Raw genomic sequence first — 120473 nt, 5'->3', positions numbered from 1 at the left:
AGGCTCTGAGCTGTCAGCACAGAGCCCAATGCAGGGTACAAACCCATGAACCATGAGATTGTGACCTGAGCCGAAGTTGGACGCTTAACCACGTAAGCCACCCAGGCACCCCTGAGGTATACGTAACAATGATTTTTAATCCAGCCGATGAGAGTCAAGCAGTCTTTGAACTTAAATTTGTACATGTAAATTCTTATATATGTGCTTGTTTTGGTATTTTAATCTGATTCTTAAAGGGAGCATTTATTTCAAAAATAAAGGAGCACGACAATCAAAGCTCCTAGTGGCCTCACACTGGTGCCCCTGTGCTTCAGCCTTCCCCGTCTCTGGTGTCCACCCTCTGTGCTCTGGCTGCCTGATGTCACCGTCATTTAAAGAGTGCTAAATTGAATCTTGAGAAGTCCTTATCTTTTGCCCCCAAATTCGCTCAGTCATGAAGTCCTGACCCCATATTCATTCAACCAAAGGCTATGTACGACACCTGTCACCTGACTACCCTTAAGACCTGCATTCTGGTCCAGACCATCATTGCCTCCCAGCTGGACCACTTCCCACTTCTCCCTGCTAACAGTCTTGTAGCACCATATCAGCGTCCACGCAGCAAACACAATCATTCAAAATGCAGACTTGACAGCCGTCGCTCTCCTCCTTGAAGCCCTTCCTGCCTTTGCACCAAACTTTGAATAAGGCAAACCCCACATAGTAGTGCCCGGGGCCCTGCTCCAGCTCCTACCAGTCTACTTTTCACAGCCCTCTGCCCTCACATTCCGCGGTCACCCCTGCAGTGATCAGAGGAGCCCAGGGTCTTTCGCTGGTGGGCCTTAAACATTCTGGCGCCTCTACTGGACCCCTCCTCCCCTCTCCTCCTTGTCCCTTTACCTACTCCTCCTTCTGGTTTGAGCTACAAGGTTCCTTCCTCCAGGAAGCCCTCCTGTTCTACAAAGGCTGGTTGAGAAGCCCCTGCCGCACACTTTCACAGCATCTCTGCCTCATTCACAGAACTCATCACACTGCTATGGTTTGCAAAAATTGTGATAGTTCTGTCCAGCCTAAGACTCAAACTCATAGCAGCGTCGACAAGTCCTTTCTGAAGAGACACACTTGGAGAGAAATTTTACATTTAAAAATGAAATGTTTTAAAAATATCTAGAAAGTATTTCTGTCTTCTCTTCCCTCCACACTCTCTTTCCATTCTGCTCCCTTTTCTCTCCCTCCTAACACACTGAGTATACCCAAGCACATTATTTTTCATCATTCAAATTACAAGCCAATCATAAAACTTAATATTTAGAAAAGATTAGTCACCTTAGTTTCACTAAATGACTTTCAAGTTTCAAGTACAATGGCATTCTTGTTTTTGGTTTGCCGTGCCACAGGCAAGAAAGAAGAAGTACAGAGAATATCAGAGAAATGTCTCATAACACAATTAAGTTCTAACAGCCGACATTTACCACTTGGAGGTAAACTCACTGTGGCTTTCTCTTCTTCAAGGTGCTGCTGGCATCTATAGGGAAGATTAAGCTTATGAAGGCTGTTCTAGTCATGGCTCTTTACAAATTCTAGGTTTGTCGGTCAGGACAGAAATGCAATGTTAGTGTCAAATGATAACCAGATTACAGACACATATGCTGGCTTTGTTTGTTGATGACTAGAACCTGTCAGTCAGTGAAGGGGTGTTGAACGTGCAGAAGAGAAATTACAAAGCAAGCAGAAGATAATTGTCTCTTGTCTCAGAGAGTTAATACTTAGGAGGGTTTACGATTGGAAGAGTCTGTAATATCATTATAATTCCTATATAGACTCTCAAAAAGTGTATTACTAAGACAAATGATACAGAGTCAAGTTAATCACCTAAATCATAAAAGTGTAAATGGCCCAAATATAAGAACACAGAGTCATGTAATTTTGGATTTGCCCAAATTTATAAGAGGTGCGGTGTTTTAGGAAAGCCTGAGGTCATCCGAGACACGTGGTGTCAGTCGGTAGGCATGCCAAAGAAGGAGTGAGCCATGTGAGGTGTTGGAGCATGAGATGGGAGGATCCTGAGCAGAACCAAGGTGCAAGTGAGATTCGGAAGGACGTCCGAGGCAGCGTGTTACGATGGAAAGAGCACACGTGATGTCAGGCAATTGCCCAGCTTCTCTGACCCCAATTTTCCTGATGAAATAAAAATAAATAACATTAAGAATCATAATAGGTTCCACCTTACAGGACTGTAAGCAGAATCGAGATGGGGTCCGCGAAAACATTTTGGAAATGATGAAGCAGTGACGGTGGGTAAGGACGACGACAATGTTGCTCTTCCTCTTCATTGAAGAATGGGTGGAAAACAGCTTCTTCCCGTTCCTGCAAACATAGAAGATCCAACAGTGCTCTCACCCACCTTTGAGAGCTTGCCTTTAGATTGGCTTTGGCACCTGACTCGCGCAGCACGCCCTCAAGGAGGCACTGACAAGGTGCTGGCAAGGGTCCCCACTATCTGGCCAGAGCCTCCATCTATACCACACTGTCCGAGTTTTTTTTCTTGGGTCCTTTAGAGGACCTATTGATTTGAGATGAGGAAGGGACACTCACCATACCAACCATATGCCATACCCTGCCTTTAAAGAGCTTATAACCTAGCCACATGCGCACACACACACCCACTAACAGAACATAGCAAGAAATGTGAGCGTAGCTCTCGTAAAAGGAGGCACGATGTGTTTTGTGGGTCTACTCGAATAGAGATCTCCCCAGGGAATATGAACATGGTCAGATGTTTGAACAATTGGATGGATATTAAGCGAAGATGGGGAGAGTATGTCACTCAGAAGGGACAGGTTGAACAATATGAAATATTGGATTTGGTTTTCAATTAGTCCAAGGTGTGTTGAGTTCAGAGTCTTGTCGGAGAGTGGCTAAGTGGCTAAACGAGGTAAAGAGGAGGATAAGGAAAATTGGGGAAGGCCTGCAGTGCCATGCAGGAGTTTAGACTCTGTCTTTAGGTGGTAAAGAGGAATCAAGTCTTTTATAAGACACTGGCTTCTTCCCATCTGTGTTTCAGGAAGATAACTGGCATCTCCGGATGAAAACAGAAATCTCTGGGGCACCTGGGTGGCTCAGTCAGTTAAGGGTCCAACTTTGGCTCAGGTCATGATCTTGAGGTTCATGGGTTTGAGCCCTGCATTGGGCTCTGTGCTGACAGGTCAGAGTCTGGAGCCTGCTTTGGATTCTGTGACTCCCTGTCTCTCTGCCCCTCCCCCGCTCATTCTCTCTCTCTCTCTCTCTCTCTCTCTCTCTCTCTCTCTCAAAAATAAATAAACATTAAAATTTTGTTCTTAAGAAGGAAACAGAAATCTTCACAACTTTGGGCTTAAGAGTGAAAGGGAAATACAACTCACAAGAAGCAGGAAGAAAAGATAAGCAACAAACTACAGAAGTAGTTTGAATTTGCCTAAACTCAAGCAGTGCTCATGGGAAGGAAGAAGAAGAGATAAATTCAAGAGACATTTTAGTAGTAAGACCAGCGAACAGTTCCAGTGTGAAAAAGAAGGAATACACAAAGATAATCTTGATGTTTTGAGCTTGGAGTTTTAGAAAACATTTGTCCTTAACTAAATGTGGGCCCCCAAGAAGATCATGTGGAGAATGGTGATGTGTTTTAGCTGAGACATGTTTAGTTTTACTCTAGGAAATTCAGGTGGACATTTCAGGAGGCAGTAGTGAATTTGGATGAAGTTACACATAGAGACAGGTGTCATCAGCTATTACGGAAGCCACGTGTTTAGATGGGATCATACAGAGAGAGAATTTTGAGTAAGTGAAGAAGAGATTTGGAAATACTTATGGTTAAATAAGCAGACTGAAAAAAAAATATGACCCTAAAAGATAAAAAGTAGTCTTTGTATAAAAAGAAATCAATTACAAGATCAATGACTTGATCTTAGACCAAAGTGGTCCCTGAGGTCTCATTTCCGTCTCAAATCACACCCTTGGGACTCACAACTACACTTATTTTAAAGACACAATGAGTGCCTGTTATACATTAAGCATTGTTCTAGAGGTGTTGGTTATAGAAACAAATCAGGCATGGCTCCTGCCTCAAGAAGCATGAAGTTCAATGCTAACACAAAATTCAACAGCTGTTACCTTTGCTGTCACTGAGCCAGGGGTGTACTGACAACAGTTACAGACTTGTGAAAGTAACACCAAACTAAGCCTAGATCATGACTAGACAAGGTAGACCTTCTCTGCGTGAGCTAGGGTCCTTAACCATGAGGTGGCCATGTGGGCAGGACCAACCAACCGAAATTGTAGGGCAAGCTTCTACGAGTTTTTCCAAACTATCTCCTTACAGACCTGACCAAAGTCTTCCTGATGCTTGCTTCAAACCTCAGTAGCTGTGAGTCCCACAGAAAATGCTATCCGCAGAGAGGAGCGTCCATGCTTCTGAACATTATGGCTGCCGTCACCACTCATGCTCCTGTACCCTCATCCTGTATCTTTATCATCTAAGAGCAGAATCTAGAAGTATGTCATTTTTGAATGGCAATAGGTGGGAATGGGGTTAATCAGAAAAATTAGTTCCTGAAAAAAAAAGATACCGATGCATACCAGTTAATTTCACTCCCCCCACCCCCCACCATAAATATCTCTTAAAGACACAATAGTTATTTCAGGTGTGGCAGGTTAGTGATTATTCGGTCGGAGGTTTTTCTACATCTGTCAAATCATGTCACATTAACTCATTCGTGCTGTATTCACGGACTCCAAAATAATGGTTGAAAATCAAATAGCTGCCAGGGCTAGTTTTATGCACCACAATGCCATGCTATAGACTATCCAGATTTATTTAGTTTCTATTCAGGTGAAAGTCTTCTGTGATAAAAACATAAGTCAATAGGCTGTTCCTGTTTATAAAATTCTAAATGAGTTCAGCTTGGTCTACTCATTCTCAACTTATTTTTGATCTGTTTTGTAAAGTTACTTATGTCTTATTATAAATATTCACATACGCAAATCCTTTTCCTAATGAACTTAAATCTTAGTATTTAAAATACCTTATCAGCCTATGTGTCTGTAAAAGTAACTTTCATGTGTAATAAATTAGCAACATTGAACCAAATCAGATTTATACTTAAAAAGCATTCTTTCCGCTTGTTGCTTGTTTGCTTGGCCTACCAGATAAAGAAAGTGCTGGTAGTCTCACCATTGGTTAGAGGAGAACAATCACACTGTCCAGCTCTGTTGTATTTATTTATTCTGATAAATAAGAGGAAAAACTTGTAAACTACACAGCACATGAGATATCTACTGTAAATAACAAATGGCAGTGGTGAAAAGATATTTAATATTTGAAAAACTATGTACATATTAAGTCTCTATCAAGGAAAAAAAAAGTCTGTATCAAGGAAAGACCGAAAGACATCAACTTGAAGTTATTGACGAAATATTTTCGTTGTCCCCTAATCCCAAATCTATAGTTTTTAGCATCTAAATTAGACACTGATTTCAAATCAGATGTGTGAAAGTAAGCTCTACTGTCTTCTTAGGTCGGCAAGGAAAGGTTATCCCTCACACCCAGGTTCAGTAGCCGGGCTTCCTTCCGAGCTCGTTAACCATGAAACCGGAGTAGCTGGGATATCCATATCCAGTAACTGGGATAACTACAGAGTTTCAGACAAGATCCGAGGGCCGCTTCTGCATCGTCACTGCCAGCAGAGCAACTCCACAATTCCCAGACGGGGCCCAGCTCTGGGTGCAAGGGGCTGCAGGGGAGAATGGCGGGAATGAGTGGGGGTAAAAAGAGAGTGAACTTAGAAATGGGCGAGGCACACGGTAGTAGAAAGGCTAAAGTGGGATCAGGACAAGCAACCAGGTGTCTGCGAAGGGTCAAGACACCCAAATCATCTGCCTGACCAATATTAGAAGGAAGCAAATGCAAGGGAAACACCATGTGCTTCCGTCACACTCAAATCTATTCCCTTGTGGTGGTTCCTTGATGTTGCAGGAAACTACTGTCATAGAAACCAACTGGATTTTCAAGGGCAAGAGACTTTGCCGCTAAACAAGATGATGTCATCCTTCCTGATGACAAAGAGGAACGGGTGATCAGCTCTGAACACCCTGGACTCAGGGAGCTGCTTTTCTACTATGTTATTCCCTGTGGCGGCGGCCGCCTCCGTGCCCTCCTCAGCAACCTCTATGTATGACTTGTGCATCATTTTGGACACATACAGACGACCTCCAGCAGCTACACCGGAGAGATCAGCTCTGGATTCATCAAAGATGTCCTTCAGCCCCAGGGCTCTTAAATGATGCTTGATTTCATAATTCTTCTCTATCTTGAACCGAGGGAGAAACACCTCGACATGCTGAGAGCTCATTTTTCTCGGATCGGTCCACTGCATTAGATTCCGAAAGGTCAGCTTGTTTTCAATCTGTAGGAATGTTGAAAAGGCAATTTAGAATCATATGCTTAAGGCACATCTGGGTGGCCCAGCTGGCTGAGCATGGGAATCTTGATTTTGACTCAGGTCATGATCCCAGGGTTGTGGGATCGAGCCCGACATCAGGCTCTGCACTGAGCATGGAGCCTGCTTGATATTCATTCTCTCTCTCTCTCTCTCGCTCTCCCTCTGCCCCTCTCTCCTGCTAGTGCTCTCCCCCTCTCTCTGCCCCTCCCCTGCTCTCCCACACACTGTCTCTCTCAAAAAAAAATATATGCTTAAGAGAGAAATGAAATATCATCAACTACAAAGACAGTTTTCCATAATTATCCTCTCCTAGATATTTGCATGTAAGTATGTGAATGGATTTTGGAGAGTCTGAAAATGGGAAACTATTAACACAAACGGTTCAAGCACTCTATTAAATCACTTGTTTAATTTGCTCTGCTGTGACAAGGTATGACTTGTATTTCCAGGCATTTCTGTTCTCTGCCCCCATACAAACAAATATAGCCACAAATATAGCCAAAGTGGAACAACGGGCAAGTGAAGGAATTAGGGTATCAGAGATCATCAGAGGGAGAAAGGAAGTTAGTGGTCATTTAAGTCAGCATTTCTCAACCATTTCCCATCACTAAAGACATAGAAAACGGTAATGTTTGCACAGCTTGCGGGAAGAACCAATGGACCCCAGGTGGCCCAAGGCAAGGAGCCCAGAGCTCTAGCTTCGAGGGTTTAGGTGATCACTACCTTCCAGCACCGTCACCTACACCATCTGGGCGGCTTGGATCCAAACACGCTCTCCTACCCAACTTGACAACTGAAGTTCAAGACATTGTAAGGAAATGTGCTGAACTGCATAGGTGGGCACCTCGGTTACACAGCTAGGAGCCCACGGCTCTCTCTCCAGCACCACTGTTGCCCCAGATGATTCATGAGTGGAATTCACTAACTCCTGAATACTGAGAACTGATCAGAGACTAGTCACACGCACACTGATTACAAATCTTATATATAGACATTTGTTCTCAAATTCAGGCTCACTAGAATCCTAAACAGCCTTTCACAGCTATCCTTATCAAGAACCTAAACTTATATAATCAAATTTGGCCTAATTTAAATTTTATGTGTGTAAATTATCCAGTTCATGGTTAGTCGGTAATAACGTCTCATTCTGACTTAGAATTTTTTCCTCATTTGATGGCTCACTGTAAAGCCAACTTCCTCATTATTCCATTATGTAGGATAATGTAGGTATATAGTGGATTTATATTAATCTGATTGAAACATCATTAGGAAAATCCATGACAGAAAAGAAAAACTCAGACAATAAGTGTAAGAACAAATCTATCTTTCGAGTTATCTACTTTTTGTTTTATATGGGCTACTTTCTCTATTACTGTAGATTATTTGAAGTTAAAATAATTGATGTGTGCTAAAATGTTGATAAAGATGATCGAGTGAATTATTGATTTCATAGGAATACCAATATTTTATATTGTCAACTTTAGATTTAATAGTAGCAACTTTATGACATTCTTCTTGCTGTCCATGTCCAAAAAGGTAATTAAAATGAAGCTAAATGAAAATCATTATAATGATTGGGTGGTTTTGTCCCTGTAGAAATTACATGTCCCAAGTTTTAAAGTCCAAAGTTTCTAAATCATAGGAAAAAGATGGAATGGAAAATAATGCCTCTGGGTAGGAGGAGCATTTCTTCATATTCTTTTTACTTCCCAGTTATTTTACAAGCAACATTCATTATTTTACAAATCAAAACACAAAAATATTTTAAACTTTAGATGTAACTTTTTAGGGTAGTTGATATATGTGCACACACACACACACATTTGTACATAGGTATTTATCAGACAAATTGACCAAATCCCATGAGCCTCCTTTCCCTATCCCACATGGTTGCTGTGTGGACCAAATAAGACAACATGAATGAGGCTCAGAGCACACGGCCCGGCACACAGTAGGTGCTCACTGAATGGCGTCTATTATTCCTTCTGATTGGAAGTACAGAGAGCAACCAAAGATCCAGGCTTCTGGGATTTCAGGTCACAGGCTCAGGAGGCCAAATTCACAGGGAGGAAACGAGAAAGAAGGACTGGAAGAAAATCAGGATCTGAGACATGGTGATGCCATGTGGCCTTGTGGGGCCCCTGGGATGCCTCTTTTTGTCCCTTGCGCTGTGCTGGTCTGTTGCCCTGGCTACATCAGTCACAGGGCAGTCCCTAACCTACGCTTTTCGCAGAGACACAGAAACTCGGTGAGACCGTACATTTTGATGCTCAAAGGCCCAAAACCCCACTGTATCATTCCTGCCTAAAATGGTCTATCAAAGTTCTAATAACACATGCAAGACTGTTTTGATGGTCAAGTGCAAAGACCTAAACTCATACCCTTTTCCCTCCAACGCTGAGGTTTGAGAGGGTGCCAATTTCATAGCTATTCAACTAAAATTTAGGCTAAACTGAAGTAAGTCAATCTCAGCATCTATCTATAATGGTGTCAGGCACAGAGTAGGTACTCCTTAAATATTTGTCCAATAAAGGAATCAGCAGGCAAATCTCTGATTCTTACAGCCTGAAATCATCAAGTGGATGCATAAAAACACAATCAATAATATCTTAAAAATCTTCTAAATCCCCAGTAGTGAAAGTGGCAGTATTAACTTACTTGGGACAGGTCATTTTCGGGCAGCATTATGTACATGCTTATGCCACCATGATACTTGAGCTCAACAACCTGCATGGGCGGGTCCCTAATGACAGACAAATTGAACTTCCGTTCTTGGTGCATCATGGTGATTGCTTTCCCAGGACACTGAAAGTCAAGTCACAAAAAACATTTTATAAGCCCACCTTATTTCACAATAAAATAAGAATAGTCTTTAGCCTTTGTCCAGTCGATTCAGTAGATTCTTCCTGACCTGTTGCCAATAGTGATTGCATTGCATTGGTTCCCAGCTTTGGGATTAACTGCCTGGGTTTAAAACTCCCAGATGTATAGCTTTGGGCTAGCACCTCTCTGTGCTTCCATTTCCTCATCCATATAATGCGGGTAAAAATAGTCTCTACTGCATAGGACCATTGTAGAGATGATGTGACTTAATATACCTAGAACTTGGTACATGGCCTTGCACCTAGTGTTTTACCTGAAAATGTCTATATAAGTAATGAATAATTATTAAATAGAATTATAATTTAAAATGAATGCTATAGATTTTTTAATAAGACCTCATCTAAAATTGTGTGATTTTGATAGTACTGGTCTGTATTTTACCTCCAATGAAAGAAAACATCTTCAGTATTCATAGCAATATTTATCAAGTTTAGTCTTCTCTGCATGAACATAAAAGGCTGAATGATTGAAAGAAACTTTACAGGTCAGTTAGCGGAATCGCCTTATTTGTGAGGGTAGGAAGGTCTACGGTGGTTAAGCTGACTTGCCTAGGACAACGCAGATTCTGTGACACGAGGCAGGGACCCCGACACAGTACTTCCGACTCCAAAGCCTTGATGCTACTACTATACTCTAAGATTATTGTGTACAAATTGGTAAAAACAAAAAACAAACAAAAAACACAAGAATATATATTTTACAAAAGTTGATTAGGACTGACACTTGGAAATGCATAATGTTACTAAACATAACTTCTTCCTCTGTAAAAGGAAACAAATGCACCCTCACTTTGACTCGGGAAAACTCATCGGTATTAAATGACTAGAACCGTACACCCCACCCACAGTTAGAATCAGAAGAAAAATACAGGACACGCTTTTGTCCCATTTTCTTCTTACAGGCATCCAACTAGAATATCTTAAAAATGAATTCGTACTTTATTACCTTTCTCAATTTTGAATATATTTTAAGAAATGTCAATTTCTGGGATACCTCCAATTGTGATCCATAACCTGCATTATCAGGAGAATAGAAAGTGTGTTTTATAAGCAATCCACCACAAAGCATTGGTGAGCAGTGGAAGAAAGGAGCAAAGAAATGATGAGTCCATCCTTTGTCTATGTAAATATCATAATTTCTGCAAAGGAATACTATTGGCAATCGCTTCTCGGCCTTTTGGCTAAGATCAAGTGTGGGAATACTCTTGGCAAAAGAACCTTAATTGAATAGATTTCCATACCTTGGGAGATCTGAAACGGCAGTTTAGGGTTTCGTTCTTGGAGAAGGCCGACTCCCACTTGCCCTTGAAGTACACAGCGTTCACCAGCACCATGACAGCGGAAGAACTTATGCTACCTTCTTGAAAGATGTTCTTGATTTTGCCTTTTGAAAAACAAGTGGAGGAAAAAAATGTTAAGTTTTAATGTAATTTTTCTAAAAAGACAAGATGAACATGATATTCTTCCTTATGACATAATTAGAATAATAACAATGATATTTGTCATAGCCTATGAGCAATCAATCACTCTGTCCAGTACTCTCTAAATACTTTGTGTGCAAGATTTGGTTTAATCCTCACAAAAGTCTCTGTGGGGTAGGCACTATGATTGTTTCCATTTCCTGTTGAGGATGCTGGAGCACAGAGAGAGTAAGTAATTTTTACATCACACAACAAGAAGTTACGGCAACAGGATTCCAACCCAGAAAGAGGACTCCCGAAGCCCCTCCTTGCTGGTAAGCCCAAACTACCTTTACCACCTGGACGAGGCCACAGCATCCCAGATATAACTTAACTCCATTCTGTTGAGAGGGCTAATTACTTCCTTCATTCCACATAACAAGATTTTTGCTCGACGTCAACCCTATTCTTGATGCTTGAATCACAACCATGAAAGACATAGTCTTTGCCAACATTGGACTCACAGTCCAGTTCAGGGAGCTGCCCACACTGGTACCATAGTCATGTGCTCAGTGTGCTGTGGGAGCACAGACAAGGGCTGCCCTCTCTGGCTCGGCCCTCTGCTTGAGCTGAGGGTGAGGCGCGAGGTGGAGAGAAATTGCGTATAGCAGAAGCTCTTTATTCGAAGACATGGAAGCCTGGAAAAGCACGGTGTGTTTGGGGAAAGCCTAGCACATTCTGATGCATTAGGGAAAGGAGGGTTGGAAAGGTTAGAGGGAGGGGCCAACTAATGAAGAGTCTTGAATGTCTGGCAGTAATTTTGGATTATCCTGAAGGCAATGGAAAATGATTGCTGAGGATCCATTGGAAGATAAGAAAGGACAAGGTCATGATGGGTCAGATTTACCTTCCAAAAGGGGTGCTCTGGTAGTGTGCGGAGGATGGGCAAGGGGCAACAAGACTTGGGTGAGTTTGGTGAAATGTTGGCAGCATTCTGAAGTATTCAGCATTAAGAACCAATGCTTACCAAAATGAGAATAATTTTCGGATAGATTTGAATAAAAAAGGAAGAGAAATTAATCATTGGTCCAGATGGAAAAACGTATTAGCAATCTGATACCCTTAAACACTAAACACTAAATAGAGTCCCACTCAGTTATTAGAAAAAGCAATTGCAGGGGCGCCTGGGTGGCCCAGTCAGTTAAGCTTCTGACTTCAGCTCAGGTCATGGTCTTATGGTTCGTGAGTTTGAGCTCGCATCAGGCTCTCTGCTGTCAGCACAGAGACACTTCAGATCCTCTGTCTCCCTCTCTCTCTCTCAAAAATAAAGAAATAAACTTAAAAGAAAGAAAAAGCAATTGCATATTTTTTCTTGGTTTGAGAGTAGTATATTTGAAACATGTGATGGCTAATGGTCAAAGTAACCCTCTACTGAGGTAATGACCAATGAACAAAAAGCAAATTGAGACACCGCACTCTTATTCCCAGGGCTAATTATAGTATGTTTGCATTGAAGAATGCAAGTCATGTCTCATATTTTTGAAACAGAACCAGACTCAGCAAATACATGTGTGTTTTTCAGAGTATAAACCAAGGTCAGCCTTTGGTAAAGAAATGACTCGGTTTGGAATCGACCGATTAGCAAAATAGCAGTGAATACATTTTCTTATTTGTTTTGAACTAAACCAGAACATTTGCGAGAATTCAGTTTTTAGCTGTGCAAGACACTTACCAACCAATTAAGCAATGTACTTTTTCGGGAAGATACTACCTTTGACACATATATTATTTTGATAAATGAAGAGAATTTTAAAGTGAAAGATAAACTACGCATCTTGTAAGAGAAGCAATCATATAAAAATACATTTCACAGTAGGATGTCATAATTTTAATGCGATTCTTCAACCCAAGAAGAAAACAGAAAGATATTGGATTAATCATTAGAATGAAATATAATGCTGTGGTCATTGAAAATAATATCCTATAAACCACTTTTAGTCTTTGTTCACTAACCAGGTGTAAGATAATGAGGATAATTGAGTATATTAATTCAGCTTGTCACTAATTTATGAAATGGTCATAATAAAATCAGTATTTGTCTCACAGGATTCTTTCTCAATCCAATGAGATAATAGATAAGATTATTAGATAATAGAATATTAGATAATAATAATAGATAAGATTTCTGAAAAGTATAAAGCATTCCCATTATTAAAATTACTCAAAACCACATTGTGGACAAATACTAAAGCAATTTTCTTTCTTTTTTATTTAATAATATATTTTATTTAAGCAGTATGTCTCAAATATTATCATTCCACCATATAAGAAGTAGAAAAATTATTAAGGGTTATGTTTACATTCTTTATTTCATACTTGGTCTATGCAATTAAATGGTTATGAAAAATTGCAAAGTCGCCTGTAAAAATGTCAGAGATAGAATGTGAAGAAGAAAATCTAGACACAGATGTGAACATAAACTATGAACATAACTAGGTCAACTTATTCCTTATGTATGAGGCCAAGAACTAGAATAGAACATGGGAAAATGAAGCCAGTGATTTGTTGAGGTGCTAGGATTGTGAGAAATTTTTGCTCCCCATTTTTTAATGTGAGTGAAAAAACATAAAATTTATCATCTAACAGGTCAGTGGCATTAATGGTGAACATTTTGTTGTATATCACATATTCAGAACTCATCTCACAAAACTGAAACTCTAAATGCACCGAACAACTCCCCTTTAAGCACCAACCCCCAGCCCTTGGTAACCGCCATTCTATTTTTTTTTTAATTGAAGTATAACTAACATACAGTGTTATATTCCTTTCAGGTATACAATATAATCATTCAACAAGTCTACGCATTACTCAGTGCTCATCAAGATAAGTGTATCTTAACTCCCTTCACCTATTTCATACTCACACCTGCCTCCCCTCTGGCAACCATTAGTTTGTTCTCTGTATTTAAAAGTCTGGTCGTTTGTTTGTATCTTTTTTCTTTATTTGTTTTGTTTTTTAAATTCAACATATGAGTGAAATCATAATATTTGTCTTTCTCTGTCTCACTTATTTCAGTTAGCATAATACCCACTAGGTCCAGCCACATTGGTGCAAATGGTAAGATCTCATTCTTTTTTATAGCTTAGTAATACTCTTATCTATCTATCTATCTATCTATCTATCTATCTATTTATCTCTCTATCTAGATATAGATACATATACCACATTTTCTTTATTAATCTCCTGATGGGCACATGGGCTGCTTCCATAACTTGGCTACTGTTAATAATGCTGCAGTAACCACAGGCATGCATATATCTTTTCAAATTAGTGTTTTTGTTTTCTTTGGGTAAATACCCAGGAGTGGAATTACTGGGTCATATTGATAATTCTGTTTTTAACTTTTTGAAGAACCTCCATGCTGTTTTCCACAGTGGCTGCACCAATTTGCTTCCCACCAACAGTGCACGAGCAATTTTCAATAACAGCAATCATTACATTGGATTAGGAGGAACTGTTTCCTTTCACGTCTTACAAAAGACTTCCAGCTCTAAAGTTGACCATTCTCAGGATTCACATATCACTGACAAATCTTTTAGAAAAATAGGGTTGCACTCACCATGTGTCTCATTTTCAATCCATTTATTAATTTTATATCTGGTATCTTCTACATCATTTGTAAAGTCAACTCGTTCCACTTTGGCATTGTATAATTTTTCAGCACACTCAATATAGTTCTAAAAAACATAAATAATTACAGTAATAAGTAAGTCTATAAGCAATACACAGTTCTTGTATTTACACCATTAACTAAGCATATAACAAATCTGTTTTTGAACTTGTCTCTTTATTTCCACCATCTTACTCGAGGACTCATTCCTCACTCAAAGATGGGGAAATATGGCTAGAAATATGAAAATATGGCTGGAAGGGGAGCTGGAAAGCCTGCAACTGAATTTGCACAGCAAGCACGCTATTTGTACTTAAGTTTATCTGAAATGGATTAGGGGAGGCTAACAGCGACTATGACTAAAGCCCATTCCCTTGGCTTTACCACTGCTTTCTCATCACAAACACGTCAACAGCCTCCTAGCTTGCCTCCCTTGCTTACATCACCCCCTTCATACTGAAAGCAGTAGGAAGGCTTCCGGGCTACTTCCTGCACTTAAGATACAGCCCAAGCCCCTAGACTTGCCTGTACTTGAAAGAAATGAAGTTGGGGCGCCTGGCTGGCTTAGTCAGAGGAGCATGTGACTCGAGCCCCACATTGGGTATAGAGCTTATTTAAATACATAAAACTGAAAGAAAGAAAGAAAGAAAGAAAGAAAGAAAGAAAGAAAGAAAGAAAGGAAGGAAGGAAGGAAGACGTGAAGTTGAGGAGGAAGAAGCAGAAAAGGCGAGCCCTACAGGCAGCAGTACCCTCAGGGGAGTAAGAGGATCTTTGCACACTCAGGAGCCCAGCAGGAGTTTGTGATGCCTGAAGCCTATGGTGAATGGGGCAGGTGGAGGCACAAGCCAGGACAGAGGAAGAGCATGTCTTGTCTCCTTGGATAAGGAGCTTTGGTTTCATTTTAGGGAGAGTTATTGAAAGGATGTGAAGAGGAGAGTAATGTAATTAAATGTGCATTTTGTAAAGGTGACTCTGAAATCAGCCTAGGAAAAACAATGGATTGGAGATAAAGGAACTTGTTAAAATGTCCTTAGAGTTTATCCCGAGGGATATAGAAAGGTCCTGAATTGAGGCAGCGAGTAGACTCAAATTGGAAGTTGCCTGAGGGCAAAACTCTAAAGAATACTCCTATTTCAGAGATGAGTAGACGAATAAAGATAAACAAAGGAAATGGAGATAAAGGAGAAGATAGAAAAACAGGAGAAATCAATGCCACAGAAACCAAGAAAGGGGAAAGTTTTCAGGGTTGCTACAGTAGTATGAACACTAAGGAGGCAGATAAGATCAAAACTTTGCCAAGAGCCCACAGCCTGGTGTCCATTGGAAGCCATTAGTCACCTTGGTAAGAGAAGCTTCAGGAGAAGTAGAAGGTAGAAGGTGTATTGCAATAGAGAGAGCAGTGAGAGAGGGTGGAAAACGGATTCTGCCTATACAGAAGCTTGATTGGACAAGCTTGACTTTTCAAGCTTAGATTGACAGAGTGAGATGCCCAGAAAAGGGAAGAGAATCATGGGGTAGCTTTAAAAAAAAAAAAAAAAAAGGAGAGAAAAATTTAGAAGATGTGTACCTGGAGCACATTTATATGCTATGAGGAAGAAGACGGTAGAGTGAGAGAGATTCCAGAAAAATACTGCTAGAAACATGTCACCAAGCAACTGGGGGTGAAGAGGCAAAAAGAAATGGATGAATTATCCATTAAACAAAGTATCCCCTCTGAAAATGAAGGGAAGGGGAAAGGGGGCAGGGTGTGAGGTAGATGTGGATCCCCCCCATGGCCTCTATTGTCTTTGTCAAGTAAAAGACAAGTGGAGATGGGAATTTATTGCTTAAAAATGAAAACACATTATTCTGAGGTGGATGTGCTTCTACCTGTAGAAGAGAAGCTGAAACGTAAGACAACTCATGTCCAATCCTTTGTCTCCATATACAGTTTGTTCCATGAACGTATATAATGTGTTCATCTTTAAGAAAGAGTCATACTGTTGCTTTGTCTCTTGAAAATTCCTCCATTAACTTTAAGATCAAATTGCCTATCTAGGACAAAATATTCATCCTGTGTATATTACAACATATATTTCATTTCAGTATTAAATTAATTTTCTCTTAAAGAAAAAGACATTTGAAAGTTGAAAGTGCTTGTGCCAGGGATGGAAACTATTTTGGGGTACATGGCAAACGATTGGAAGATTTAGGATCAAGTCCCAGTCTGTGGTCATGACCAGGTGGAGAGCAGTGGGGTGGTGGGGGTGGGGGGGGGGCGAGCAGAGCCATCCCTTCCCTCTGGCTGGTCATTCCAGGAGCCCAGAGCGGCAGCTCTAAGGAGCAAAGGGGTGTCACCCTGAGGTCTCGGGCAACCCCTCATGATCCAGACATCCACCCACCCAAAGGCAGTGGTTGAAATCCTGTTACTGTGGTGATTCTCTGACCAGGGGAGGCAGCAAGTATACTGAAGAAAGCCCAGGCTTTTTTCCACTAAATCCCACGACTTCCTGTCCTCACATGGGCTCCCACAGCACTGGGCCCTTCTCCTGCTCCAGGGCCAACTAGAAAAATCTAAGGCATCAGAGACCTGGAGCTCCTGGCACAGACCCAGTTGAAACTGATGGTGGCAATAAGAGGTTGTTGGGAAATTGAGAGAAGCAGAAGAGATTTCAATAACTGTTGTGAGGAATGGGAGAAAGAAATGACCATGAGCACACAGCTGACTGTCGGTCAGCACTGAGAACACCTAGCTAGGCTGGGAGCCCAGGGTGTTGCGGTGGTGACCACATATCCAGGCGTGGCACAAGCGTCACGTAGGAGCTGAGGTGCACCTGTGGAGAGAAGTCATGGGGTTGATCCAGGTGGGGTTCTGTTGGGGGAAAGAGACAGCTGATACGTTGAGAGCCGATGCAGAGAGGGAAAGATTGCAGAACTCAGTCAGTGCAAGTTGAGGAACAGGTAGAGTGGGCATGAAATAATGAGAGACTGAGAAGTATGGGATGATGTGGCCACTAAGGGGAAACTCAAGTTGTAGATTTCAGGAGTGCAACATTCTGGGCGTTGATGAGTTTCAGGGTGTGGCTTGAGCATTTGTTACTGTAATGGTAGAGAGAGAGGGTCAGGAGACTATAAGGAGGGAAGGTGACCTACAGCTGGGTGTCGCAGGACACTGAACTTACCCAAAATGATAGCAGAGCTTGGGGGAGTAATGGAATGACATCCTCAGAGGTCTGACCAAGAGAGATTTAGCACGGATTTGGGGAGGAGGGAGAAAGTATCAGAGATGGTGGTTAGGTCTTCTATGCTACCTTACTTTTTGTAAAGACAATTTATACGTTATTATTATCCTCATCAGTTCTCATAGACTCATCCATATTCAGATATGAGTAAAAAAAAAACTGTTGTAAAACAAAATGTAAAAAAATTGGAGATGATCTATCTTTGTACTGATCGGACAACTGAAAGTTAACAATAGTTACATCTTTAATCAAAACTAGTTTTTATGGGGCGCCTGGATGGCTCAGTCGATTAAGCATCCGATTCTTGATGTCGGCTCAGGTCATCTCATGCATGGTTTGTGAGTTCAAGCCCTGCATTGGGCTCTGTGCTGACAGCATCGAGCCTTCTTGGAATTCTCTCTCTCCCTCTCTCTCTGCCCCTCCCCTACTCATGCTCTGTCCCTCTCTCAAAATAGAGAAACTTTTTAAAAGTTCTCATTTTATTTTATTTTTTATTGTTGAGAGAGAGCGTGAACACAAGCAGGGGAAGGTCAGAGGGAGAGAGGGAGAGAGGGAGAGAGAGAGAGAGGGAGAGAGAGAGAATCTTAAGCAGGCTCCACACTCTGCGAGGAGCCCAGTTTGAGACTCAGTCTCCTGAACCGTGAGATCATGACCTGAGCCGAAATCAAGAGCCGGACACTTAACCAACTAAGCCATCCAGGCACCCCCAAAAAGGACTCTTTAGAATAACTACCTCTACTTGTAAATGTCTGGGAGGGAAAAGACGGCAGTGTCTCTATTTTCCATGTTCGTGGTCAGATCTCACGTTCACAGTGCTTCTGGGTGCCCTGCTCCCCACACACACTAAGTGCTGGATACGGGAACCCGGATGTGTGCTGTGAACAGTAACATGATATACACCTCGACTTCCTGTTCAACAGAGTTGGCAGTCCCTCAGGAACTCGGCAGTGTGTGGGAAAAGAGACACAAAATGTGGATCTGAACATACAGGGTGGCCCCTGTAAAGCTTGTGTGGGATTCTTCTTGGAAACATTAAAAAACAAAGTGGCTTCATGCCTCATAATTGGCAGGCTGCCAAAGGGTTGGGAGTGGCGTCAGAAGGGGGCAAAGAATCCGTGTGGGTGACAGACAGAGGAGACGATGATGGTTGGGTGGAACACAGAATGCTGGCAAAGATACAAGTGGAGATTAGCCCGGAGAGGGCATGGAAGCAAAGCTTTACGGTTGTCTGACAAGTGGAGAATTAAAAGGGAGAACACACACGCCCTGAAAATCACGGGCACTGCATCCGCTTGAATGCATCTACTAACCAGCTTCCGGTTGTCACAGCAGCGATGGCTCGAACGCATGGATCGAGCACAGTGGCACGGAGAACACAGTGTGGGTCTCCCTGGTCCTTGGGTGAGTGGGATGCCACAGCAAATGCTCAGACTTCACGAGCAGTATGAGCCACTCACCTGCTGACCTCGAGTGAACCATATCCCTGCCTCTATCCAGCCCGATCTGCCCCCCTGCCAGGGTCCTTACCTGCCTACGTCCCCCACAAGAGGCTCTTGTAAGTGATCGCCCTGCAAAGTTACTGCTGGCAGGAGAGATCACGGGGCACAGCTGAGAACAGAGAAGGTGAACTCAGCTCTGGGGATGCACAGCGATCCCAGGATCACAGAGCTTAGAGGAAAAGTGGGTAGACTTTTTCTGCTGCCCACGGACAACCCTAAATGAGCTGCCTTCTCCTCCCACCCGATTATAGCTCTGCCTCACTGCCAGAGAGCACTGTCTCTTCTGGTTTTGGAGCCTCTCAGTCTGGTGACCCTGAACGTGGGGATCCCTCAGCTAAAGACGTAAAGCTATACTCTGGAAACACAGTGATGATATTTCAAAGATATCTGGGAACATGATTAGCAGCAATAAGAAACAAAAAAATCACCATTGTCTGGCTCTGTAGAAAGACACAAGCCCTTTTACAGACGATGGATCGAACAAGACTAGGATCCAGAGTGGAAATAACCTTGTGACATGGGAGGCCGCACTTACCTTGTGAAAGTCAAACACTTTTTCTGCAAAAAGACCATTGGCAATGCTGAGCTCATAGTCCCTATGGGATGTGTTTATGTCGGAGAGAACTCTCTTCAGTTGAGACTGAAGTCCTGGCTGTTATTGAAAAGATTATAAAAAAATGTGTTATGGGATGGCAAATATATCCACGTTCTCATTTACACATGAAATAAAACATGTATATTGTGCTATAAAAGAACTGAAAAAGAATGATGCTCATAAAAGCAGCAATGCCACAGAAATTTACGATTTCTTGCCCTTCTCAGAATAGTATCTGTGATCAAAGTTAATTAAAAGTTTTACTAAAATAATTAACCTCAGAATAAAATTCTTAACAGCAGATAATGAATCTGCCTCATATGTGTGCTAAATAATTCATTTTACCTCTCTAAGTTGGCCATGGATATCAAAGGATAAAAGCAAAACATTTAGTTCCATACTGTCTTGCCAAAATCCAGCCAACACATGGTGAAATATTGGGAAATTAACAATTAACAAGTAAATTATCAAAACTTGTTCCTGAGATACCACAATATGGCAATCCGAGTGAGACATACTCTTCTGCTTTGAGGAGACAGCGAGCATAATTAAATACATCGGCGAGACAGTAATTTCTCGAATTTTAGCCCCACATTCCCCTTCCCTAGAAGAACGTATTGTCTTTACCTGAGTGTTAGAAGAGTTTCCCCATCCTGAGACCCTGTGGAAGTGAAGTATCTGCAGACAGGAAAGGAGAAAAGCAGTTACCAGGTCCTGATGAATGAGAAGAGACCCCACAGAACCAAGCAAGGAAGATACTTCATTGTTAATGGCTGTATCTGTGTGTGTGCTTATTAGCACACCGGGCAGCAGGAACAGGTGCAGCCACCCTACTGACATGGTTAGAACACAGATTACTCGGGGCAAGTGCCACCAGCCGGCAGAGTTAATAAATTGATGGCTACAAAATGAAATGTGTTTGATAACTATTTTGGTTTGCTCATTCCGGTGGAACAATCTTACAATTACTCACTGACTAAACATAGACAAGGATCAAAACGAATCACATAAAAAACTGAAATCAAATAAAAAACTTTGGGGCGCCTGGGTGGCTCAGTGGGTTAACTGTCTGACTTCGGCTCAGGTCACGATCTCGTGGTTCACGACTTTGAGCCCCGCGTCCGGCTCTGTGCCTTCAACTCAAAGTCTGAAGCCTGCTTCGGATTCTGTGTCTCCCTCTCTCTCTCTCTGCCCTTAGCCTGCTCATGCTCTCCTTCTCCCTCCCTCTCTCTCTCTCTCAAAAATAAATAAACATTAAAAAAAATGGAAACTTTATTTACCTACGTGGCGGCCAAGATTAGGGCTAATTACGTAGGCACCAAGATGGAAAAGGGAGAAGTAGTTACTGAACATCTAGGAAATCCTAAATGTGAAGCGAAATTGGGACTTGAGAGATGTAATTTCAGCTTCTTCAATTATTTGGAATTAAATCATTTTAGGTGTTTGCTTTTCCTGTGTGGCTCTTATATTATAATCCCATTGCTCTCATAATTGCTATTCTGCCCAAACTTTAATGTTCTGTTGCACTTTATCTGAATTTCCCCAGGCCCTGATGTCCACAGGATCTGAAATGCAAAACAGCTTCTCATAGAGTGTTCTACGCATATGATACTCATTTATGCAACTGTCGGGAGCAAACCGAATGTGTTCTGACTCCCAGGCGTGGGTGGATGATACACAGAAACAGCTAAGATTTTCTGTAAGAAAGATGTAGGTTTTCCTGAAGGGCTCGTATGTGCTACATTTGAACAATATCCCTAGTGGGAGGTGGAGGGAGGGAGAAGGGGTGAAGTCCATTAGAAATTACGCATGGGAATTTAATTAAGTCAGTGCTGCTATCCGTGCCTCTATGCAGGCTTTCAACTTCAAGGCTTCAGAACCCTAATCAATAGCACCATCTTACTGGGTAGGAGAAAATGGAACAGCTCAGTAAAATATATGAAAATGTATGAAGGCTATGAGTGTCACTGTTAGTCTCAACAGGTCACGGAGAATTGGAGCCTACCTCAATTTCTACATCCTCTTAATCTGGAATAATAATTAATGAGATGGAGTGAGAGATAAGGCACAGGTAACAAGGCACGTTCAATACACAAATTGGTAGTCAGTTTAAAATTCACCATGCCTGGCAACGAGGGGGTCATCCCGCCGTCCCCCACCCCCCAGGACTGTGCCATTGTGGAGCATGAAAACTATCAGCCTCCTTTCTCATTTTGCCTTGACATTGGATAGATGGGCATTTGGGAATATATGGATGTACCAGAAACATAAAGTATCGTGGGACAGGGTCAGGACTCAAAAATGCAAACATCTTTCCTGAACTAACTTTTGTGGAACCCAAGCAATATTATAAAAGGTGTCTGAATCCCTAGAAATCATCCTTGTTAAGTTTTTGAATAAAGTTTTAACAAGCACAAACATTTAACATCATTCTTTGATCATTTCTAATTTTAATCTATTTTGATAATGATCTGGCCATCTCTTCTGATATTCCCAATTGGCTTTTAGTAAACCTGACTGGTACAATATTGAGGTGATACATACATGTTTTTACATTTTCAAAAACTCTAAGAAATTGTACATTCAACAATAAAACTACCATGACTAAAGATGAACAGGGACACTAGTAAATAGTCAAATGTAATAAATATGAAATAAAATATCAAAGGGCATAGATAACACAATCCAAAATGCTAGCAGTCCTGTGGTCTCATATTCCCTGATTGACCCATGTAGGAAAATCAGAATTTCTTTTTCTTGTTCATAACTGGTAACATATTCAGATAACGACAAACAAGGAAAATCCTGGATCTACACAATGTAAGATATTTCAGGATCTTTGGATTGAGGGTAAAAAAAAAAAAAAAAAGACTGGGGCACCTCGGTGGCTCAGTCAGATAAGCATCTGACTTCAGCTCAGGTCCTTATCTCGCAGTTCGGGAGTTCGGCCCCGAGTCGGGCTCTGTGTTGACAGCTCAGAGCCTGAAGGCTGCTTCAGGTTCTGTGTCTCCTTCTCTCTCTGCCCTTCCCTCACCTCACACTCTGTCTCTCAAAAATAAATAAACATTAAAAAAATTTTTTTTCCAAAAAAAAAAAAAAAAAAAAAAGACTATGAATTATCTGCATCCCAATGGACTTCTTTCTACCTGTGTATTCTTGCCAAATGATAAAAGTATTATGTCTTCGCACAGAAGTGGTAGAATAAGTAACATATTACAGTGATTATTTTTGAAATGTTTTTGGTAAAACCCAATTGTTTTAGAAAATTCAAATTTGCCTAACTTTGAAAAAACACTGTGATATAAAGACATGATTTAAGACAAAAATTTATGACATACTTTATTTCAATGAAACGTTATGTGAGAGAAAAGAGAGGAAGTAGGCATCTCAAAGAAAACAAAACTAAATTTTAAAAACCATTGTATTTAAAAAGCACAGTAATATTAAAGCTAAATGAAAAAATATGAACCTGAACACATGATCTTGTAAATAAATGTACTTTTCTGCTTTTTCACTCAAATGGGAATCAGCCTGCTATGTCACCTGAACTCCACTGAATTGATTGCAGATTTCATGCCGATTCTGGATTTCAGTACTGTTATCCAGTAAAGGAATCACATCTTTGCTGAGAGTAGCTGACCTATCTTGAACCAAGAAAATTCAGGACAGGCCCAGAACACCGGGTCGGGTAGCAAAGATTTAGAGCCATCTGAAAGGACTGTTTAAAAAGGACAAGTTTAGGGGGCACCTGGGTGGCTCAGTCGGTTTAGTGTCTGACTCTTGATTTTGGCTCGGGTCATGATCTCACAGTTCCCAGGATTGAGTCCCATGTTGGGCTCTGTGCTGACAGTGAGGAGCGTGCTTGGCATTCTCTCTCTCTCTCTCTCTCTCTCTCTGCCCCTCCCCTGCTCGCTCGCTGTCTCTCAAATAAAAATAAATTTTAAAACAAAAAAAAGGGACAAGTTTAAAGGGATTTCTCCTGGCCCAACTGTGACCATCCGAGCATCAAAAATAAAAAATAAGAATGACCACTGGTCCATGGCAATGCTTAAGAGAGACAGATAGATGGATGCCACAGAGACTAAACTGATCAAATATACATATGTGACACACAGAATCAAGTGTTGGGCACTGCGACAAGAAACTAACTGGGCCAGGGTTGTGGGGGCGAGAGGGGGAAGCTAAACAATCGATTTCCAAGGAGGTATACTGCAGAGGACTAAATATTTGTACAAATGAGTTATGTGAATGGTTTTGTGCCTACAGTTGTCATTTTTTTCCTGTTACATACTTCTTTTTTTTTTTTTTTAAACTTATTTTGACAGAGAGAGAGAGCAGGGGAAGGGCAGAGAGGGAGAGAGGGTCCTCTTACCTGTTTCTTATAAGAGGTTGTAAGAGCAGGGGCTATAAAAAGTAATTCAGGAAAGGCACTGATCCCGTCAGTGACTATAAAAGAGCAGACCCCAGCAATACAGGCTCTTTGAATTCACTGTGACCCACCTCCCAAGGGTTGACTGGTCCCGCCAGGCAGCTTGGGAGGGGGGCAGGAGAGGGGCTCGCAAAGAGACCTCAGGAAATGAATCAGGCAATAGCCCAAGAAAGTTCCTAACCTGACATCATACAATAACAAGTAACTGTGTCTTCTGTCGTGTTAAAGGCATGGTGTTTCATCATAGGTGTGAAGTCTCCACGTCTTTGGAATAGAAACACCTTTTAAGCTATTTTTTAAGTGGGTACCAACAAGTCCCCTCTCCGCCCCACCACCCTATAGTTTACAGGTAAGGATACTGAGGCTAACACAGATGAACTAATTTTCCCAAACCAGAATTTGGATCTAATTTTCTAACTCCAAGACCAAGTTGCCTTCCTTGGTTCTAAAGCATTATGTACTTATACTAATGAATGAATACATTTTTATTAGTGGCTACATCCCCCCCCCCCCCGCCAAAGGCTATATATTTATCAAAGCACTAACTTCATAAAAACTGAGGCTTTGTAATAATGTACTTCGGGCTGCATTTCAGTTCGGTGGCTTTAGGGAGAATGGTTCTCGACTCTTTTGATTCTGCCTCCTGGGGGATATCTGGCAATATCTGGAGGCATTTTTGCTTCTCACTACTGGAAAGAGGTACCCGAATGGTATCTAGTGGGGAAAAGCCCCTCACAATGAAGAACTATCTGGCCCAAAATGTCCAAGGTTTTGAAACCCTGATTTAGAAGGTCACCCTGAATTTGAATCATAGCTCTGCCACTTGCTAGTCAAGGTGGCACGGGAACACACGAAATCAAGGTAATACCACCTACTCTGATGTCACTGCGAGCAGCAAATAAGATATCTGTAAAGCTTAGCCCAGAGCCTGACACTGACGAAGTTCCCAGCAGTTATAGCTGCTGTCATCACATTAAAGGTGCTCAGTGTACTTGGCTGGGACTCACTCCGGCTCTTGGAAACAAATGGCATCCTGAGGCCATCCTGGTTATTCCCTAGCAGCAGATATTCACTGAGCTATCGGGAGAGAGAAATGAATTATTCTAATAATATTCTAATGAGTAATTCTAAATTACCTGCACAAACACTCTTTAACAAGTGCTTAGTTGCGAAAGGTTACAACACGGACCAGCTTCCTCTAGCTCCAATTTATGAACGAAAATAATGGGGGGAACGAGGGGGCAGAAAGGGATGACGAAGACCTCCACGTGCAGCGTGGACCTGCTGTCTCACCTGCCATCGAGCTCCTACAACTCCCAAGAGGAGAGGGAAACCATGATCGTTTCACTTCCCCGTCCAGCCTGGTTCGGGGTAGTGTACGAAGGGTAACGTAAAAAGCGCTTTCTACGGCTGTTGGTGACAATGTGAAAACCACTCAGGTAGGCTGCTGTTACCTGGAATGTACTATTGCATCATTTGTGCCCAGGTCATTCATGTTTAAGTTGGGACCCTGGCATCTTCTGCTTGTGCTTCTTTCTTATCTACTTCTACTGAGGCACTGGCTCCCAAGCCTTCGCGTGCACCTGCAGAGTTTATGAAACCACAGATTGCTGGGCTCCATCCCCATAATCTCTGATTCACTAGGTCTCAGGTGGGGTCCAAGCATTTGCATTCCTAACAAATTCTCCAGGGGGCACCTGGGCGGCTCAGTCGGTTAGGCGTCCGACTTCGGCTCAGGTCATGATCTCGCGGTCCGTGAGTTCGAGCCCCGCGTCGGGCTCCGTGCTGACAGCTCAGAGCCTAAAGCCTGCTTTGGATTCTGTGTCTCCCTCTCTCTCTGCCCCTCCCCTGCTTGCGCTCTGTCTCTGTCTCTCTCTCTCTCAAAAATAAATAAACACTAACAAGTTCTCCAGGTGATGCTGATGCAGCTGGTCTAGGAAACACACTTCGAGAACCACTTGACCAAGGTAAAGAATCAAAGCGACAGTTCTGAGAAAATTCCTGTTGTCTCTCATCTCAAACCCAAGCGCTAGGAGCAGCGTGTGTCCTTCGCCTCCTTGAGATGGCCTCATTTACATGGGACCATTGCAGTAGAATATGCTCTTGCAGAAAACAATCTGCCCTAAAAGATTCATTGCCGGAACCATGGGCAGTGGCACAACCCGAGACTGACCTTATCAATCTGAGAAGCACAGTCACCTCGTGCACCCAAACGGACCAGGGCCAGGGCAGTGAAGATGCTCAGAGAAGAAAAGAACACATTTCCATTTCCTTGACTGTTATCCATCTCTCCGAACAGGTTGATGCAAAACTCTGCATTTGTTGCAGCAAGGGAGGCCATTGCGGAACGGTGCGCAGCCTAGAGAACGCAGAGAAACGGGATGAGTTCCAAGTACACCCTCTGGACGTAAGAAGGTTTTTATATTCATCTGTTGTTTCAGATCTGAAGCTTCATTTCTTCAGCCTTGGAGGTAACCATCAAATAACTTAGAACAAAAAGAAAACAACTTCCTCTGATCCAGTGTCCTTGTTACCAACAACTCTAAAACGATCTCTCCTGGCAACATCATGATACATGCATCTTTTTTACACGGACACACATTAGTGCAAAGTCTCTATGTCTCTGCCTCTGCTCTCCTACTCACATCCAGGACGGATTCCCATTTGTCCTTCATAGGGCATTTCTAGCATCGGTGGCCTCAGACAGTTCTGTTCTCACCTCCTAAGCAGACCCCCTCCTGGGGCCGTTTAGTGAATCACCTCAACTTCCTAAGCTGAAATAGAGCAAAAGTGCTCTTTGCAGTAAAACAAATATTAGGACATTAGACAGTCTATTAAAGAAGCTATAGTCCTTGCTTTCTAAATCTGTAGTTTTAAAAAAGGTTAACATTTGGAGATTGAACACATAATTTTCTACTCTCCAGTATAGCCACCATACATGTGCTTAGAGTGATCCTATATCCTAACTCTTTTCAGGACTTCCCCAATTTCAAATATTATACATCCTTAATCCTGTAGTTGTTATTGTCACACCTTTTTCTAATTTAGGGGGAATGGAAATGCTATTAACCATATTATGAATCACAAACACGCACATGAACTTCCAACACAGAGGTCTATCTCTTACCGGAGAACCTAAGGTATAACAGCTAATTTAGAATCTAGGATGAAAATGAGGCTGTCTTCAAATTCTTGATAATGTTTCCGAAATATAGAAGGCTGCCACCGGCATGGAATTCTTCAGGTATCTGCTCTGGTATTTCTTTGCAGACTTTTTCCACAATGCTCAAACTGATCCCCAGTCCCACAGGTGGGGTTGCCCTGACTAAATGGATTAACATGGATCCTCCAAATTATTCTCCTTGAATATTCTGTGACATTACACCTAATGGTGTGGCAGGTTCCAAGAGTTCCTTAAGGGACCCACTGCTAATCCCAAACTTGTTACTAACAGTTGTATGACCTGGGTCAAGTCTTTCACTTCCGTAACCTTCTAAATTTCATCTTATTCAGGGTTGCCTGGGTGGCTCCGTCGGTTAAGTGTCCAACTTCGGCTCAGGTCATGATCTCACGGTCCGTGAGTTCGAGCCCCGTGTTGGGCTCTGTGCTGACAGCTCAGAGCCTGGAGCCTGCTTTGGATTCTGTGTCTCCCTCTCTTTCTGCCCTTACCCCACTCATTCTCTCTCCCTCTCTCTCTCAAATATATATAAACTTCAAAATTAATTAATTAATTAATGGTACCAGATCACTTATCCTTAAACGTTCCTGTACAGACATGTTTATGCATTTTGAAAATAAATGCCAATAGTATGTTTCCACTTCACATACTTGTTTTTATCTTTCTCTACGCAGGTGCACAGTTAGTTTCCAGGAATGAAAGCAAGATTCTTTCCTTCTCTTTTGATATAAAGTCTAAATCCCATTGGCAAATAGATAACTATATTTAAGGTCAAATTACTTTTTATACACTCCCCAGATTCCATCTGGTGACATGAATAAATACTAGCATTAGTATTTATTGGAGTATTATTTCCTTATTATTATAAGGAAAAGTGTGATTTTCCTTTCTCCTATAATTACTTTGCATAGCATCTTTTAAAGAGATAAACAAGCACCAACAGAAATAAGTTAATACGCACAAGTATCCAGTGATTTGGGTCCCAGTTAAATAACTGAAGGAAGTTGAAGAAGAAAATAAGTTACGTGAAGCCACAGAAAATGTCAGCATGACTCTACCCATTAGGCCATGGTCCAGACATAGCAACCAAGGAATATTCTTTCCAAATCATGACAGAATCTGGCTTCAGATTAATTTTTCATTCCACTAAAGATATACTGTATTCTTACATTCTTTACACAAACATTTTAGTTTAATGTACAGACATGAAATTTACAATTTACAGGTTAACACAAACTAACAAAGACTCATGATGGTTTTTAAATCCCAAACATCCAACTTAAGGATCTAAAAGTCCACAGGAGCCCAAAGCCCATTTGCTTACTTAATGGTATATTTCAATGCAAGAAATGTGCTATCCTTCTTAACTACATTTTTCATGTCAAAACAAAAGGATACGTATGTTCTCACTGAAGTTTTTTAAGTCTAATAAAAGGCAAGAAAAATAATTTTTAAATAAAGCATAGGAAAAACTAGGGACAAAACACACTAAAAAACCCCATGAAATTATAGTGATATTTTATGGACCCAAACTTACTATACTTGATTGATAAATAATGTGCCTTAAATGATTGATCAAAATATTACCTAATCTCAGGATAATTTGTTTATACAAGGAAAAGCAATCTTACTTCATGGTACATTGTTGAAGAAAATAAAAACTCCTATAGTTACTGAATTAGAATACACATACTGGAGGGGGAAAGCAGTAGGTAAAAACTACTATTGAGCATGCTTAATTTTTATTCCTATCATATAAATCAGATGTAAGGCTATCAGTAGTTACTTTTCTACCCAAGTATTTTCAAATCTATTTCTTTCAGAATATGGTTTCAAATTTTGATAACTCTGTCATCAAAAATCTTGCTGAGTGATTTTTAAAGTTCAGTTCTCATCTCAAAACTTAGTATATTCCAACCCATAATGCCTTGGAGAAAAACACTGGAAATACAGAATCTAGATTTGTACAGAATTCCCCACCTGCTATTTGTTTCTCTATTCCAAAATGGAATATGAGGTATTCAACTTGTCGCTGATCCCCTGCATGATGGTGCCTGCCATCCTCCCCACGACACCACATACACTCAGCCATAGACAAGCCAGAAGACAGAGAAGCTGACGACAGGACTAGACAATGACTTTGATGTTGTTTGATGAGTTCAGACCCTCAGGTACAGTGAAACAGCCACTGTTCTCTCTCGCACTCTCTCTCTCTCTACCTTTCTCTCTTAACCTCTTTGACTCTCATTCAAAGTGTCTGCCAGACTTTAAGTTGTGGGCTTCAGAAATATTTACCTTACTCTCTTCATAGAGGAAGTTAGCAGCTGGTTGGGTGAGTCTGAAAGAGTTCCTTGCATTACTCTGAAATATAAAGCCTCTGACTCAGACACTCCCTGCTTCCTTTTGTGATGACCATGGAAATTTTAAATAATGGCATTAAAATGCAATTATGTTAAGGCCCTTTATAAAGCAAATGAAGAGAAATGTGTCACATACGTCCTACAGATCCAATTCAAAGTAGTCAAAACAGATAGGTTTTAATAGTCAAATTTTAGCATGGAATTTTATCTAATTTGATATTAACATCACATCGTATTTTTATGTAGTATATGTAAATATTCATGTATCGTGGGACACGTGGTATTTTTCCATATGGAAAGGCTTCCTCCTTAGAGGAGGGCAGAGAGCAAAGAGCTGGAGGACAGAGTGCTGGGAGGCACTGCTCTGGCCCCAAGACTGGGGATTTCTGTTTTTGGGAGAGCAGGGGAGCTCAGTCTTTCAGGAGTCGTCAGGTTTTACTTCACATAGATAGTGTTTCTCATTTTGCCTTACATGCTATTCCTACAAGCGTTCGCCCACCCTGCCTTCATTTAGTTGTATGTTTTAATGCTAAAAGGGAATATCCTGATCTCCTGATCATTGAAAGTTGAAAGTTCTCTAAGGTGAATATCCCATCAGAGGGATAGATGTGTTAGAACGTATATAAAACATGGCGTAATACCTATCTCCACCAGAGAGGAATGAGCTGGTGATAGGAACCCTGGAAACTAAACAAATAACGAAAAAGGGTGGGGGGGAATATAATTGTTAATTAGTGAGAAAGCACAGATTCCACAATGAAACATATATCCCACTACACTTTTTTTTTTAATGTTTATTTATTTTTTAGAGAGAGAGAGAGAGACAGAGTGAGTGGGGGAGAGGCAGAGAGAGAGGGAGACACAGAATCTGAAGCAGGCTCAAGGCCCTGAGCTGTCAGCACAGAGCCTGACATGGGGTTCGAACTCACAGTGAGATCATGACCTGAGCTGAAGTCAGATGCTTAACCAACTGAGCCACCCAGGCACCCCCCCACTGCATTTTATAGTTCAGCTGTGGATAATATTCTCTTAGTTGTAATGATTTAAACAACCAAGTACTGATCTAAACAAGACTCATGATTTCTAAGGATGCTGGGAGGAAATTGTAGGGGGTGGGTGGGGAATGGGGAATCCAGGAAGCATATCTTCCTTCCATGAAACGAAGTCTACAAATAATCCATAAGAGTAAAATGTAAAACAAAACAACAACAACAACAACAACAAACCCAAAAACCCAAAAACAAAAAACCAAGCAACATTAGCATGGTATTGAGATGTCTGGAGAAAGATCCAAGCACTTGAGATTGGAGATAAGTATACACCCATGAAATCACCACCACAATCAATCATACTTTAATGAAGTGGTTTTAAAAACAGAAGCATTGAGAGTTGTTTTTCCTGTTATGGGAGAAGCAGGGTGAGAGGGGGAGGGAGGAGGGCACTGCTGGTCTACTCCATCAGCTCTGAGGTCTCCTTGGTCTCCTTTAGAGACCGTTCACTGCTTAGATCCTATATGAACTTGGCAAATAGATGGATAAAATACTAGATCTAGGAATACATTCCAGCCAGGCAACTCAACTAGCTGTGTGACCTTGAGCAAATAACTTCATTTCTCTGAGCCTCCCATTCTCCCATCTGTAAAATAAGAATTCAGATCAGTACTATTTTTATTGTTATTTGAAAACATATGAATGCATGTGCACATACGTAGATACTATATACACCAGCACAGCGTTGGCTGCAGGATGGGCCCTCGAAAATGTTAATCCTCCTCAATGCTCACTTTGCCTTTGCTATATCGTATTACCTGTGATTACACACAGTATAAGAAGTTGGATCACTTCAACTGTTTTTATGTAGCATTCTGCCTTCCAGAATCTGGAGTTTTATTGCTACTATCCCTCTAGTGTGATAGTTCCATCCCTCTGAAATAATACAGTGATACATAACATATGGAGATTTGGGGGGGCACCTGGGTGGCTAAGTCAGTTAAGCATCCGACTCTTGATTTCAGCTCAGGTCATAATTTCATGGTCTTGTGGGAACAAGCCCCAAGTCAGGCTCTGCTGGGCCTGGAGCCTGCTTGGGATTCTCTTTCTCCCTCTCCTTCTGCCCCTCCCCTGCTCTCGCTCTCTCTCTCTCTCAAAATATTTGAGAGATTTTCATCCTCCTTCATAGGAGGAATGGGGAAGACTTTTAGGACTAGTGGGCAGTTGGGAGTGAAAGCTGAGAGTTAAGAGTGGGGGAAGGGACCACTGTTGGCATGGAGCTTGATATGTGGGCAAAAGAACTGAGTATTCTATTGGTTCCAGTTTGCCTGAAAGTCCCACATCCTGGGACCCCCCTCAGTCCTGGTTGGATGCAAGAACAGTTCCCAGACCGTTGCTCATCTAGCACACCCCAAAACTGTGCTCCACAGCAGGTCATGGTCATTCGACTCAAACTATCTTGAGACAGACATGTATTCCAGACGCTAAGAATATGTCCTCATCTGCTCACTGATGCGTGAAATCACCGTGACTGGTGGGGTCCCAAGCCACAGTCAGAAGTAAGGCACAAAAGACTACACACATTACGATTCCCTTTATGAAAAGATCCGGCCAAGAAAAATTGCATTTTTAATGATGCCTACATAGGTGGGCAGACTATGTATGTTAAGGGAATGATTCCCTTTACTTAGCTCTACTTACCTCTTGGGAGAGGGAAGATTTTGTTGGTAAAAGAATGAGGAGGGAGGTGTCAGAGGTTCTGAAAATGTTCTATTTGTTAAACTGTGTACATATACAACTGCATATGTAAATATGCATACATAAAACGTATGTATGTACTTGTATGTATCCAAGTTATATTTCATAATTTTAAAAAGTTGGTCAAAATACATAAGGAAATAAAATACCTCCGAAACAGGAGCAAGTGTGTTGTACGTTAACTGATAATTGGTCTATTCCTGAGTGCAGATTTTGATGGAGGATGGGCTGGGGACCCTGAGCCCAAGATAAACAGAGTGGCAATGAGGTAAAGAGTAGGATGTCAGAGAAGGCCAAGAGGCCAGACCAACACAGTGCATGATGGAGACCAGGGGTCCCCGTGTTCCCTCCAGCAACCCCCAAACCTAGCAATCCCTCCGGAGAAGCGACCTGGAGAGATTTCAGGCCTCTGCATGAAATCATTGGCCATTTTTCTACATCTTTCTGGAGATTCAGCAGGGAGCTTTCCTCTTCCCTACTGCAGCAGAAATGGGAGAAGCCTTTTGAATATGCAAATCAATAATGCATATTCATACCCACATCCCTGGTGCACAATGCAGTGATGAGAATCTGATCTCCTTTCTCAAAGTGATGCATTCTCACAAAGGAAATATTTCCATGCTGCTCTGGACTGTTCAGCCTCCATGTGTTCCCTGCGCAGTTAGGAAGAGGACAAAAGCTGAAAGAGGCAAGCTGAAAGCCTGAGTCACCACCCGCCAATAAAAAGAAACAAGCGTCCCTAAGTAGATTTTTTTCTAAAAACCTTAGGATTAGGTGTTAAAGGCTGTCTGCGGGTGCAGTCTACACCCTCCCTGCCCAAGCACCTGCTTATTGATGTGTAGACTTACCTTCTGGGATGGATTCCCTGTGACTCAGAGCAAGCACTGTCTCTAAAGAAGCTAACAAGCATTTAGACCTTCGCCCCAGGTTTCAGAATAGTCTCTGGATAAAGACGGTCATTATGGGATTCACTCAGTTTGTATGTGAGTCAAATTAAAAAATTGTTTTTAATTTTTATTAGTCTTGGGGGGGGGAGAGAAAGTGTGAGTGGGGGAGGGTGAGGGGCAGAGAGAGAGAGGGAGACACAGAATCTGAAGCAGGCTCCAGGCTCTGAGCTGTCAGCACAGAGCCCAACACAGGGCTTAAACTTACAGACCACGAGATCATGGCCTGAGCTGAAGTCGGACGCCTAACCTACTGAGCCACTCCGGTGCCCCAAAATGTAAAGGTGTAACTTGCCCATCTCTGTTCTTTACAATGCCAATGGTTTTAATGTAAACATGAAAAAAAAATTCAGGATCTACAGTATTTATCAGCCTGTCTCAAAACATATCCTTTGTGAGAAGGATCATCAACAGATTAAAAAAAGACAGCAGAGACTCTGAGTTTTCTACAAAGTTTTATCACACCTTGTCGATGATCTCTAATCCTCTAATTCCTTTCAACCCTATCCTGTGTAAATGTGCTTAGCTTAAGGGCCTAAAATAGAATTTAATACAATATTTTCATCATTCCTCAGACTCAGATGTTCATCTGGACCTCAGACTATTTTCACTGGTTTCTTTTTGTCCTGTCCTCCATCCTTCCCCTACTTTCCCTTTATCCCAGTTTTTTTCTGGCCCGAAATTTTCCAGAAACATATCTGTTGGGTTTGTAATCCCACCTGGCTTCTCTAGATGCACACCTGAATGCAGCAGCCTCAGGTAGAAGCTGAAACTTGGGGTGTTAGTTCATTATTGTCACTCAGCCAGACTCTTCTCCACCCTTCTGATCTGGCAATGGAAAGCCACATCTACAACACCTAGATTCTCCCTCCTAGAATACTGGCTAGAGTTCATCGAAATGGGTTTGCCCCTTGCTTAAGTGGCCACGTGTAGACAAAGGTAGGTTGGGACCAACTGGGTGCTGACACCTTTACCATCAGAACATACCATACTGGGGCATACATTCCAGTGTCTGTGCTAACATCACATGTTTGAGCTCCTTGCTATACCCACCTGCGTCTGCTGTGCACAAAAGGAACTACAAGCCTAGTTCTTCTCGCTGAATGTTTTCCAAAGAGTCGCCAACGCTTACCCAAATTACTGGATCCTCTATTGTAAAGAGCTGTTGGAATCTGAAGGGGCCATAATCTTACAGTGGCTTGTCAATTTTGTCTAGTCTTGTTTCTTTCCCAGGAAGAAGGAAGTGCCTGCTTATCCAAAATCAAATGGATCATTTATTTCCATGATGGTCTATGAGTAATAGAACAGTAGAGAAAAATAAAGTCACAATTAATCTGGGAAACTTGATTTTGACTTAGCAGTTTCAATAAATTTTCTGATGGAGAAGGCTGTTGTTAATACGGAAGACAGGGTTACAGATGGATTTCCTGTTCTCTGTATTCTCATTGCACAGAGCTGAAATACGTTGAATTCCAAATTCTTCCTACCATCTATCTACCTGTTGTAGGCAGAAAGTACTTCCAAGTGGTGAAACAGCCAATAGGTAAAAGGTAAGAGATTCGAGTGACACATAAACTGGCCAATCCTCCTGGAATTACCAAGAGTCAATCATAATTAAAGTTCTCATCATTGTTTCCTTCTCCACTTTAACCCAGGCAACTCTCTTACTACCGTATTTGCAATAGGCTATTTAGAACTAACCAATCCCAAAGTGACGTAAGCCTGGGAAGGAAGTTCAGCCATGGGAACTGGTGTGTCACGTCAATTCTTCTTCTTTGCCACACGTCAACAACCCCAATTTCCAAAGGCCTCACCAGTTCATGAGTACAGATGAGGTTTCATAAATTGTAATAAGCTAAATTTGACTGTCTCTTGCCCTCGCTTATTTACCCAGGACTGAAGCCTGCTATGATGCTTGAGGGTTCCCAAGGAAACAAATTTGCTCATCAGCTGGAACCACTACATAAGCCTTCCATATTTCTTGTCTGTTCTGGTACCTTCATCAACATCCTCAACCTCCAGGATCCTTGAGGCTCCCTCACCCTTGTTACTGCTGCTGGTGCTTAATGAGGGAGCACTGGTGTCCCTACCAGAATACCTTCCTGGTGCCCTCACAACTGTCATGGAGGGGTTTTCAACATCTTCATTTGGCCCCATGAAGAAATGGGAAGAAGGTCCCTTCCCTGCTCATATTATACTGTATTGCCAGGCACCTAGCAGGGATGCATCTCCCAGGATTTGTCATCTTAACAGTTTCTTTGGCTGATGCTTATCCTTAGGACCAGACGAGTAACAGAGGTTCCTCTGTTCTTGTTTTCTCACTCGCCCGTGGTGCCCATAAATGCCTATGCATGAACATCCTTTGGATAGGCTCCTTGCCTCAATTAAACAATAATAAGCAGGCACTTTGGGGGACTACTGAGCCATCATATGACCCAAATATGTCTGCATTTTCTTTAAAGTAACTACTGCACTTTCTATCTTTATTTTTTTTTTAGTTTTTTTTTTTAACGTTTTTATTTTTGAGACAGAGAGAGAGCATGAATGGGGGAGGGTCAGAGAGAGGGAGACACAGAATCTGAAACAGGCTCCAGGCTCCGAGCTGTCAGCACAGAGCCCGACGCGGGGCTCGAACTCACGGACCATGAAATCATGACCTGAGCCAAAGTCGGCCGCTTAACCGACTGAGCCACCCAGGCGCCCCTGCACTTTCTATCTTTAACATTTAATACAAAGGCTTTATCTGAAGCATGTTTTTCTGTTACTGTCCTCAAATGGCCCACTAGGCATATATTCTCTTTAAAGGCGTAATACAAAGTGAATAAAATGCCCACTCTTTCCAACAGAAGTCTGGGGAATAAAACAAAGTAGTCTATCTAGACCCAAAGGCATCTCTCTTTCTTCCCTCATGTATATGACAGCGTCTGGTATTTCATTCCGCCTTAATAAATACTATTGAATTAATGAAAGGGCCTAGGGTAAAATAAACGTTATGACAGAAAAGCAAACAAGTGAGAGCTCTACAGAAGGAATAATTAATTGGAAGTGGGAGTCTTAAGTAGGCCTCAGAAGTGAACAAGCATTTGAGCTGGATCTTGGGAAATGGAGAAAATGAGAGGCATTCCGGGGAGACAGAACAGCAGGAGTGCAAGCCCTTGGGAAGTGCTGTACACAGCGTGCTCTCGGAATAGCCTGGCAAGTACCTAGTGAGGTGGCGTGGAGGGCTGGAGGCCCCGTAGGCTCTGCCGCCTGGGTAGGTGACGGACGATGTCATGAACAGAGACAAAGAACCCAGCAGGAAGAGTATGTGGGACAGGAGAAGAAGAGGTAACAAGGTCTGCTTTTAATATGTTGAATTTGAGATGCCTAGAGGACACCCAGATGGAAAAAAAAAAAGTACTTGGAAATTCAGGTCTATGAAAGAGGCAGTTGGCAATGCAGATGCGAATTTAGGAATCTTTGACACCGGGATGGTAACTAAAACCATGACTGAGATTACCAGACAAAGGGTCCAGAGCAAGAAGACTAAAACCTCATTGGGAAGGATCCCTGAGACATTTCTCCATTTACAAGATAGGCACAGCAAGGATCTAGACCCCTAATGAGACTTACAAAGTCCAGGCAACCAGCTGTGGCTAGAAATTAAATACCCGAAGAGGAGCTAAGTAGCAAGGTCGCGTGACTTGTCCGCAGTAGCAGCAGGAAGTCCAAGAGCAGCGCAGAGAAAAAAAATGGTTGGGTTTTGAATTTTAAATGCAGATGAGGTGGATTCAAAGTTAGTGTTGATGAAAGTGTGGTTGAAATGGTGGAGCACAAAGTTCAGGTTAGACATAGCGTAGTAAAGAGAGAGCATGACCGTCTTCACAATATCCCAGAGCAGAGACTGTTTCAGAACCATGGACATCAACACAGGGCGCTCCCACCCGAAATTCCTGTAACTGCCCTGAGCATGGTGAGCCTTGGCGGGCTACAGAGAAGATGGAATGTGGGGCACCTGGGTGGCTCAGTCAGTTAAGCATCCGACTCTTGGTTAAGGCACTGGTCATGATCTCACGGTTCAGGGGATCAAGCCCTGCGTTGTGCTCTGCAGTGACAGAGTGGAGCCTGCTTAGGATTCTCTCCTTGTCTCTCTGTCCCTCTCTCTCTGTTCTTCCCCCACTCATGGGTGTGCTCTCTCCCTCTCTCAAAATAAACAAATAAATACACAAATAAACATTTTTAAAAATGTTTATTAAAAAAATGATGGAACATAAGATTATGCACATCACTATGCTGGAAGACAAGATGTTACTAAGCATGTTTATTGGGAATGTGGGCCACACAAAGGTCAGTACATGTGACTGGGGTAAAGGGCTCAAAACTTCAGAAGTGGACCCTCTTCAGCAGATAACAAGGTCCACACGTGCTCAGAGAAATGGGCAGCTGAGGAAGACAGGAGGCTAGATATTAGATGGCATACCAACGTGAATGTTCAAGCCAGGAACGCTTGGAAGCAAAATCAAAAACAGTAACTAAGATGCCAAAGTCCTCTAGAGTTCTAAGGGGGTAACTAAGAATCTGGCAGATGGGAGAAAGGAGAAAGGGCAATACAAGAAGATAGAAAAATTCTCTGAAAATGATGGTGGGGAGCCAGAGTAAACCTCCTACCTTCTTCTCCTGGCCTCAGATAAGGAGTTCATAGGGAGTAAACAGCTTCCATTGAGAAGAATTTGTAGCAAGTACTCAGAATAAATTCAGGATTATATGAGGTATGGGTTGAGGAGGCTGTGAACTCTGATTAGAGAGCTCTGTAGTTGGGCTGAGAATACACAGTTTCTGTGGTGAAAGAATACTGACGGGGAGGGCATACTGGAGGGTGCAAATCTAGAAGGGTGCTCTGAAAGGGGGCTGGCCTACGGCTTAGTGCTGACTTTCCCAAGGAACAGAACAAAAACTCTTTATTACGTGCCTTCCATAGTAAGATTCTAAAAGGGGCGTGATAAAAGCACAGACGGGGAGTGAAAAAAGAAGTCCCTGTCCTCACGGACTTTTCAGTATACTTAGGGTGAAAGGACATTAAAATGCATACAAAGAAGGAGAGATACAGAGCGTCATTGACAAATAATACACAGTCTAAGTGTATAGAGTTTAGAGTCTAAGTGGACAGAGGCTGAGATCCTCGCAGTCTGAAGTTGTCACGATTGCGGCATGGACGATGCCGGTTTTGAACTTGTGTGTTTAGAATGAAGAGAAGCAGGAAGGCTACTCCGGGAGAGGATGTTCGCATCGGAAAGACCTGACCTGAGCATTAAAATTGACACCTTATTAAGGATTTGTTTCAAAATAACCCCACGATGTGGCAGAATGACGTGGGGATGAAACAATACTGGCCACGTGTTGAATCTGTTCAATCTGGTTGGTGGATACAGGGTTTGCTTTAGACTACTTTCTCTCTCTCTGTCTCTGGATGTGCTTCAGAAACAATAAAATGTAATTTTAAAATGTCTATTGGAGGGGTGCCTGGGTGGCTCAGTCGGTTGAGCATCCGACTTCGACTCAGGTCGTGATCTCACAGCTTGCGAGTTTGAGCCCCGCGTCGGGCTCCATGCCGACAGCTCGGAGCCTGGAGCCTGCTTCAGATTCTGTGTCTCCCTCTCTCTCTGCCCCTAAACCACTCACATTCTGTCTCTGTCTCTCTTAAATATTAAAAACAACAACAACAACAATTTAAAATGTCTATTGGAATGACAGTCTAGGAAGAGAACAATAGTACACCATTAAATTAAGTTAAAAAAAAAAAAGGATAAAATACACATTTCATGTCCTCACTGCTTGAAGGGGAAAGAGACCAGTTGGGGTCCCTTATAGCATTCATGTGTAGGTCAAGTTTGAGAGCTGGGACAGAGACCTGTAGGAGACCCCTGAGGACTAGGCTGCCGTATTTTGACTGTTTCCTCTACTATAACCATCATCGTCACCCTCTTCAGCACCAAATATTCCTCTGTGAGCTCCTAGAGTTGGCAGGGAACACTCTGAGGTATGCAAATAGTCTAATCAAGATCTACCTGTCATTTCAGGTTGATGTTTTGCAATCCACGGGCTTGCTGAATTCTCATTGGTGGGCTAGGTAGGATTCAGTCCGATCGAATAAGCATCCAAGGCAGAAGCAAGAGGCGAGAGAGTAGGAGGAAAACTGGGAGGAAGTTTGCAGACCTCCAAAATGCTTATTCCTCTCACTACACTAAACTGTTTACTGACGTAATGATGTTTTCACCTTTTCTCCCTGAAGTTTCTCTTTACACAATTTTTAACTGTTACAATACAGTTATGGCCACTTCCTTTGAAAAGCAACGAATTCATACTGCATCGCTTCTGCCTCTTCTTCAGCAGTGCTAGTTTTGGAGGTTATTATTAAAATCCATCAAAAAGCATAGCAATAAAACATTACTTAAGGGAAATTTCCTACACATCTTAAAATAGATTACGACACTCCCTCCCTGGAAGCTGAAGTCATTTGCGTTTTGTTTTGTTTGGTGTTTCGTTCGTTTGTTCTGAATTCCAGACACTGAAATTTTATTATAAACTGTGTGTACCCTATCTAATCCTCTAATCTAAGTTATCTATTTGAGTAAAACCTTGCAGCAGCAAGTTCCATGGCTTAATATCATATTGCGTCATGGTTAATTCATCCTAAATGCTTTGAATGCTAGGTCTATTTTTATTTCTTGTATTCTCTGTTGTTGCGAGATGGGCAGGGCACAAAAGAATTCCATTAGTCTACATCTCTTATTTACATGTATTTACCCAATCTTCCCTTCTCGGTCTTCCTCCTCCACTTTCTTCTTCCCCCTTTTATTTATGAAATGAATGAGCTTAGCTCTCACCTGGCCATAAATACCGTGATGGAGCATTCTCCTCCGACATTTCAATGAATGCAGTCATTGGAACGTCCTACAATCTTTTCCCATGAGAATTTCAAATATCGGAGGCCTTATTGGTTTCCACTTATTTCTGCCATGTCATTTTGCACTGGGGTCATGGTCACAAACAACAGAATAATAAGTGGTAAGTTCCCAAAGAATTGAGTCATCACTGTTGCTTCTTAGTAACCTTTCCTATTTGAACTCTTTTAGTTCTAGCTTAAGAAGCAAATTAGAGTCCACTTTTCCATCGCAGAATGTCAATTTCCCAAATAAATGCAATAATCGGCCCCATTTGGTTTCCTGAATTACATTTTCACCCCAACTGGAATATCACCTATCTTTCGTGAAAAATAAAGATTTTAAATCCGCAGACTCATGAAGCTTTGAACAACTTTGGTGGTCAAGTTGAACATAAGTGATGTACAGACATCCCCCACTTCTCCAAGTTAAGCCACTTGGCTTTTAAGGAAAGACCTGCATCAGTAGGTCTAACCGAAATAATTCCAAAGAGGAGTTTCTCTTTTATGAGAAAAGGTACAAAATGAGTTTTGCAGGAGCCACTGTAGAGGCAGCACTAACCTAGCAGCGAGAGTGGTACTTGCCCAGCTCCTTCCGGGGAACCGCACAAGGCGTCTCAGCAGCAAGCCCCAGACCTTTGAACTGTGTGTGTGAGCATCTGGGCTTTGTCTCCATTTACTGGTGCATCTGTGTCCTAAGGTACCAGGAAAGCCTAACAGGGGTTATTTTGGGGTCAGGGAAGACTCAAATATTTGCCATGTAAATTAATAGTAATCGCTTCTTCTTCTTCTTCGCTTGAGGCCATTTCAGCTTACAAAAGGATAGCAGGGGAAACCTTTGTATTTAGTTTTTCTATAACCTTTTATTTCCTCATCCTTTAACATCATGGTTCTGGGGGCGCCAGGGCGGCTCTGTAGGTTAAGCATCCAACGCTTGATTTTGGCTCAGGTCATGATGTCACGGTTGTGACATTGGGCCCCAATTCTCTCTCTTTCCCTCTCTCCATGCCCTTCCCCTGCTCCTGCTCTCTCTCTCCCTCTCTTTCTCAAAATAAATAAACTCTAAAAAAAAGTCACATTCAAAGAAAACACATATCCCACTCCATTTATTAGCTTCCTTAAAGAGACCATTCTAAGGACTTCACAAAGCCTGCCACACAAAAAGTCCCTCCTCGATCCTTTTTAGATCTCTCTTCCCACCCCCAAACTGTCACTCACAGCAGCAGCTAAATATCCTTCCCTGTATCGCAAATACATATTTCCTCACCACGATTATGCCCCACTTTCCATTCACCCCTTCCTGTTTTACTCAAGATTGCAGTATCCCCGCCCACATAACACCTAACGGCAGGGGACCCACCGCTCCTCCCCACCATGCGAAGTGCATGCACATCTTTTGGAAGTTCAGCTTCTCTCCCACTCTGATTACATTTCATGAGACTATCATCCCCCTTTATTCTGGTGAAGGGTGGTAACATTCTTTGGCGTGTGTGTGTGTGTGTGTGTGTGTGTGTGTGTGAGACAAAGACATGGCAATAAAATAAGGTAAGATGCTAACATATTTACACAGCATTGTCATCAGAGTAAATCTAATGGACCTATATGAATTTTATATCCTGAGAACACAGAATACACTCTTCTCAAATGCCCATGGCTAATTCATAGAACTTGACCATATACTGGCTCACAAAGAAAGCATCCATCAGTGGCTTCAACAAAGGGAGTACTGCCAACAACACCTTCTGATCCCATCGCAGCAAAACTGGAGTTTACGAACAAAACCAGAGCACAAAAAGACCCTTCCACATAGATAGTAAACGTCCTGTTAACTCCTAGGGGAAAGGGAAAATAAAAACTGAAATTACAATAATAATAATAATAATAATAATAATAATGACAATGGTTTCCAGTTCTAGTCAGAATAGGAAAAACATATCCCACCCCATTTTTTCCTATGAATTACAACTAAAATCCCTGGACAAAAGCCATGAGACGACTGTGAATGGTGGGAAAAAAAGGAGGAAGAAAGGCTAGAACCTCAGGACTAGAGGCACAGCTGGGTCTTTATCCTCCTATACATTCCAGCCTGTGTTCCATACTTTGGAAGTACTACCAGGGACAGGAAAGAAATCTTGAAGGAAAGCCTGTTCTCTCCAGCCAGAGGTCTAGGAAGAGGGTAGCCCGGCAGGACAGAGCCCTTTAGACCGCACCCAAACAATTACAGGCAGCTGTCATGAAGGAAGCAACGCCCCAACTCCCCCTCACCTTGGCCTGGTTGCGGCAGAGACAGTGGGGTGAAACCACGGTGAGCGTCCCCACCCTACCTCAAGCAAACAGTGTCACACGTCTGGCCACTGGTGGTAGCTGCAGCCACAGAAAATAGAACCCTACTCCTTCCCATTTACACTGAGAACACAGTCTTTGAGGTGGGATCTTGTCCACTCTGACCACCCTGAAGGAAGGAAAATGAAGAATACAATAACCAACAAACAAGTAGCCCCCTCCTCTCCCAACTAGAGAGTTTGAGAAGGATCACACAAAGGCAAGAGATGGAAAAAAAAGACCCTTCAAATTTGTATATGAAGCCCCAGGCACACCCCTGTTCCACTCATCTGTAAAACCAAACAGAATCAATAAAGCAAACACTGGGAGAAGGGAATTGTGGTGCAGTTTCACACAGGCCTCTGGATAATGCAGAAGTGGGGCAGACCAGAATAGTACTGCAAAGATTGTGGCAACTAAATCGACACTAAAACCACAGCCTACCAAAGGGAGCCAGGATGTGCTTTGTAATAATAAATGTGTTAAATCCTACCAAAGAGAAGATTGAAATGAAACCCGAGTCTCCTTACAAAATACTCAAAATGTTTAGGATACAATTCAAAATTAATCATCATACCAAAATCCATGAAAATCCCAATTCACATGACAGAAGATAATTAACAGATTTCAACATCAAGATGATACAGGTGTTGGAATTATCTAACGAGGATTTTATTTTTATGTATTTTTTTAAATATTTTTTACATTTATTTATTTTTGAGAGACAGAGAGAGAGAGTGTGTGAGTGGGGACAGACAGAGACAAAGGGAGACACAGAATCTGAAGCAGGCTCCAGGCTCTGAGCTGTCAGCACAGAGTCCGACGCGAGGCTCGAACTCACGAGCTGTGAGATCATGACCTGAGTCGAAGTCGGATGCTTGACCAAATGAGCCACCCAGGTGCCCCAAATGAGGATTTTAAAACAGCTATTAGAAAATGCTACAACTAGCAGTTTCAAACACTTTTGTAAGAAATAGAAGACACACAAACAAATAAATGCAGATACACTGGAAAATCCAGCTGAATTGGATAATTCCCTAAAGAAATACAGATTACTAAAACCAGATTAGAGCTGAGAAACTTAAACAGACCAATTTCCATTAGAGAAATAGGGAGCATTATTAAGGAACTACTCCACAAAAAAACATCAGGTACAGATGGTTTGACAGTAGAATTCTACCAAACTTCCAAAGACCAGAGTCCCAGTGCTCATTATTCTAGAACACTGAAAGGAAAGAAAACATCCCAATTCCTTCCCTGAAGCAAGTGTAACATTGCTACCTAAACCAGAGGAAGACAGTAGGGCAGGGAGGGGACACATACCACACATCACAAATATTGATGCAGAAATTCTAAACAAAATATTAGCAAATAGAATCCAATACGACATTAAGAAAACAATACGCCAATACCTTGTGGAATTTATTACAGAAAGGCAAGGTTAGCTCAATATTAGGAACTTTACTGCTATAATATACCATATTAATAAATCTAAGGAAAAAATATTATGATTATCCGGACATATGATGAAAAATCCACTGACAAAACTTAATACCCATTCGTGATTAAAAAAAATAATTTAAATGCTGAAGAAAAAAGATGTCCACTATCTCTGCTACTACTCAGCTTTGCACTGAAGGTAGGAGCAAATTCCCTTAGACAAGAGAACTCAATCAGAAGAATAAGAGTGGATGAAAAAAATAAGTTAAGTCACATGTATTTTCTAGATGCTATAATAGTATAGCTGGACAGCCATAGATAATCAGTAATAAGAGCAAATCAAACAATTAAAGAATTCAATGAAGTAGCAGGCATAGAAGAAACATTAAAGAAAGTCCACAGTTACATCCAAATACTTATGGCAAATTAGAATATGATAAAGGCAGCATCTCAAATCAATGGAATAAAGATGGACATTTAAATAAGCAACTCTGGGACAACTGGGTAGTCAATTGTAGGTAGGACAATTGGGTAGAAAAAGATAAAATTAGATCCATATCTCACCCCATCTATAGGAATCAACTCCAAATGGATAGGGATCTAAATGTAAAAAACTGAATCATGGAAGTACTAGAAAAAAAAAAATACTGGTCAATTCTTCTTTAACTTCTGTGAAGAAAAAGGCTTTGTAAAAATCCAGAGACAATAAAAGAAAAGCTTAATAAATGTGACTAAAAAATTAAAATTAATGCGTGTCAGAAAATACCAAAAACCAAGTCAAGCTATAGGAACATTAACAACATACACCACAGACACAAGGTCTATACTTCGAATATGGAAAGAAGTCTTAAATGTGAAGGGCAAAGGACCAAAAACTTGATGGAAAAAATGTAGAAAAGTCGTGACCAGGCAATTCATACATAAAATAAATTTTTTTAATGGACTTTTTTTTAAGAGAAATTTTAGGTTCACGGCAAAACTGAGTGGCAGGTAACCAGATTTCCCGTATACACCCTACCCCCATTCATAGCTAGCCTCCCACACAATGTCTCCCGCCTAAGTGGTACATTTGTTACATCTGATGAACCTACAATGACACATCATAATCACCCAACATTTATAGTCGATTAAATTAGAGTTCACTCTTATTATATATTCTGTGGGTTGGACAAATGTACAATGACACATAGCCACCAGTATATAGTATTATACGGAGCAGTTTCACTGCCCTAAAAATCCTCTGTGCTCTGCCTACACATCCCTCCCCTCCTCCCCACTCCTCTTTTAAATGTTTATGCAATTAAAAATACGTGATTTCTTCTACTGCTCTTATGTTTAAAAATTCCCTCTGTGCTCTGAGATTCAATATCTACTTGCCCATGTCTTCTGCTAGTTTGTTTTGTTTCTTTCTGTTATTTTTTGGTATGAAATGAAGATCTACATATTTAATAATAATAATAATAATAATAATCAATTATCCTACTAGTATTCCTTTAAACTCTCTTCCCTCCAAATCTGGGTGATTCCCATTCATCACAAGCTAAGTTTTAACTATGTAAGTCTATTTCTGCATTCTATTCCATGCCATTCATCTGTCCATTTCTTTGCAGTGAATTAAAACTGTTTCATGAAAGTGTGTTTCAGTATTTGCTAAGGCAAGTCCCTCCAATTGCTCCTCGCTTTCAAAACAGTCTTGACTATTTTCAACTCACTTCAATTTTCTACAGAATTTTAGATTTATTTTTCAAGAAAAACATCCCATTACAGAGTATAGTGGAATTAATGTCTGTGATTTTAAAAATACATTGAGTCATGTGTTCCTTAAGGAGACTAGCCTTGTTTCTCTGATGACAGCCACTCCTGGAAGACTAGTATGAAGGCTCCTCAGGACACTTCCATCAGCAGCTTGGAAGGAGCAGGAAAGAACATACAAGGGATGCAGAAAGAGATAGAGACAGTCAGAACTCAAACAAGCAGAGACCTGACTTCCTTCAAAGGGCCAGACTATTCAGTCACTCCATGTTTACCTGAATATGAATCAGACAGAAAACAAATTTGGTCTCGTGAAACATCCAAAAACCCCAGTGTCACTGGGGTACAGTCTGCAGAAGAACAGAGGTGGCATCTTCGTAGGTTAGATAACCAAATCCCATCTGCTTTCACATTATTCTACTCCAGATCCTGGGACCAAGGCTGTAAGTGACGGAGAACAATTCACCCAAACGTGTCAGATCATCCATCACTCATAAGAGTCCAAGTCTTGGGAGAATTTTCTTTTACCTTTAAGGTTGGGTAAGTTTCACTGTTGGGCCTGCCTTCAATTCAGTTCATACCACGTAAATGGCATGCAGTTTCTGTTTTCATAACTTGGGAAATACTACACAACTGTAATTGTTTTGTAATGCAATTCTTTATAGTGACCCATTTAGAAACACAGGTCAAACTTGTTCTTTTCTGGGTTCCTTGGCCTGGAATATGTTCCCAAGTCATGGAATTCTCAAAGCATGGCATGGTGAGATGATAGAATTCAAGTTGCCAAAAATTAGTAAAATAACTTAGTGCATGTTAGTAAAATAACTTAGTGCACGTTCCAAGGACACGATCTTTAACAAAGGAAGCTAGTTATAGTCTTCTTTGCCCAATGGCCACTAATTTCTGCCTCACTAAACCCAAATCAAAGCTATCACTAACACCTGCAACTCTCCTAGCTCCAGCCCCTAACCTTTCTCTGACTTTCTGTTATTTAAAGTACTCTACATAAATGCTTTATATTCCCTTAACACCTTAACAACAACTACTTAAAATGTGGACAAGTAATAATCCTTTAGGTCAAGCAGCTGATGAACTGGAACATTACCAAATTTAGTTTTGGCTGTAACTTCCCCAGGATTATTTTAAAATAAAATTATTTATGAGTGGGCCTTTTTTAGACCCACTAATAAATTTGAAGTGGATTAGTTACCAGTTTTTTCAATATTGAAACTAGACTATCTCAAACATAAGCAGCAAGAAAGTTTGTAGCACAAAGCTACATAGAGAAGACATAAAGATTTCAACAATTCCCTGTAGCAGTTCAGAAAAATGATGTCTATATTTTGATAATGAAAAGCAGAGATTTGTGTGATATTGGTTAGGGTGCTCAATCTCTTTCTGGAGTTGGACTTTCATCCATCCTTTTATTCCTTTCCATAATTACAAAGTGAGTCTGTGGCTAACCTCATCCACCCAATTCCCAAGGTTATAGAATATGTTTAACACTAGACTATAGTAGCTGGGCCCCCCTCCCTTTATTTCTGATGGAGTCTGAAAGTAAGGATATGACCTAACCTCAAACATATCTTATCAGCCTCTTAATTCGCAATTATCTGCTAATATTATAGGCATGAGAGTAATTCAATGTTTAATTTTAAATGTTATGATATTTATATAGTTCTTGTTTTATGGTCAAATACATAAAAATAAATCTAGAATGTGCCACTGAATATAGTGAAATGTGTCATTATGTTAAGTGACTCTTCTCTTCCTAAATATTCATACCTGGAGAGGTCACGTTTAATAGAGCCCTTATTTTACCTATCTGTTTTAAAAAGTTAAGTGTTCATAGCAGTTGGTTGTGAAGAGAGAAAATGCTCAAAGCCACAGAACAAGTGAGGGTCAAATGGATCAACAAAACTCAGGCCTCTCGCTCTGTCTCCTGCGTGTGCCCCTGCCCCTCGGACATCTTCAGAGGTGGATGAAAGTCTAGTGGAGCCTCTACCCATCCTCAGTCTCCTCTGTGGGATCCTCCTGTTTGCTTCCTGCTGTAAACGCTGGTCCTCTCTTCCCACCCTCTCTCTGGAAGATCTCAGCCACTCCCATTACTTCCACGGTCACCCACCACCGAAGACTCCCAAAATTGCATCTCCAGACCCTTTAATTCCTATATTCTAATGTCTACTGGACATCTCACAAGCATCATCTTCCCTCATGATCTTTCCCCAAACCTGTTCTTCCTTTTCAGCCCTTCTCTCTATGTAAATGGAACTTCTATTTGTCCAGTTGTTCAGCACACAATTTTGAGGGTAACCTTTGAGTTCTCCATCTCCCCCATACTTATGCAATCCATTGCCAAGTCCTACAGTGAACTCCTACTCCAAAACCTATCCCAGGTCTATCCACTTCTTATCATCTCTTCCTGGACTACCTTAGTCCAAACCACCATCATTGCTTATACGCCTTTAGAGCTGACAACTATAGCTCTTAAGCTATAAGAGCTTACAATTATGTATATGTGTATTTGTTTAATGTCTGTCTCTCCTTTATACTTTAGGCCCCATGAAGGCAATGCCTGTGTCTGTTGTATCACTACAATAACCTCTATCTTAGTAGAAACTAACAACAGTCCTTCCATAAATGAAATTACAGAAAGAAGAGAGGACTAAACAATCTCCTCTTGTTGGTGAGTTTTCCGAGAAGTGGCGTTTCCCATGTTGAATTAGTTGAAAGCCATCAACCATATTAAAGTTAAATTTTAACTAAATATTGATAAAATGAATTATATTCTTATATTCCATAGATATAGGATTAATTCAATTGAATCGATACAAAATTTGAGATGAAAATGCCACTGCAAGGGAAAGTACTTCCTCTTAGATATCTGGTCTGCTGGAGAACAAGCCCAGTTGCTTCCATGCACCAACCCCCATGTGCACTGGCTGAGACAGCCACGATACCCAATCAACAACCATGCCAATGAAAACCATGCAGATCAGATCTTTGGCACATGCAGTCTTTCATGAATGTGCCTGAAGCTAGGATCCTTAATATGCATATAATCTCTTCCCACTTCCCTGCAGCCCATAAACATGTCTAGGAGGCCACTGTGTCTCCTACCATCTGATCCACATACTAATGCACATAACAATCTTTAAGTCAGACTCAGCAGTAGTAGAATGTCTTGGCCAAGGATGACCTGAATGAAGATGCAAAGACTGTACACCAGAGAGAAGAGGGAAAAAACCTCACAGTATTATTTCGGGAGGAAATTCTATGGACATTTTGGCATCATTCACAAAACCAAAGAAGACTATTAACAGAACCAATTTTTTTTTAATGTTTATTTATATTTGAGAGAGAGAGACAGAACATGAGCATGGGCAGGGGAAGGGCAGAGAGACCGAGAGAATCTGAGGCAGGCTCCAGGCTCTGAGCTGTCAGCACAGAGCCAGACGTGGAGATGGAACCTATAAGCCGTGAGATCATGACCTGAGCCACAACCAATGGAGCCACCCAGGCGCCCCATAGAACTTATTTTAATAAGGTTGCCCATTCAAATCCTTCATCTAGTGGTTCTTCCCCCTCCAGTCAGCAGTTCCAAATTATCTACTCATTGATCCAACAAATCTTCATCAGGGGCCAGCCAACTGGATGTTAGGCTTGCGCCACACCGTGGGGATGCCGTGGTAGGTAAATTAAAACACCGTCCCAGGCTTCAATGAGCCCAAAGTTTGGTAAAGGAGACAGTTGATGAACAATTACAAGGCAGCATGAAAAGTGCCACAGGGGGGTGTTGTCTGAACAACCAAGAAATAAGAGTTCATTGAGAACTAGAGGGAGCAGGGAAACCCAGCAGAGACAAGTGGACTTGATCCAGTCTGGAGGGGAAGAAAGGAAGCCAGAGCCACACATGCAAGTCTTCAGGGACAGTAGGGAACATGGCAACCCTTTAAGTGGCCGATGGAACTAGTGGTCAAAGGCAGAAAGAAAAAAGAAAAAAAAAAGACTAGGGGAAATAAGAAAGGAAGAGAAAAAGCTAGATAATGAAATTAAAAAGACAATCAGGACTTTAAATTAACCCATCCAGTTGTAGAAGGAAAAAAGATGTGTATGTCCAGAGAGGCCTGAGTGCTCCATTAGGTCCCTGTGTCATGCTGTGTCGTGTGTGAAAGAAAATATATATTGTTTCCTAGCCATCAATTTTAGTAGGCAAGAGTCAGTAATGTACCTAGAACGTTGCTTTTCAAACTGCAGATTATAATCCACTGGGGAAAATGAAATAAATTTAGTGGATGGACATCAACATTAAAAAAAAAAAAGAAATACATTGGTACATGATAAGACAGAATAGTATAGGACACATGAGAACAAACAAATAGAATAGATCATAAAGCACTGCTCACAGGAAGGGCAAGTATTATTTCATGGGTACCCATGCATGTGATCAATTACAATTGCTTGATAGCCACCCACCAAGAAGTGGGTCCAGTGACGATTCCAATCAAGTCTTGGCATCCCTTTGAAATCTTTCTTAAATATTTAGGGCTTACTAAAGCTCCTGGACCCTGGCCAAAAGGTAAAATTCTTGCTCTTTGCTGTTAAGTGAACTTGGATGCTGGGAGAATGCCTTTGAAGAGCTGGGCTCTGTGCCAAAGGTGGGGAGGAGGGGCCTCATAGTGGTCGTTCACCTTGGAGGGAGGGTCAGGGAGGGAAGCCTATCACACACAGCCACCAGGGTTTCCATGACAGTCTTGTGTATGTCACATATACCAAAAATCCAGATGCTAGGAGGATCGGTTGTTTAAACGGGCCCATGCACTAAAGCATCTTTTCCCTGTAACTGTCCCAGAAACTTCTCTCTACAGTCAACCACTGCCTCTCCAGGGGCCAGACACAGAAGATTTGAGACTGGATGATAAGAGCCAAGTCATTGGTGTTTAGAGCCAGTTTCTAGACAGTGGTTCTATTTCTGAGGGTTTCGGTGAATCAGGTAGCATCTTTAAGAAAGGAGTTCATGACTTTTTGCTTCACTTTATATTAACTAATCCATTCTAGGCAGTGAACATTTGTTTATTATAAAATTTAAGTCCCATGTGCCACTCTTCACCAGCCAGGACATGCACAAATATCTGAGGAAAAAGAATTCATCTCCGCAGATGGTGTCAGGCTCTGGGCACGGGTAGGCAGTTGGGCTAAGTTGTGGTCATGATACTAATAAAGATTTCTGGGGCTTTATATCTGTAAATATTTTAAAGTCACACCAATCGTGCCATTTGTTGCCTGCCACGTAGGCCAAAGTTAGCGATGGCAGTTGTACCAAGTGTGTGCATGACAGGGGCGGGGCCAGGTACTGTGAGAATGTGGCAATGTGACACTGAAGGTTTGAAGAAGTAATTACTAGAATATGTGGGCAACACACCCTCCTGGTAAAGCCACTTGTGGTTGAGGGACAAACAAGCGAACAGGAAAGCACCCCTCAGAAACTAAAACTTACCAGAGAGGCAAACTAGACTGTGAACTCGAAGGGGAGCTCTGTTGATATTTTGCTAAGTGTGGTGTCCAGTGTTGACAATTATATGAAAGACTGAGTACTGCAGTGCAGAAATTTCGAGACCGTTTATTTCATCAGGAACTCCTGGGAGCAGAGGTTGGCAAACTTTTTCTGCGAGCGACCAGACAGTAAATATTTTGGGTCTGTGTACCGTGTGGCCATCTTTCACAGCTCAATGTTTCAGTTGTAGCGTGAAAGCAGACATAGCAAGTAAGTAAACAAATGGACATGACTATGTTCCACTAAAACTTTATTTACAAAATCAGCTTTGGACTGAGAGCTAAAGTCTGCCAACTCCTACCCTAAAGCATTAAATGCCCCTCTGGAAATCAATGAGATTAAAGACTTTGGCAAACCACACAATTGATTCTTGACAGACTTCTATCCAACTTTATAACTTAAAACTATTACACCAACTAAAACTATAAAAAGGCAACAGCAAATTAGCCTCTCTCTTGACCCTCACAAGCATATCCCTCAATATCGTTATTTTATTATTGTCACTATTGTTATTCCTATTTTCAGCTGAAAATTTCAAGCGATTCAATTGCTTTTCTAAGGGTACACATGCTGTAATAAATAGAATTTATGCACAATCATTTGACTCCATAAGAATCAGAAAATCCAGAATCCAAATTTTTGTTTTGTAGCTAACCAAATTTCCTAGACAAGGAAGATAAACTTTCTATGTTTCTAACTCGAAACACGGAACAGAAACTTTCAAAATGGTAATGGTGACTAACTTGGGAAGCAGTAGAGAATTTGAAAAAAGAAAGACTTAATTCACTGTTATGACAACCGCAAACAAATCAGAGTCCTTGTAAGTGTTTCCATTTCCTTACATCTCTCTTTCTCCTCCTTCTCTCTGTCTCTCTCTCTGTCTCTGTCTCTCTCTGTCTCTCTCTGTCTCTCTCTCTCTCTCTCTCACACACACACACACACACACACACACACACACACACACACACTCTGAGTCCACCCAAAACTCTGGAAATAACTGGCAAAATCTAAAATGTAGGACAGGAGTCTTGGAGGAAGCTGCCAGGAAGTCTTGGAGTGCCAGGCCTAACCACCCTAGGTAATTGATGCCTTCTAATCTCACAGAATCTCCTTCACCAGTTCCCCCCAAAATACTGAGCAGCAACCTCTGTTTATCCTCCACCCTGATTTCAACTGTGATGGAGCGGAGGTCCAGACCCACTTTGTCATATGAGATGAATGGCTTGCCTGGCTTTCACAACCTTTAACAAGAGACCGGGCTGGGACTGCTGTTAGATTGTGGTGTTGTCACTGGATCCTTCTGCGGGTCCTGCGGGTGTGGCTGGGAGCAAACCACTCATAAATGGATGCTCTGTGCCCCACGGACAGAAATGGCCAGTCACTGTCCATGTGCAGGAACACACATTCCCAACCACTTTGCTGAAACACTTCATAAACCCACCCCATGTAATGATTTTATGAGACCTGGCACACATCAAAGTTCATAATCTGAGCCTGAAAACAGGTAGCAACAGGTGTGAGAAAACAGCTCTGGTCTTTACTTTGTATCCCCTACGGCATGCTCTCATTACATAACATCATGTGCCCTGAGATGAGTACCTTCCTACTTTTAAACTTCAAAGTCTCATGTATAAATCCCTAATATTTATCTCAATAAATGTTATTGCTATTTGTTTCCACCTTTGGTGACAGGTAATAACATATTGGTCAACCATTACAATGATCTTATATAGAGAACTGTAGGCTTTTTACTGGTGATGTGATACAATTCTTGTCCATAGTTGAATAAAGATTTTTAAAATTCTTCAAGTTTGCCTCACTAACTCACCTTTAAAATGATACTATTGTAAGTGAATTCTGTTCAGTGAACCTGCAAACCTATTGTAAGTGAACCTGCAAACTCCAGTGTCTGCCATTAAAACAGGCTAATTGTAATGCCAAGGGGACCAGTAGAAAGAAATCAGGGTCCTTCTCATCTTATCCCGATTTTTGTCCCTATTCATGCCTCCTCTAACCCCAAAATTTCTCAACTTCTCATAGGAAAAGAAAAAATGGGGGGAAAAAAGGTGGGGGAGAGGAGGGGAAATGAGAAGAAAAGAAGTATAGAAAAATTGTTTTCCTTCATTTCAGAAATAGGAAAAAAAAACAAACAAACAGGAATCCTCTAGCTATGGCCTGAAATGCCACCTCAACTCAACACTTCAGATTGAACACTGTGGGCACTAGGAAATTACTAACATTTTCCCTGCCTCCTTCCAACAGTCCATGCTCTGTGATGGCTGGAGATACTTGGAAAGAGCTTTGGGGCAGGCAGAGCAACTAACTGCAGGAGGCTTTCCAGGAGAGACGATGCGCCAACTCCTTCTGGAACAAGGAAGGAGAGAAGCCAGTGAGGTTGACTGAGCTGGAGGGAAGGGCTTGGGCACAGAGAATCTCATGCACTACAGTCCTTGGGGCTCCAGCTTCTCTCTGGATGGCCCGGACAACCAGCCTTATCCCATCTTTGCGCCTCTGGGGAACATTCTAAGACTAGAGGGCTTGTACCTAGAAAATGTCACAGGTGGAGCTTTTTATCTATTTGCTGGTGTTCCAGGCAGCATCACCTATGGCAACACTACCAAGTTCAGACAGGAAAACATAATCTGATTATTTCTCAAAGAATAAAGGAGGAAATCTGTGTTTGCTTTGGAGCAAACCCAGACCCCATATTCTGTCACGAAACATGAATAGAATAGCACACTTCCCTAGTGTGAAACTGAGGTTTTCAGTCCGCTCTATATGGATCTCCCAGCACTTTTCAGCCAGACAAAAGACTTCACACCTCTTTTCTAAGATAAACTTCCAGAATAGTTTTACTTCATCCCTGTCAAGGAATAAATGCAAATTGATTTATCAATATAAATATAAGCTTCTCTTCAAATATGTTAGCATTGAAAACTCCACCATAGACTTTGGATCAAAATCTTCCAGCTACAACTTTGATTAAATGCGAGGTTTCCTGTTGTAGTTCTGTTCTAACCGCAGAGGTCAGGGCGTCACAAATTAAAAAGTCCTTTTCCTTCCTCTCCTCTTGTGTCATGCCGTTTGGGGGCCCCATGAGAAGCCCACTCCCTAGTCCGTCTGTATCGAATGCAAAAATACTAGCAGAGATATCCAGGCTATAAATTATTATAGAAGACAACATTTACAGTACAGAGACCTTCTAAAGCTCAGCTGTACCCAGCTTTGGCTTTTTTTGGAGAACTTTTGATTCTGAATAAGTTTATCAAGTACTCAAAAGCTCCAAACATTACTAAAAACAACAACAAGCTCAAGCCTCTCACCATTGTTGCTAGAAGTTGCCAAATATCATTGATAATAATGAAAATATCATCAACAGGGAGCGTCTAACACGTAGCAGACTTTTGGGGGGAATGCAACTTGTCATCAGGGTTTTAGATCATTTGCTGTTAAAAAAAAAGTAGAAAACACTAGCTTGTAAATATCCATTCATTCATTCACACATATTTATTCGTGTCGTTACGCCTGGGGGATAGAAAGCCCAGATGCAAGAATTAAGTATATTCATTCAGTGCATAAGTTATCTTTTATAAGCATGGCTTTGTTCTGCAATTGGCAGGCATTTTTCACACACAGTAAAGAACAAAGCTGATTTTCCTATATCCAATATGTCGGCCAGTGGGATAGAGGCTGCCATCCACTGTCATCCTCATTGCAAAATCACTCTACAACGACCCTGAAGAGAATAGAGTAGGACAGGGGAGTTTACAATGCCTTCAGGGAAGCAAGAGAAGGCTACAGTTTTACCAAGCAAGTCATTGTCTGACTTCCAGAAACCCAGATGCCGGAGGCAAAGCTGTTCCTCTGAAGGCAGATAAATGCTCACACAGACAGCCCTCAGGCTCTGGGGGTTGTCATCCATTTTCGGGTGTCTGAGAATACTCTAGAATAACCCAGCATGCATAAGAATGCCACTTACCTCCTCCCACTGCAGTTCTGCCACCTGCACTGATGGGCTCAGGTTCCTCCTGCCTCCTCCCTCCTGACTCCTCACTCCTCCCACCTCACCTCTGCCAAGGTCCAGGGAAAGTTCTCCAGAATTCCCACTGGCTCAACCCCTGAGGGAGAGGCCGGTCACTACAGCAGCAGTAGTGACAGCAATGCACGGAAGTCCCTCCCCCCTCCCAGACTGCACTAGTACGAAAATCATGGAGGGGACACCAAAGAGGCATACCAACTAGGCTTCCCTGTCCAGCTCAGGAAGGCACACGGCAGCCCCCTGCTCAGCAGGAAGCCTAGGGTGGTGCCATAGTGTCTGTTATTCATCCTACTATTTGTTCATGAGCAAGTAAACCACAGAAAGAAAACATCCCCATCTAAACCGTATGTACCTGGATGTTGGGCAGGTTATCAGTCAAGAGCCAAGGATCAGAGCCAGCAGAATAGAACACAAAGAAGGGAGGCACATGGGGTAAGCCAGAGCCAAGAGGGGCCAAGCACCAGGTGCAGGACTCAGACAGTCCTGTCCTCTGCCCAGGACTGAGACCATTCCGAGGGCACTCACTATCTAGAGTTCAAATGGTGTCCCTGGAAGATGAAACGACTCAAGTCCCAGATCTCAAGATAAGCTTGCAACACATGGATCGTTTGTGCCAATGACAGATGGCAATGTGCGACTCTGGAGAAACACTGATGACCCAATACACGGCAGAGACCATATACTCCGAACCAGACGTCAGGATATGTCTTCTGGGAAGCACACTTTTGGTGGCAGAATACAGAAGGGTGTGGTGTACTGGAAATTCCAGCTCCTCACCTTGTACCCATGTGACCTTTGGCAAGCTCTCTAAGTCTTGCTTTGCTTATTTGAAAAATGGGGAGGATTTTGGTAATGGGGAAAAACGGGGAGGATTAATGGTTGAGAGGATTATAGGTAGCATACGCAAAGTACTTAGTATATAGTAGGCATTTAATAAATGTGTTATTAACGTAATAACAGATTGAGGCAGTCCTGGAAAATCTGTATCTATAATGAGAACTTCTATCTACATGTTCTATTCTTCTATCTACTTGTTACCCACTACTCAAGGTCCATGTCAAGTCTCCCCATTTTCACCATCTTCTATATGAGCATGCACCCATATTGATTTCTTTCATTCTTGATAATATGTTTTCAACATATATTTTACTGAATGTTCTACCTTTTAGATACAATTTTACCTTGCCAGTTCTAAGTCCCTCCTATAAGATCTTTTCCTGAGCACAGAAAGCAAGCCATGCTACTTTAAAATCCCAAAGATTTAATATAACGTAAGAGACCTGATAAGCATTTGAAAAATAAGTACTTAATTAATTGTGGCCCAAGCAGTATTTTTGGTTGGCCTATAAACATCCTTCATATCCACCTGCACATTTCCTAAATTATTTTTGAAAGAAGACTTTTCATGTTTGCATTGCACCATGATCTATATGGAAAATAAAAATCCTATCCACCTCGCAAAATTATTGTCGCTTTGCTTTTGTCGTTAAATACAGCTATGGCCCTGTGACAGTGGAACATGGAGATGTCGTGTCTGTGTGCTGAAATAAGGAGACATCCCTGCTTGTGTTAAATAAAGTCAGCCAGCATCACTGATTTATGGAACCACTTCTGTTCTCTATTTCCATTTATTTGGGCTGGGGATACCCAGTCTCCATCTTACCAGGATGCCCTGGTCCATGGGGTGAGTGCCAGGTTAGAAAGGGTAAGCATGGCAAAATACAGTAAGTTATCTGAAGGTCACTAGTCTTTTATAGAAACAACATCCCCTGTACCCCCTCACCCCCTCACCACAAACACACTCACCCCTATGGATACAGGAAGAGTCAGACCCATTGCCAAGGCTAGACTTAGGGTATAAGTATGCATACATCCCTTTTCCTCATTCCCTCCCATTCAAATGCCCAATGCCCTCCAAATCTCCCTTAGGTTTTGACCCCTTCCCCAGTAACAAAACCTGTTCTTACCTCAAAAGCAGTGATATTTGCCATTACTTCTTAATCTGAACCTTTATCAGAATCACTTTCCCAAAGAAACCCGTACTTGGATATCCCTCTAATCTTGGAGGAAAGAGTTTTTCCCTTAAGAGATTTTTTTTTTAACGTTTATTTATTTTTGAGACAGAGAGAGACAAAGCATGAACAGGGGAGGGTCAGAGAGAGGGAGACACAGAATCCGAAACAGGCTCCAGGCTCTGAGCTGTCAGCACAGAGCCCGACGTGGGGCTCGAACTCACGGACCGCGAGATCATGACCTGAGCCGAAGTCAGCCGCTTAACCGACTGAGCCACCCAGGCACCCCGATCCCTTAAGAGATTTCAACATCAGAAGCAGGTGGAAGAGTTTTGAAGATAACACCTCTCCATATTCTAATGTATTAACTGGTACAACGGTTTTAAAGCTGTGGGAAAAGATGAGATTTGAAAACATACATTTAATTCTCACCCCCTCATCCCATCCCCCATATAATGTTAATGGAAATTCTGTAAGAAATTGTAATGATAAAAAGTACATCACTGATGGCAGGGAAGAGAGTTATGTAAGTACCAGAAATGCCAGGGAAAGATAAACAGGGTTGACTTGCAAATCACTATCACAAGGAGCAGTGACTCAGAGGGAGTAAGTGATGGGACCCTGCACTCCCCTCCTGGACATGAAAATAGAAGAAAGAAGTGGAGGAAGAGAATCAGGTGACATGACCAGCGGAGAATGGCTTCACATGGACCCTCTTTTGCTGCTGCAGACTGGTGGAACTGGAAAGCAGAGTTCCAGTGGAACCTAGAAATTCAGATGGATACAAAGGCAGAAAGCCCCTAGAAGGAGATTTCCTGAGATAAGAAGACATGTTAGAGTGAGGAACTTCATGAAAAAAAAGGTCTTAAAAACCAGGGGTACCAGAAGTTCCACCAAGATACCACTGGCAAAGTGTTCGAAGAGTGAATTCCCAGGGTGGCTTATGTTATAAACTGGTGAATAAAACAGGGTTCTTCTACTCAAAAATGGATTGGATACTTGGCCACAGAGGATCCCACACCTACCTCAAGGCATCGAAAAACAACCACCACCACAAGAAAAAAAAGCAAAACAAACAAATCAAAACAGAGACAGGACAGCACAGAAATGAGTCTTCCCTAGCAGGCTTGTTCATGACTCTGAATCTCATCTTCTGCCCTGACATTTTCCTTGCTGAATTAGCAAATATGAAGATTGATGACATTTCTAAAGGGATCCAAAAATCCAAGAATGGTCAAGACCTCCTCACAGAACATTAAAAGAATGTAATTGAGAGACATGAAAGAAAGTCTAAATGGCAGGACTTATTATGCTTATGGATGGAAAACTAAATATTGGAAATATGTCAATTCCTCAAAATTTTTTCATAGATTTTTTTTTGCTATTCAACCAAAATCCAGTAACTTATGTGTATGTATTTGTAAACTGATGGGCTGATTCTTTTTTTTTTTTATTTTTTAGACATTTTTAATCAAGTATAATTAACATACAGTATTGTATTAGTTTCATACGTACAGTATAATGATTCCAACAATTCTGTATATTACTTATTGCTCATTATAAGTGTATTTAGTCCTTTTACCAATTCCACTCATCCCTCCACCTGCCTCCCCTTCAGCAACCAACCACCAGTTTATTCTTTATATTTGAGTCTGGTTTTTTGGTTTCTCTCTCTCTCTCTCTCTCTCTCTTTTATTCATTTGTTTTGTTTTTTAAATTCCACATATGAATGAAAGAAATCATGTGGTATTTGTCTTCCTCTGACTTATTTCACTTAGCATTATATCCTGTAGCTCCATCCATGTTGTTGCAAAGGGCAAGATTTCATTCTTTCTTGTGGCTGAGTAGTTAGTATTCCATAGTATGTATGCATATATATATACCACATCTTTTTATCCATTTATCTATTGATGGACACTTGGATTGCTTCCATAACTTGGTTATTATAAATAATGCTGAAATAAACACAGGGGCACATAATGTCTCTTTTACTTGGGTAAATACCCAGTAGCAGAATTACTGGCCCATATGGTAATTTCATCTTTAATTTTGGGGAGAATGTCCACACTGTTTTCCACAGTGACTGCACCAGCTACCATTCCTACCAACAGTGCATGTGTTTCCTTTTTCTCCACATCCTTGCCAACACTTGTTATTTTTTTGTATTTGATTTCAGCTATTCTGACAGGTGTGAGGTGGTATCTCAATGAGCTTTTGATTTGCATTTCCCTGATGATGAGTGATAAAGAGCATTTTTCCATGTGTCTGTTGACCATCTACATGTCTTCTTTGGAAAAATGTCTATTCATTTCCTCTGCCCATATTTTTTTGTTATTTTTTTAAAATTTATACCCAAGTTAGTTAACATGTAGAGTAATAGTGATTTCAGGAATAGAATTTAGTGATTGCTCACTTACATATAACACCCAGTGCTCATCCCCACAAGTGTCCTCCTTAATTCCCCTTGACTGATGGGCTAATTCTAAAATTTATATACAAATATAAAAATTTATATACATAAAAGAAGACAACCTTGAAATATAAAAACAAAGTTGGAGCCTTCCGTTAGGAGATGCCAAACTTAGAAAGCTATAGAAATTAAGAGTGGTATTAGTGGAAGGACAGACTAACAGGCCAATAGAGCAGAATAGAGAAGCTAGAAACAGATCAACCAATTTGATTTTTATTTAAAACAAAGACACCACTAAGTAGGGGAAGAGGGAGGGAATACGGATAGCCATACTTCTTTTAAACAAATGAAGTCTGACCTATACTTCACAGCCTTCACAAAAATAGATTCCAGATGGATTATAGTTCTTAAGGGAAATGATTCAACACTAAAACTTCTAGAAGATAACAATGGGGAATATCTTCGTTAACTAGGTTTAGACAAAAATTTCTTGAACGGATAACAAAAAGCATTAGCTGTAAAGGAAAAGATTGATAAATTGATTCCATTAAAATTAAGAACTTTCTGGTCATCAAAGGGACACCTTCAAGAGAGTGAAAACATAAGCCAGAAACTGGTAGAAGATGTTTGCAAAAAATATTTATGACAAAGATCTGTTATCCAAATACATGAAGCGTGTTCTACAAATTAGTAAAAGGAAAGAAAACCCAATAGAAAAATGTGCAAAAGATTTGAACAAGAACTTCTCATACATTGCTGGTGGGAGTATAAAGTGCAAACTCTACTTTGGGATACTCTCTGGCAGTATCTCAAACTGATTATAAGTCTGTGTATAAGCTGTTTCAGCCCTATATACGTACTCAGCAGAAATGTACACACACATGTGTCAAATTAACTGCATATTCTGCTTCTCTCATGGTTTGCATCCTGCATTTTTAGTGCCAAAGCTTGGAAATTCAGAAAGCCTAGTCTCTCAAATTCAGGTATATGCAAACAAAACCTTGACTTTCAAGGCTATTAACTAGAAAATCCATTGAGGAACCCTTTCACTACCCAGAGCATGCTCTTGCTTCATGAAGCCAATGTACACAGAAAGCCTAGAGGTGGATCTGAGACATCAAGGGGGCAAGTAGCCCTCAAATATTATCGCAAGCTATCATCTGATACGTTTAAAATTTAAAAAGTAAACCAACTGAAAATATACAATAATAAGGAATTATTTATAGAAATCCTGCTGCATCCTGTAAATGAACACTGTACTGCTCTTAAGAATTATTTAATGTTTTAAGTACACAAATCAAGTTTAACATGATATATGCAATATAAGCCTTCTTAAAACAGAAATTGAAATATATGTGTATATATACATAGGAAAATTATAAAGGATACTGGCATAATCTTAACAAAGGTTAGAGTTCAAGGAAGAATTAATAAGGTTTTTTTTTTCTTTATGATTACCTATGATTTCTAATGTTTACACACTGGGTAAATTTTTGCAAATACAATGTCTCTTTAAATTTTCAATGGATATAAGAGGGTGGATCCTATTCCATTCATTACTGTTGAAATTTGCTTCCAACATTTTTTTCAGAGCATAGTTTCTTACTTTAAAAATATCCAAATTGAGGTCCAGAGAGATCCAGTTGGGGAATTTAATTACACGTCAGTAAAATAATCTTTACCTGAACCAGCAAATAGGTAGTAGGTGTACAATATATGCACACTTCGCTGTCTCTTATCCACACTCCAGTGCAAGTACCTAGAGGGTCACAGAAGAATAAAAACTGAGGCCAACAGTATAGCGATTGGCCAAATGGATCATACGGCAATGTACAGCAGAAAAAGATGCTAAAATTGGTGGGCGAAGCTTGAGGGGAGACTAGATTTGCATCATCTCCAGAAAAAATCTCCTCAAAGGTGTTTAGTAAGACAAAGGGATAAAGAAGTAACTTTATAATGGAGAAACCTAGCAATCGTCACATCATCCAAGCGATCAAGGTAAACATCACCATCAATAAGACATATCAACATCATGAACACCCTGATGTGGTGCACAGATGAAAGCACATCATTCTTCTGGTTTTCTTGCCCCAAATGCAACACCTCACTCCAATTAGCAGAATACATTGGACAAATCCAAACTAATGGACATTCTGTAAAATAATGGATCGATAAAAACTGTCAAGGTCATGACACCAGGAAAAAAATCAAGGAATTTTTACAGAACTGGAGAAGACTAAGAAAACATAATAACTAAATATAATGTGAAACCCTAAGTATGGGCCCAAAACAGAAAGAGAACATTAGCAGGGAAAAAAATGGGCGTAATTCAAGTAAGGTTTGTAGTTTAATTAATAAGACCGTACCAATGTTAATTTTATATTCTTGATATCTGCACTAAGGTAATGTAAGATGTTAACATTACAGGAAATGGAGTGACAGATATAAGGCAACTCTGTATTACGTTTTCAACTTTTCTATAACACATTTGTTCAAAATGAAAAGGGAAAGGAAATCCTTACAACATAAAAAAAAAAAAAAGAAAGAAAACCTCAAATAATTTTGAGTCCTGACTATAGGCCAGATACTGTTCTGGTCATTGTCATGAGCGAGGCAGCCAAATTCCCTGCTATCTGACTTATACTCCTTTTGTAGATACTGTATACATTGAACAAATAGACAGGAAAAGGGGGAACTATTAAATACAAACTGAAAGAAATGTAATGAGTAGAAATGTAATGAATATTTATAATACCAACTGAAATAGCCCATAAACTATTTTACCAGTAGGATAGAGATTTACGAAGTAAATACCATACATACATCTATACCACACCTTCCCCTCCCTCCCGCCACCAACTCTGCCATCTAGTGATAGGAAGGGGAGCTGCCCCAATACATCTAGAGCCTTTAAGCAAGTGTCAATTAGCCCAAAGTGTTTAAGGACTATAGGACTTAAAGGGGAGTGTGGCAGAAGCAGAGTTAGAACACAGGCCTTTAAACTGCCAATCTAACCCCCCGCTCCAACTTTCACAAATGTACCAAGTAGCATTACAGCAATGGCGCAGAGGACAGAACACAGACTCTAAAGTCAAGCTGCCGGGGCTCACATTTTGGCCCTACAACCAACAGTGTGACCTTAGGTAAGTTACTCATTCTTACTCAGCCCAAGTGACCGAGGGACATCCCATACAGTTGTGGGGATCAAATTGGTAAAATCTTAAAATGGTGGCTGGCATGTAGTAACACCTCAATAAACTTAGTTCCCACTGCCATTACTGTCATCACGGTCTCCCATAAGCAGATTATGTTCTTTACACATCTTATACTATGGTCTCACCCAGCAGGAAGAGCCTAAGACACACTGACTGGCAAAGAGGTGGTGACTTAGCATAAAAGCTGAATATGAGATACCACCTCATACGTGTCAGAATGACTAAAACTAACAACACAAGAAACAACAGATGTTGGCCAGGATGTGGAGAAAGGGGAGTCCTCTTACATCGCTGGCGGGAATGCAAACTGGTGCAGCCACTCAGGAGAATGCTGCGGAGCTTCCTCAAAAAGTTAAAAACAGAATTACCCTACAATACAGCAACTGCACTACGAGGTATTTACCCAAAGGATACAAAAGTAGAGATTTGAAGGGGTACATGCACCCCAATATTATAGCAGCATTATCAACAACAGCCAAACTATGGAGAGAGCCCAAATGTCCACCGACTACAAAACGGATAAGGAAGAGATGGCCTCTAAATACCATGGAATGTTACTCAGCGATAAAAAAGAGTGAAATCTTACCATGTGCAACAATGCGGATGGAGCTAGAGTGTATTATGCTGAGCAAAATAAGTCAGTCAGAGAAACACAAATACCGTATGATTTCACTCACAGGTGGAATTTAAGAAAACAAAACAGATGAACATATGGCAGAGGGGAAACGAGAGAGAGAGGGAAACAAATCGTAAGAGACCCTTGAAGACTTAAAGATAGAGAACAAACAGTTAAGGGAGGGAGGTGACTGGGGGATGGGCTAGGTGGGTGATGGGTATTAAGGAGGGCACTTGTGCTGAGCACTGGATGTTGCTTGTAAGTGATGAACCACTAATGTCTACTCCTGAAACCAAAATTGCACTGTATGTCAACGAACTAGAATTTAAATAAAAATCTGGGGGTGGGGAGGAAGCTGAGTAAAATTTAGCCGAAGTAATTTCAAAATCTGGTTACATTATATAACACGATGAAATTTTGTTTTGGAGATGCCAGAAGACTCTTGACTATCCTTAACAATTTGACTTGATTTGAATGATGTCCTAACAAACTAGCAACCGCTAAACTGCTCAGCTCGCTGTTATCAGCACCTTGCACTCAGTTAGACAGTTTGGACGTCCCCTTTCACTTATAAGCATCATTGCAATGGGTCAGCTGACTCCAGTGGTCATGGACTCTCCTCAACTGTGGTTTAGATGTTCTGGGAAACCCAGCTCAACACAAGGTGCATCTTAAACCTATCTTACATGGGAGTATACAGGCTCTTTCACCTTCTTTATCAGAAGAGATTGCGCATGCAGAAATAAAACATTTTTCCACATTGCAGCCTGGGGTCATCTTAATCTCACTATAAGCAATCCTATTAGAATTGTCACATGAGTTCTGCCATGGGCCAAGTTCACTGCATTAGCCCCCATTCAGCATATCTCACTCAGACCAATAAATGCGCTTCATTTCCCAAATCAAGAACATAGTAGACACTCGACGTATTGAAGGATTTAAGGATTTAATTCCTCAACTGATTCAACTGGCATTTATTGAGCATCTGTTATGCTCTATGCATTACTGGCACTGAGACAACAAAAAATATTTTAAAAAACAGCCCTTATGAAGTTCACATACTAGTGGGGAAAGAATGTCACTAAACTAAATAAATAAAATATATAATGAGAGTGACAAGTATTAATGAGAAAAGCAAAACAGAGAAGAGGGACTGTGTGTAGTGAGGCTGCGAATTAGAAGTTTGGAGGCTGATATGTATAAGTGAAAACTGGGAGCATGGCCAGATGGACCTGTGGTCCACGCAGGAATTCAGGTGGCATGGGCACACAGGTGGGAGAGCGCACTGGAGCCCATATGCACGAGGAACCAAGAGGCATCCTGGAAAGAATTCATGTTCGGGAGGAGAGTCAGGGCGTCCATGAACCAAGGACAGTGGCTCAGGTTCAGAGATGAAGGGCAATTGTATAAGCAGCCCACCTGTATGCTCAGGTCATGTCCCTCCCACACTCGAGCCTCAGTCTCAGGGCAAAAAGCTTCGTGGGGCAGTTCAAATAGCCTCTGCGTCATCCTTGAACAAGACTGGGACAGCAATGCAGCCCTGCTTGGGAATGACGGGATGGGATACGGCAAACAGGTAGTGAGAGTTTTCCGACCCCAGCTTCCACTGCAAGCAACGAACTGCCTCCTCACACCAAATCCTTGGGCCCCCTGGACAGGGGCAGCAGGTCCAGGCCTAACCCAGTGCGGTTCTGGACACAGCACCAACAGAGGGTGGCCCCTTCGTGGACCCATTAGTGACATCACAGGTGGCTTCTGTGGCACCAGAGAGAGGGGAGCAGATTCGACACTGAGCCAACCACAGGGAAGGGAAAAGTGGGGAGTCCCAGAGAGGATCTGGGGCACTATGGAAGTAAGGGGTGGGATTCTGAAGGACCCACAGTAACCAGTGGGAACAAGCGCAGGAAGAGTCTGTTGGTTCGGTGTAAGTTCTGTAAGACTTACCAAGATTTAATTAATAGAAAGCAGTATTTTAAAAAATAAATCTGAAGATTGCATACAGAACCTAGAAACCCTGCCAAACCCACGCTGGTAAATGTCAGCCAACAGCCTTATTACCTCTTCACATGAGTCTTTTCTACATTGATGGTCAAAGATGCTTGGGGACTAGACTGGGGGATGCTTGGCATAGATGTATCAGAGCTGCTGTGAGCGACGCCGACTCATGTCCACATTACCGGACACTTCCATCACCCATTTAAGCATCTTAACGGCGCCTTCACTGTCACACCTAAATTGTCAAAGATGCTATCTGCATATAACCAAAACAAACCATGAGCAGGCATGGTTTGCCTGGCATCGTACCTCTAGCCTCTTCGGGTTCTGTCAAAATAATTGTTAACGTGGAAAATACTCCTTATGATGTACTTTATGTGGCTTATACTGCATCTTTCCCGTTACAAAGGTGGCCATGTAGAAGCTCAAGTGATGTTTACAGAATGCAGATCTGATCAAGTCATTTGTCTCGGAAGAAAGTCCTCATTCCCTGAAACGGCTTACAGCGTTCCGCATTAGGAGGTCCCCACCCATCACTCAACGCTTGTCCTTGCCCATCGAAGCCTTCTCACAGCGCCCAGCACCCAAGTGGCGTTACTGTTCTGAAGTCTGTCTTCTCTGTTTATGAAGACAAGGACTGAGGCTCTGAGGTTCTTTGGTATTCATTTTATATATACATAAATTCATATATATATATATATATATATAATGAATAAAATACATAAATAATATGTATAATAATACACACAAGGCTTAGAACTTAGGTGCTCCAGAAATATATCTTCCAAAAATTAATGAATAATGCCACCAATGGAAAGAAACAAAAGGAGAAGGTTCCCCCACAATAAGACATAGAAGGAGCAGCTTCCCCGAGAAAGGCCCCAAAACAAGAAGAGGGATGACACTCTCAGGAAGTGAATCAAAGGAACATGGGACATGAAAGCAAACACCAAGAGCTGGCCGAGCATCAGTGTTATAGCTGCCGAGAGAACTGGAGCCTCCTTCCAGCTGCCCTTTTCTGTTGCCTTAGGTAACTAACAGCCATTTGATAGTTTGACCACAGACCATGACATAATATCCAGTAGGATTAAGGTAGGAAAACCATATAACTTATAATCCAAACCAGGATACTTTTGAGCATGAAATGGGAAGCTGTTGGTTGTTACACAAGGAAAATAGAGGTGAGCCAAGACTGGGCCAGTCACACCAGTATTTTGGTTACCCCATTAATCCAGGCACTCCAAGGACAGCATGGGGAGAAGGATCTAGATTCCTCAATGCAGAAGTCTGAGGGGGATTTCTCCCCAAGAAGTGTCTCCATTAAGTCTTCATTTCTGCCATTCCATTCTACTCCTGAAAAAAAAAAAATTAGAAGTCAAGGGAAAAAGCTGTACTTATCAGTAAACACACAGACAAATCTCTCACTGTACCATATTTTTTTTTCACTTCATCTTTTAATTGTGCAGTAATTTCACATGGAGGAGGTCACTCCGAAAAGAGAGATCCGAGAAAAGTCCAACGTTCTATGCCCCGTTAATGCACAAGGACGCAGAATCTGGTTTGATGCTATTTACTGTCCAGGGGGGCGTCCCAGGCTTCCCTGTACATTATAGTGAGGATGTGAATGCAGTTAGGAAAGCAGCGATTTTGCCTGAGTCACTGTGACATTGTATATACCAAACACTGATCTGGAGGTTCAGTGTTCCTGAAATAGAAAAAAAGACGATTGATAAACTAAGAAGAGTGTTTAAGTATGAAAGGGAGTAAAACTGATAGAAATGAAAACAAAATACTATCAGAAAACACCTAAAAAAAAAAAGTAGAGACTTTTTGGTTTTTGAAATCCATGTAAAGGAGATTTCCTCCCTACTAACTTTTTTTTTCCTTTTAATTATTAGTCTTTAAGTTTTTTGGAGCAGTTTTAGCTTTACAGAAAAATCAAGCAAAAAGACTTCCTATCTACTCCCTTTGCCCATCCCTCTGAATTTCCCCATTATTTAACATCTGGCATTAGTCATACACGTATCCTCCCATATGGTGTCACATTCAACAGTTTCATGGCTCTCGGTGATGGATACTTGGGTTGTTTTCCTGTCTTGGATATTATGAATAGTCCTGCAATGAACCTGGGAGTACAGATGTATCTTCAATACACTTACTTCATTTCCACTGGATATGTATCCAGAGATGGGATTGCTGGATTTTATAGTAGTTCTGTTTTTAACTTTCTGAGGAACCTCTGTACTGTTGCAGTAATGGCTAGACCAATTTACACTGCCACTGACCGTGCATAAGGTTCCCTTTTATTTACATCCTTGCCAACACTGGTTAGTGCTTTTCTTTTTGACACGGCCATCTTAACAAGTGTGAGGTGATATCTCATTGTGGTTTTGATTTGCATTTCCCTGACGATTAGTGATGTTGAGTAATCTTTTCATGTACCTGTTGGCTTTTTGGAGGTCTTCTTTGAAGAAACGTCTTTCCAGGTCCTTTGCCCATTTTTTTTTTTTTTTTTTACTGAGATATAATTGACATATAATGTTAGCTCTTGAAAGAGTGAAAATAGCTGTGTTCTCTGTATCTGGGGGAGATGTAGGAGAAAAAGGTCAAAGGAAAAGACCTCAAAAGGGAAAGGCTGCAGCAGGTGCAAGGCCTTAGGACATGTTTTCACAGCTGCTCTTAAGGAATGCCTTGAGCCATTAGCATTGTCCAGGGCCTTCATGGCTGACCCTTCCTGGTCATAAAGAACAATCATCTAGAAATTCAACCTTGAAAAACAAAACCATTAAGTTGATTAACACACTCGCTTAGCTGACTTTTTGCACGTAGTCTTTAGCAATTTCCCTAATAAAAGGGGGCCTCATTCTGACTTCAGCATGAGGACCTTCACTTAACTGCATTTTGTTTAAGGACTCATCTTTTGCAACTCTGGCCATACTCCCTGCAACGGGTGCCTGGGTGCCCTAAAAAGCTCCCCATCCTACAAACAGACTTCAGAGAATGACTCCAGCACCCCTCCCAGCTTTGCTCTCCCAGGCTGATTTAGTCACTGTCTCTCCAAGTCCTCCTCTCCTATCCCAGCACTCACACTGGTGTTTCTGAAGACCCCTCTCTGAGACTTATTCCTGGCTTTGACTCTAAATGATGACCATCACCAGCTCAGTCCCCATCCCTTCAAGCGGGTTTTGGGGTTCTAGGACTGCAGCCTGTGAGCACTCAGTCTGAGTCTTTTTAACAGACAGAGGCCAAGCCAAGTGATCGCCATGATGCTCTGCTATGGTCAAGCCCACAGCACTTGGCCTATGTGATACCCCTGAGTTCCTATACAGCATATGCCAGGTTCATGTAGAAGGACGCGGCATTCACTGGACAGGTCCTAGTCATCGTTTCATTAGGATGTTTAAAGTGAATAGTAGATGCCAAGATACAACTCTTTTCTCCACCCATCATTGTTGCTTCAGGTATCTCCACTGTAGCACAGTTAAACCCTCTGTGCTTGGGGACCACTGGGTTATTCTGTGAAGTAGGCCAAGGTGGCCTCTTGGCTTTATGCCATGTGACAAATGGGCTTATAAAGGATCATTAGGATAGCCCATCCTTCAGTGCCCTGATGGGGAAAAAAAGCCATCACTGGCTGCCACCACTGTCAGTAGAAAAAGAGGGTGTCCCATCACCTTAGGGGGGAAGCAGTGGCCTGTTATGGACTGCCCCTTCTAAGATTGGGTTACGGAAGAGAGAACTGAAGGGCCCCTATGCTTTGTTCACATCTCTGAGAGAGTTCTGGTAGAAAGCATTTATGAAGAGGGCACTGAAAAGGCAGTAAACGTATCATGGCCATCATTATCTGATTATCACTTCATGTTATCTTGAGTAGAAATTAAGGAGGATTTCTTTTTTTAAAAAGGTTATCTTTTAAATAAAAATCTCCTGATTGATTTCTGTTTTTGCTGTTCTGAATTTTTATTCATTGCATTATTGAAAAAAAAGAGAGAGGGAGGGAAGAAGGTAGGAAGGAAGGAGAGAGAGGAGAGGAGAGAGGGAAAGAGAAAAATGAAGGAAAAATGGAAAGAATAAAGGAAGGGAGGGAGGCAAAAAGAAAAATCAGTTATCCAATTTAGGGCTTGAAAACATTTGGCCAAAAATTCCACGGAAATGTTGATTTAGACTCCTCCTTCTTCAATCTCCTTTGGTAAGTCATTTAATTACTGGAGTATATTAAAAATCTTCACAGAACTGAAGGCATTTTATATATTTATTATAATGAATACAGAATTTTGAACTAAAATTCATGATGTTATGTCTACACATGCAAGGAAAACTATATTTAAAAATCCAACCAAAGCTGAAGCCCTTAATTTAGTTTTCTGAAGGTAGATTGGTCACTTGTTCAAGAGATCACTGATACATACAAGTCAAGTAAATCTAACCCTTGAAAACTGTTCTCGACTTGATCATGTCACCCAGATAGCACTTAAATGAGGCCCCAAAGATAAGAGAACCAGAGAAGCTTTTTTTGTAAATGTATCTTCTTCCATGATTTCCATAATTTTAGGGTTCACCAATTCAAGGTATAAGTTGAGAGAGATCCTAGACCCATTTTGCTGATGAGCAAAGTAAGGCACAGAGGTGTGTAAGGGATGAGCTACTTTTAGTCATGGGTTTGTCCCTGTACCTCTTCTGTGACCCTGAGCCCCCCTCAGCCCCACTTGTTTAGGGAGAGGCGAGCTTGCCACAGAAGACGATCATGTTGGTAGGGATGTGCCTTATGAAAAACAGGAAAGGGTGGTTCGCCATGAACTGAGCTCGGATGGGGAGTCTTTTTACAACGAAGCTGTCCCCAGTAGCTGCTGCTGCCTCGGTGCCCTCTTCATTGACATCCACATATGACTTGTGGATGACCTTTGATAAATGCAGGCCTTTGGCTGGTGATATTCCAGAGAGATCAGCTTTGATTTCGTTGAAGATATCTGTCATCCCAAGGGAGTTTAGCAAAGCATTTAGCTCATACTTCATTTCAAGTTTGAACCTGGGGATATGGACTTCAACTTCCCTCTCTATCATGTTAGCAGAGCTGGTCCACTCGTAAAACGTCTTCATGTTCAGCTGTTTCTCTATCTAAGAGACAAAACACAGATGAGCCCATGTAAGCCAAACACGTGCCTGTGGCATTAAATGCCATTCGTTTTATAATTCTCAGTGTGAATGATTTCATGTATTGCTTTCTTTTGTACTTTGAAAATATGCTCAAGTCCTATCTGGGAAAAAACAAAAAAACAAAAAACACAAAGAATGTTGCATTCAGCCACATCTTCCCCATTCTATTGTCTACTTTTCATCGATGTTTCATAAGTAAACGCCCCAAACGTGTATCCTACAGTCTTCTGCCTTAACTCCCTCAGATGCAGACTTCATCTAAACTCCCTCTCTTGCCTCTGAAGTCCTTGTGTTTCCTGGATGTAGTCACCATTTCTTGATTTGGTCCTCAACTCCGAAACATTAAATCACACCCTCTACTACAAATTTGTTGCTCACTTGACTTCTGTGATGCCAGGAACCCCTCGTTACACCTGGCTTCCCTCCTGACTTTGCCCTTGCCCTCACTGCCTCTGCTATGTGACTACTCCCGAAGTCCCGAAGAACTGAGGTTCTACACACCTTCCACACCTCCGCTCAGCCATGCAGCCTACCAGGCCCCTTCTCATCCCCCCACCCAGTGCCATCATTCCGTGTAAGCCCTTCAAACGGCTCCCCTTGGGCATGTGATCCCTCCAGCCAGTCCTCCCCACAGCTCCAAGACCAGCAGGCCAAAGCCCATCATCCCACAACAAGAGTTGAAAACTTTTTGTCACCTTCTCTCCATCCTGACAATATACAATCAGACATAAACTATCTTTTCCTTTTGTCCTTTTCTGCCCTAATCTGAGTTACCATGATGCAAATCTGTCTTACAGGTCTCATATCTCTAGGGCATTTTCATGAGCATTTTGCTCTAGTTGGAACCCCAGGGTACCCTTGTTCACCTATTCATCTTCTACCCCTCCACCTGTGAGACATCAAGGTTACTCTACCAGGAGCCTTCCAGATCCCCTCATTGTCTACTCTCTCTACTCCCACAGGACTTCCGGCAAAGTATCATGGCACTTGTTACATGCTACTTATAACTGTGTGTTGGAACCACACATTTGTCTATGTTTCAGAACCCACTACGTCTATGTTCTATGTTCCAGAACCCACTAGAATTCTCAGCATAAACAATGTTTGGTGTATGAATGGCTAAACGAATAGATAAATGAATGCATCACAAGCTAATAAAGACCACTTCTACACTGCTTCCAAAATGCTATCTGCCTCCAAATATCTTCCCTGGCAGTCCACAACAGGTGCCCAGAGGTCTGAGCCCCTCTGAATTGGCCACGCCAGTATCACACCTGTTCTCCTGGCCACAGCCATGCTTCTCTTCCTAGAGGTCCACACACACACATCCCAACCCAGGTGCTTCAAGAAGCCTTCCCTAGGCCCCACCCGCCCGTGCCACATTGTTTAACCTCAAGCAGGCGCTCCCTGCCTTAGAAACCTCTGACTGGGACCATCCCATCCGTGCATGTACGTCAGCTTCCTCTTTGTCATTCCCGCAGAGCACTGGAGAGTTCCAGCAAGGCTGGGGAGGTGCGCTCACTTCATGTCAGTGGCTTGCCTGCTTCTGTGCTAGGCAGTTTTGGCTGCAGCCAGAGAGGGGGGCTTTGACCCAAACCCCTGCCACCACCATGACCTTTTCTCAATGGCTGTGGCACTCATTTCCCCTACAATAGCAGGATGCTAAAAAAGAGTGGTTGCCTCACGAAAGCATGTTATAACTGGGTTGGAAAAACTGCTCCCGAGTGGAAGGTGGCTTAATCAGATTGCTGTGTACTAAGACCCTAACCGGCATTACAAATCCATCACTAGAGAAAGATGCTTCCCAAATGTCAAGTAAGCAGCAGGTGCATGTATTAGTACAAGATGGCACTTTTGCCTCCTTGTGCCCTCTTTTATGGAACAATAGATTATTCCCCCTGGAATGCATGGTCCCAAAGGCAGGGCCCAGGGTCCCCCTTCCTCTTAGAGCCCCTGCGGCCTACCGCTGAACCCAGCGTGTGACTGAATTAGGGACTGACCACACTAGCGTCACACACACGTGCACATGTGTTTCCTCTTCACATTAGCATTTTCTAACTTCACCTGTTCCAGGCTGGCCGTGCCCGCGGGAAGCAGAACAATCATGCTTAGTTTGTGGTTCACGTAGGGCAGCTCCAGAATTTGCATCCGCGGCTCCTTTATGAAGGCTAATTTATATGTTCCCGTTTGATACATCATTTCCACAAGTACGCTTTTACCCTATTAAAAAAGGGGGGGGGGTTCTCATTAGGTACAACAGTCACATATTTGCATGCACATGTACGTATGCTGATGTTTTTGCAAAACACGAATATTTGCATTAACACTAAAGGCGTGGGTAAAATAAAACCAATAAAGGACACCCTTTATTACTTTCCTTTGCAAAGGTTATGAATTTTTTATTTTAAAATAAGTCATTGTTAGAGCCTGTCTAGTTCAAATACTATATACAGTCATCTACATATAAAATATCTTTTATATATTAGCTTGAGACGCATTCAAAACGAAGCTAGCGTTACCACCTAAGATGATTTATGTGGAAAAATGACATCATAGGATCATTTTCTTTGCTAATCCAATTGGAGGCTCTCTAGCAGAAAAGTAATACGGAGAGCTGTGTTGTGCTGAGAAAGCAACCCCAGCATACGTGGACAGAATGCATGGCTACGGGAACAGGCTCTCTTATCTGCGAGAGGGGTGCCAGTGTCCAAAGGCTCCAGTTACGGGCCCCATGAGAAAGATTACTGGCACTTCGTGTGGAAAAATGAAAGTAAAATTCACAGAAAACACAATTAAAGAAACCTATGGAGGGGCGTCTAGGTGACTCACTCGGTTAAGTGTCCAACTTCGGCTAAGGTTGTGATCTCGCAGTTCGTGAGTTCGAGCCCCACATCAGGCTCTGTGCTGACAGCTCGGAGCCTGGAGCCTGCCTTGGATTCTGTGTCTCCCTCTCTCTCTCTGCCTTCCCCCCATTCACGCTCTGTCTCTCTCTACCCCCGCCCAAATAAATAAGTAAATAAATAATAAACATTTTAAAAAAAGAAAGAAACCTAGACCAGTGTCTTCACTGAAACTTTCTAAATTGGCCTTAACATTCTCCAGAATTTATCATCAGTCTGAAAACAAAATACTTACCCCACTTAGCAGAAAAGGGGTTTTAATTGTCTCTCTTTCCTGAAACTTATTTTGCCATTGTCCTTTGAAATATATGGCGTTCACCAGGACCATTACACAAGAAGGATCAATTGTGCCCTTTCCAAAGAGGTTTGTGACTTTTCCTTATAATAATAATTAAAAAAAAAAAAAGATAATATATTTGGATTAGAACTTGGGTTTATTGATAACAGAGAGTTGAACATTCACTAGAAATCTGGAACCATTTCTTAATTTTTTTTAATGTTTATTTGCTTTTGAGGGAGAGACAGAGCGCGATCAGGAGACGGGCAGAGAGAGAGGGAGACACAGAATCTGAAGCAGGCTCCAGGCTCTGAGCTGTCAGTGCGGAGCCCGACGTGGAGTTCAAACCTGCAAACTGTGAGATATGACCTGAGCCAAAGTCAGACTCTCAAACCGACTGAGTCACCCAGGCAGCCCTGGAACCATTTCCTTTTTAAGGCTAGTTATAAATGTGAGACACCAGAAGAACCCTTTTATCTCCTGGCCATGGAGGCTGCCCTTGTCAAATGAAGTTTTTATCACAGGATTGAATGCTTTGTTATTTCTAATCAGAAGATGGCATCCGGAGAGTAGCTAGTATATTAGCTAATGATCCACTTGTCTGATACCTAGTCGTATCCAATGCCTTCCTATACATTACTGCTTATTTAGAAAATCTTTAATAATTTCTTATGGCTTCCCTTTAATAGTTATCAGGCTTCATACTTACCAGCACTTCACCACATCCAAATAGGTTAAGCATTCAAAAGATTCACTGATTCTTACAATGTACTAGCAATTCGTGTATCACAAGTATATACCAACACTTAAAGTAAATACATATCTAAAAATCAGAATTTATAAAAAACATACAAGATGTTTACTGCTTTGTTAATATACTGTTCAAATTGAACACCAAGCCCCCTTGGTGCACCCTACTACGCTGCAATTTACAAAACCTTAATTCAGTACAAGCTAGCAATAGGAAACATAAGGATATCTGGAACATCAGACTCTAAGCTTAATTTTTCCACTACTGTTCTAAGTAAATTAACAGATCTGAAAATGTGTAGACCTTTCCAAGCATTTTCTAACTTAATACAAAGAAGTGAATAAATGCGTATTTTAATCTTGTCACCTATTACTAAACTTGAATAACACCCATCAGTCCACCCATCAACAAAATATTGTTGACACTTCACTGATAAGTGAAATAGTGAGATACGAATATGTTAGGGGCAGTCTTTAGGCTCAGAGAAGTATTTATTTTGTTCTACTGACATGTTCTTCATAAATGCAATTAGCTTTAATTTAATACTTTGATGTTATTTCATCCTAATTTTATTACTTAATAAGCTTTATTTCTCCTGTACCAAGGAATATGATTGCCTACATTCATAAACCTCAGAGACTACCAGTACAATGAGTTGATGGCATAACCACACAGACGGGGATTTCAGCATGGTACTTTGTGCATCTCTAGTGGGATAGACCCAAAGGACAAAAAGAACTCCAAACAACATCTTAAGCTACTGTTATATTTTATTAGTATTGTTATTTGGAGACTGTGTGTATTGTTGGATGATGCGATTTTGCAATAATATTGGTGACATTGGAATCTGGGATTTTTGACACAAGATAAAAGGGAAATAGATGTAAAAAAGGGAGGGCTGTTAAGTAAAAATCCTATGAACCGGAATTTGAATTGGTCGTATCAGTAAGAAATTATTCTGTACTTCATCTAAAAAATGTATTCACTGAGAAGGCCTTAAACAATGACCATGCCAGTATCAATAGGAACTCTTGTACCCAGGCTATGGTCTCTAATATCATTTCTCATGAGAATGATCCAGGATTCCCGCGAGAAGTAATTCTAGGTCATGAGCAGGACATGAGTCTGGAACATCTGGTAAAATCAGAAAGCAAAGAAGCCATCAAATTCCACAAGAGTAGGGTCAAAAGGACTTAGGAGCCAAGATAAAGATGGGACCCCTGACTAAAAGGAGACAATAAATTGAAACATCTCAAAATGTTTAAATTTATGAATTCATAATGATACTTTAAAAAAGAAAACAGGGCACCTGGGTGGCTCAGCTGGTTAAGCGTTCAACTCTTGATTTTGGCTCAGGTCATGATCTCTGAGTTCATGGAATCGAGCCCTGCGTTGGGCTCTATGCTGACTGAATCCCTGCTTGGGATTCTCTCTCTCCCTTTCTCTCTGCCCCTCCCCTGCTCAGCTCGCTCTTGCTCTCTCTCAAAATAAGTAAAAAAACATTTAAAAAAAATCTTTGGGAAAAAACTCATTGGCTGTCTTCGAGGATGCTCAGAGGGAGTAAATGTTGGCTCAAAAACTGGTATTGAAGAGAAGGAATCTGGCATCATTTTTTTTGTTTGTTTGTTTTCCTCATATCAACTGTACTTAGAATAACCAAATATTTTATGAGTAGAAGTTTCTCATAATCCAGATTATAAAGAAGGAATGGAAGAACTGGAATACTGCATGGGGCGCCTGGGTGGCTCAGTCAGTTGAGCATCCGACTTCATTCAGCTCAGGTCATGATCTCGCGGTCTGTGAGTTTGAGCCCTGCATCGGGCTCTGTGCTGACAGTTCGGAGGCTGGAACCTGCTGCAGATTCTGTGTCTCCCTCTCACTCTACTCCCACCCCCCAACGTGTGCTCTCTCTCTCCTTCAAAAATAAATAAACATTAAAAAAATTTTTTAAAGAAATAAATGTTTAAAAAAAAAGTGTTTTTAAAAAATTAGAGCTAAAGGAAGCCAGGCAGTCAACGCTGAAGGGGTAAAGATCTCATAGGCAGGAGAAACACAAACAGATGAGCTCAACAGGGACTTCTGAATAATTTTTTCCTCAAGGTATAGTGAAGTTTCAAAAGTTTCCCCAAGCCTCGATAAGGAAAAACATGACAGAAACTGAAGACCAAGAATTTAAGAACTACTTTTCTCAGTGTCTCAGTGCTAGTGAAAAAATAATGAAGTTCAGGAGCTGGCAAGGTGGGAGAGATGTTTCAGAATAACACAAGGAGCAATCCACTGAGAATGTATGGCAATTTAAATACCTATGCACTTAAAAACGCAGCCTCAAAATATGTGCGGCAAAATTGGACGTAACTAAAAGGAGAAACGTAAAAATCCACAATCATAGTGCAAGATTTTAATACAGCTTTTCTCAGTAAATGATGATAAAAAGCAGTCAAGAAAGAAGCAAAGACAATCAAACACAGACATCACAAATAACAAAGTCAGCCTAACCGATAAAATTAAAAAATCTCACCCAGTAACTAAAGAATACACATTATTTTTAAGTGCACATGAAAATTTTACCAAAATTAAAACATATGTTTTACCTCAAAAGTCTCAATAAATTGCAAACAATTGATTATTATGTTCTCTGATTACAACAGAACTGAGCTAAAAATCAGTAACTAAAAAACAACCAGAAAATTTCCACTTTTAAATAACCCCTGAGTCAGAGAAGAAATCTCAATGAAAATTAGAAAATATTTTGAGGCCCCTGGGTGGCTCAGTTGATTGAGCATCCAACTTTGGCTCAGGTCATGAGTTTGAGTCCCACATCAGTCTCTCTGCCTCCAGTGTGGACGGATTCCACTTCAAACCTGCTATCCCCCTCTCTCTCTGCCCTTCCCCGCTCATGTGTGCGCATGCACGCACACACTCTCTCTCTCTCTCTCTAAAAATAAAACATTAAAAAAAAGAAAATCAGAGAATATTTTGAACTGAATGATAATGGAAATACAATGAAAAATTGTGAGATGGAGTTAAAGTCATACCTAGAGGGAAAGCAATTGTCTTAAATGCATATATTAAAAGAATGTCTGAAAATCAACTGTTCACCTCAAGAAAATTACAGAAAGAGTAGTAATTTAATACCAAGATAGTAAAAAGAAGGAAATAAATGATAATCATAAATATTCATGTAATAAAAAAACTACAATAGGGAACACACAAGTTGATTCTTTGAAAAGACTAAAAAATTACCAATCCATAACAAGTCTAATTAGGAAAAAAGAAAAAATGCACAATTCATGTTTCCAGAAATAAAAAAAGAGAAAACATTATATAACCAAAAGACATTAAGAAGGTAATACAACTTTATTATGAGCAATTTTATGCTAATACATTTGAAAATTCAGATAAAATGGCTGTAACCCGTGAGAAAAAAATTCAAAAATGTACACAAGAAGAAACAGAAAATATAAGTAGGTCTCTATTTATTAGAGGAATCAAATCTCTAATCAAAATCTTCCCACATAGAAAACACCAGGCACAGAGGGCTCACCTTGGAATTTATGTAAGATTGTTTATGTAAGATTGGCGTGAATTCTTTCAAATATTTGAAGGAGAAAAATTCACACCAATCTTGCATAAACTCTCTTTTGGAAATTAGAAAAAGGGGAGAAAACACTGCCAACTGGTCTCATGAAGTGAGCATAACCTGGATACCTGAACTGACAAGAATATTTGAATAAATAAAAACTAAGGTCAAATTCTTTCATGAACACAGGTGCAAAACCTCTAAAGAAAATATCAGGAAATCAAATCTGGTGATATGCAAAAACCATAACATACCATGATCATGTTTTGTTGATCCTAGGACAAAAAGGTTGGTTTAACATTAAAAATCAATGTAGTTCCCTAAATTAGTATACTAAAGAAGAAAAATCATAGCTAAATAGATACAGAGAAGGCTTCAATATGATATGGTTAGTATCTATGCCTAAAATTCTTAGTAAACCAGAAATAGAAACTTCTTTAATCTGAAAAAAATGCATTCATAAAAATACAGCAACAAACATTATGCTTAAATACATATTATCAAAACCATTCAGAAACAAGATATAAATCCAGAAACAAGACACAACGTAAGGATGCCCAATATCAGTACCTCTATTCAGCGGAAGGTCCTAGCCAATAAGAAAAGAAAAGCAGCAAGGAAGGCTGAAGAGGAAATGACTGTATTTATAGAAAATCTAAAATAATATAAGAGTAAACTGGAGTTATGAGAACTCAGCAATCTTAATATATGACAGCCAGTTATACACTCCTACATCAACAACAAATAAAATTTGGAATAACTGATACTAGTAAAAATTCAGTAAACACCTCAAATATCTGAAAACCATTTGTCACAAGACATTAACATAGAAAAATACAAAATGTTAATGAAAGACATTAAAGAGGACCTAAATAGAGATAAACTTCGTGGAAGTGGATTGGAAGCTGAATATTATAAAGATGCCTGTTCTTCTCCAACTCTATAGACTCTATATCACTCCAACTAAAATTTCAACTAGAATATTGGCAAAAATTGACAAGTTGATTTTAAAATGTACATGGATTCCACTTATGAGTGAAATCATATGGCATCTGCTCTCAGGCTGACTTATTTCACTTAGCATAATACCCTCTAGATCCATCCATGTTGTCTCACATGGCATGATCTCATCCTTCTTTATGACTGCATAAGAAAAACAACAAACGGGGGCATCTGGGTGGTTCAGCTCAGGTCACGATCTCACCGTTCATGGGTTCAAGCCCCGCATCAGGCTCTGCACTGACAGTGTGGAGCTGTTTGGGATTCTCTCTCTACCTCTCTCTCTGCCCCTCCCTTGCTTGCTTGTGCTCTCTCTCTCTCTCTCTCTCTCAAAATAAATAAGTAAACTTAAAAAAATGAATAAACAAAGAGCAGAATCAGACCTATAAATACAAAGAACAAAGTAGTAATTGCCAGAGGGGAGGGGGTTGGGGGTTGGCCAGAATGGGTGAAGAGGAAAGGGAGATACTGGCTTCCAGTTATAGAATGAGTAAGTCAAGGGAACAAAAACCACAGCCTAAGAAACATAGTCAGGGATACTGTAATAGTGATGTGTTGGGACAGATGGAGCTACACCTGCGGTGAACACAGCATAATGTATAGACTGAATCACTATGTTGTACACTTGCAACTAATGTTACCAGCGTGCATCAACTATACTCAAATGAAAATAAATAAAATGTATGTGTAATGCAAAAGATCAAGTTAAATCAAGGCTCTTTGGAGAGGATCAACAATGGACTTAGACTTCCAGCTATCAAGACATATTATAAAGCTACTATAATTGTGGTATTTTCATGAGAATAAATAAATAGACAAATGGAGCCCACTGAAGAACCCAGAAACAGATATGATCATCCGGCTTATGAGAAAATGTACATTGGAGTGTAATGGTGACAGGAACCCTTTCCCAATAAACAGTGGTATGTGAAGTAGATGTCCATGTGGAGTGGAATGAACTTTTAAATGAATCTTGACTGTAGTGAAACAGTAAAGCTTCTAGCAGACAACATAAAAATATTTTCATGAGGTAGGAGTAGGCAAAAGATTTATTTAAAAGTATGCCAAGGTACTGACTATAAAAGAAAAGATTGATACATTTTGCTCCTTTGAAATTGAGAACTTCTATTCATCAAAGGCACCATTAAGGGAAGGAAAAGACATGATACAAAATGGTAGAAATTACTTGCAACATACATATTCAGTATATGCAAAGAATTCCCTAAAAATGTGTAACAAAAAAACCAGACAAATCACCCTGATGTATGGACAAAATATTTAAACAGGCACTTTACAAAGGAAGATATGAAGTGTATAAAAATGTTCAATGATATAATTCAAAAAGGAAATGCAAATTAAAACTAAACTCACTACAATGGCTAAAGTTAATAAGACTCACAGGTGTTGGCAAAGTTGAGGAACAAATAAAACTCTCATTCATTGCTTGGGCAAGTGCATTGGCAAACCACTTTAGAAAATTGTTTTGGGGGCGCCTGGGTGGCTCAGTCGGTTGAGCGTCCGACTTTGGCTCAGGTCACGATCTCACGGTCCGTGAGTTCGAGCCCCCCATTGGGCTCTGTGCTGACAGCTCAGAGCCTGGAGCCCGTTTCAGATTCTATGTCTCCCTCTCTCTCTGCTCCTCCCCTGTTCATGCTCTGTCTCTCTCTGTCTCAAAAATAAATAAAAACGTTAAAACAAATTTAAAAAAAAGAAAACTGTTTTGTATCTATTAAAATTAAATACACACATACCTTATATGGTCAGCAATTTCATTTCCAGGTATCCATCCAACAAAATCACATACAGTATATATACCAAAAGAAGTGAATCAAAATGCTGATAGCAGTGCTGTTCATAATAGACCCAAACTAAAAATGTTCCGAGTGTTCATTAAGACTCAGTAGACTGGATAAATATATTTAGGTATTTTCAGAGAACAAAGATAGACATCAATGAAAATGAGCAAACCATGCAACATGTAGTCACAGGGACGAATCTCACAAAATGTTGAGCTTAAAAAACCGTAAGCACATGCTTTATGATTCCAGTTAACATGAAATTTAAAAATAGGCAGAACTAATATATAGTAAAAGGAGTCAGAGAAATCTTAATGTTTGGCAATAGGGTGGGTTCGTTTCTGGGAGGAAACACGAGAGTGGCCTTGGAGTGTGCCCTTCCTAGTAACTAATGTTTTATTTCTCTGACCTGCTAAAGGTAGAGGGGGGTTACCTGAGGGCATTTGCTTTTGTGATAATTTCTGCTTTGTGATAATTCATTGAACAGCAAACATATACTGTATATATTTCTGTAAATATATATATATATATATATATATATATATATACACACACATACATACACACACACACATATATATATATATTTCAGTCAAAAAAATTATTTTAAAAATCAAGATAAGGGGCACCTGGGTGGCCCAGTCAGTTAAGCGTCTGACTCTTGATTTCAGCTCGGGTCATGATCCCAGGGTCTTAGGATCAAGCCCCGCATCATCTACCCCACTGAGCATGGAGATTAAGATTCATTCTCTCTCTCTCTCTCTCTCTCTCTCTCTCTCTCTGCTCCCCCAAACTTCCCCCACTTGCACTCTCTCAAAATAAAATAAAATAAAATAAAATTAAATTAAATTAAAATCCAGACGTAAGAAACATACTGACCAACTGCAATGTATAAATGTTACCTGAGTCCTGATTCACACAAAAGCGAGACAATTGGGGGGAATACAAAAACTCGCTGCATATTTGTTAATATAAACGGTTATTTTTAACTTCCTATATGTAATAATGGTGCAGTGGTATTTTCTTTTAAATAATTTATATTTTTGAGAGACACAACCTGAAAAAAGATATCTGGGCTTTGTCATGGAAGAGGCAGTGAGAGAAGAGTGAGAGTACAGATAGAGAATTGGCCTTAAGTAATAAATCTTGCAGCTGAGAGGTAAATAAGGATTCACTATATTATTCTCTCTCTTTTTTATTTAAATATTTCCTTAACTAGATGTTTTTAAATAATGAAATGAACACATCTTTAAATCTAAATATTTAATCTGCCATTTTTTAAAGAAGTATTTGACAACTGCAAGATTGATTTTAAAATCACGAAAGGCGGATTTCAATTTAATTAAATTTAATTGCAGAATGTACAACCCTTCTATAAAGTAGAAATACTGTTCTTCTCATTCTCAGAATCACCTGGCTTAGCTCACAATCAGGACAAATGATTGTAAAGAATATTCCAAAATACTCCCTTCTTGTCCTCCATTGTTGATCTATGTTAGGTCCTGGAGGTCACCCAGCTTCCTTGTTAGCACTGACTCAGGGAGTTTATCAAAACAGTGTAATTAAAGTTTGAAGACACCCGTGGGACTTATTCTTACCATTAGTTTTACTTGCAACCCAAGCATTAATAGTTTTCCTCGTTTCTTCTGGAGACCGTTCAAAATCAACAGTTTGCGGCATGGTTTGATACAGTTTCTCAGAACAGTTTAGATATTGCTGTAAAAAGAAAGGACAATAGCACAACACAAAAACAGTAGAAGGGAAGCAAAAGCCTACAGCTCTATGTGTTCTAAAAATCACAACACAGAGGGGTACCTGGGTGGCTCAGTCGGTTAAGCATCCAACTCTTGATTTTGGCTCAGGTCATGATCTCATGGTTCATGAGTTTGACCCCCAAGTCTTGGGCTCTGAGCTGACAGCATGGAGCCTGCTTGGGATTCTCTCTCTCCCTCTCTCTCCATCCCTCCTCTGCTCGTGCACACTCTCTCTCAAAATAAAAAAAATGAAACTTAAAAAAAAAATAAGTAAAATAAAATCGCAACACAGAGACAAAAGCAGCTCGTGTTTATATGTCTGAAAGGAAGCCAAATCCATGTATACTTATTCTTTAATTTTTTTTTATGTTTATTCATTCCTGAAAGACAGAGAGAGACAGAGCACAAGCAGGGGTGGGGCAGAGAGAGAGAGGGACACAGAATCTGAAGCAGGCTCCAGGCTCTGAGCTGTCAGCACAAAGCCTGACACGGGGCTCGAACTCACGAGCCATGAGATCATGACCTGAGCCGAAGTGGGACGCTCAACCGACTGAGCCACTCAGGCACCCCCATGTATACTTATTCTTAATAAAGCAAATGGATTTAAACAAATCAAACAGCTTTCCAAAAGGAATGTTCAGAAGTGTTTGGTTGTCTCTTCTGCCCTATCATTGGCATTCTTTGTTCTAAAATGCTCAAAGCAAAATGACAAGTTACAATTTACTCTCACTGCTCTGTCCTCTCAAACAGACAAATGGGAGTCACTGCCCTACATTCTAGATGGGAAAACTGAGGACTAGAGTGACGAAGTGATTCAGGACCGGGGTGATTACATTTTGCTTGTTGGAGGCCTAACAGAGGGCTTGGTCTCCCCGTGGTATTTGTATCAACCTCCCTAAAAGCCACTATAATTAAAATGGTAATAATATTCTCCGGTGGACATAATTGACATTTTTTCAACTTTATGTAAAATGTGAACAAAAATAACTTAAGGAATTCACTATTTTACTCACCTATACTAGTAATCCAAGTAAAAACAGTGTGCGAAATCAGTATAAAGAACCTAGCCCTCTCTTTTAACCAAGTTCCCAAGCTGGCCCCAATATGACATTCTGGACCCACCACTGATTACCACCCATGCATGGCCCTTGATTTCTAGAACTGGGAACTTTCCACTGCCTCACTGCCAAGACAGCAGTCAAATCTACATCGACTCAAATGAAATTGCCTGCTGTTCCATTCTTGAGACCTTGGGGACATACCTCTATGGTATGTCCATAGTAGGACCCAAGGCCCCACCATGAACTGAGCAGGATGATACAAGACTTAGAAATATGGCAGGTAAGAAAGTGGCTGCCTGGGGTGTGGCTTGCCACTTGCTTAACTGGGTTCTCTTGTGCCTAAATCCATTATAGAACAAAAGGAAAGCTTGCTAAGAGCAAACTCTGGGCCTCGGGATGACTCTTGTCCTGAGCTGGTCCAACTGTGGCTAGAACATGCTTAAGTGATTGTCCTTAATCCATGAGATGAAAGTTTTTCCAGACAGCATCCTGGGATAATAATATCTCATGCACGATACAGATCATGACAATCTGCACGACACTAATGAGGAGCTTCACATTTTAGGAACAGATGCATTCGTCATTATCTCAAATCAACATTTCTCTACTACCTACGTCCAGATCACTGTTTGGGGAAGACACGGGGCAGGAGAGAGAGTATTCCAACTTTAGGGACCATGACTGCTAATCCCTACCACATCAGCAGGCATTCCATAGAAGAGTCACTGTAAGCTTTTAGGACAGTAGGAAACAACACTTCTGAAACAGGTCCACACCCCAGGATGGACCACCCCAAGTTGCAAAAATTCTGACAATCAACTGTTAAGACACAGACTACATTACCAGACTAGAGGAGAACATTAGAAATTCAGGACTTCATTCTGCTTCCCCGAGCCAGCATTTAAATAAAACTGGTCAAATAAAAGCTATGTCACTGAGGCTAGCATTTCACCTTAATCACATCAGGATAACACAGCAATTAAAACAGGAAGATAGATTTGGATAGGGGTCGCACTCAGGCTTTGCCACTTAATTATCTCGGCTACCTTTGTCAACTTGACTTTTCAGAATCCGCCTCACAATTGTAGAATTAATGGCAATTTTGTACTTATATTAGGACTATGTAGCAGTTAATGTGATAAGACCTACAACGTATTAAGTAGAGTAAACGGCATATGGTAAACACTCAATAAAACTACATATTACACTACTGTTGGGAAATGTTATAAATAGTGTTAGAATCTTGAAGCTAAAAGGGATTTAAGTCTAATTCTCTCATTTTAAAGATAAAGGTGACTTTCCCAAAGTCATGTGTCTCACAGGGAACAGAATTCACATCTCTTGGCTCCCAGTCCGGTATGCTTCCCATTGATTCTTAGTACTCTGCCATTAAAGACCTCTGAAGAAGGGGCGAGAAACGTATTTTGCTTTTTCGTGATCCACAAGAGAATTCTTAACTACTTTGTTTTGTGCTTCATCCCTGACCTTGCTGCTTGGACAACTTTGGTGGTTTTTGCAAAAATAAAATTGTTATGTGATATTTCACAACTTTAAATGGGATTTTGATAAAACCATTTCACTGAAACTCTAAGTCAGCTCAAAATTTAATCTCTTATAGATGAATGCCATGTGGCTCTTCTCACTCTTCCCTTATTTTATGGTTTGAAACTAGAGGGTGCCAAGACAGCTGTGGGTCACCATTCCAGACGGACTTACCTGATGGAACATCATCGCCTTTGTCCCGTAGAGTCTGTTGGCCATGCTGAGGGTATAGTTAGAGTCTGGCTGGTTAATTTGAGAGAATAAGACTCCAAACGCTGAATGAATCCTTCCAGCTTGGCTGCACTGAGGCACCAATAAACAAAGGATGGAGTATTAAGTTGCTTGATTTCTTGCCATTGGAGGGTTATAAATAATGTGGAAACAGTAAGCAGACAGCAAGGTGTTTGCCTCTGAATAAAAGGGTAGGGAATACTAACAAGCAAAGAGTTGGGGAGTTTAAAGCATATTCCTTCTCTAGATTTCCTCCAGCACAACAATCTCAGCACTCTGTGACCTTAGTCACAAGTTGTGTGCAGAACTGTAAGCTATTGTAAAACACACAAGCACTTGTTGGCCCCTATGGTTAAATCCAAAAGCACAAGTTTTCATAAAGAGATCCTAGTGGGGTCTTTAGGGTGACGATCCAAGTTTTGCTGCTGTCCCTGTACCTATAGAATCATCTCTGTCACGCTCCTTCCAACGTCTCCATTTTCTGTGTGACCATGGAACCAAACACTTTAGCCCTTTGCTGAACTGATCTCACCCATCCAACCCATTCCCAGGAGCAATTCTGTTAGACCTATGGCTTTGAGGCATCTGCACTCAAGGACATTATTGGGGTCTACCCACATTCCCTGAAGCAAAGTTTCCCAAACTACGGACGTGCTTTAATCTCCTCACAACAAGTTGGGTTCTGTGAAGCAAGTATTTTTTGAACCTGTATGTATTTATGTGTTTTCTGAATCAATCACAATCAAACACATAACCATATCACGTGTGAGTTCTAATTTTGATGTCAACAGGAATTCTCCTACTAGAGAGAAGTGGGAATCACAGTCCCAGGCAGTGTGGGCTGGGCAACATCAGGCCCCGTTTTCCTGGGGTCTAACTATAAGGCAATGGGTCCTCTCTCAGTGACCCCACTGCAAAACTCTACTCCCTCACAGATGAGGCTGGCAGACTCAGTCCCATGTTGAGATTTACGGCACAGTCCATGAAAGAACAGAAAGCTTGAGCAAGAATAACAATAAGACATATGATAAAAGCTGGGGGACTTTAATACTGTAATTATTTTCATTATGTTAACTGTATAGGCTGTAGCAATTACCAGGAAGACTAAAGGACTTGACCAACGGAGACAATGCTGCTGGGTCCTTTAGGGGCCAAAGAGAGGCTCTGCCACTCAACCCCTGCACTATTAGTCCTTGGTGCTCTTATGTTGAAGAGCATTTGATAGCTCAGTAGTGATACTATCATACCTTAGCTGAGGCCTTGAACTCTGGTTTTAAGGATTCTGCAATACGATTAAAGTGAAGCACCTAGGAAGGAAAAAGAGGAGTCAATTGATATCAAAAGCAACATACAGTCTATAAACGTGAATATTTACAAGTTATCTGTTTTTCCATTTCAGAAAATGACCAATGATAACAGCTAACATTTAGTGATGTCATCTTCCGGGTACCGAACTAAGCTTTGGCATATCTTACTGAATCCTCGTAAGAGCTTCGTAAGTAGATGCTATTATCCCCATTCACGTAGGGAAACCGAGATCAAGAGAGAGGTTCCCTGACAACTGTCTGTCCGTCTCCAGACAGTAATGAGGCTCCTCTGCCCCCTCCTACTGTTCTCAGGCCCTTCACTATGACAGTGACCCTCTAGGGTCATGTAAAACATTACATGGTGTCCCTTTACAATATCTACTTTAAGCCAAGAAAATCATGAAAGTGCATCAAAATATGGAGGAAAGAAATAAAGGACAAACAATAATATGATGTATAAGTATCCAAAGAGTTGTTAAGTGATATTCATCTAGACTTTCCATAGCGATCAAAAATACATATAATGGAAAAAATCACTATGTATCAGCCTTTGTAACCAGAAAAGTCACCCCTTTTCTCTTAGTCTTTCTGTTTCCCCACGTGTAAAATAGGGATAATAATCCCTACCTACCACATAGGGCTGTTGTGAACGTCAAATGTACTAATGAATTATTTTTTTACACTTGAGAGCTTTTAAAGTGTTATTAAGTTTTTCTATTGGTTGCAATCCTGGAGGGCAAGAATAGTATCACACATGTGTTCTCTGTCATATTTAAATCACTGAAAAAAAGTGAACTCCAAAAGTAAACTACAGAAGGGTATGCATGGGAACACCAATGGGAAGGAAGAGACTGTGTTGCATTTATTGTGTTATTTGCACTATAAGTATTGCATCATTTAACCATTATTCTAAGAAATACGATTTTCCCAAATGTGTTTCTTCAGTCACAAGATGGCAGAATTTCCTTGGTATCAAGATGCGTGTATCTGGCTGACCCAGACAGGTGCACAGAACACGTGAAAGGTCTGTGGAAATCTCTACTGCGTTCCATACCTTCTCCATCTGCCCTGCACTGTTTCCTCTGGCCCCAAGGAGAACCATACTTAGAGCATAAAGCAGACTCAGTGGTGAAAAGAAGATGTTTTCTCCTACGTTGTGCCTGTTCAGCTCTTTGAACACATCAAGGCAAAAGTCAGCGTTTGCTGTGCTGAGAGGATCCATTTTATGCCAAGCACTACCTGAGAACACATGGAGGGAAAAAAATCTCAGAATATTACTTGGAAGTACAGGTAATACATAGAGTTCGGTTATTAAATTTCATGAATTTATGAGTCTGAGCACACTGCTTCGTGAAAAATTACATACTAATGAATAGAAGTCACTAATGAATAGAAATCACTAATGAATAGAAGATTTAGTGTTCCTTTCAACCAGTGGTTCAAAGCTGTCTCACTCTCATTTGTGAACATTTAAAAGTAATTGTTCTGCAGCAGAAGAACAGAAGGAATTAGGTCTTCAGGCTCTTAATGTCCATGCTACAAGATCCTCCTCATCCTGGAATTTGTACAGAGAAATTCTCTAGCTACACAAGTTCAGCCAAACAAGTTGCTTTACCACTAGACTGCACACCTTCACAGCCTCACAGGAGAACACTTTTCTCTTTCCAGATACCTTCAAGTTCTCCCCAGATAGCACTGTAAAAACATTAACTACCTGCTGCTCATCCCTTCATTTCCTTTCCTTCCCTTTCCTTTCCTTTCCTTTCCTTTCCTTTCCTTTCCTTTCCTTTCCTTTCCTTTCCTTTCCTTCCCCTTCCCTTCCCTCCCCCTTCCCTTCCCTCCCCTCCCTTCCCTTCCCTTCCTCTTCCTTTCCCTCCCCTCCCCTTCCCTTCCTCTGTGCTGAGAGGACACAGATTTCATGAATCCAGTTTCATGTAACCATGCACTTCAGAGAAGGCTTCAGGATCTCCATACCCCAGGGGCCAGCCTTGACTGGCCTCAGCCAAGTGAGGTAATTCTGTCTCCTGCAACAGTGACTAATTGGGTACCAACTTTGAGTTATATTCTGAGGATCCAATGTACAGCATGGTGACTCTAGTTAATAATACAGTATCATATAGTTAGTTGAAAGTTGCTGAGAGTAGATCTTAAGCATTCGTGCGCACACACACAGAAAGTTAACTGTGTCAGGGGTTGGATGTGATCCTGGGAATCATTCCACGGTGTTTATGAATATGAAATCATCACATTGTACCTTTTAAATATATACTATTATATTCGGCAGTTATTGCTCAGTCAAGTTTGGGGGAAAACAAATAAAATTTTAACGATCAGAAGGTGCCGTGATTCTTGCCAATAAGGACAAAAGGTCATTGCTGGGCTTCTAGAAGAGGCTTCCCTCTGATAAAAAAAGAGAGAGAGAGAGAGAGAGAGAGAGAGAGAGAGAGAGACTCACAAGAGGAAGACATCCCTCTTCTTCCTCTTGTTTTGTCTTCATGTGACTACTATCACAGCAGCGACTGTGTGACCGGGATGTAGCCAGCCCAAGAGGATAAGCCAGACGTCGGAGAGGAAAGGTGGACAGAACCTGAGTCCTTGCTGATGCACCATTAAGTGGATGGATTAATCCACCCTGGATCTGTCCTACCTTGGGATTTCTCATCATGTAGGATGATGTTTCCTTATATTTTAACTCATTTTGGTTGAGTCTTCTGTTACTTGCAACAAAAAGCACCCCAGCCTCCCCAGGCATTTCTTCCTACGTCCTTGTCCGCTAGGACCCATTAGCCCACCTGCCTCACATTCACACATTTCTAGCACAGCTACATCTTTCTCCCTTATTTAGTTCCCCAGCGATCTACAACTACTTTGTTCTTCTTCCTCTCATCTTCTAGATTACAGCTTCGCACTCTTGTAGAATTCAAGTCTAGGCCTATGTTCCGTAGGCTATTATGACAGGTGACCAGTCCACTGCCTCCGCCCGGGTATGTTTATTTTAGTTACTAACCTGCCTTGTTTTCAGTACATATCTGAGTTGAGCTCACTGGAAGTGTGTTCTCTGGGGCGTGACTCTGTTGGCTACTGATGTAGGCATTCGTGTCATACCTCTCACTAAAACATACTTCTCTGTGCCTTTAGAGCCAAAGGAAGCTAAGCTGAAGGTGAATGCCTCAGAACTGGGGCTGGGAGGAGGGTGCACAGCTCAGCGCTTCTCGGGCAGAGACAGCTGAAAGGAAACGTGTCGCTTGTAGACTTTCAAAATAATGACCCACCAAATTTATATGGCAAAAATGGTGATGACACATCCCTGTAATTAAAACTGGTTGTCCTAAAATAATCATTAAGGACTAAGTGCTATGTATTCGAATCATCAGACCACCCAAGATAGTATAATAGAGCCTAGCAGTTATATTATAACAAGCCTGGACTGTATTTTTCTTTGCTTTGGACAATTTTTTCTAAAGGTAGAACACAAAGGTTTTGCTAATCTTATTTAATGAAAATACTAGCACGTGCCTTTAACAGGATACTGTTCTTCAAGTTAGTTTTAATACAGCTCTCTGTAGCTGGTCTAATAATAACAATATTATTGTTGTTATTCCAGAGCGACATGGATAGAGCTTGAAAGCTCTTTATTTCACTACCTTAATAATGAAACCAGTTTTGGTCCAATAATGAGGCATGTCCGAGGCAGATGCTCTTTATACTGCCTTCTGCGTTTCGGTAAATGGGGTTAGCTAATGGAATCAGGTTCTAGAATGAAATTTCAGATTTCAGATTTATAAGTGAATGTAAATTTATTCTTCTTACATCTTCAACATCATATTGTCATTATTAAAAACCTGCCTACATATTAGAGTGAACAGTAGCCCTACAGTTATGGGGGCGCCTAGCAAAAGAGTCTGGAATATACTGATAGACCACCTGTATGAGCCACCTACTTTTATATTACTAATCTGTTGGTTTCTTTCTCTTTTTTCAACCACAAGCATAGAAAGCAGAAGTAATCACACCCCTCAGTTCTTGGCACAGCCATCATTGGGCCATAATTCTCTTCTTGGCTAACTGACTTCAACCCAATTCATTTTCTTTCTCCTCCATCCCCGTAGACAACACTTATCATTCGTTTAAAGCATATTCTTATACCTACATGTGTCCTTAAAAAATATTTGTTTCTTTATGTAGCTTTTCATTTTCATAAATGAGCTTATATCAAGTAATTTCTTTTTCACCGAGTACTTTTTTAAGACTCATCCGTGTCACTCTGGAAACATCATCTGTTACTTGCAAGTACTGTGCTTTTGTGCCTTTGCATTTTGCCAATCCATTCCCCAGTGACAGACGCCCAGACGGCCTCCTCCTCACGTTGTCACCAGCAGTGCTGCGATGGGCATCCTCACACAGACCCCTCGATGCTCCCGTGTGAGATCTCTTCACAAAGGAAAGGACTGCATCACAGGCTCCATGTACATGCCAAGCACTGCATACGTTATTCAGAGTTTAAGTCGTACAGGATGGGTCGGGTTACCCCAGTTTTGCAGACAAGGTGGTGAGGGGTTGAGAAATTCACATGGCATACGTGGGGTGGCCATGACATGAACGCAAGTCCACGTCTTCTGAAACCTATGCTCATTCCACTTGCCACTGGACACATTCAGATAAGCTTTTATTTGAGGTAACATGATTTTACTTTTGTGGCACTGTGACTATTATCCCTAATTGATAAGGACAGCATCTTACCAGAAAAATTATATCCAAGATATAAGGCATTAATAGGCTTAATCTGTTCACGAATGGTTACTAAATATAGTATTATTTGCCTCACTTCACAGTGAGATCTTCTAGCTCTCCAAGCATTTGGTTCACAATACCAAGAAGAGAAACATTAGGCTTAGGTTTTTCAACAATTACTGGGAATACATAATTCTAATTAATTCACAAACTTTGGCATTTGGCATGTCTATTTGCAAGATAGAGTTTCCACTATCGTTAACCTAGCTCTTAAGATCTCTATTTTCATCATTCACTTTCCAAGGCCCCACTCTTCTTAGTACAACAGAGTGTCCATACTAATCTTAAACTCAATAGATTTTATGCAGTAACCTTGACTGACAATTTCCCCTACATCTGAGTAATTGTCTTTGGAAAACACTGAGACACAAATATGTGGATGAATTCGCTGATTCTTGTTAACTGAGTAACTTCCTCACTAGATTTAGCGTTCTTTGAGGGCAGGGAAAATCTACCGGTGAAATTATCAGTGTCTTGCACAACCACCCAATCACCAACACATATTAGAGAAGTCAACATTATAAACAGTTTACAGTTTCTGGTCTAATTAATATTATGCAGTCAGTTGCCGAAAAGAGGATGCCATGAGGGACAGAAGTCCCAAGGCACAAAGAATCCTACCAAAGATGCATAGACCCCAGAGAAGGTTCCACCCAGGAGATGAGGGAGAGCTGACGTGCCCCTAGAAGTAGAAGGACTTTGAATTGAGCTCCCAAAGAAGGAAGGAATTGCAGAAAATTCCTTGTAGTGTATCGTCCTGCCTGCTTTTAGACTGAAAAAACCCCTCCCAAGCAAAAGGAATAGGTCACCTGGAGGCTGCCGTGGGAGAAAACCAAGAAAAAGATGCCCGAAACTGCAGCCCTTCTAGGTTACGAAGGGGGATTTCTAGGAAAAAAATAAAAAACTATTCAGGAAACGCGAAGAGAGGACATGTCTTAGAGGGGGATGTTGGCAATAAAGTACTGAAAGAGGACACGGCACTGGAAGGCATTCTTCCCAGGACATCAAGTTATTGATAAGGCCAGTCCAGTGCAGTTAAGATCTTCTAAAGAACCAAGAAGAGTTTTGCTACACAGAGGCCACGGCCATGTGTAACCAGCTCCGTTCTGGATAAGGGTTATTGGTAAGTAGAAAGTATCAACAGAGTTCTGTTTTGCTAAACAAATCAGAGGTTGGAAATTAAGTCAGCCTGCCTCCAGGATTTTAAAAATGCACACCATCCACGTTAATGTATTAACAAGCATGATAATGTACTCATCAAGGGATCGGCAAAAGGCACGCTCAAAGAATAATCTTCGCCCTCGTGTGGCTCATTACACACCTGTCCAATCGTCCTGTTTTACTGCTCTTATCTGTTCGGGTCTGGCAACAAGCGCAGCTGAAACACTGAAGCACAGAAATACTTCTCTTTACCTTTGCTGCTTTCCCGGGTGAAGCGGACAATTTGGCAGGTGAGACTGGAGCTGTGTCCCTGACGAGGAAATATAAAGCCTTCACTTTTTGCCCCTCCCTTTCCATTGGGTCCTTAGTGATTCACTCCACATCCGCCTGGCAGAAAGCACAGCCCTGGGAAGGAAGTCCCTCTAGAGGCCACCCGGAGCTGCCTTGCCTCTAGGAGACTCAGGACGGCCAGTGCTTTCTGGACAAGTGTGCAGCGCTTACCCGCCTTCTGCCCTGCTAAGGAGGAAACATTTGCAAGCCTAATCTCTATTCGAGAAAATAAGCTGTCTTTCTAAAAGGAGTACCTGGAACATATTCAAGTGGGCAGGGCCGTGTTCAAAATTCCAAAGACTGCTGTTTCCGTGTGCACGGCACAGAGCAATTCAAAAAGAAAGCTCTCGGCTGTGGCAGAAAGATTCCAGCCATGATGGCTGCTTCCTGGCCTGAGGCCCATTCATCCCGAGATTTTCTGAGCTCTGTGGCGCGGAGTAGATGTTTTTGTGCGAAGCTTCTGCAATCTGCTGGCAGGTAATTCCTGTCCCATGTAAAGGACATAAGAATGAGCTCAAGCAGGACTTACTCTGTGGTTTCAGTTTAAAAGCTTGGTAGGAACAACAAGCCACCTCTACCTAAACTGAGTTCAGAGGTATGATTCAGCACCATGCAAGAAAGATTACAAATTAGGGGTAGAGATCAAAGCTGGAGACAAAAAAAAAAGGGGGGGCTGTGCAGTAGTCGAGAATCAGCGCCAAGAGACAAGCCTAGCTTCCCAGAGGCTATTCTTGCCCGTGTGATCCAGAGCCCAGCCTCTCCGGGGGAATACCACTGTCCACACTTAAACTATGATGGCAGACTGCACTGCGCTTGCAATAAGAGAAAGCCCTTTATGGCCAGTGATTTTTCTTTTCAACAGGATGTTCTCCCCTAGTCGAAACTCAACCATTCTAAAAGACATTAAGAGCCAGAAGAGTGAGATGTAAAATTGTGGCCCTAATAGCCACCAGGCCCATAAGATTCTCATAGAAACAAGTGTATACGACGAACCCTACGGAACTAAAAAGAGTCCTAGATCTGTCCAGTCTTTTTTGCCCAGGGCAAGTGTTTTCTGTCATGAGCCCATTCTGCCTGGGGGTTTCCATCCACTTGGAAGCCTCGTGTCCATGGCTAGCACTCACCTTCCACCTCTTCAGCTTGTCTCATCTCCCTGCAGATCTAATAAGGAAAAGGCTGATTTGCTTAGCTTTCTTGCTATCTAAGAATTGAGCTGATCCAAGATCTTTTCCATCCTTGGTCTAGACGGAACCCCTGTTATTTTCCGCTAGAGAACAAGTTCTTGCACTCCACCTGATTTTTTTCTTCCAGGTGGAAGGATACTCATTAACATAACACTCTTTGTCCCTCTTTACTCTCTCACCCACTCCTCCTTCCCCAGTGTCCCAGCCTGGATTCCCCAAAAACAGAGCCTTAGACAAAGTCTTGCTTGCCTGGAATTAATTCAGGAATGATCTCAGGGAATAGAAGAGAAAGAAGGGGTCCAGGAAAAGACAAAAAGCTAATACGATGATTGTTGTAAGGTGGCCACCGATACCTGATCCCATGGACCTTCAAAGGAACCTTATAAAATGTATCTCAGAACTGTCCACATAGAGGAAAAGTGAGGGAAGCATTTATCCCCACTGGTCAAAAGTGACCCCGTGGGCGTTAACTCGGGTCGTACTTGTACGCACGTCAAGCGTGCACATCCCACACCAGGGCATCAGAAAAGCGGCGGAGCCGGAAGCAACATGTGAGTGGAGATGTTATCAGGTTGCAATGCACGAAGGCATTGAAAGCATGTGCACAACCCATAGCCTCCCAAGCAGCTAGATTAGGTGGGTGACAGAATGTCCAGTGGCTCAGAACAGCTGTCCCACCCCTCTAAGCCATGACCTTACCTGTAGGCAGATTTGGGAGAAAAGCTGCCAGTTTCCTTATGTGGGTGCTAGCTACCCAAAGGAAGTGCACAAAAGACTCTGGTCTTTTCGTCCTGCCCTAGGTACTTCCTGGGGCAGTGCCCCACATTGAGGGTCCAGGAATTCCTATGACTAGGTTGTACATCTGTCTAATTCTGTGGACAATAATTTTTTTACTGTTTATTTATTTTTGAGAGAGAGAGAGAAAGAGAGAGAGTGAGCACGAGTGGGGGAGGGGCAGAGACAGATACACGCAGAATCCAAAACAGACTCCAGGCTCTGAGCTGTCGGCACAGAGTCCAACGCGGGGCTCGAAATCATGAACAGTGAGGTGATGACCCGAGTCGAAGTTGGACACGTAACCCACTAAGCCACCCAGGTGTCCCTGTGGATGATAATTAGAATCCATTGCTGCCTCATACCTAATCCAGTCTTTCAACCTATCTGACCTGTCATAAATATTTTGTTCTCCATCTCCCTAATTCTTCACTTTTCTCTCAATATTTTTCAAGACGCAGGTGAGGTAAGAGTGTTATTTACTGGACCTCATAGCCTACGACAGTTAGCATGGGCTAGAGACAGAGTACAGGCTGGATTTCTGTCCCCAGCTATTCCCTCCTCTTGGGCAGACCATCTTGATGATGGCCTCCATCAGGAGTTAAAGAAACATCTGGGGAGCCTGGGTGGCTCAGTCGGTTGAGCGTCTGACTTCATCTCAGGTCATGATCTCGCAGCTCATGAGTTCAAGCCCTGCGTCGGGCTCTATGCTGACAGCTTGGAGCCTGGAGCCTGCTTCGGATTCTGTGCCTCCCTCTCTCTCTGCCCCTCCCCTGCTCACGCTCTGTCTCTCTCTGTCCCTCAAAAATAAATGAACATTAAGAAAATTTAAAAAAAAAACAAACAAGAAGTTAAAGAAAAATTTTAAGAAAGAACCTGGAGGCAACCAAGAGGGCATAAGTAATCTTAACAGAAATTGCTTTAATGGTGTTCTAAAGGAAGAATGTAGGCTGTAATCCATTGCAGAACATATTAGAAAAGAACACACCCTTGAAGGGAAGTTGTAACATAAGAACGCTAGAGGAAGCAAAGTTGAAGAACTTTTATCTGTGACTTTATTGAGTAAGTTGTTCTTGGGAGCTTAGCATGGAAGAGAGGGTGAGGAGGAATTCAGGAGCACCTACTCTATGTGGGAGATAGAAAGGGATGGAGAATTTGACTTCTGGAATTTTCTTTTTTTTCCATTTAATTTTTTTTTCATTTGTAACCATTTATTATGACTTCTGGAATTTTCATTTGCATTATGTCATCCCCCTTTGTAGGGTAGCCAAATTTAGCAAGTAAAACTACAGGATGCCCAGTTATAGGAATAATTTTACAGAAGTATATCCCAAATATTGTATGAAACAAATTTATACTATATACAGCACGTTTCCACTAAAAAAAGCATTATTTATCTAAAATTCAAATTTAACTGGGTGTTCTGTATTTTATCTGGCAACACCACTTCTTTGACATTTTCCTGAGAGACTATAGTAAATATATATATTTAATGGACATTTATTTGACCTAGACACAGAATTAGGAAAGGTCCACAAGGCAGCTTGATGCAGATTTGGGTACCAAATCTATGTACTGAAGAAAAGAAAAACAAAATGGACAAGCGGCTATTGTTAAGAGAAAAGAGAGAAAAATTGATGAGTAAAACCACCCAAAGAGATATAATGTGGCAAGATGCTATGCGGATGGAAGAACCAACTCTACCCAAAATGACAGATGGTCCTTCCCAAACAAAAAAGTAGAGCAGAAAAAAATAGATACACATTTAAACAAATTTGCATATATGAGGGGCACCTGAGTGGCTCAGTCGGTTGAGTGTCCGACTTCAGCTCAGGTCATGATCTCACAGTCTGTGAGTTCAAGCCCCACGTCGGGTTCTGTGCTGACAGCTCAGAGCCTGGAGCCTGCTTCGCATTCTGTGTCTCCCTCTCTCTCTGCTCCTCTCCCACTCATGCTCTGTCTCTCTCTCTCTCCTTCAAAAATAAATAAAAACATTAAAAAAATTTTGCATATATGAGAGTTAAAAGTTTTGTCCAAATTGTTAATTCCTTATGGACAGAGACCACATTTTTGCCAAATGCCTGACATTCAGTAAGCACTCAATCACCATTTGTTAAACTGAACTGCTCATCTCTTTATTGACAGGAGGGGAAAGGGATGTGTTTCACACGGAGATGGGGCAAGACGTGAAGGTTGGGAAAAGTGAAGAAGGGCCTGATAAGACCTAAAAGACTTCATTGACTGTCACTTGGGGCTGGAACCACACGATTCATGACACAAAGTGAGAGTGATGTGCTAACAGGTACATTTTGCTGCGGTTTGTACACTCCCAGACCCTTGGAATGTAATCACCCAGCCAATCTCCATCTATTTTTTTTTTTTTTTTTTTTTGCAAACATTTCAGTTTTCTGATGGAACATTTACAAAAAACAGGACTTTCCAGTGAAACTAGAACTCCTACTTTCCCAGACATAAAGCTACTCTTTCAAAAGAAGTCAGGTCACGTGAAAACCAAGAGTTTGGAGAACAACACTCAGGGCACTTCCCTAGCTCTCGACAAAGACCTGGCTGCAACAAAATGGAAAGAGTGTGAGGCACCGACCCAAGAAAAATAATCAACAATGCTACTGTTTTATTTTCCACGAGGCACAGAAAGAGCCTTTCAACTACAACAAGCAACTCCAAGTACTAGAAAGGTGGGCCCTTCAGCCCTCGATAGGTCTCCATACTTTAGTCCGTATACTTGCGGTATTCTTCAGGTAAGTCAAGAGGAATTCACTACCTAAAACAAACAAAAAAACTGAAAAAACTAAAAAAAAAAAAAAAAAAAAAATGGTCTCTCAAAAACTCTTACAAGTCTCATCAAAAGACCCTGGTAAGAAACTAGGCAAGTCACAGATCGGGGGAAAATACTGACAACACATACACCTGAAAAAGGATAGGTACTTAGAACACACAAACACCTACAACCAAAAAAGTTGAAGACAAATAAATGGTCAAATATTTGCACACACACTTCACCGAAGAATATGTATGAATGGCCAACAAGCACAGAACAAAGTGCTCAACATCATTAGTCATCAGAGAAATGCAAACTAAAACAAAAGACGTAACATTTCATAGTCGCTAGAATGAGTACATAAAAAAGGCCGACCATACCAAAGGTTGACGAGGAACTGGAGCAAAGAGAACTCTCGCACACCTGCTGGCGGGGATGTAAAATCGGACAGCCACTTGGGGAAAAGGGCCAGGTTCTTCAAAACGTGCACCTACCCTGTGATCTAACAGTTCCTCTTCAAAGTATTTATCCAAGAGAAATGAAAACGCATTTCCACCCCTAGCCTTGTACGAGAATGTTGACAGTGGCTTCAAACACAAGAGCTGAACACTAGATGTCCGACAAGAGAAAATATAAACAAACTATGACACGTCCATATACTGGAAAACTACAAAGCATTGAGAAGAAACAAGTTACCAATACATACAATAACACTGAGTCAATGTGAAAAGCATTAATGCTGAGTGAAAGAAGTCAGACGAGGGGAACAAAAAAAACTACGCAGGCATCCGGTAAGTACATACGATTTTAAAAAAAAAAATCAAAACAGCGGTTGTTCCTCTTGGGGCAGGGTTAACTGGGAAGGGGCATACACCTCGGTGCAGGCATTAGTGAGTAAACTGACTGATTTTAACACTTCACTATATGTAAATGATACAGTAATAATAGTGTTCTATTTTAAATTAGATAATCTAATTTAACTTTTCCCAACATTTCCTTAATATTTTTCCCAATATTTTCTTTTCCCAATATTTTCCCAATATTTTCTTTTTTCCAAAAATTTTTATAGTTTTACATTTTACATTTAAAGGTTAATTCTGAGGGGCGCCTGGGTGGCTCAGTCTTTTAAGCGTCAGACTTTGGCTCAGGTCATGATCTCACGGTCTGTGGGTTAGAGCCCTGCATCGGGCTTTGTGCGGACAGCTCAGAGCCTGGAGCCTGTTTCGGATTCTGTGTCTCCCTCTCTCTCTGCCCTCCCCCTCTCATGCTCTATCTCTGTCTGTCTCTGAAAAATGAATAAACCTTAAAAAAAATGTTTTTTAACAAATGAATAAAAGTTAATTTTGAATTAATTTTTGTATGAGGTTTAGGTCAAGATTTTCTTTCTTTTTTCTTTTTTTTTTCTTCCAAATTTTTATTTAAATTCCAGCAAGTTAAGATACAGTGTAATATTAGTTTCAGGTATAGAATTTAGTGATTCAGCACTTCATATGATACCCAGCACTATCACAAGTGCCCTCCTTAATCCTCTATTTCCCTCATCCCGGACCCACCTCCCCTCTGGTAACCATCAGTTTGTTCTCTATAGTTAAGTGTCTGTTTCTTGGTTCCTCTCTGTTCCCCCCATCCCCCCCCACACACACACACACATACACCATGTTCATTTGTTTTGTTTCTTAAATTTGCAACAACATGAGTTGGGTATCATGCTAAGTGAAATAAATCAGTTAGAGAAAGACAAATTCCATATGATTTTCACTCGTGTGAAATTTAAGATTCTTTTTTCTTTCATTTTTTTGGAGGGGAGGGTCTATGGCTGTCCAATTTCCCCAACATCATTTGTTGAAAATGCTCCTTTTTCCACTGAATAGTTTTTGAACCCTTGTCAAGAATCTACTGGGCATACTAGTGTGAATCTTCTTGTGGATTCTCAGTTCTTATTCCATTGATCATTGTGACTATCCCTTTGCCAATACTACACAATCTCGGTTATCTATATAATACATCTTATAACGAATAGAATGATAATTCGTATTTCTTCTTCCTCTTTAAAATAATTAGTTTAAATTATTAATAGTTAGGCTTAGAAATAGTATTTAAAATAATACTCTTTCAGACATAATTTACAAACCAGGAGAAAGTCACCAAACCTTAGTGACCCTGGAACAGTCAAGAAGCACCTAGGACATACACTGCAAATCCTAGTTCCTTGCACTTGGAGAGGGTTTGGGCACTGGTACCAGTCTGTCGGGGTCTCAACCACAAAGCCTCCCATTGCCCACACTAGATACTGACTTCAAATATTTCTTGTAGGACTTCATCAGTATCATACAAGTTAGGGCATGAATGGAAGGAGGTTCTTGTGGTTCTCTAATAGTTCATGTGTATAAATTACTTCTCCAATGTGATCTCTTACATTGGTGGCCCTCAATGAAACTCTCAAAAGTTATACCTTCTGTGGTCCCTCCCTCTGTGACTTGCTTTAAACATTAGAATGTGTCAAAAATTTTGTTTTGGTTAACATATAAAAGTCAATTCCTTCTTTCCTATAGACTAGCAATGAACAATTGGAATTTTTTTTTTAATTTTTTTTTTAACGTTTATTTATTTTGGGGACAGAGAGAGACAGAGCATGAACGGGGGAGGGGCAGAGAGAGAGGGAGACACAGAATCGGAAGCAGGCTCCAGGCTCTGAGCCATCAGCCCAGAGCCCGACGCGGGGCTTGAACTCACGAACCGCGAGATCGTGACCTGAGCCGAAGTCGGACGCTCAACCGACTGAGCCACCCAGGAGCCCCTGAACAATTGGAATTTGAAACTAAAAACAAAGCACCATTTACATTAGCAAGCCCAAAAATGAAATACTCAGATGTAAATCTAACAAAATATTATAAGACCTATATGAGGAAAATTACAAAAGTCTCATGAAAGAAATCAAAGATATAAATAAATGGAGAGATATTCCATGTTCATAGATAAGAAGACTCAATACTGCTAAGATGTCAGTTCTTCCCACCTTCACCTACAGATTCAAAACGTTCCCAATCAAAATCCCAGCAAGTGACTTGGTAGACTTCTGCAAGCTGACTCGAAAGTTTAAGTAGACAGGCGAAAGATCCAGAATAACCAACACGATATTTGTTTAGGATAAGAATATAGCTATGGGAAGGTTATTCTTTCTATTTTTTAAATTGAAACAAAATTGACATATAACATTGGGTAAGTTTAAGGTGTGCAACATGTTGATTTGATATATTTATATATTACAATATGATTACCACTGTAGCTGTAGCTAAAGTAATACTTCTACCATGTCCTATAATTATTTTTTTTTTTTGTAGTGGGAACAATTAAGATCTCATCTCTTAGCAACTTTGAAGTGTATAATACAGTATTGTTAACTATAATCACTGGGCTGTGCATTAGCTCTCCAGCACTTATTTACCTACTAGTTCTGACATATTCCCAACACAATACTGAAAAAGAAAAACAAAGTCTTCTTGGGTAGGGAACTGATATTACCTGACCTCAAAACTTACTATAAAGCTACAGGAACTAAAACAAGGTACTCCTGGTGAAAGAATAGACAAATATATCAATGGAACATAATAGAGAGCCAGAAATGGACCCATGCAAATAAAAACAACTGACCTTGACAAAGGTAGCAAAAGCAATTTAGTGGAGAAAGAATAGTCTTTTCCACAAATGATGCTGGAATAACTGGACAATCATCTTTAAAAATGAATTTAGACAGTAACTTTACACTGCTCGTAAAACTTAACTCAAAACTGGTTACAAACCTAAATGCAAAATCAAAGCTATAAAACTTCTACAACACAATACGGAAAACAATCTAGGTGACCTTGGGTTAGGTAACAACACAGTTTTTGGATACAATATCAAAAGCATTCTCCCAGCAACACATTTGGTAAGTCGGGCTTCGTTAAAATGTAAAACTTCTGCACTGCAAAAGATACTGTGAAGAGAATGAGAAGATAATCCTACCGACCAGGAGAAAATATTTACAAAACACACATCTGATAAAGGACTTGTATTCAAAATATACAAAGAACTCAAAACTCAACTATCAGAAACACAAGCCGCGTAATTAAAAAGGGGGCAAAAGATCTGAACAGACATCACCAAAGGAAATATGCAGGTGACAAACACAAAAAGGTACTCAACATTATTTGCCATTCGCGAATTGCAAATTGAGGCGACAGTGAGATAGCCCCACACATCTAGCAGAATGGCCAAAATCAAAAGCACTGAAAACCCCCAAGGCTGGTGAAGATGTGGCACAACAAGGGCTCTCACCCGTTGGAAATGCGAAATGGTGCTGCCATTTTGGAAGAAAGTTTGGGAGTTTCTTAACAAAGCTAAATATAGTTCTACCACGTGATGCAGTAATCATGCTCCTAGGTATTTACCCAAATGAGGTGAACACTTATGTCCACATAAACACCTACACACAAATGTTTATAGAAGCTTTCTTCACAATTGTCAAACAGTGGAGCAGCAAAGATGCCCTTCAGTAGCTGAGTGGATGAACAAACTGTGGTACCTTCATACAATGGAATATCACTTGGCACTAAAGAGAAATGAACTATCAAGCCATGCAGAGACACGGGGGGATCTTAAATGCATACGATTAAGTGAAAAAAATCCAACATGAAAAGGTTAAATACTGTTTGATTCCAAGTACATGGCATTGTGGAAAAGGCAAAACTGTAGAGACTGAAAAGATAAGCAGTTTGCAGGGAGTAGGCAGGGATAAATATGTGGAGAACAGAAGTTTTAGGGCAGGAAAATTTTCTATAGATATTGTAATGGTGGATATGTGACATTATGCATTTGCCAAAGCCCCAAGAACCGTATAACATAGAGTGAACTCTAAGGTAAACTATGGACTTCAGTTAATAATAATGTATCGAGATCCATCCATCGAATATAACCACACTAATCCAAGTTGACAACAGGGAATACTATGGAGGGTACAGAGAGAACCCTCTCTACTTTCTGAACAATTTTTCGGTAAAACTAAAACTGCTCTATGAAAAAGTCTATTCGTTGTGTGTGTGTGTTTGTTTTAAATAGCAATGCGATGCCTGTCCTGGACATAAGCCTTAAGAAGACCCACTAGTTTTGACCACTGTGCCGTGGGGAGTCTTTAGCCACCATTAAGTCCCAGTACCATGCTTGAGGGACAATGTGAGAAGGCCACACGGAGGGATCAAGCGGAGAAAAAAGTCCCAGAAACAGCAGAGGAGAGTCAAAGAACCCAGTCAACAGCAAAATCCGAGGCCCAGACCCTGACCCCAGCTGAGCCACCGCAGCCAGCCTCCCAAGCCACTTCCGACAGCCTCGCAGAGGCACCAGACATGTGAGTGAGCGGTCATCCTGGAGTTTCCAGTCCCAGCAGACGCCATGCAGGAAAGACAACCCATCCCCTCTGTGCCCGGTTTTGAAGTTCTGACCCCATACAATCATGAGCAAATAAAATGGTTATTTGAAGTTTTGCTACTCAGCGATAGATAAGTCAAAAAGACCAAACAACATAAAAGTTACTGAAGAACAGCAGGTATTTTGTTTTGCCTCCCTTCCCCATCATGTTTGGCTCCAAGCAAGTGCAAAGTATAACTGACTCACAAAACAATCATAGGCCTTATGAAGGCAGGCGGCTTTCACGCTCTGTCCATTCAGCAGAGGTTACTAGGGGGGTGCAGTCAGTTCAGTTTTCTGCTATCATATCCTTTAGTTTGGAATTTTAGGAGTGGAGTCAATGATCAGCTGATCTCATTGTGTAAAGCATGTTTAGTTGGCAAACATGACCGTAAGCGACAGAGGAGTGACAGGTGGTGGTTCCCAGCCTTCATTTCTAAGCCTTCCTCACTAGGCATACGTGGATACTCAACCGATATTTATGGAGGGCCTGCCATGAGCCAGGCACTGTGCTTAGCATGCTGCGACTGGCAGAGAAAACCACAAAGCAGCTGTCACCAGGGATGTGTCCTTCAGTGACTGTGTGGCAAGTGGTGAGCTGGCTTGGATGGACCCTATTGAGACATCCAGGTTTTGCAAACGTTCCTCCACCCTTGTTTCAGAAGGCTCCTGATGCTCTCGTTACGAAAATAAGTATATAATAAAAATAGAGGGGCACCTGGGTGGCTCAGTCGGTTAAGCATCCAACCTCAGCTCAGGTCAAGTTCTCAAGGTGAGTTCGAGCTTCGTGCTCTCTTCTATCAGCATAGAGCCTGCTTGAAATCCTCTGTCTCCCTCTCTCTCTGTCCCTCCCCCGCTGGTTCTCTCACTCGCTCTCAAAATAAATGAACTTCAAAAAATAGTAAAAATAGTAATAGAGAAGCCCTTTTTACTTAGTTACAGGAAATTCTGAGTTTCTGTCAGTAATTCAGATTTTTCAGTGCAGCATCTTCGTCGATTATAAAGAGGAGTGCTTTCTTCTGTAGCTGCCTGACGTCTGCTGCTAATTCCCCTTTATCCCAGGGAGTATCTCTCTCGCATCTATGGGCACTGAAGCTTCCGTCTTGGAACTGTAGTCCCCACCTCGCTGCCTCTCTGCCTAAGCCTTGGCCAGAGTGGTGGGTGATTGAATCTGAAGTGAAAGGGAACATCCATGGTGCCCAAACTAGAAATATCTGATGTATCTGTGAACTCTGTTCAACCCCTCTTCTGACGGCCACAGGCCCTGAATTCAAGAACTTACAGGCTGGTGTGCCTCCTGACTTTCTCAGTCCCCCAAAAAATCACCACCACCACCACCCCCCAGCCTGACCTGGCACCACTCTCTCCACTGGCATGCCCCTGGGGGGCTGCATTCCACGGTGCTTGTATTCCTGGGACGGGGAGGCGAAGTTCAGCTGCACAAAGCCTTACCCAGAGAGGACCCAGGTTGACAGCTAGGAGTTATGGTGCAGTCATACTGTTATTTTTAGATTTTCAACCAGTGAAATGCTGAGAGCAGGAAGTGGTGAATATTATATGCTGCTGTTATCTGAAGCTTGTGTATACAAAACAGTCTCATTTGGGGAGGGGAGGGGAGGGGAGGGGAGGAGAGGAGTGGGGAGGGGAGGGGAGCAATGTCAGAAGACCGTTCTGTTGACTAACTCGCTGCTTCACAGGAAGAGGCCAACTAGAATTGCTTCTTCCAATTACACAGCACGATGAAGAACTACGAGGTGATAACATTTGTAGTTCACGTTTGATCAATGTATTAAAGGACAAAAGCTTGCAGAATCGCCAGAGCTTGTTGGGGGGGGGGGGGCGGGTGGCAAAGGGTCCTAAGGCTTTAAGATTGATTGTGTTTAAACAACGGTCCCAGATTTTTCAGGTAGCTTCATGGAGCATCAGCGTTGCTACCTTGTACACGGAGTCTAAGCACACTCTGTGTCTCGGCCTCTCAAATTACTTCTTCATTTCGCTGAATGTGCGTTTAGTGGCAGATACTCTGCCAACTGAGTGGCGGAGCCACGTAGGGTAGAACTGGTCTCATTTTACTCTTACAGAAGCGAGGACGAAACCCGCCCAGGGCAAGCACACAAAACACGCTAGATTAATTAGTGATGATGAACCAAATGACAGAATACATCATTAGTGAACAAATGACCAAATCGTGTTGTGGTACAAGCAGACGCACCAGAGCTGGTCTCTAGGTCCTGTCGTCCCCAAACCCAATTGCCTCAATTCTGGGAGACATTGGTGGGGTGTGGAAGAAACTGGCCTGACACCCTCACTCAACTGCATGTAAAATGGATGGGTTTCAGCTTACACACACGAGAGCTGAGAGAGACCCCCAAGTTCACTTAGGTCAAAGTGCTCACCTTACAGAAGACAAAAAAAGGAAGCTTAGAATTGACTACTTGGTCGGGACCTGACTAGGACTGGAACCTACTGGTAGTCAGTCTGCACCTTGACCAATCAGGTCGCTTTACCTTGATGACATCTGACTCTTCCTTTTTTTTTTTTTTTTTTTTTTAATTCTTTTTTTTTTTTTTTTTAATTTACATCCAAGTGAGTTAGCATATAGTGCAATAATGATTTTAGGAGTAGAATCCACTGATTCATCCCCTACATATAACATCCAGTGCTCATCCCAACAAGTGTCTTCCTTAATGCCTCCTGCCCGTTTAGCCGTCCCTCCACCCACAACCTCTCCAGCAACCTTCAATTTGTTCTCTGTTTTTAAGAGTCTCTTGCTTTGTTCCCCTCCCTGTTTTCATATTATCTTTGTTTCCCTTCCCTTATGTTCATCTGTTTTGTATCTTAAATTCCACATATGAGTGAAGTCATATGACTTGTCCTTCTCTGACTAATTTTGCTTAGCAAAATACACTCTAGCTCCATCCACATTGTTGCAAACGGCAAAACTTTATTCTTTTCGATCGCTGAGTAATACTCCATTGTGTATATATATATATATACCACATCTTCTTTATCCATTCATCAGTCAATGGACATTTGGGCTCTTTCCATACTTTGGCTATTGTTGATAGCACCGCTATAAGCCGTGGGGAGCATGTGCCCCTTTGAAACAGCACCCCTGTATCCCCTGGATAAATGCCTAGGAGTGCAACTGCTGGGTCATAGGGTAGTTCTATTTTTAGTTTTTTGAGGAGCCTCCATACTATTTTCCAGAGTGGCTGTACCAGTTTGCATTTCCACCAGCAGTGCAAAAGGTGAATCTTCTAAATTTCCAAGCAATGACTTTTAAAATGATAAATGGGGGGGGGGGGGGGGCGCCTGTGTGGCTCAGTCGGTTAGGCATCCGACTTTGGCTCAGGTCATGATCTCACCGTTTGGGAGTGAGCCCTGCACTGAAAGCTCAGAGCCTGGAGCCTGCTTCGGATTCTGTGTCTCCCTCTCTCTGCCCCTCCCCCGTTCATGCTCTGTCTTTCTCTGTCTCTCAATAATAAATAAATGTTTAAAAAAAATTTTTTAAAGCAAAATGATAAATGGTGGGGTGCCTGGGTGGCTCAGTTAAGTGACTGACTTCGGCTCAGGTCATGATCCCATGGTTTGTGAGTCGGCTCTGTGCTGACAGCTCGGAGCCCGGAGCCTGTTTCGGATTCTGTGTCTCCTTCTCTCTCTCTGCCCCTCCTCCGCTCATGCTCTGTCTCTCTCTCTCTCTCTCTCAAAAATAAATAAAAATTAAAAAAAAATTTTTAACAAATTTTTTTTACCTCATTCGTTTTAGAAATTATATTGATGACTGAAATAACACTCTCTGAAATTCACAACAATGAAATTTTAAAGTGAGGGAGAAAAAGACCAATATCAATATCATTAATAAAACAAGGGATATTTTACCAGATCCTGCAGCCATTAAGGCGTAATAAGGGAAAGCTACAAACAACTTCAAACGGATAACTCTGACAATTTAGAAAAAATGATCCAATTCTATGCTAACCATAAACTAGTAAACTAAGGTGAAATAGGTCATCGTAATTGTTTTATAAGGATTGAATCTCCAAGTACAAATGGTTTCATGAAAAAAATTTCAACAATCATTTAAAGAAAAATGAATGCTAAATAGAAAATAGAAAGTAAACAGAAGACAAAAAACACTTCCCATTTCATTGTATTAGGCCAGCATTACCTTGATACCAAAGACTGATGAAGACAGTATTTAAAAAAACTAAAGAAACCTACAAACCAATAACTCTCCATGAACATAAATGCAAAAACCCTCAACAAAATATTAGCAACTCAAATCCAATAATGTATAGAAAAAATTAGATAACATTACCAAGTGGAATTTATTCCAAGTATGAAATATCGGTCCATCATTCAAAAGTCTCCACCATATCAACAGTTTAAAGAAGAAAAATCATATTATCATAGCAAATGATCCAGAAAACATTTAACAAAATCCGGTACCCACCCATGATCAAACCTCAGCAGAATAGGAATAAAGGCAAAGTTTGCCTCAACTTGCTAAAGAGCATCTACAAAAAACCTACAGCTAACAGTAAATTTAATAGTGAAATATTTAAATCTTTCCCTTAATACCGGGAACAAAACCAAGATGTCCCTCTTGCCACTCTTATTCACCATAGTCCTGGAAATTCTAGCTGCTTCAATAAGGTAAGAAAAAAAGAATGAAAGATGTATTGGGAAGAAAGAAAACGCTCCTCATTTTCAGAAGACAGGACTGTCTACATAGAAAATCCCAGATTCCTATAGAGGAATCTCCAGAAAACGTCTATAATTAATAAGTGAGTTCAGCAACGTTGCAGGATACAGTATCAACACATAAAAGTTAATCTCATTTCTCTATACTAACAATGAGCATGTGGAAACCAAAACATACGTTAAATTCAAAACACATGATTTGCTTACGATTTCTCAAAAAATAAAATACTTAAGATATTCACATGTCACTCATTCACAGATTTCTTACCTTATCTCTTAAAGGGAGAAAGTATTTTGTATTTCAGTGTCATTTTTTTAACTTATGCCTCACTTGGCACTTTTTTTTTTTTTTGCCACATTAATCTACTGCAGAATACTAGCAAATCTATGCAGACGATGAAACAAATCAATTCAATTCCATCTCACTGGAGGACACGCAAGCCAAGATCATAGAAAATATATGGGTTAGATAAGTTTGTACAGACATTAATTATAGTGCAGTTGGCCAGGAGATCAATGCTGAGGACTTAACAACATACATTTAAATGAGAGTGTCTATAAGCAGAAAACAAGGTGATGTACTCATTGGCTAACATAAATATGGTGACCAGAGGCTCAAAGGAATCTAACCCTATAATTCCCAAAAGAGGAATGGTTCAGTATCCACTAATTCAGTGCTTCATGATGACTTTAAAGAACATAATTATCACGAATACGAAAATTGGATGGTATCTTGTTTCTTCTCTAAATACAGCCTAAAGAAGAATTTATGGGAACCTGGCTACCTTGCAATGTTGCAAAACATCAATATTCTAAATATCACAATCTGGTGTGAAAGGAATTAAGAATATGTTAACATCACCGATGTTAATATTAATGTTCTGATGAATATTGTGAAAACTCACCTCAGAAAAAATACCTGTGCACACATTCATACAGTTTTGAAACCATAAGAACTTCTGATGTAGTCCAATCTGCATTTTAAGACAAAGAAATAAACTCACAGACTCAGGAAGCACATGAAAGACATGGGCGAGTCCACCAATGAGCAAAACCAAGAAAACGAAACGAACGAGAGAGTATCATTTTATACATATCAGAACAAGGTGACTTAATGGACAGTGGACAAACAGAATTATCCTGATGCCCACTATTTCGTGCAGAAGCATTCTGAGCTTAGGAGTGCAAAAACCAATTAGAGCCTTGTCCCTAGGAATAAAAGAAAAGGAGGATTAATGTAATTTCCTCCTTAGCATTGTCATAATGATTAAAAATAATGTATAATAGGGTACAGCCGCTCTGAAAAACAGTGTGGAACATCCTCAAAAAATTAAAAATAGAATTACCCCACGACCCAGCAATAGCACTACTAGGAATTTATCCAAAGGATACAGGAGGGCTGATTCATTGGGGCACATGGACCCCAATGTTTATGGCAGTGGTACCAACAATATGGTTGTTCCAAAAATTCCAAAATTTCCAAATTATGGAAAGAGCCCAAATGTCCATCCACTGATGAATGGACAAAGAAGATATAGTTTATATATACAATGGAATACTACTTGGCAATGAGAAAGAATGAAATCTTGCCATTTGCAACAATGTGGATGGAACTGGAAGGTATTATGCTAAGTGAAATAAGTCAGAGAAAGACAGATAGCATATGTTTTCACTCATATGTAGAATTTGAAAACCTTACCAGAAGACTATGGGGGAAGAGAAGGGGAAAAAATAGTTTCAGAGAGGGAGGCAAACCATAAGAGACTCTTAAATACAGTGAACAAACTGAGGGCTGATGGCAGGGTGGGGGACAGAGGAAATGGGGGATGGGCATTGAGGAGGGCACTTGTTGGGATGAGCACTGGGTGTTGTATGTAAGTGATGAATCATGGGAATCTACTCCCAAAGCCAAGAGCACACTGTATACACTGTATATTAGCTAACTTGACGATAAATTATATTTTAAAAAATTTTTTAATGTATAATCATACCAATAATGTATTAGGCTTATAAAAGACACTCAAAAAACAGCAGGTTCCATTACTATAACAGCCGATGCTGCTGAAGACTGTTCAAACTATGTGGGGAGAGAATGTGGAGCCCTCATACTCTCCCAGCTGGAATACAAAAGGGTGCAACCACTTCGGAAAACAATGTGGTTGTGTTATTTTTTCCATCTTTATTAAGATATAAGTGACCCATTACACAGTGTAAGTTTAAGGTGAACACACTATTAATTTGATACACTTACATATTGCAATAGGACCATTGCCATTGTGTTGGCTAACACCGCCATCATGTCACGTGATTATCCTCTCTTTCTTGTGTGTGCGTGAGCTGTTTTTGTTCAAGGAGAGCTAATTGTTCATCTCTGTGGGGGGATGAAGGCTCGGGTCTCTTACGCTGCCATTTTGGAGACAGCAGTCCAGAAAGCTTTAAATCTCTCAGGGATGAACAATTTCACTTCTAGAGAAAGTCTTCCTCACATGTACAAAGAGACATTCATTGTTAAAGCATATACTTACCATACAATCCAGTAATTCCACGCTTTGAAATTTACCCAATAGAACAGAATGCACATGTCACAAAAGGACTAGTATGCAAATGCTTATAGACACCTTATTCATAACAGCCCCAAACTGGGAATACCTCAAATTTTTATCAGCTGGCGAATGGTCATGGAAGAGTATTCAGTGATACAAAGGAAGAAACTACAGATTCCTGCAGCAACGTGAATGAAACTCCCAAACACTATACTGGGCAAAAGAAGTGGGACAGAAGGAGTATATATTATATACTTTTGTTTACATGATGTCCTAGAACAGGCAAAACTAACAGAAATCTGATTAGTGGTTTCCTAGGGCTGGAACTAGAGAGGAAAAAGATGATAAAACAGCCCTAGGAAAATTTCTGGTTGAAATGAATGCTCTACAACTTGATTGGGGGGTGATTACACAGGTGTTTACATCTGTCAAAAGTCACTGCACTATACTTTTATAATGCATGAATTTATTTTATGTAAATTATAAATCAATAAAATTGATAAACAAAGAGGAATAGGAAAAGGTTTGTCCAAAGTACACAAAGTAACTACTGTTTTTGGAAGTGGGGGGGGGGGGGGGGGCAGAACGTGTCTTAATTAAATCTGTTTTCAAGAATAACCCCATACTTAAGAAAAAATTGCAGGTTACATTATGCATACTTCTCATGTCACCTCACCTAATTTTGTGAGGTAGATTCAATAAAATCTTCAGTTAAATATTTTAATGGTTCAAAAAGACCATGAAGTCAAAAACAGCATGTGTGTGTGTGTGTGTGTGTGTGTGTGTGTGTGTGTGTGTGTGTGTAAGTGGAGAATCCATATACTAGTATGGTTTGGGGCTACAGCCTTGATTCATGGTAAAGTGCCAGCACTTTTAAAAATCATTGCTTTTGCACCACCTGTATGAATCTCAACAGAGTGAAAAAGGCAAATAAGGTCTTAGTGTTTTTATGAAACTGGTTCCCATCTTGAGCTCTGGGAAACTTCCAGGGTCTGCAGATCACACAAGAAGAATCCTTTCTACACATATTAACCTTGGAAATGTTTACTAGATTAGAAATTCAGAAAGTCTATATAATTAACTTAAGCAAAAAGTATGCTGCTAAAAGACTGGTAAGATGCTAAATTTGCAGTGGGTAAAGAAGGGAAAATGTGGACTGTAGACTCCCAAAACCTTGAGTGACAAAAGAAGTTTACTGCATAGAGTGGTTAGAAGAAAGTGGTTTATCTGCTTACCTAAGAATAAAAGAGTTCACAAGAGGGGGAGGTTGTTTAGAAAAGGCATGTTATAATGAAAGAAGTTCATGAGAAAATAGAAAATGTGAATAAGAGAACATAAAGAAGGACAAGTGCAGGGCACATAGGTCTGAAGCTTAGAAGATGATGAGAAGCTCAAGAAGTTCCAAAACAATATCCTTTTCTCTTTCCTTTAATGAAATAGGAAAAGACATCAACTGGAAGTGATAATGCTATAGGATGAGTAGAGAATTTGAGAAAGGAAAGAAAGTTAATAGAAGCTTGGAGGGAAATGTGAAAGGGAGTTGACTCAAGATGATAAAAAGATTGGGAAATACTGTTGGGAGAACAGCTTAAATCAGAAATCATGACTTGCATGTGTGTGAGGGTGCTAAAATATACCTAACATGAAACTTACCACCATCATCATTTTTTAACTCTACAATTCAGTGGCATTAAGTACATTCACACCCTTGTGCAGCCATCACCAATATGGTGGTTCCTCAAACTGTTTTACACACACGTGCACCATTTTACATTTCCACTAGCAATGCACAAGGGTTCCGTTCTCTTCATATTCTTGCATACACTTGTTATTTTCTTGGAGGGCATCTGTATATCTTCTTTGGGAAAATGTCTATTCAAGTCCTTTGCAACTTTTTATTGGGTTTTGGTTTTTTGTTATTGAGTGGTAGAATTCTTAATATATTGTGGATATTAATCCCTTATGATTTGCAAATGTTTTTTTTTCCCATTCTGCAAATTGCTTTACACTCTCTAGATAGTGCCCTTTGATGCAAAAAAAAAGTTTTACATTTTGATCAAGTCCAATTTATCAATTTCGTCTTTTGCTGCCCATGTTTTAGGTAGCATATCAAAGAAATCATTGCTAAATCCAATGTTATGTTTTCCACTATGCATTCTTCTAAGAACATTCTAGTTTTAGCTCTTGCATTTAGGTCTTTGGCCCATTTTGACAATGTTTATATATACAGTGTAAGGTGAGAGCCCAAACCTGATTCTTTTCCATGTGGATACCCAGTTTTACCAAGATTGTCCTCTTCTCCACTGAATGGTCTTGACACCCTGTCAAAAACCATTTGGCCATATATTCAAAAGTTTATTTCCAGGTTTTCTATACTATCCCACAGGTATATAGTCTGTCTTTATGCCACACTGTTTGGATTACTGTAAGTTCATAGTATGTTTTGAAACTAGAAAATGTAAACTTCCAAATTTATTCTTCTTTTCCAAGATTGTTTTTTTGGATACTGGGAATGTCTTGAGACTACATTTGAATTTTAAAATGTGTTTTCCTGGGGCGCCTGGGTGGCTCAGTCGGTTAAGCGTCCGACTTCGGCTCAGGTCACGATCTCACGGTCCGTGAGTTCGAGCCCCGCGTCGGGCTCTGGGCTGACTGCTCAGAGCCTGGAGCCTGTTTCAGATTCTGTGTCTCCCTCTCTCTCTGACCCTCCCCCGTTCATGCTTTGTCTCTCTCTGTCTCAAAAATAAATAAACGTTAAAAAATAAATAAATAAATAAATAATGTGTTTTCCTGTTTGGAAAAGAAAAAAAAAAGTCATTGGAATTTTGATAGGGATTGTATCAAACCTGTACATAGATTTGAATAGTATTGTCATTTTAGCGATGTTAACTTTCCAAGAACACAGGGTGTCTTTCCTTTATTTATGTCTTAATTCCTTTCCTCAGTGATTTGTAGTTTTCATTCTATAAATCTTTGGCCTACCTAGTTAATCCCTGGTATTTAATTCTCTCTGATGCTGTTGTGAATGCATATGTTTTCTTAATCTCCTTTTCAGATTCTTCTTGTTTAGAGTACAAAAATACAATTTTTGTTTGTTGATTTCATATCTTGGAAATTTCCTGAATTATTGATTAGTTGTAACAGACATTTTGTGGAATCTTTAGGGTTTTCTGCATATAAGATCATATCGTCTTAAATACAGAGATCATTGTACTTCTTCCTTTCCAATGTGAATGTCTTTAATTTCTTTTTCTGGCCTAACTGTTCTGTCTGGGACTTCCAATACTATGTGAGGTAGAAATGGAAAAAGGGTAACAGAGTTCAGTCTTTCTCTCTGCAATATGATGTTACTTGTGGGTATTTCAGAAATATCCTTTATCATGTTGAGGAGATCTCCTTCTGTGCCTAATTTGTTGAGTATTTTTATCATGAAAAGGTGTTGAATGTTGTCTAATGATTTTCTACATCATTCGAGATGGTCACATGATGTTTTCCCCCTCACTCTGTTAATGTGGCGTAGCACATTGATTGATTTCCATCTGTTGATCTATTCTTGCATCCCATAAATAAATCCTACCTAGTCATGATGCATAATCCTTTTAGTACGCTGCTGAAGTCAGTTTGTTGGTACTTTATGAGGATTCTAGTATCAATATTTATAAGAGATATTGGTCTGTACTTGTCTTGCTGTAGTGTCCCTCTTGCTCTGATATCAGGGTAATGCTGCCCACAGAGAATGAGTTAGGAAGTCATCCCTCCACTTCGGTTTTTGGAGACGTCTGAAAAGGATTGAGGTTAATTTTTGCAGTATCATATACAATTCACCTGCGATGTGACTTAGCCCAGCGCTTTCCCTTGTTGGAAGAAACTAAGACTTTAATGAATACAAAATAAGACCACATTCGTCTTTATGATCAGATCAAATATAATCCATCCACCATCCTATTTAGGATGCCATTCTCTCTCCCTGGATTCTCCCTCTCTCAACAACTTTAAGAATCCCAGAACATTTATTATGTGCAGATGTGGAGGGGGAATCTCAGTCTTCTATGTGTTTTACAGAAGAAATACCAGAAACCTCTCTTGTTCCCAGGAAGTCTCGTGCTACTGACTTGCTGTTGCAGCCACTGCCACACAGTGTCACTAGTGGTGTGGCCTGAAGCGGGTAGCAGACGGCAACACCAAGGATCTGGACCCTGCAAGAGTGACCGCCAGACCCTCTGCTCAAGAGCAACCCGGAACTTTAAAGCCTCACACACGTCTTAGTTGACACCTAAATTTGTGTCCACAACACAGTTACAAAGGATATAACTTATGACATGTTATGCGTGTGGCTATTTTAAAATAAACTCATTGTAGCACTCTTTAAAAGGCATCCAATGGAATCAAGCTATAGTACCTACTATTTACCCGTTTCTAAAACACACGAACAAGCCCTTTCACTTTTCAAGATTTTAAATCATTCTTCGTCACCTGGAAATTATATTTCCATTCCACTTTCTTCAAAGAATTTCATCCTGATTTAATATTTTTATATCTTAAAGTCTTCTATTGATAACTTGGTCATCCTTCCTTCCAATGAAAATGTTTGTGAATTTAAAATATAAAATGTTCTTACTTCCCATGATCATATTGCTTTAAATGTTTAAAATATGTTTTCTTATCCCTATACTTACTATTAGCATAAAACTGGAGGAAAATATTAAAAAATTGATGCGTAATTATTGAACACAAAAGCTATTTTTTTCAATTAGAGAAACATCTCTTAATGAGATGAATCAGAACATTTCCCTGTGCTTTTTCGTTTAAGATAAAAATGTATCTTGCTAAAAAATCATTGGTTCTGCATCTAACACAAAATTTTGGACTTTGCGGGGCGCCTGGGTGGCTCAGTCGGGTGAGTGTCCGAATTCGGCTCGGGTCATGATCTCACGGTTCGTGAGTTCGAGCCCCGCGTCGGGCTCTGTGCTCAGAGCCTGGAGCCTGCTTTGGATTCTGCGTGTGTCTGTCTACCACTCACCCGCTTGCTGTCTCTCAAAATAAATAAATGCTAAAAAAAATTTTTTTGGACTTTGTTAGGAGCAGGTTGAACCATTAACCATTTTTAGAAATGAAATAAAATGAAGATTCACTTTCATAGGAAAAAATATTCATGATGAGATTTGAAAAAATAGATTTTATATGTGAACTGAATAATACACACCATATCTCAAATAAATTCCATAGGTTTTATGTGATGTATCTGAAAAATACATAACCCGGTAAAACACTCAGTACAACCAGTTAGTTTGGTATCTTCTTGCACCTGAGACAGTATCTGGCACAGCAGAAAAGAATTTGTCACAGTAAGTAGCAAAGTCCTATTTAGTGTTCAGTAGCCTTTGAGATGCTCTTTTGCTTGTCTCTCCCGTTTAACACAATCTTGATAATAGTCAGAGGCTTAAAGGGGCTGTGTTATTGAAAAATTATCATTACTCCCACGGTCACTCTGCCTTCGTTTATATATATTCTTGATTCGGAACTCACCATGAGCTAAAATACTTCCCTTCTGACATTCTATTCTTCACAGATGACAGGAGTCTGTCGAAAATAGGGAAAGGGAGAAGCCCTATGGGTGGGCGTGAAGTATCTCAATTAATCGTGAAAGAGTTTTGTCTTTGTTGCCTCCTGGGCATCCCTATAGTAAGATCTGAAGTAGGTGACAAGTTTGCTTTTCTTTTGTGAAATGTGGAAGAACTGGGACGCCTGCCTCTGTGAACACAGGACATTTTCAGGCATATAAATTTTGGAGAAGAGGACACATGCATTTGAAATTTTGTAATTCTCCTATAAAAGTCTCTGTGGGCACCTTTGGGGTTATTCTAATCTGAGGACTGCTGTTTTGGAAGATGTGTGGGTTAGGGGAAGCCTCTTGTCTCTAGGATAGTCGGCTGTGAAGGGTCCATGACCCACCGGTCCACCTTGGTGGCATTCGTTCTGTCTCTTTCCTTCCCTCCTTCCCTCTCTTCCCTTCCCTCCCTGCCTCTCCATGCATAGTCTTCCTCCCCCACTTCTCTCTCTCTTCCCCCCGCCTCTCATCCTATAACCACACACACACATATCATCCGACCAAGGGGGCTAAGCCAGAAGTGGTCCATCATTAAACACATCTTGCCTTTGGAACTAGCACTCCTGGGAAGTCTGGGGTAGGGCCACTCACATAGCTTGCCCCCTTCCTTTACTGTTCCCTCACTGTCCGCTCTAGAAACTAGGGCCTGACCTCCATGGTCTCTCCAGTGCTGCCACCAGAAGTGGTCCAAAAACCAATGGAGAAGCCAAAGTGAAGCTCCTTCTGAGCTTGTTTCACGAGGCCGAGTGTGGATGAGCACCACAGCAGCCATGACCTCGGTCGGATGGTTCCTTCAGGGCTGCTGCAAGTCCCTCCTACTGCCAGTGCCATGGCCTGTCCACTTGCTGTGTCAATCCTAACACCTACAGTCTTGACCCCAGCATCGTCAGTAGATCATCACGAAGAAGTACAGTCTGGTGTCCATGGATTACCCAGTGTCTGGGCTGTTCACGCTTACCCAGGAGCACATGGATGCAGGGATGTGTCTTGTACTTAGGTAAAAACAGCTAGATGGTTTCTTCTCCACTGTTAAAAGTTTTGACTTCAGCTAAGGGAGTGGTAACTGTAGTGGAGTGAATACGCACTGCACAAGTACAGTAAAGGTAACTTCATGTCTATCAAGTATCTCAGAGTATGACCTAATTTAGCTATAGAAACTCTGCAGCCGTAATTAGTTAACACGGGGAAATACTGGCTTAGGGTAAGTTCTAATCCAGTATCCAATTGTCCTTAGAAGAAGAGAAGAGACACACAGAGGAAAAGATCATACAAAGACAAAGGCACAGACCGAATGCACAAACCAAGGAACAGCAGGAGCCACCAGAAGCTGGAAGAGGCAAGGGGTCTCCCCTAGAGCCTTCAGGGGAGCATGGTCCTCACAACCTCTTGATTTTAGAGTCCTAGCTTCCACAAGGGTGAAAGAATACATTTTGTTCATTTCCATCCACACAGTTTTTAGGTACTTAACGATGGTGGTCCTAGGAATCCACTACCGTGCTTGAGAGTGGACGAGGAGTTCCCCCTGTATTTTGCTGCCTACGTTTCTGAACAATCTTTACTTACCAGAGCAAGCATCAAGTATTTCAACAATTAAAAAACACCTTTAAAGAAGCACATGTACTTCCAAGCATCACTGGAATATTATTGTGTATCAAATTGATACTGACCAAAATTCAACTTAATGCCCTGAATTTCAGGAATCCATGTTAATTCATTGTACTTTAGGTAAAAGTACAATGAATTAATACGCTTTGTCAAGTACTCCTCATAGCGTAGGGAAGACATCACTGGAACAATTCAAGGCCAGGAGTTTCTTGCGCAGTGGTGTATAATTACTGGTACCTATGAAAGTAGATCTGTCATGCTTGGGTGGCCGGAAAACTGAAGGAGGTGATGATAACTGTTCCTGGCAGTCTGGAGAGACAGATGTTAAAGGCAGCGTCACTTCCAGAATGCAGAGGCTTGTTCCAGAGGTTAATGAGATGGGCAGTATATGGTGATAGGATGGTCATGGAATTTTGGCTCAGGGTATGAGGCTAAGTCACTTGCCACCCAAATGTAAAAGGAACCTTGGCAAACTTCCCCTGTCGGTGACGTCCCTGCTTCTGGCCCTGTGCTGGAGACCACGCATTTAGCCTACCACGTCACAGAAAATAACTAAGAACCCATTGCATGGACAATGGGTCACTAAAGATGCCTTAAAAATATGATGGCCAAACATATTATGTAACCACGCCTAAATTCAAACAAATCTTCAAGAAACATTCACCCAAATGTAAACAGCCAATAATCAGTTGTTCCTGGTTACTGCTAGACTTGGAGCACAGAAAGAATGCTCTCTCCTTATGTTCCAAAGACAGGCTAATTCTACTGAAACATCACCAGAAGCCCAAAACGGAAGGGGTGGACAGCAGTGTAATCTTTCTGATAAGATGAAAAGTTATAGAATGAAATTTTAAAACAGAACTGATGAAAATGATTTAAAATATCAATCAATCAAAATGATAAACATCAACCCAAAACTAATGAAAAGGAAGGGCTGTATGAATGGCACTAGAGATGGAAAGGGAGGAAGGGAATGCTCTAAACTGAGACAAATGGACCAGGGAACTCATGGACTGAAGCAGAGTGGCGAGGGGGCCCAGGTAGGCTGGAAAGGGAGCGCCTGCAGAAGACCCCCAGGAGAAGCAGAAACCTGCAACTGAGGGGTAGCAGTGGGAGGGGGGTCAGAGATATAGAGCACTAAAGGTAGAATCCCAAGGGAGACGAGTCAACAGTGACAATTCAGAAAATTCCCTGTCAAGGACTGGATAAAGGGCCATCAGAAGGCTATGACGAAACCACCCACGCATGGACTTTAGCAGGAATGTTGACAGGGTATAATGGGGTTAGAGTATAATGGATATAGAAATAGATGAGCTGTCTGTCCCCATCTAGCTAAACCTCAAGCCTGAAAGGACAAACCACAGACGGTTTTGATGTGGCTTGGTGTTTGGACAAATTTTCTTTTTTTTTTTTTTCTTAATATATGAAATTTATTGTCAAATTGGTTTCCATACAACACCCAGTGCTCATCCCAAAAGATGCCCTCTTCAATGCCCATCACCTACCCTTCCTCCCTCCCAAATAGTCTCCTGATTTGTTCATTTTGGCCACTCTGACTGGCCTGAGGTGATATCTGAGTGTGGTTTTGATTTGTATTTCCCTGATGAGGAACGACGTTTAGCATCTTTTCATGTGCCTGTTGGCCATCTGGATGTCTTCTTTAGGGAAGTGTCTATTCATGTTTTCTGCCCATTTCTTGGTTTATTGGTTTTCTTGGATTATTTGGTTTTTGGGTGTGGAGTTTGGTGAGCTCTTTATAGATTTTGGATACCAGCCCTTTGTCCGATATGTCATTTGCAAATATCGTTTCCCATTCCGTTGGTTGCCTTTTCGTTTTGTTGATTGTGTCCTTTGCTGTGTAGAAGCTTTTTATCTTCATGAGGTCCCAATAGTTCATTTTTGCTTTTAGTTCCCTTGCCTTTGGGGATGTGTCAAGTAAGAAATTGCTGCAGCTGAGGTCAGAGAGGTCTTTTCCTGCTTTCTCCTCTAGGGTTTTGATGGCTTCCTGTTTCACATTCAGGTCCTTTATCCATTTTGAGTTTATTTTTGTGAATGGTGTGAGAAAGTGGTCTAGTTTCATTCTTCTGCATGTTGCTGTCCAGTTCTCCCAGCACCATTTGTTAAAGAGACTGTCTTTTTTCCATTGGATATTCTTTCCTGCTTTGTCAAAGATGAGTTGGCCATACTTTTGTGGGTCTAGTTCTGGGGTTTCTATTCTATTCCATTGGTCTATGTGCCTGTTTTTGTGCCAATACCATGCTGTCTTGATGATGACAGCTTTGTAGTAGAGGCTAAAGTCTGGGACTGTGATGCCTCCTGCTTGGACAAATTTTCTAAGAGCAGTTGGCCCTCAATGCTAATTATCATTGGTCACAAATAGGCGCTATATGATACCCAATGACATTTCTCCATTTCTGAAGCAGGCGTGCCCCCTAGTTCCCAAGAATTACATCTCAATGATGAAGCTCCCTACCTTCCCCACCCACACTACAAAAAAAAACAAAAAAACAAAAAACAATGATAACTACATATCCTTTCCCCCA

The 120473-nt window shown here is 41.0% G+C and overlaps 2 protein-coding genes and 1 long non-coding RNA gene across 5 annotated transcripts; 1 reads left to right on the top strand and 2 right to left on the bottom strand.

Annotated features, from left to right (window-relative positions):
- Positions 1 to 5222: 5222 nt before the first annotated feature.
- Positions 5223 to 55453, bottom strand: SERPINB7 (serpin family B member 7). Of its 2 annotated transcripts, none has more exons than XM_053902816.1 (8): positions 55347 to 55453; positions 26325 to 26510; positions 20350 to 20400; positions 19663 to 19779; positions 14357 to 14474; positions 10579 to 10721; positions 9114 to 9260; positions 5223 to 6419 (listed from the first exon to the last, which is right to left on the bottom strand). In XM_053902816.1, exons 2-8 carry the CDS (start codon positions 26490 to 26492, stop codon positions 6021 to 6023), a joined length of 1143 nt encoding a protein of 380 aa, XP_053758791.1. In that variant the 5' UTR covers positions 26493 to 26510; positions 55347 to 55453; the 3' UTR covers positions 5223 to 6020. The 2 variants fall into 2 exon arrangements, with proteins under 2 accessions (XP_053758791.1, XP_019319366.1); XM_019463821.2 differs by lacking the exon at positions 55347 to 55453 and adding an exon at positions 29625 to 29676.
- LOC109275614 (uncharacterized) lies at positions 29075 to 57015 on the top strand. The gene is made up of 4 exons (XR_002084262.2): positions 29075 to 29500; positions 46240 to 46353; positions 48371 to 48499; positions 56903 to 57015. It is a non-coding gene; the product is annotated as an uncharacterized LOC109275614 (long non-coding RNA).
- A 12873-nt stretch (positions 57016 to 69888) lies between these two features.
- SERPINB11 (serpin family B member 11) lies at positions 69889 to 93333 on the bottom strand. Of its 2 annotated transcripts, none has more exons than XM_019463823.2 (8): positions 93211 to 93333; positions 88061 to 88245; positions 86947 to 87006; positions 85643 to 85771; positions 82710 to 82827; positions 73944 to 74086; positions 72873 to 73028; positions 69889 to 70769 (listed from the first exon to the last, which is right to left on the bottom strand). In XM_019463823.2, exons 2-8 carry the CDS (start codon positions 88226 to 88228, stop codon positions 70365 to 70367), a joined length of 1179 nt encoding a protein of 392 aa, XP_019319368.2. In that variant the 5' UTR covers positions 88229 to 88245; positions 93211 to 93333; the 3' UTR covers positions 69889 to 70364. The 2 variants fall into 2 exon arrangements, with proteins under 2 accessions (XP_019319368.2, XP_019319367.2); XM_019463822.2 differs by having other exon boundaries at positions 93119 to 93304.
- Between the last annotated feature and the right edge of the window lie 27140 nt (positions 93334 to 120473).

The sequence above is a fragment of the Panthera pardus genome, unplaced genomic scaffold, assembly GCF_024362965.1.
Source record: "Panthera pardus isolate Hobbes unplaced genomic scaffold, ASM2436296v1 HiC_scaffold_15, whole genome shotgun sequence".
NCBI classification, from domain to species: domain Eukaryota; kingdom Metazoa; phylum Chordata; class Mammalia; order Carnivora; family Felidae; genus Panthera; species Panthera pardus.
Note: the sequence above shows the minus strand (reverse complement) of the source record. Positions and strands in the feature narration are given on the sequence as shown.

Excerpts from the sequence above, each read along its gene's own strand:
- SERPINB7 (XM_053902816.1), bottom strand. The coding sequence starts at position 26,492 with ATGGCCTCCCTTGCTGCAACAAATGCAGAGTTTTGCATCAACCTGTTC. Across the intron at positions 19,780-20,349 it reads GAAACTCTTCTAACACTCAG|CCAGGACTTCAGTCTCAACT; the intron begins GTAAAGACAATA and ends TTTCAATAACAG. Across the intron at positions 10,722-14,356 it reads GATTGAAAATGAGACACATG|GCAAAATCAAGAACATCTTT; the intron begins GTGAGTGCAACC and ends GTTTTTCAAAAG.
- SERPINB11 (XM_019463823.2), bottom strand. The coding sequence starts at position 88,228 with ATGGATCCTCTCAGCACAGCAAACGCTGACTTTTGCCTTGATGTGTTC. Across the intron at positions 85,772-86,946 it reads AGTTCAAGGCCTCAGCTAAG|TGCAGCCAAGCTGGAAGGAT; the intron begins GTATGATAGTAT and ends TTGGTGCCTCAG. Across the intron at positions 70,770-72,872 it reads GCACGGCCAGCCTGGAACAG|ATAGAGAAACAGCTGAACAT; the intron begins GTGAAGTTAGAA and ends TTTGTCTCTTAG.